The sequence below is a fragment of the Ambystoma mexicanum genome, chromosome 4p (assembly GCF_040938575.1).
Source record: "Ambystoma mexicanum isolate Mex_15411 chromosome 4p, UKY_AmexF1_1, whole genome shotgun sequence".
Lineage (NCBI taxonomy): Eukaryota > Metazoa > Chordata > Amphibia > Caudata > Ambystomatidae > Ambystoma > Ambystoma mexicanum.
In genome coordinates this window covers 731,810,954-731,955,132 of record NC_090927.1, presented here as the reverse complement: position 1 = coordinate 731,955,132, position 144,179 = coordinate 731,810,954, and positions in this window count along the sequence as shown.

The following is a 144,179-nucleotide window of genomic DNA, read 5'->3' as shown; positions in this document are numbered from 1 at the left end:
GAGCATTGGGGTGATAGGATGAGGAGTTAATATATCTTGAGTTGGAGGGACAGTATTGAGTATATTTTAGTGAGGGGAGGTATCATCTGGAGGAGTGAGTTAGAGGCTATAAGGAGAGTATTGAGCCATTTGGAGGTGGAGTTGGTAACTTTGGGAAAGAGTTTATTGAGATCAGGAGAGAAGGTTCAGCCAATGTGAAAGGAGGTAAGGAGGTTGGTGAGGGGTAACTGCAGAGGAGAACTGAAGGAACCTAAAGCGTGAAATAAACTCAGTCCACCGGAGAACGAGAGAGTGGCAGGTGATTCTGTGGCTATTGAGATCAGGAAGGCTCCATGGAACTCTTTACAGCTGGGAAGAAGGACACAATGTTGTAGTCTCACCGAAGGTCAGGACGGTTATGACAGTGTCCCAGGAATAAGACCCTAGTCCAAAGAGAGAGCGATATCAGAGCAGAATCCTTGAGGTGGATGTTCATGTCTTGGCAGAGTGAGCCCTGATCAAAGAAGATCCAATGCTAGCAAAGCCTGGCGGAGAAAACCTACTGACTGCTAAGAGTCTGGGACAGGTAGGCCTACAATGGCCTGTACCCAAGTCACAGAGAAAGAAGATTCAGGAACCCCAAAAATCAGGAACCTGAAGACAAGGGAAAGGGTCATTTATAGAACCCTGGATAAGGGTAATTGAAAGCCCAAACCAAGAGTTATCCTTTTCTTCCCTACCCCCCCACCCCATTTACTTTCTTTGCAGTGCATTTCTGGAACGAACACGCTGGGAACACGTGTGTCACCAGCGCTCCCGATCTACAACAGGCCATCATGGAAAGGAAGAAGGGACTACACATAGTGCCTTCTCTCCTTTCCATGGCGGCTTTTTTTTGTTTACTTTTTTTATGCTCACCACGGTAAGAGAGCAGGGACTGCGTTTAGTTCCTTCTCCCATTTCCATGACAGCCATTTTTTTTACAATTCGTTTTCTGTTCCGGAGCTTAGTCTTATGGGCCTGGGTACTAATAGCAATAGGCCCCTCACAGGGGGGGAATTACTGCTTGAGGTAAAGTGGTAATGCCCCCCCCCCTGCTCAGGGCCTATTGCTTAATTAGGGTTTTCTGTGCTTTTATGTTTCTGATTGGATCATTAACAAAGTCAGATTGTTATTTCCTTTTCCAATGTCTTTTCACATGGTTTAAACATCCTTCATCACAGCCAGAGCCACTACTTGAACCCCTCTCCCTGCTTACTTATCTTCTCTCCATCATGAGAATCTGTAGGAAAGCTTTGTATGTGCATGACATATTCTGGGTTATGAGCCCAGAATCCCTTCTGAAATGATGGATAACATGGTATTTCCTTCTGCTGCTATTCACAATCTGTGTTTTGTACATCTTCCTAGGAATTCCACTGTCCCTTAATAGTCCCTTTTGAAGAACTATGTTTTTAAAATGCCCTTCCTGGGATTTGTTCATTGTCCATCATTGTGGCAGGTATACTAAATGGCCTCTCTCCTGGAACATGTGCCGTAACTGTTGTTCCCTCATCTCATTTTGGTACATTTCATCACTGATTCTCTGCTTGGAAGTATTCCCATGTCCCCTCCTGTCCTTTCTTGACAAGATAAGTGCCCCCTTTTACCATTAGGGCCAGATATTCATTTGTAAATTACAGTGAACCCAGCTCTTCCCTATCGTCTCTATGCCTTGGCTAGGGGTTAGCGCACAAAATCACCTAGTATTACTTGCGACACTTCGGGTCATTGTGGGTAGTGAATTAATGAAAAAGAAGAATCTCATCCCTTTCACAAAACATATTTGTCTTAAATTGTAGCCATTGGTGCTAAACTGTTTTACTTTATTTATAATCTTAGTTTGCCATTGTTTTCCATTTTAATAGTCAATTGTTGCTTGATATGATATGGCATTTATAACGCGACTATACACAAGTATTTCAAGGCGCAAAGCGGCAAGGAAGTGGGAACAGAGGGAAGACAAACAACGACCCTACTAGGCCAAGTGTCATTCAGATCGTGCAAGTGCAGTGAAAGGGGGAAGAGGAAAAGTGCAGAGTGGAGGGGGTGTGGAAAGTGCAGTACAAGGGGTAATAGAATAATAAAACAATAAGAGATGGAAAGGCCAGACTGTTGCAAGTGCAAGGGTAAGTGCAGACAACAGGTGTCAAGTGAAGGTGGGGGACTGTAGGGAAACATAAAACAGTCACCAAGTGCAGGGGTTGCCAGGCAGGCAGTGCAGGTGTGTAACTGGCAGGGGAGGGAACCTGGGCCCGAGATCAGAGGGTGGCCAGGTGACCAGTACAGTTTCAGCCAGGAGTTCAGCAGGGGAGAGGAGGAAAGAAAGCAGAAGCAAAGAGGAAGTTTTGAGGTGCTTCCGTAACTGGAGATGGTTCTCTTCAAGTTCCAGGGAAGCTGTTCCAGAGAGAGGCCCCAGCCAAACAAAGAGATCTACCACCAACGTGTTGCTTTGAGAAGCGACTGAGCCTGAGGGAGTTGGAGGCAGATGAGCAAACAGCTTGAGAAGGAAGATATTTAGGAAGGGAGAGTTGAAGGTATTGAGGCCCCATGCCCCAGAAGGCCTTGTGGACAATGCAGAGGGTTTTGAACTTAATTCTCGCAGCCAATTGGAGCCAGTGCAGAGATTTCAGTCTTGGAAAGATATGATCCCTGGGCTTGAGGCCAAGGACAAGTCTCGCAGTCCTCTTCTGGATGAGTTGCAGAGGGCGGAGAGTAGAAGCTGGCAGATTTAGAAAGAGGCTATTGCAATAGTCCAGCCTCGAGAGAACCAGAGCTCTGGAGACAGTGAGCTTCTGGGGGAGGAAATGAAGAATACCTCTGAGGAGGTGCAGCTGGTAGTGTACTTCTTAGAGACATCAGAGATGTGAGTAGAGAAGGAGAGTGTGGAGTCGAAGATGACCCCAAGGTTATTTGCCTCGCAGGTGGGAGCAGGAAGAGAGACAAGAGAGGCCGGCCAGAAAGTGACAGGAAAGGAGCTTAAATAAACCTAGTTTTATCTCAGATTTAGCAAGATTGGCTTGCTTAATTTCAAATGCTTTAATTCTCATAAATAAAAGGACAGCGATTTTGAGATTGTATCCTTCTTTTTTAAGGGATCGTTTTCAGCCTGACAAGAATGTACTTCATTCAATGGCTCTTGTTTTTGAGATTGCCAGCTAACGACCTCTTTACACAACTGCCCTGTATTTGACTGCATTTGTAAACCATGTTTTCCATGTTTTTCATAATGCCATATTTTCATCTACTTTTTTCACAAATGTTTGTGCAGACATCCTGGTTTGATCTCCTTGTGCCTATGTTTGTATGAATTTCTAGAGCAAGTTGATGCTTTTCTTGAACAAACACTGCCTTTCTTTGTCGATTCAGTTTCTTTGTTTGACCATACATATATTCTACTGCAGCTAATCAAACGCAGCTTGTGATTCGGTATCTAGTGATTTTAACTAATCTAATCAAAAATAAAGAATGACCTTTTAACAAATCAAAAAACAACAAAATTACCAATTTTCTAAAAATAAATATATGTGGGAGTGGGGTAAAGGGTTAAAAGGGGATAGGGATGGGGTTTTAAACATGAAGAAACGGGTTGTTTGGGCCCCCCACAGCCAAAAAAGAAAAGAAAAACACAAATGTGATATTTCTCCATTGTTTTTGTTTCGTTCAAATTGCATTCTTTATTATTTAATTAGTTATAATCACATAGATTCTGTGATTCTACTTCTTTAAAAATTATTTTCACAGTTGCTTCTTTGCAGTATTTAAGGAACATTTTGAGGGCCAGGATATCATCTAGCAAAGCATCAGTGTAACTGATCTGATCATTTAGTTTACCCTTTAATTTGTTGAGTGTCTGTAGGCACTGACTATGAGCATACTTGAGACTCAAACTCTTTGTATAGGCATTCTTTGGCTTTGTTGCATACTTGTAATTCTAATTGTATTGCCTTAATGAGAACCTGTTGTCATTGCATTGAAGGCTAGTTGATATGCAGGAAACCCTGCAATTGTTTCATGTCGTGTTCTCTCTGTTGAAAAGATATTCTTTCTTGTTGAACATCTCTTAATTATGTGATAATCTTGTTCACAGATTCCTTGTATGAGCTCATACCAGTTGCCCTTTGCTCTAATCTGCCTTCTACAAACTTGACATAAAAAGTAGTCAGATGAAATGTCAACCAGCATAGGTATTTCATCTTTCTTAGTAAGTAGTCAGATTTTATTGTGCTTTTCCATGATTTGAGATACTTCATCAACCATTGTCCATGAAGAATCCGTCTTTACAATGCATGAGTAATGTCTGTGTCAATTGCTAATTCTTGAGAGATTATTAGACTGGATATGTTCCCACAAATAACAATCAATGATTTATGGCTAATGATCAATAATCAAATAAACAATCTTTCCCAGTATTATATGTGGTTTCACAATATATCAATATGATTTTTTTAAACAAATGTTCTGAATGAACAAAGCATCAAATCTAAAGTCTGTCAGTCTCACATTATATGCCTTAACCAATAAACATTCAATAATTATGCTCTATTGTCCGTCTATGTCCTATTCCAAAACTGCCTACATCCTTTGTGAGACCATTCACCTGGAACCATCTAATTCAGAGCAATAACATACTCTCACAGATAACTGTGATATTGTGCACAATCGGTGTTAAACAATATATTCATGTATTAATACTATGATAACTATATTCCTCATTCTGTACAAACCACCACCTACCAAGCTATGTATTTAATTGAGTAACATACCATTGATGAAAATGTGACAACTCACCCTGAGTCCAATGTTCACACAACTATTTAATCAATGTCCTTTGATGGGTGAGAATTACACCAGTTAAATGATAATGTTAAACCCCAAAACGTTTGCCTCCTTGCCTGCATTCCTATTAACCCACAGTTGTATAGTAATTGTAAGTACATGTATAGCATTTTGCCAAACTATAATAGCATTTTATTGCCAGCATAGCATTTTGCCAGTATGTAATATATCATTCCCCTAGTGCGCAGACAGCAAGAAGTCGCTGTGAACCGAAGGATCACCAAACCCATTGAAACTGACCACAAGGTAAATCCACTTCGAAAATGGTACATTCATGATCCCAGAAAGTGGGGAGAACCGAGGCATTGAAAGAGCCACACGCCCCCTCCCTTTTGTTTTGACAAATGCATGTAACTTTCACAAGTAATGAAGTTAGAGTTCCACTAACGTCCCTCCCACCTTTGTCCCCCCAGGCCGGTGGGCGAGACGGATCACGAAAGAAAGAACATTGAATTGCAAAGCCGCCCTCTGGTTACGTGTGTAGGCTATTTCTCCATCCGGCACCAACTTTATAAATAAACGGCCTAAGAAGCACCAGGTCAGTACACATGTCAGATGACTTGTGTTCCCCTTTACCCCAGGATATAATCCGCTATTACATATATGATCCTTTTTCACAAATAGGTCCGGAAAACGTTGAAAAAAAGGAAACCCCTTGACGAAAGGAAACAAAACAGCGGCATGATGCCTGTCACAAGCCGAAAATTGTTTGTTTAAGTTGCGTATCGCAACGCACAAAGAGAAAGTGACCCTCATTTTCTCTGCTACAGTAATCGACCTTTAGTCCAACCACAAGAGTCTATAAAGGTCAGTGAAAAGTAGTTGAGCGATGGGCAACAAAAGAGCCCAAATACACACGAACTTCTATCAAAAGAGTTTTTAATCATGTACTTGTGTAGACCTAGCACTAAGACACATTCTGTTTTTCCATTCTTTATAGTACCTGAAAAACTGTGAAAAACCCGGGGATTTTTATTTTTGTGAACTTCTCTGTCACCTTAGAAGAAATATACTGTCCTGAAGAGGGCCATAACTAGAACAGCAGAACACCAGGGATGGTGTTGATGTAAATCTGTGGGCCGAAACATATGTAGACATCCTGTAGACACTACAATTCATGTGTCTCCCCCCACAGCATTATAACTTTTACGCTGTGTATATTTAGTTTGTTCCCCTAAAAAAATGTGTGAGATAACCAACATTTTGAAAACAGTTTGTCAAGGTGATCTGTTACAACTGTCACTATACCAACTCTAGACACCACTAGTAGAAAAAATGTGTTTTTGCTGGACTTTTTAATTACTGAGTTTTCCAAATGTGTTTTAATCTTGTGAGGTGTCCTGTGGAAAGCACCCACCATGTTCTTTTGTGTTACTAAATTGATGTGATTAAAAATGTGTTTTGTACTCTGCTTACTCTTTTGAAAACATTTGAAAACATTTGTTCTATGTGCCTCTCAGAAAGATGAAATAGATAATCTATCCTCATCTCCTTTTCTCAGACCCTAGTCCGAGGTGGACTAAAAGAGGGGTAATTGAGCTTGTATATTGCGTGTTTGACACTCCATAATCAGTCCCTACTCTAGCTCAATCCTCCTGTAACAAAAAATTGGGACTCACCCTTTGCTTACACCTGGATGTACATAAGCCAGTAATGCCTAATAGTTTATAGATTACTGGATGTACATAAGCTAGTAACACCAGCCACAAACTGCAGGTGGCGCTATGAATAAAATCATTGGGTTCTACTAGATGTGCTAGGTCTGGGGCTCTCTACAGACAACTAGAAGGTATTCTAATAGAAAGGAAAGGTTTGTTTTATGATGGGGTTATAGTATAAAAAAACATGCTCACCACTATACCACAGGAATAAAATACCGCAAAACAAGATACCACTAAAATGACCACCAATACAAGCCAACAAGGTATGGTCACTAAAGTAGTGTGATACCAAACCCAATCTAAATGTAAGACTGATTACCGCCAAATTACAGCCAATATTTTTACGGTAAGCAAATGCTGCCAAATCCCAAATTTACCCCAATAAAACGAAATCTCTTACAAATAATGGTGCGTTGGTCAGGAAAGTGACTGTAGAGCATCTATCGGGCATAGCAAGTGTATTCTACACTAACATACATGCATTAAAGGGAACCCATTATATGGGAGCAGTGTGACACTGGAAGTGAATCTCAGAATATCTCAAATGGAGGCCTCATTCCCAGAGTTGGTACAATATCTGGAGGCAAAATTATATGCACATGGGACATGGGCCTCAAATAACGACACAGAGTGGCATGACCGTATATATGGGGAAGTGCAGAAAGAACCATTGGACAACATTTTTGCAGAAGGTAGTAAATGCTGCTGATAAACACGCACAGAAAGATTGTCTGATACGGCTATGTGCCAAGACATGGTTCATTTTAAATAGGTCCCTGCGAATACAAGAAAATGATCCCAAGCTGATTAGCAGATTAAAAATTGAACTAGATGGAGCACGTGAACAGGAGGAAAAGTTGAGAGCAGAACTGGAGGTATGTCAAAAGGACATGCAGTCAAAGTGTAAAGACCTTGACACTCAATTGTCCCAAAGAAACAGTTTGAGGATAGTGAGCAAGAATGAAAACACTTGGAAGGATTGGTAGATCATATTAGACAAGATAAAGACGAGGTTATTTTGGAAATGCAAATTTTACAAAAAGAACATTTCAAGAAAGAAAGTGATCTTCAAAATGCTGAACAAGAGATAGTTAAAATGTTTCAAGAAAGAGACAAACAAGACAAAGAGTTCAATGAATCTCAAATGCAAATGAGTGATATGCAAAATGTGATTAATAAAATGGGTGATGAAAACAATTATTGTCATAAGGAGGCGGATCGGCAGGATTTGGAACAGCAAATATGCACTGCCAGGTCCCAGGACAAATGACAGGGCACCACATTCAATAGAATTGAGGCTAATTCTATTTCTACACGGAGAGATAGTGCCCCAGTGGCTGTGCCGGTGTCTGAACTTGGTTGTAGCGCCCTTGGGGGGTTTGACACACTCATTGGGGGCCACCACCAATCCCCTACACCTGAAACAAGGGTTGAATCACAAAGTAGTGCAATCCCAAGCATAGCAACAAGTAGCCGTATCAAAATAATGAAATCAATCAAGGCCCTGATCAAACCATTCAAAAAAGGAGGGGAGTGCTGTATAGAGGACCACTTAGACATGATATATTTAAAGCCCTCCAAATACCTAAAGAACAACACAGACAATACTTTCACTTAACTCTGGATGCTCCAAGAGCCAGTATCATTAGATGATTAAATGAGCAGCAGAATATGACATGGGCAGAGTTTGAAAAAGAGATTAGACATAATTTTTCTCCATTCCAATCATTACAGAAGGCAAAGAAAGTTGCATACACGATTACGGCTGGGCCAAATACATCCCCTCGCCAGTTTTTGCAAGACTTAAAAAAATCTTTTTCTCGCTTTGATGTATCTTTTGATCCCAATTCCAATTAATTTAAAACTGCCTATTTCTATGGATTACAGAAAGACATTATATCACAGTTAGTCCGTGAATTTGATTGTGACAAGTCCCTTGAATGGATTGTACACCAAAGTACAAAGCTATATGAAGTGATATACTGTCAGGGTAGAGAGAGTGATAAAATGAAAGTTACTAGACCAGAATCTAAAGAATCCTCTGCAACAGTAATGGAGATCAGGTCAGCTAAAATGTCACTTGAGTCCGCTCACAAAGCACAGGCAAAAATAATGTGACACCCGAACAGAGGGGCAATCAACAGAGGTTGCCGCTCTCTGCACCTATTTTTCAGTCACATGATTCTAGTAATAGGGAGAGCTACATTAGCCATAGGTACTTAGGAGACAGGCCCCAGGCAGGATATCAATAATCAGAGACAAAGCCAGGATCAAAGAAGTAATGGTCCCTACCAGACATTGGGGACACAGAGCAGATTTGACCCCAACACCATGATATATGGTAATCAGGACAGACCCCGGTATGTGGATTGATTTACTGAAAATGGGAATCAGCATAGGGGACAATATTCACAAAATGAGAGACAGGACATGAGGAGTATGAATTATGCTCCACGTCAATACAATCAATCACCGCCACCGGGGGACTACAACCAGAGGATAGGTGCAACCCGCTCCCCCCCCCACATGAATCAAGAGTTCAGAAACAACCCTAACAGAAATCACTTTCCTGAGAGATATCAGAATAGATTCAACCAGGGGGAAAACAACCAATATCGGCATAGGCCGTAGATAGAAGATTCTAGAGAGATGGAAAGATTCCAGTGTCTCGAGGCCCAAGTGAAAATGTTGGCTGAACAAATAGGAAAACTCTGTACGGTTCAAAAACAGTCATCAAAGGTTGGGGAAGAAATCCATAGTATTGACTGGGTGACTTCCGATAATAAGTGACTAAATCTTCATGATACCTGCAATGATAAAAAGACAAATTGCTCTGATCTGGTTTTGCATAGTGACTCTGAGCTGTTTAATGATTTAAAAACGAAAATACCTGCAAATAAACATGAGGCAGAAATTGCAAATACATCTAAAAAAGAGGTTTGGTTTAACCTGGAGTTAAATCAGATGTTGGAAATGTGCACAACTGAAAAAGGAAAACGAGAAAAACATGAAATTCCAAAAGAACAAAGAGACAGATTTAAGAAATAGAACTCCTGCACGGGTAAAATAATTGATGAGGGATTAGATGTGAATGTTAGAACGCTCTCCCTAGACAATCAAGACGCTAATAAAATACTGGCAGGCAGAATAAGTACTCAAAAGGAGTGTACGGATCAGTCACCTGAAGAGTTCTTTGAGTCACAGATTTTTGAGGAAGTTAAAAAGACTGGTACCATGCCAAATACCCACAAGTGCCCAGAATTAGAAAATTACAAATTATCAGGTGATGTTTATTCGCATATTCAGCTGGAGAATTGTAGTGTGAATTCTGATGATCCCCGGATGGAAGGGCGAACAGTGGCCACACTCCAAAGGTCCTCTGAATATCGGGAAATGAGTAAGGTTTCTCAAAAGGAAATGGACAGAAAGGAGGGAAAAATGTCCTTTCATTTACCAATGTGCTTAGCCAAAAATGAGAAAGGTCTGAGAAAAGTGAATCCTGAAATCAGTAAGAATTTGCAATTTTTGTGTGTGTTAGAGGAAGTTGAAGACAGATATTATGCTCCCATTACTGTAGAAGAGAAATGTAATACATTTGCAATGATTGACACAGGTGCACAGGCCACAATTGTGTCCAAAGAATTTGTAAAAAGTATCAATGAAGGGAGATCTCCACAGAATCAGATCACAGTGAGGCAGAGTGAAGGCCCAGTACATAACTTTAATGGTGAAGAGATGCCTATCGTAGGTGTTACCAAGGTTGACATAAAGATAGGAAAACACAGAGTGAAACAGGAAGTGTTGATCACATCTATTTGTGAAATTCCATTTTTGATGGGGACAGATTGCCTGAAAAGATTGTCTCCTCTCATAGATGGGGTAAATGGGGTACTGTGGTCTTTAACCAAAAAAAACATTAAGACCTAAGACAATAAAGTCACATAACAGCAGTATAAATGAATGACATACTGTTGCCAAATCAAATGATGCAGTGGAGGTGTACCTACAGAATAGCTGTGTGCCTAGTATCACTGTCATTTTGATGTGTCAGGATAAAGTGCAAATAAACAAGAAAAACTGACATAATTATTTGGATCCTAGGAAGAAATGGCAAACTGAAATAGATGAACACACATTGCGCTTCTATTTAAAAGAGAAGAAATGCAAACAGAAAACTATTCCTAAAGCAGACACATAAAAACACATCACCACCCTTGCTGAAATACACATGGAAGATGAGCAGCCATGGATTCACATAGGTATAAATGACCATTCTAAAATGATAAAAGCCACTTTGGCGCTTGAACAGGAAAGGAGTTTTATTAATGAGAAACTACTGCAGAGAATAATGGAAAGGGAGGAGATCCAAACATTTAGAATTAAAAACCAATATATCTCTGGTTTGGACAATCCAGATTTTGAAAATCGAATTGCAGGAAGGTGCATGCTAAAGATTAACATTGGACAAAAAACCATCTACCACAATGTGTGAATAGTGAGTGGAACACAAAATGATTTTTATCTAGGCAATGATATCATGCACAGAATGTACATGGTATTAGATTCTCTTATCCAAAACATGTGGTCCAAAAAATATGGTCCCGACTAGGTGGGCCTGCACCTGAATTTGAAGACAAGAGAAAGGCTTATCATTGTGCACAATTGGTCCCATATGCAATTGAATTACAGGTGAAGAAGGATATTACTATTCCTGCATTCACCAAGCAGGTTGGTATAACACTAAAGTGCAAGAATGGACAGCAAATGAAAGATTCTGATGCATTTGTGTGCTTAAATGAATCCATGAAATAGCAAGGCCTGGATTATAAATATAATCCATTGGTAGATGTTGGGGAAGGGTCCGTCAAAATTATGGTGAATAATAAAGGATGTCAGGATATCCATTTAGAAGAGAATTCTTGATTAGGAATGGTCATACAAAAATCACATTATAGTGCAGATTTCAATAACATGGTGATTGGAAATATCCCTGAGAGATATGTAGATGCACAGGGTGTGTTGCCAGAATATCTGGATTCTCAACCCAAAGGAATCTTTAAAATTCAATCTATGTACCCTTATGATTCAAATGAGACAGTGTGTTGTCACCAAAAGAATTGTATAGTGTTTGACTTAAATGAAAATGAAACAGAAAATCAGCACATTGAAGTGGAATCTGAAATGCCAAAATATTTAAAAGTGGCAGCTTTGCAAAGAGATACAGCCACACAGTTAGAAGAGAGCACAGAGGTTCCTCCACTGGAGGATTTCCCAGAATTTTCAAAAATGGTAGAAGAGCAGATTATGTTAGCAGATGCATGTGATAGCGAAGAGGATAAAAAATGAGTTGAGAAAAATATTTATGGAATTTAAAGAAGTATTTGCCAAAGATGCATATGACTGTGGCCTAACCAATTTACATGTTGCCACATTACGACAGGGGTGTGGTAGTTATCCAGTATTTGTGCGCCAATACCAACTTCCAGGCTGTATACTGTGGCCTGGGCCCTCGTATCGCACAGGTAAAGCCTCTCATACCTGGTGATAAATCAAATACAGGTTTTTAGTCAACTGGCTGCAATAATCTGAAAATAATATATTTTCAACATTTCTTAGTGAATTACATTTAGGAAGGTTCCAGATATTGGCAGGTCTCCCCACTACCACCTCAAATGGAGAGAGCCCAGTCTTAGTTTGAGGGGTTGCACGCATGGATAATAACACGATCGGTAAGGCGTCCGGCCATTTTAATTTAGTGCCGGCACACGTTTTAGCGAGCTTGTTCTTGAAGATACCGTTGTGTTTTCCTACAAGTCTGGCGCTCTGAGCGTGTCTGGCCGAATGGAACCGTTTGTCGATCTGTAATGCCGCACATATCTACAGAATTACAGCAGCGACAAAATGTGGACCATTGTCCGACCAGATGACTTTTGGTAGCCCGAACCGCGGGAAGTACTCCTTTAACATGGTTTTCGCAGGAGTCGTGGCTGTAGCATCTTTAATGGGGAAAGCCTCAACCCATTTACTAAAAGCACAGATGTCCACCAGCACGTACTTCATATTGTTGCACCGCTCCATTTAAATAAAATCAAAGTGGATAACTTCAAAGGGGACAGAGGGTGGCCCAAAACTTCCCCTTGGAGTTGCTGTCCCCTTTCCCACATTGGGCCTCATTACGACCCTGGCGGAAAGTGACTGACCGGACCGCCACAGCGTAAATAGCGTTTCCGCCATTGCACGAAGGAGCAAAGTGCGGCCCATTCCGACCCATCGGGCACGAGCACCACGGCATGGCGGAAGTGCAAAGTCCGCGATGGCGGAAATGACCCCAAAACGGCCCACACCGCCGCCGTACGGCGCCCTAGGTGCAATACCGCCACCCATCACAGCGGACACCGCAGTGTGCGCCTACCGGAAAGTACGGTGACCGTAAATATACGGAAACGGAAGCAAAAACATGGACCCGAAACGGGAAACATCCCGCCGTACACCTATAAAACCACAAAAACCACACAACCACTAAAAACACTACCCCGAGACACACCCCAACCCGTCATCCACCCTAGCGAAACCAAGAAAAATGGGAAAAGTAGCGAAGAAAGCGTGCGACTGCAAGCGGCAGGTCCACTTCTCCCGTGAGGAACTCACCGTGCTAACACAGACCCTCCAGGAGAATGCTGCCGTCGTCTTCTCCACGCAAATGACCAGGACGGCACTTGCGAACAAGAAGGCCATATGGGCTCTGGTGGCACAGCGGGTAAGTGCGGTGGGGACCGCACCCCGCAACCCACAGCAATGCAGAAAGCGATGGGACGACCTGCGGATACGCGTCCGCAGCATACTCTCTGCCAACCGCAACATTGCCACAGCCACCGGGGGAGGTCCTGAATCACCCATCAAGTTGACCCCCTGGGAAGAAATCTGTGCCTCCACCATCGGAATGGAGAGCATAGAGGGAGTCGGAGGGATGGAGAAAGGAGTGCAGACATCCGAAGATTCAGGTAGGTGGGCCAGATAAAACAATGCTAAATCCACAATGTCCAATCATGTGAAGTACCATGTGTCCACATAGTGCAACAGAAACACATGTCCAGGAGAACGTCCACACACATCGCCCTGATAGCGCTCTTTAAAACTCACAATAAATACATAAATAATTAAAAACACCTAAAACAACCACTACACGTGCAGCAGGCACACCCTAACTGCAGGCTGCCAAACAACTGCACCCTCACTCCACACACAAATGAAAGCACCTCCAAGGCCCCGACCCAAATCACACTCAGGTACCACCCCAATGCATGTGATACAATGCCATTCCAATACCCACAGACCCATCAATAACCCTCGCCCTCCTTTACTCCACCACAGGGTCCGATCCAAACGACGAGCATCAGGACACCCCTACCAGCACACCTGCAAAGAGGGCCAAGACCAACGGCCAAAGACCCTCCACCTCAGCTGCACGCATCAAGACACGGCAGCAGCACAAATCAGGTGGCAGCACAGAGGAGGGTACATCAACAGGCACCCCAGCAGCCAGCATGCCCACAACACCACCACCACAGGTCCCCCCAACGGATGCCACAGAACGCACTGCCTCTGGTGGCAGCAGCACCATAGGTGACACCCCATTGATGGCAGCATGCTCCGACACAGAAGACGGGGATGTCGAAGTCAGATCCATCATGACCTGTCCCAATCCCCCTGTCTGTCCCATCCCGTACAACATGAGGATACCACGCAGGGGCACCCACAAGACGACGACTGGCCATCCCCCACAAGCCCTGTGGCAAGGCAACATGAGGACAACAGCCCCTCTGTGACACCCCCGCAAATGGCCATGGCCCAGCAGAGGCAACAGTCCCTCGACCAGTTAATTGTGCAACAGCAGCAACTGGCCACGCTCCTCAAGGACCATGCCGATGAATGTGGGGGCACTAAGGCAGACATAGAAACATCAACTGAGACACTTAGGGCAGAAATGGAGAGAAGTACAGAGACACTAAGGGCACAAATGGAGAGTAGCACCGAGAGCCTGAGAGTCCAAATGGAGAGAAGCACCGAGAGCCTGAGGGGGGAACTGCATGCGACGTCCAAAGACGTATGTGCCGAACTTGCCGCAGTGCGCCGTGTGCTCACTGAGCTCTCACAAACCCTTAGGGACATGCATGGACGTGAGCAGGCAGAGACATCATCCGTTGCAAGTTCCGTCCAGGGCAGCCCCCAACGTAGATCTGGGAGGAACCTGCGCTCCACAGGCAGGGGTGCCTCTGATACCCGCAGAGGGGGCTTGCAATAGCGACAGCCCACTGACAATGAGCATCTTTGGACACTGGTGTTCGGGGGGGAGGTAGGAGGGTGGAGGGGGTGTGTTGGGCTCACTTGGGTGGCGGGTCGATAGGGTGTTCAACATGATATCACATATGCCATAAACAGTGCACGATCAACCAATGAGATGTGTGGACAATGATCTTTGTGTACTAGGCCATCATAGGCGTACAGTCCATATTGTGCATGTACCAGACACACACAGTGCCATGAGTCCCGTGTCCATGTATCAGCCACCAGGCGTGAGTGCTAGAAGCATGCATCAATGAGATGCTGACGAATGTCACGGCCCTCCGGTGCCTCGCAGACTCCATGAGGTGCTGCCACATCCCCACCCTCATCATGACCATCATCAGGTGCTAGCAGTTCTGCGTCAGGGGGCATGGGCACATTTCTACGTACACACATGTTGTGGAGCATGACACATGCCATGACCATCTTTGCAACCTTCTCATGGCGGTACAGGAGTGCCCCGCCAGACCTGCTGAGGCAGCGGAAACGAGTCTTCAGTAGGCCGAATGCCTGTTCAATGACTACACGGGTACGTGAGTGGGCATGGTTGTAGTCCTCCTCATGCTGGTCCCGTGGGTTCCGGACTGGTGTGAGGAGCCATCTCTTCAGTGGATACCCAGCATCACCTGTATGTGGACGATAAACGTATGATGTGGAATGCCATTGCTACGTACGCACACCCCCCCCCCTTCCTGCCAGGTCATTGCCGCATCACATACCCCACATCATCATGCATGAAATGAGACTCACCGAGTAGCCAGGATCTGTTCCCTGCGTGTCGCTCCATGTAGCGTGGTATAGTGGAGTTCCTCAAGACCATAGAATCATGGGTTGATCCAGGGAATCTGGCACAACAATGTGTAATGATCCTGTTGGAGTCACACACCATTTGTACATTCAGGGAATGGAATTGTTTTCGGTTGCGGTACTGGGCCTCCATGGCATGTGGGACGACCAATTCCACATGGGTGCAGTCGATGGCACCAATGCAACCCGGTATGCCGGCAAGTGCATGGAATCCCACTTTTGTGTTGGTAATTTCCTGCTCCGAGCGTGGTAGAGAGATGTAGTCGTCTGCGTGCTGCAGGAGGGCATCGAGCACTTGCAATAGTGTCCGTGAGAACAGTGGCTGAGAAATGCCATGCAACTGTCCGACTGTGTGCTGGTAGGTGCCTGTGGCCAGGAAGTGGAGTACAGACACCACCTTCAGTAGGGGTGGGATGGCGGTTGGGCTATCTATCATGCTGACAAGGTCAGCCTGTGTCATGTCCACAATGGCGGCTATGGTGTCCCGGTCCAAACGGTAGAGGGTGTGGATCTGCTCATCAGTGAGGTTAAACGGATGTGCTCGGAGGCGTGGGATTGCGGGCTGCCTGCGTGGTGGTACTGGCTGTGCTGGCGGCCCTTGCTGGCCCTGCCTTGGCCTCCTCCTCCTCCTGCGTCTCCTCCGTGCAGCCGGTTGTAGTTGGTGTTCGTCTTCTTCTTGGAGTTGGAGTACTTGCAGTGCTATCAGGTCCCCCAGGGCCAACATCGCGAGTCCTGCCGGTAGCATTTCGGTGTGGTTGTGGGAGGAGACCGGGTGTGCAATTCATGTGTTTTCAGGCTGTATGGCCTCCACCTGTGGTGATTCATTCCACCTGTGCAAGCAGCTCTCCCCTTTGGGCGAGCACGTCCCGCACACAACGCTGCAAATCGAGGAATGGCATCTTGCAAATGCAATCATGTATTTGTACCCGATGGCCGTGTAACATTTGTTGATATGTACAATCGGCTATGGTCCCATTGTTTCACATACAATCTTTGCAGTCGCGAACAGACTTGTGATGGGTCAGTGGAACGTAGTACTCGAGTAACGGTGGGCCCTCATGCATCACTGTACCGAGTTGCAACGACGGGCGGGGCGTCCCATTAGTGGGTGAAGGCATTTGCCATTTTCACACACAGCCGCACTAGATGGATTAATTTGTGATTTCAAACGGCCACAGATGCCTTTTCGACGTGATGTTGCAAATGAGGAATTCGAAGGGCGGCGCTTTCGGTTTTCAGCTAGCGGCGAGGAGATGCCCACAGGTCTGACTGCAAATATAACGTTCTATTGTTCAATGTCCTTGAGACAGGGGCCATGGCGAGGAAGCAATGATTGATATGAATAGTTTGGGATGCGCAATAGCGACGTGGGCGATGAGGCCGGACGTTCCCAAATACATGTTACTTCACAACACTTGAATTACGGGCTGGGGCACTGTGGATTTTGCAGGCTGCATGACGCACAGACTCAATGGAAATTTCTAATGTTATGTGAGTAAATATTCAGGCGTTTTTATACCGGGATGAGGGAATGATGAATGGATGCATGGGCAGGTGATTTGATACAGGGTTTGCCATGTACAGGGCTTGTTGGAATCTATCCGCCTCCCCTGCGCTATGTGATGCAGGGCTGCCATAGTGGGACCATCGTCTATCTGGCCTTGTTGAGCCCTCCCTGTCTCGACGCGCCTTCAGACACTTGTGTCCATGCACGTTAACATTCCCATCTGATGGAATCTGTTTTGACTGATGCATGCACAGGTACACTCGTTTGTGATGGTGTTTACACCTCGATATAGATGGTTATGAGTCGCAAGTGGTTTTGGGGTGGTGATGATCCTTTGGAGTGGGCTAGCATGCATATGGCTGTGGATTTAGTGTGATCATTGAAGTGAGTTGTTCGAATGTAGTTCTGATGGCCATTCTGTTCTTTTTCTTTTCTTTTGGTTGACAGGTATCTCCTCCCCTTTTGCCACTGCCATCTGTATGCCACTCCTGCAGATGGCTTTTACTCCCGACACCTGCTGCTTCGTGTTAATCAGTGGAGCAGCATTACGATCTTATGGGACGATCGCCAATGGGCCACATGCCCTTACGCAGTACTAGTGGCTCGGAGCAACATTTCGGCCTTTCAGCTGGACTAGTGCCTCCCCATTGGGACGGCCCTGCGGTTCTGTGCGCTTCCATGTTGCCTTTTCGTACGTGAATGTGGCTCTGTGTACCATGATGGAACAGGGCGTCTCACAAGTAGTAGCTGGTCATTCCTTGCGGATGCAGCCCACAATGGTGATATGTGTTTTGGAGTTCATGGACTAATGGCTGTATGGGCTTGGTGATTTTGTTGTGCATTAAATTTCGATTCTGATATGGGCCGTGTAGCGTTCTTCTTTGCGAGTGATGTGGCATATTCCTATTTGGGGAGCGATGTATTGTGAGGAGATCTGCATTGGGTTCCAGCTTCGGAGTTTAGTTGCGTGGTACTGTGCTGGGCGCGTTTGCCTACGGAGCCCACTGAGGTCAGGGATGGGGGCTGCCAATATGACTGTTTGAATGTTGTCATGCTCAGGGGCGGGGGATTGGGTTTTGTGTAACAGATGCCGGTCAGCCAGGTGGACTGGTGGAATGTTGTGCTTTTCGGAATATTGCTGGTCACAGGTGCCTGTGTTTGCGTGCGTTTCGGGGGGGGGGACTGTGGTCATGTCCATTGGAATGGCTTCTGTATTCGTGCCATCTGTGCCCTGCAGTTCCCATTGGCCCCTCTTGTGATTCTTTTGTTCGTTGGCATGCATGGGTGACTTGTACATTTCACTGGTTGCATTGTGACTTCATTGCACCTACGGGGAGTTGTACTTTGTGGGCAGGGAGCGGTGTACAGGCACTCAGTGGGGCCGTTTACGGTTGATTCGCGATGCCATACTTCTCACCATGGCGGAATGGTACTTTCCGCCATGCTTGATGGCGTTAGGTACATGTCCGCTAGGGTCGGAATTCACGTACCCTTGCGCCATGGTGGTATTTACGGTTTGGCATGGCGCGCGCGCGCGTACTTGGTGCAGTTAGCGTTGGCGTTCACTACGGTGTCGCTAATGGATTCGTACTTTGCGGTGACGGGTCATAGTCGCACCGAGCGCTATTCGATGGCGGTATTGCATTTCCGCCATCGTTTTCCGATTTCCGCCAGGGTCGTAATGAGGCCCATTGTATTGTAGGCAAATCATGCATCCTGGACTTAACGCTGGGCAATTTTCAAAATGTTGTCATTTGCTCAAACTTTCTCTAACATCTTTGTCAACTTCTGGGCACATACATGCGTAGGACCATGGGCCATGATGACCATCATGGTTTATAGTGATCATTTCGAAAACAATAATGTCGAAAGTCATTATTTCGAGAAAAAAAATGTTGAAAAAAAAAGTTGCATTTTTTTTTTAATACGTTTTTTTTTCGAAATGGGGGGTTCCCCTCCAACCCCCCTTTTTTAATTTTGTTTTACCCATTTATTTTTACTCCTGGACCCCAAAATAAATATATAAATAAAAAAACGGAATTCGCCATTTTTTTTCGACTTCATTTTTTAGACATTTTTGTCATTCGACATTATTTTTTCGAAATTATGACTGACCACCGACCATCATCATTATATACGCGTCAGGGAGTAGCCATTTCCCTTCAACTTTGTCCACCGAACACCCGTCATCATCAAGTTTCCCCAAGCCTTCAGCCCACCTCTTGGATTCTTCTAACGTGGCATCAGCTTGCATATCTCGTACAGACCCAACACCCTCATCCATTGCATAAGTCTCCCTTGAGACATACATCTCCGTAAGGGAATCGGTAGCAGTTTGTCTAGCTATCTGATCAGCGAAAGCATTCCCTTTCCCTATGTCATCTGTAATCTTTCGATGTGCTGCACATTTCAAAACAGCTAACTGAGTAGGGAGCGCAAGCGCTGAGAGTAGTTGTACTATTAGGGAGCCATGTTGGATTTTAGTGCCATGTGAAGTTAGGAACCCTCTCTCTGACCAAAGTCTTCCAAAGTTGTGAACCAACCCAAAGGCATATTAGCTATCAGTATATATGTTTACTGCAAGCCCTTCGGAAAGTTCACAAGCTCGGGTCAATGCTCTAATCTCTGCGGCCTGCGCAGAGTTATGCATGATCCTCTTGGTTTCCACGACTGTGCTTAATGTGTGATTGCATAAGCAGCTGTGGATGTACCATCCGGAAGTTTGAAGTAGGAGCCATCACAAAACAGCTCTCCTTGCGGATTATCCAAAGGAGTGTCTTTCAAATCAATTCTACCCTTTGTTTCTTGTTCGGTAATATATAAACAATCATGTGACTCTTCATCTTGGTGTGCCCAAAACTGGTGCAGAGCATAATGCGGATTATCCAAAGGAGTGTCTTTCAAATCAATTCTACCCTTTGTTTCTTGTTCGGTAGTATATAAACAATCATGTGACTCTTCATCTTGGTGTGCCCAAAACTGGTGCAGAGCATAATGGAGTCTTAAGCAAGTCAAACGATTGCTGGTGTTCCGCGTTCCACGGAAATGGCGAAGAAATGCCCTTCTTTGTCAAAGCCAACATCGGTTTGATCACTAGTGAAACATTTGGGATTCACAATCTACAGTAAGAAGCCATACCTATCAGGGCTCTAACTTCCTTCTGTGTATTTGGGACAGACATGCCAGAAATGTGTTTTATTCTTTCAGGTGTCAATCTTCTTCCCTCCGCCTAAATAGGCGACCTCCTGGCAAAAATATTGAAACTTTTTAAGCAATGCTTTGTGACCATGCTTAGCTAGATGGATAAGCAATAACACAGTGCCTTCCTTACAGGCGCTCTCAGAGTCAGCACCTAAAAGCAAGTCATCAACATACTGAAGCAATGTACAAGTAGAGGGCAATTCAAGGGTATCAAATTGTTCTTTCAAAGCCCTACTATAGATGCTAGGACTCTCTGTGTACCCTTGAGGTGCACGAGTAAATGTGAACGAGAGTCCCCCTAAGGTGAGCGCAAACAAGTATCTACTATCCTTGTGTATAGGAATACTAAAGAAAGCATTCTTTAGATCCACAACACTAAAGTACATAGCTGTAGCTGGAATCATGGTTAATATCATTGTCACATCAGGCACAATTGGAGATTGCGGAGCGACAACCTTATTAATGGCACGTAAATCAATTATAAAACGGAATGGAATTGCATTATCGCCTTTTTTGTACACGGGTAAAATCGGACTATTACACAAACTTCCTGAAATTTCTTCAATCACCCGCGATGCACAAAATCGGAAACAAGGCATATCAAAGCTTGCTCGCCCTCAACTGAAATCTTATACTGGGGCATGCATGTCAGCTCAATTCCATGTTTCAAAACTATCTTAACAGGCTCAATCTGTAAAACACCGACATCATTGTCGTCAACAGCCCGTAAGCTCTCTGGTACATTAATGAATTCTGGCCGCAAAGGTCTAGTCAAGAATTGCGAGACAGAAAACGCTGTGGTGAAATCGTCAAGCGCACTCTATCAGAAGAACAATAAATCACTGCATTCAATTCTTTTAACAGATTCAACCCCAGCAAGTTCTCTCCACAATTCGAAGTCAACAGAAATGGACAGTGGTCCGTAAAGGGACCCAAAGAACTGGGTACCGGCAAAGAAACCTGACAAATAACTGGTGTGCCAGAAAACCCTACAGAAACATTGGTTTGCCCTGACAGTGGAATGTTTGGAACCCACGAATGATCAATGGAACACTTCTGTGCTCCAGTGTCTATCAAAAACTGATATTTCCTATTTCCCACCACCATTTCAACGTTGGGACCTTTCTGATTGACGGGAATGTCATCAAAAGGAAGCTCTTCAGATAAATATGCAGCGGAAGGATGATCAAATATGTTCCTTGTATCCACACTCGGAGTCTGATTATCCTGTGAAAAAGGTTGCTGAGGATCCTGTGTAAACTGACCTCTACCAGGGCCCCCTACACCCGGGCGACCCCTGGATCGTCTATCCATATTCCCAAATGTGTTGTTCGACCTTTGTCGAAGGACGTGGCATTGTGCACGCCAATGACCCTCTTGATGACAATAGGCGCACTGGTTAATGTTTACAGGACCCAAGGGCACATTCCCTTGCGGGACATACTGACCTCTAATCTGAGAACTACCCTCTCTGGGGCCTCTAACAAATTGCTGTAGTAGCACTTTAGTCTTCAAATCACCTTTTCGTTTTTCAACTCTATCTTTTTCATTATTGACACGGTTCTCATAGTACTGAGCCATATGAAGTACTTCTGATTGTGACTTCGCCTGCCAAGCGCTCTCAGAAGACATAACCTGTGACTGGATGTCAGGCAGCAATCCGCGCACAAATTTGTCCACAAATAACCTTTTCCCAGACTCTGTGCCTAGGTCTTGTCCGCTGAAATCCGAGAATACCTGTTCAAACCGATTAAAGAACTCAGTAGCACCCTAAGACTTCCCTTGGACACAAGCCGTAAGTTTGTCCCAAATAATTTTTTTCTCTGGAATTATAGTTTTCAATTTTGCAATGATTCTATCAGGCAAAGTTAGTATCACCTGAGGCGGTCTTTCACCAGCTGGCCTTTCTCCATCGAGTCTAGTTATATTCACCCATGTATCTCCCAACCCTGGCACATCGTCTATAGTTCTAACTTGTTTTCACAAATCTACGGGCAGGAGTACAGGAAATAACAGATCAGTATCTCCTAAAGTGAACACTGAGGACTGCAAAACGGACTCTATTTCTTTATAGAATCCTGTCGGATTTTTCCTAATATCAGGAATAGATTGCCTAATAGTATTCACTTCCTATCTTGAGAACGGGACGTGAACAAACTGCGATACATAATGTGCAGGAATGTTCACAGCGACTACATTTGTTGCAGGATCAGCCGCAATCTTGACCTTTGGGACAAATGTCAGAGGACCTCTCTCATAGGCACTGAGAAGTAGGTGACTCTGAACGCTAACTAAGCAACAGAGCTAAGTCGAGCGCTAAAGCAGTCGAAGAAGTGTCAAGTGAAAAAGCTCTCTTATAAATACTCAATAACTCTGTGGGACAACTCATCTTTCTTTTTACACAACAATCCTGTAGGTACTCTATAATTTCCTGTATCACCTTCCTCTGCATTTCTGGCGTATACTGACTATATGTGTCATATACTTCAACTGGAGTTATCGACATATCTGAAATCCATCTAAGCGTGTCCTTCGTACAAATTTGTGCTTCCTCAGATATCGATTTATGACAAGGAAGGAACCGTTTCTGCACATACATACTTTCCCCCTCGTCATCCTCATTCTGCAACTTTTCTAACTCCTTTCTATACTCAAATAACCTCTCGAGATGCTCATTTACTTTCTCCACAGTGTCTCTAGAAAACGCTAAAGTATTTAGATCCCTTAACCCTTGCGGGAGATCTGTATTATTTAATTTACCCCACATTATACATAAATGAATCCCTAAACCTTTGATAAAAGCATTTTTCTCAGGAAAATTATCCATATTATGGAGTGTGGCAAAAACATTAGTTTGATCATCCCTTTCCATATAATGCTTAGCCCATGCAATCAACTCATGTTTCTTCTCTGGTGGCACAGTATTGCGAGTGACTTCTCTCGACCCTGAACCTCGATCGACTACAAGCGGCTCAGGACCACTTGGAAGAGAGGGAGCAGGCAAATTCAATGGAGGTAATGTAACTGGTGCGATAAGAAGAGGTGGAGGAGCTGGAGGAAGGGGAACATTAGTAGGAGCAGGAACAACGGGAACAACAGCAGGTCGGGCAGGAATAGCAGGAGGAAGAGGCAAAGCAGCAGGAAGAGGAACATACGGAGGTGGCGCAGAGGCACCAGGCCTTCGTTCATTTAACAATTTGTCTATGAATTCATCGGAAGCATGGAGGTCTTTGGACGGATACATTTTCTGAATTCCAAGTGAGAAAGCCCTATCCATATTCCTAGTCGATTCAGAATGTTTATCTTGGTCATACAATAATGTCTTTTCGGCGTTCGTCTTATGACGGCACGCATGTTTTTCTCTACTTTTAAGTTGCTGCAACGCTTCTTTTTTCCGATTCTGCAAAACATCAAATGCTCCAGGTCTAGCCTTTTTCTTTAATAGAATTGACTCTAAATACTCAATAGGAGGGATTTCGAAGCTACCATTGATTGGCCACTGAAGTTCAGAGGCATGTCTGGTTTGTCTGTGCCAAATGTCATTAAATACTATACTTCCAATTCCATGCTTACAGTACATAGTACATGCCGGCGATCCCTCCTGTGGTGCGGGGCGGCTAGATTCCAAAGATTGTCTATGGCTTCGAACAACACCCTGAATCAGGTAGACAATTTCCCAGGCATATCAAATTATTGGTGTTACCTGGTCAATAATTGTGTCTGCAGATACAATGCGCCAAATTCAGATTATCAGGGTTGAATTAAGAGTCGGATCACGACTCACCTAAACAAACCTAAGGAGGTCCGATCAGATTTCAAAGAATCTTAACTAACTAATCTTACCTCATGTATGGTGATTTCGGCAAATCTGCCCGCCTCGATAAGTGGACCCTCGCCAAGATGCCGTCTCGGACCACAAGCTAATCGTCCAGGGATCGGGTCGTGCAGCGCTACTGAGGTGTCGCGTCTCGTTCAGTGGGGCCCCTTTTTTCACACCGTCTGATCCCTATCCGATAGCCTGCGTCAACCTTCAACAATCTGGCATCAATCTTGAGGGTCCCTATTCGGGCGCCAATTGTGAAAACAAATCAAAATATCAAGGCTGAGTACCCCAAAAAGAAATACACCGAACACGGGTTACGAAGGAACATATAAAGTACTTTATTTTATACTGAATCCAGTTACGAAGAACAGAGCAAAATCAGATAGCTATCGGGCCTCAGTGCAACACAATGAACTCCAGCATGGTTCAGTGTGCTCAGTGAGAGATGCTGTACATTAGAATGCATTGGTCTTTTATACTCTTTGTGAGCATGATGTCCAGCCCTACTTCGGGTTAATATTCCGCTAATACATCACCGATCTAGGGTTCATGCCGAGTTTCGCACATCCACATGTAACTGGTTTGCTTTTAATACATATATCAACAAGCCTATACGGCAACTGTGTATTCTGGGATTTCCCATGCAGGTCTTCTCAAACATTAATTCAATGTAATTAAACAAGTGTTCTACGCTCAGTATTTGAATACATTGTTCTTAACATATGCTCACGGATTCGTTTCTTTGCACGAGTAATCCTTTACACACAGGTCAACGAAGGACAAGGTCTCAGTTCACAACCTCAACAAGTGGCCTGCAGGCAAGTTACATATTAGCTAGATACAGAGGTCAAGACGGCCATGTTGTATTTCAGAATGACATCGTTCACCATTTTAACTCACAGGGTGACTTTACAAAGCGAACCTAAAATGGCGGATTGACCTAAAATGGCGGCTTACATTGATTTTAAGGTCAGGACCTTGCAACACGGATTTCTTCGCAAGCGACTTATAAGCAGCTTGGCGTAGGCCAATATACATATATTTATTGCGATAGGAGGCATGATATAATTTCTCATTTGACATACCGATTGCCATTGGCTTGCTTAGAGTCATTGGCAGAGATAATTAAGAACTTGGAATCTAGGGGAATTATCAGACCCATTCATAGTACCTCCAATACTACGATTTTGGGTGTGTTAAAGCCAAATGGTCAATGGTGCATGTGTGCAGACTTGAGGTAGTTAAATAAAAGAGTGCCGGTGTCTAGATGGCCACTGCCATTTATTGATCAAGGCCTTGCTCAGGTGCATGGGACAAAGGTATTTACCACATTAGATCTTACATCTGGATATTGGTGTGTGCCACTGGCAGAGGACATTCAGAATTTGTTTTCATTTTCATTTGCTAAAACACAATACGCATGGGCTAGAACACCATTCGGGTATGTCAATAGTGGGAGCGAATTTGGCATATTTTTGAGAAAGACAATGTCATATGCAGCGGAAAGAGGAACTATAGATTATGTGGATGATGTCCTGATAAAAAATAAAAACTTGAAAAGCCATTTTGATAAAATTAGACATGTACTTGACCAATTGCAAATGGTGGGTGCCAAAGTATCTTTACACAAAGCCCAATGGTGCAAGAAAAAGGGGAATTTCCTAGGCCATGAGGTAACTAAACGTGGGCTAAATCCACAAAAGAAAAAGGTGGAGGCTATACAGAAATTGAAAGATCCTAGAAATGTGAAAGGTTTAAAATGTTTATTAGGAATGACAGGATATAAAAGGAAATGTATTGAAAATTATGCTGAAATCACTCAACCATTGACTAAACTATTGAAGCTGAATACACCCTGGAAATGGGAAATGGGAAATGGGAAAATGAGCAATCTGAGGCATTTGCTAAATTGAAGGAATATCTCATAAAGGCACCATAAAAAACAGAGATTTCTTTATAGAAACAGGTTTCACTGAACATTGTATGTCAGCAGTGTCATCCCAAAAACATGATCTGAACCACAAAACTATTGGTTATTCAAGTAAGGCATTTTCCCAGGTTGAGATTAAATTCAGTGAATGTTAAAAATTCTTTTCTGACCACTGTGTGACGTTGCAACATTTCCGCCCCATTGTTCAAGGGGAAAAGGTAATCATTGAGACAAATCATCAACCATTGCAGTTTTTACAGAGTAAAAGGATTAGGTCAGGCAATCTAGCACAGTCCAGAATTACTTCAAGGACATTGGCATTACAAGGCTTTCCTGTAGAAGTGAGATATGGCCAGAATACAAAGAGCCCAGTTGCTCAAGGATTAGCAGATTTACATGACTGTGCAGCTGAATGTGTATCAGATGAAGTAGAGGTGGAATCTAGTTTGCAGGAGTTTGAACAATCACTGCACAAAGCGTTTGATGAAAAGACATGTAAGAATTTACCAACTGTATATGTTCACAGATGTGCCTTTCACATTGAAAATAACAGCCATAAACAGTTGGTATCAGGGATAGGAAATGTCTGGTTGAAATGTGAGGACATTCCTAGTATAGGAATGAGAATTAGGGCTAGGGGTAGCCAGGTAACAGAGTTGGCCGCCATTTACAAAGCAATAACTACTGCAGTTGATAATAAATTCAGTGAAATTGTGCTGGTGACTGATTCTGATTATGCACAAAATAGCTTTGTAGAATATTTGCCTGGCTGGAAAGCAAGATGCATGCTTACATATAATAAAAATCACCTCAAGCACGGGAAAATGATACAGGCTACAGACAAATTAGTGTCAGAAAATGATTTAACAGTATACTGGAGGAACATTTGAAAATTCAGGGAGAAGATGAGGTGGGAAATGATAAAGCAGAACACTTACCCAAGATTGGGTCTGCTATGGGAGAGTTGTTACCCATTGAACACTTAATTGGTGAAATACAAATAGATGCAGTTATACGCTCTAAGGCTCCAAAAGAGGTAGAACAAGAAGTAGTGCAATGGAGTTATGATACACCAGATCAAGATCTGATTAAGGCGCAAACAGATGATCTAATATTGGGGATCTATTATAATCATTTGATGGACCCCGAACAAAATCCTTTAACTGAAAATGATTGTACAGGAAAAGAAGAGTTGAGGGTGTTATTAAAGAATAAAAAACGGATTAGGCTACAGGATGGATTTATGATCAGGGAATCTATAACAGGACATATACAGTGGGTGGTACCCCTTTCATTCAGAGGGCTAATGTTACACCATGCACATGATGCAATAACTGCAGGACACAGAGGTTCACAAAGACTTTAGAGATACTGAAAGATTATGCTTACTGGCCACATATGTCCCAAGATGTGGAATAATACACTAGGGGGTGCCTGGTATGTGCCCAATTTAAACGGCTTCACTAATGCATGGAGCTCCACTGATGAAAAGAGGCTTCACCCTTCCATGGTCAGATTTGTAAATTGACTATGTAGGGCCTGTAAAAACGTCAAGTAGGGGGAACCGTTATCTTTTGACCGTGGTTTGTTTGATGTCGAAATGGGTAGAGTGTACCCCTGCACCAGATTGTAGTGCACAAACAGCAGCTACATTACTGGTAAATCATATATTTTCAAGATTTGGATTACCACAAAGAATAGAGTCAGACAGAAGAAGTCATTTCACAAGCACATTGATGAGTAAGGTGTGGCAGATATTGGGGGTGAAAAGGAAACTGCATATTGCGTACCGGCCCACCTCTTCTGGAAATATTAAACATTGCAACAGGTCTGTTGTGGAGATATTAAAGAATTTTTTAACGGAGGCAGTTCCAGTTGGGATTTGCGATTACCTCTGGTATTGATGGCAATCAGATCGACTCCTGCCAAAGCGACAGGTATCAGTCCTCATGAGGTGTTAACAGGAAGGAAGATGGTACTGCCACAACATTTATTATACAGGAAACATGAGCAGACACTTGTGAGTGCACCTACAGTTCACAAAAATGTGGGAGAACTGAGGAAGCATTTACAACATGCATTTGCATTTGTGCAGTGAAATTTGGAGAGCTGCTGACAGTGCAAAGTCATATTATGATAAAAAGACGTCTTCAAAAGAGTATAATGTACGGGATCAGGTATATAAATTTAATTTTGGAAAAGGTTAACATAAAAATTCTAAATTTCTTGTGGCCTGTCAAGGCCATTTCGAATAGGGGATAAGGTGTCCCCAATAGTTTACAAAATATTAAAGATAGAGAATGAAATGGTGACAGAACAATTTGTTCATGTTAACCAAATTAAGCCCTGTCACCCTAAACATGAAATCAGGAGACCTGAGCAAGTAGAGACAGCTTAAGTGCCCTGAATACATGGAGAGAAAACCCATTGGCTGTCTTCATAGTGTCCCACGCCATAAAAATAAAAATAGATGTAATCTTGGTTGTAGAGATAAATGCATATGAAAATACCACATTTGATAAAAAATGATAGAAGGTGCTGGATCAGGTTAACTTATAGTACAAATGAGATGTTCTACATGAAAATTGTTTTGATGTATGATGATGTCATATGTATGTTATTGTTTCTCTATACCATGTGCTTAGTTGCAGTAATCGGAAGAGTCAATCAGAATGTTTTGGACCACATTTTGTTTTTGTGTGGTAGAAAGGGTAAAATTGGTATTGTACTATGTACTTAATCTGTTCCTTTTCTATCTAATTTAGAATACTAACAAATATTGATTGGGGTCGGATGTCGCAGGACCGGAGGACACGAGAGATGATGGAGTCCTGGCGTCCGCAGGAGAAAATTCCAAAAAAGCCCCGGGCGTGGGAGCGAAGACCAAGTCTGCAGGACGGATGACAATGGTGATGGCACCAGCAACATGGATGATGATTCTTATGGTTGCAGGGAATCTTAAAACCATAGAAGCACAGGTTATCATTGAGCCTGGACCAGCATCTGGCAATGCAGTGGATGAAGCGCCTGGATTTATTATGGGCAATACAAGGCTGATTTTCCAGAATATCTACATACCTATGAACCTTGATAATTTAATTGAAAGATTTATTAACAAAACTGGGATCGTAACCGACCAGACTAGAGATTATCTAGAATTGAGAAAAGAGGACGCTAGCAGACAATAAGAGATATGGTAATGCAATTAGAAAAGACATTTGTGAATTCAGCGGATATAAAGAAAAGCAGGGGAAAGAGGGGCAGTAATGCTAAAGGTCTCTTTGGTAATGTCTATTATTGGAGCTGTAATAGGTACTACGATGTCAACAGCTAATGCCATTTCAGTAGGAACATTGAGTGCCAAAGCACAACAATTGACTTATGATCTGGAAATGACCCAAAAGGCTTTGGATGGAATTAGGGGTGGATTGGATGAGCAAGTGAAATTTGTTAAATGAGACTGTTGCTTTACTAAATGAACAGGCTGAAATTCTACAACATAGTACAAAGGTAATAATTAAGCATGACTGAATATTGAGTGAGATAATGAATGTAATAAATCCTCTTGATAGATTGTTGACACATTACAAGAGGGAGGTCCAAACTGCAATTTCCCAATTAATTCAAGGACATATACTGTTATATTTTGTTTCGCAAGATATTGTTCATCAGATGATAGAGAGGATCACAAAAAGGGAAAAAGAAATGATGCAGGTGAAAGTGCATTTGAAATGGGCAGTGCAATGCCACTATATGTGAATTTGTAAAGAATAAAAATCGGGTTTTTGCTGTGCATCCCATATATAGCCCCTGAACTTATTTATCAAACTAAATGGGTACATAACGTGGGATGTTGGCAAGATGGGAAATACATAAAAATGTAAACTCCAGAGGTGGTGGCATTTCAGTCATGGGAGCCTGAGGTTTACTTGATTCTAAACCTGGAAACATGTATAAGGTTTAAAGAACAAAATTACATGTGTCCAGGTAAACCATTTGTTCCTGATGTTACAGATGCTATTTGTGGTTTCAAATCTGACCCAGGTATATCAGGAGGATGTGAAGTGGTCATTAGCAATTTGGGTGGTGAGGAGTTAGCACAAGCCAAACTGGTTAAAAATAGATGGTTGGTCAGCAATTCTATGAAAAATGTTGTCAAGAAATTGAAATATAATGTATTTTACTTGCAGGTTCCAAAAGATACAATTGTCTCAGTTGGGGGACTAACACTATTCTATATTGCAAATGATATTTGGGAAAGCCAAGTGGAAAATATTGTGTTTTTTCAAAGGGATACATTTCCGATAGACCCAGATGTAGAATTTTTATTGAGTCATAAGGAAAAGCACACTATTAAGATGAATCTGAGGAAGAACAACATTAAAGTTAGTAGTCTGTGTGTGATGGAGGTGGATATGTTTAACTGGGGAACATGGGTGGAACGCACTATGGTGTGCTTGGCAGTAGTGGTGGTAGTGATGGGAGGATGGTTGATTATTTTGTCTATAAAGATGAAGATGTTATTTATGATATTAGCAACAATGGGAAATAAAAGATATCCTAATGCGCATACATTGTAAGGTAATGAAGAATTTTTTGGGTTTCCTCCAATTGTGGAGTTGGTTAGCCAGAATTGTCAGAAACAGGAGGGTATATGTAAGGACATGTATAGCACTTTGCCAAAATATAATAGCATTTTATTACCAGCAGATAATAGCATTTTGCCAGTATGTAATATAGCATTTTTTTACAGTATAATATATAGCATTATTGGTAGCATGCAAAGGCCAGGATTTACAACACAGCCAGGCCCAATTTGAAACTGCAGATATTCAGAGTATGCATAGAAAAACTTACTGTGCTTAGTGCTCAAATAATGAAGTGCAACATGTATTTTGGATGCTTCATGTATGGAGACTACATTAGAATCAGACTAACATTATTAACATTACTAAAATACTAATTCTAACTTCTCTAACATTAAAATGCAGTCTTCTATGCAAAATTTGGTGAAATCCATGTTTTGGTGGCACTGCTGAGATTGATTTTTAAATGCACACTGGCGTTTTCTTCAGCTTGTGGAACAGAAAATATGCAAGATTCAGGAAGCAAAGTGAAACAGTAACTTTGGACCTAAAGCTTTCATTGTTTTGAAAACGAAGGGTGGCACAGAGCACATTCTTTTTAACCTGATTGGGAGAAAATGTAGGCAGACAAACCACATCACTAAAGGGACGGGCAAAACTTTTATTGGAAAATAGAAATGAAGAGGGCAGTTAGTTCATGCTGGGATGAGGAGACAGACGGAGGTTCCAGGGGGTAGAGCGCTGGCTTTGGGACATAATCAGTTGGTGCTCCCCCACACAAGCTTACGGAAGAGTTTCGCGCTGACACTGCATCTGCATCTGCGAACACAACGAGGTTGTGCAGGGACTTCAAAGGAATACCGACCTTGGTAAGTGAGGACCAGATAAAATGCTGCATGTGTACTAAGATTTATTGCAGTGTAGGGAAGTTAGGAAATAATTGCATGTTTATTTGTCTCTATATACATTCAAAGCGTGGGAACATTGATTCATGTTTTCAAAAATACCTGCTTGTTATGTTTTGTTCTTTAGTATTGCAGATGATGCTGTTAATAACATGGTAAGATTTTGTGACTTGTAAATGAGATACAATACAAAAAGCATATATAAAAATAAATGGGATTTTTGTGTCATTCATGCATCTGTGAATTATTTACCTAAGTGAAGTATAAAGGGGAGGCTTATATCAGTGCAGTAGTGCATTTACCAATTCACCACTGTAAGTAAAATAGCAAACAAGAGAAAACTAGTAATAAACAGCTATAAAGCAGAGGTTTGTGTGCGGTGTGATGAATGTTTCCTTCCTTGCATGCTAATGGGAAGGTGTCTGATCTGATACATAGATTACTGGAAGTACATAAGCCAGTGGCACATAGATTACTGGATGTACATAAGCCAGTAACACCAGCCACAAACTGTAGGTGGCGCTATGAATAAAATCATTGGGTTCTACTAGATGTGCTAGGTCTGGGGCTCTCTACAGAAAACTAGAAGGTATTCTAATAGAAATGAAAGGTTTGTTTTATGATAGGGGTATAGTATTAACAAAACATGCTCACCACTATACCACAGGAATAAAATACTGCAAAACAAGATACCACTAAAATTACCACCAATATAAGGCAACAAGGTATGGTCACTAAAATGGTGTGATACCAAACCCAATCTAAAAGTAAGACTAATTTACCGCCAAATTACCACCAATATTTTTACAGTAAGAAAATACTGCCAAATCCCAAATTTACCCTGATAAAACAAAATATCTTACATAATCCCTGCTGCTCAAAGCTCGATCCAGGCTCAAGAAGTATTACAATTAAAGTAATCTAAAAAGAATAAGTAAATAAATAGCACCTGGAAGACAATCTCACATAGAACAAACAGTTTTAGGGTAGAATATTTTGATTTTATTTCAAAGAAATATATATAATTTATATGCAGGTGATAATTACTGCACAAAATGGCAACACACCAAAATAAAACAAATTAATCTCTGTTGGTGTCCTGAAATAGAGTATGGCATAGAGTATGGTATTACATTGCAACCTGTCCACTTTTGCCACACAAACCATATGTAAATAAACCAGAACATATGGAAATTATGTAATTTATTCAAACATCCATCCAAAAATGATCATATTTGAATAGCTATTAATGTTTCTTAGCTAAGCTATGACAATTGCTACTCCAAATACTATCTGTATCAGAATAAGTCAAGTGGAAATTCTAAATGTGTTTGATTTTGGGAGTGGGAGGCAAGTATGAAGTGGAATAGATATGACCCATTGCTGCTTTGCATCCTATTTCTTTTACAAAGCCCTCTCACAATGTTCTAAATGCTAGAAAAGAGAATTTAATCATCGACTACAGCTGATACAAGTCATAGGGTCTTTCAATTTCATGGTCAAATCTCTCACTCCTAATACATACAGAGGCCAATAGGCAGGTGAGATTTGCTGCAGTGATAAACCAGAAAATAATGTTTTTATTTTAACTGAAGAGGCAAACCACCTCAATATTCAATTTATTTTCTAAGGGATTATAATATATGAATACACAAAAGGAGCACTGGTACATCGTCATTCTCAATTATAGAGTAGGAATGTTTGTACAAGAGTCAGCATCAGGAATGACTGTATCTGGACATTCTGGTTGGTAATGTCCCACATTTGCCCAAACTGGAACAGAAAATCACTGAACAGTAGGTGGTGTGATTGCTATTCTCTTCCCTTGGATCCAGGTATCAAGATATCACAAGGTTGGTCATTGCAGATTGTATCCTCCTGTGCCAGAAATGTATTAGCTCCAGGTCTGATAATTTTTCATACATGTCCTCTGTCAAACAGTCTGTGCTGTTTGCCACCATAAATGAATAAAAGAATACAGTTATTCCCACTGCCTGTGACGTACCACATTTTCCATCTCTCACTCCTTCCACATCAAAGTAATCTGTCAAAAAATCTTCAATTGGATGAACCTTACGCTCTGTGAAAAGCCTGTGCGAGAATGTGAGAGATGCATAGTAGGACTTATGACAGCAACCACAGATATTGCATAATGGTAATGTGGAAGAGTTAGACAGCATAGCCACATTCATTGTGGTTTATTTTGTCTGGGTCAGGGCCATGACATTTTCCGGCTGGGATTGTTATATCTTTGACCAAATTGCCATTACCAACACGCATTTGATCAGAACATTAGGGGGATCGTGTTTGAGTTCTCCATAATTTACGGCCATGGGACCTGCAAAATGTGCTGCTAGTTGCAAACAGTACTCCTTTGCATACATTTCATAATTTTCTTATCAGAGTGCAAAAGGGGCATGCAGTGGAGGAGCACTCCCCTTTACGCATCCATTTTGCACTCAGCCATGACAAATGCCTGGCAGTTACAAATGGCAGTCAGGGCTTACAGTGGATTCCAGAGGCATCACCAGCATTAATACTAGCATGAACTTACCATGGTGGCTTGAATGCTGGAGTATTTGAATGGCAGAAAGGAAGGTGGAGACGGATGACCTTATGATCCATGCTGCCTCTTTGGCATACACATGATACACATGATTGAAAATATGGCATGGCGTAAACATTCATGTGTAGAATGTTTATGAATACATTTTACATATTAAATTTACTGTACACCATATAGAACATTAGCCCCCTAGGAAGCCCTAGGCATTATATTGTTGCAAGCGGCATATTTGTGGTATGACATGGCCGTCTTCATTTTAGCGCATATGAGATGCCATATCCACAGTCCACACCTTCAGCACTGCCTTGCACACAAGTCACACATACTCTTATTTTTGCCCATTCACATGCCACTTTCTCACAACAGTAGTGTATGTAAACCTGTTTATGATGTGCAATCCCCATCTCCCACTTGCCCTTTTCCAAAACGACACCACTTGCATGGTTTCAATGGAGCTCACATTTTTTGTACTTTTCAATATTTTCCTGTGTTACTGGCTAAATAACAACAATGTTTACTGAATGGATTTGTGTGTTGAACATCTCAGCTTTTGTGTAATGCCTCTTTGACTATGGCAGCCATACGTGTCCATGTACGAATATGTAAAAATGTGATACTTGAGAATTGTGTTGTGGTAGTGCTGTGATATCTCTTTAGTTATACACAATGTAAGTAATTTATTTTTTATTGATATATAAAAAATCTTTAAATGGTGATTAAGCAATAACAAAGTTTTCAATTTGACATTTTTATTAAAAATGAAAAATTAGATTCACGCATTTACAATCATGTCGTGATTGCCATAAGATCCCTTTTTAGATAGTACACGTTAGATAAAGATAAATCCACAGAATTGAGTAAATATTGATGAGAAATAATAGTCGCAGTTGCTCAACTTAATGTTTTAAAGGGCACTTGGTGTTAGGGATTTTCAAGCTCATGCAGTCAGGATTCATGACGAGAGAGACAAATACAATGAAAGAAGGATTGAAAATGACACTTATGTTAGATAATCTCAATCAATTCAACACTGTTTCATGTTTCTTCAAGTCATAGAGTATTTGTTATTGATAGAAAACACCACAGTGCAATTGTGGAATTAACGTCCAATTATATCTGTTTTCTAGTCATACTCAGTCCATCATTCATATAGACCATCATTATGCAATGATAAGAGCAGCAATACAACTCTATCTGTCAGCCGTTTTGACGAAAAACAAATGATAGAAACATGGATGTGAAGAGACTCAATTAACGTCATCAAAGAGTGAGTCCGAGCGATTGATCCAGTAGTAGTGCATTTAGAAAGTTCACCATTTGCAATGCGAACGCTGGAAGATGAGTTGGAAAAAATGAGTTCCCATCGAGCACCAATATCAAGAGCTCTGAGATATTGAAGATGTTTAATGAAATATTTTTCTCTATTTGATGACTGAGCAGGACAGTGCAAAGTGATGTGTCTCAAGGTTTCTCGTTCTTTGTTATTTTCAGAAAAGCAGCAAAGATTAATTTCCTGGCTGATTAATTTACATTTAGCCATTATTTCCCTAGTAGGCCATACATTAAATCTAAAGCGCAGAACATCTGATCTGTATGTCACTGAAAGATGAGTGAGTAAGCAAGATTCCATGACATGAAGTTTCTTCTCCTCAAAAGGGTTTTGTCTGAAATCCTTGTATAATATATATGGTGTTAGTGACATTGGCTCCTCATTTGCAGACCTACACTTCCTAGGTTAAAGTCTCCAGTTTTGGGACCAAGCCTTTTGGCTATAAAATGTGAAGATATTGGAAGTTTTTTTCACTCAACATTCATTCTCCCACCCAGAAAGTTACCATACTGGGGAAAGGGATTAATTACCAATTCAGCCAAATCAACAAGGACCTACCAGTGCTACAATCCAGCTGCCCTGCGGAACTCATTAGGGTCCACAGCTTACCCTGCCTACATTATTGAGTCTCAGTGTATGTTGCCCCTCACCATAATCCATGTCCTAAAACTCCAAAGACTACAGAACAAAGCAGTTACCCTATCTCAAGTGCTCAGCAGACAGGACTAAACATCAACCTCTCTAAAATACTTACACTGGTATCAGTGGAGAAGCAGACTTAATTTAAAATTATTTTCAGCAGGAGTAATTGCCCTATCCACCTACACACTTGCCACCCAATTATGCTGCCAAAAGAAATTTAAGATTGAGGCAGTTTTCATAGGTTTGCTGTCAAGCCACAAGGAAAAAAGGAACAGAGGGAACAAACATAAAAGTACTATGTTGGCCAGATTAAGCACAATCTCAACCTGTTCTTTAAGGCTAGATCAGATTACAAGATATTCAAGGACGTGCTTAAAACCTCTCTTTTCAAGCAATTCACCCCTCCATTGGCATATTACCAGGAGCACCCACATACCACGAAGGACCATGGTCCACAACCAGCTGGGACATTTACAGATGTATTCATTGGACATTTGTATGGCCCTTATACACAAGTGTTTCCAGGCCACAGACATTCCAAACTGAACCAGCAAACTATGTATGCCTTGAGCGTGCTGATTCCAATCTGACCACCAACTTCTGGAATACCATAGGCAGTTGTCACAATAACTTTGTAGACTAAAATTCTTGCCAGCAAACTGATCCCAAACATTCCGCCTAACCGATTTCCAAATGATTTGGTCTGAAGTGCCTGCAAGATGGGATGTACACATAAACGAAAAACACAAATGAGTATGTAAATACATACACTGTTTACAAGATAGAGGAGGAAGTCCTCATATTGGAGGGCATAAAAGAAAAACAATCTACTCAACATTCTTTACAGCCGCATCCTGGTCCTATTGACTCACCACACCAGCAGGCATTGGCTGGGCTGTCAATACATGCCATCATACATCTCTAAATTAAGGGCCACCAGCATAGCAATATTATGAAGCACACAACAGGCCACTTAGATATTTTGCACAGCAGGTTGTACTTTCGGAGCACAACATCGCTGTAATCCATGCTGTTGTATTGGGAATATGTAAGCGTAGGAGAGGATATGCATTGTTACCTGCAAAGAAGAGTAGAATGTCAGTGAGTGGATACTACTCACATTGCACATGCAAGCATGGGAGCACATTGTCATTGCGAATTTACTTACAATATATAAGCATATTGGGCCTCATTACGACCCAGGCGGTAAGTTACCGCCTGGGCCGTGACTTTACCACCATGGCGTAAACTACGTTTACGCCATGGTGGTTGGCGGACTTACCGCCCCATTCCGAGTTTGGCGGGGCGGTAAGTCCCCAATCCCCATTTACCCTTCCCCATTCCCATTTTTGCCCCATAGGGCATAATGGGAGTGGGGAAGGCGTTAATTACGCCACCGTAAATTACGATGGCGTAATTAACTCCATGGTCCCTTAGCGCCATGGATTTTAACACCTGCTAAAAGCAGGTGTTAAATCCGCCATGGCGCTAAGGGACCTCGTACTCAGGCGGTAAGGGTCGGCGCTGTTTACGGCGCCGTAAACCCCTTACCGCCTGAGTTGTAATGAGGCCCATTGTCTTCTATGATCACAGAAACACTACCATGTTGACACAATTGGCAAGTTTCACCAGGCAATTTACTCATGATGTGCTGCAGGCTTTCTCTGCACATACATGTTTTGCCTTCTTAGATGGCTGCAACCTACCCTGCTGTTGTAGTCTATTTGTATGTATGTCTAGCAAGAGGGTGCTAGTTTTTAACTGTCATTGTTGAACGGTATTGATAACACATGAGCATGTACGTATAACTGAGTGTATACTTGCCAAGAAGCAATGTGTCTCTGTAGCCTGAAGTTGTGCAGGAATGTATGTCTGCTGGAAAATGTAATTGTCATATTTGGTGCAGGGAAGATACCATGCACATTCTTTATGCTACGCCACAGTATCATTGAGGACTTGTACATTGGTGGGATGCCACAGGTCCCAATTGTGTTGTAGGTGCTCTCTGAAGTTGTGGTTGGTAGGCCTCCCCAAGCATGTTCCAGTTATGGACGGCAGCATACAATTGCATTGCAATCCATTGTTTCAACAGACTGTAGCCTGAGCATCTGTGTCAATCATCTTGTGAGGTTCTGTAGTTTTTCATCAGCTACTATGTGAAATCTGGCCTGTAGAAGGGCTGGTCGGCTGGGATAATCCATTTACAAATACTAGTGAAAGTGTTAGCTGAATTTCCAGGTATTTGTATTTGTTTTTATTTGCATAAAGAGAAGAGCTTTGTCAAGAAGTTCTGTATACATGAATGTATGGTGACTGAAAAATCCGAATGTGGGTGCTTTTCATTAGTGATTGGGATGAAAGCAGTAGCAATGCATTGGGATAGCAAGAGAGAAGATAATGACAAAGAATGAGGATGGACATATTAACATATGTAACACCAACACTTGATGGTAGTACATTCATCATGGGACCGTGGTGAGGCGTCGAAACAGAGGAAAGTCTTACAGCGCAGGCCATGAGGTCCCTCATTCCAGAGCCAGTTGGTAAATGGTTATCCGTGAACAAAATGACCGCCACCAGCTGGATAAGGTTGAAATATGGATTTATCCGGGATAGCCATATTTCTTCTAGGCAGAGCGGCCCCATCAAATTCAGGGGGTTTTAAATCGACCCCCAACACTACACTGCGTAGATTGTATGAACGAGACATTTTTTTCTTTTCTTTTAGAATACACTAACTTCCAAATTGAAAGGAAACGCTGTGACTCTCAGAGTCCTGCAAATCACTACCTGGAAAAGAAGCTTAAAGGCTACACTGAGTCAGACCAACATAATTCACAGTAATTAACTGATAAATTTACTGCAACTGAGCAAGGTGTTATTGCACTTGGGTGCTGTAGACTGGCAGCTGAAAGGCTTCCAAGAGCCCACAGTCGCCACCAGAACCGCCCCCCCAGTGATCAACATTGTAGAAAACACCCCACCACACTAAATGCTTCGCTGCCCCAGACACCAACGAGTGGATGGTCACAATTGCTGTTCCAGACACCAACACAAATATGGTCACAGTCAATGTGTGGGGAATATAATATGCGCAGCAAATCAGTACCTTGAGGTCTAAAGTCTTATAGGGTCCTGGGCTCCAACGGCACCAGACCACACTCGTCCACCACACTCCGACAGTAACAGCAGGGAGAGGGGAAGTGGTCAGCCACAAGGTGGTGGATCTTTGTAGAAACCAAACAGAGCTCTCTTCTGCTCTTGTCAAATCGACCTCGCTTGTCTTCGTCCTCGATTGTCTCGCTCGTCTCTGCTCGTGTACCAAGCGGTTCAATTCCGCTCGAGGAAGGAACCTCACACGTTAGCACGTTAGCACATAGGATCATCCAGCTGCACTGATCTAGCCCCTTCTGACAATCCAATTACTCACTAACACCAACACTCACTTTACAGGTGACAGTGCTGGGTGGAGCATCTGAGGGCAGCTGAAGAAGATGGCAGAAGTGTCACTTCCAGGAAAGACGGTTCTTTTTCAGGACAGTCATTAAACATTTACAGTGTGGGATGGTAATGATGAGTAGGAGTAGGGCTTTACAGTTGTAGAGAGTGGGTAGCCTGTGGGGGTGAAATCAAGAGCTACACAAGATTGGAGAAAACAAGAAATATAGAGGGTGGCTTCAACCCGTAGACTGCTATCGAGTAGCATGACATGCATTTAACTAAGTTGGAATGGTGAGACTATGGATGGATTTGTACAAAAGAACGATTTCTCTCATTAGAAATGTGTATTATTATTCAATAAAACGGTATAACAACAAACACAAGTACGTAAGATATTGGTTTTGTTGGACGTGAGTATGTGAAACAGACAGGGGCATATATTTTGTTATGACCAAAAAATAAGTTTAAAGAGGGAGTGATTGTATATGGACAGCTAACCCATATATTTATCGGAGGTGAGCAGAGGTGGATGAGAATCGAAGACGGGAGGTTGAAGAAGGTGCAGGTAATAAGGTTAAGTTAGTACCTTGGCAAGTGGGGTAATTGAGTAGAGAGGGAGTCCCATAATGACGATGGAGCACTAGCCTAGCTTTCTAGTAGCAATATTTCTAGTAGAGGACTAGTTTGAGTGGTTCCCATCAAAGCTGTTGTATGAATTATATGGTCTCCCCTGACCATCGTACAGGGATCGGTCCTCCTGGATTGAAGGAGTAGTTGTAGGCGGAAGGTAGTATTGGTAGTTAGATCTAGTTGGAGGGTATTGGTTTCTTCCCCAGAAGAATCTCTGGTATGGCTTCTCCTGGAAACTTTATGCTGGGATTTGATTATTTATTTCCTGTGGGGCAGCATATCTTTAGATGAGAATAGGACTAGAGCCTTATTGCTGGAGACTGATATAAGTCTAATATAAGTCACCATTTGAGTCAGGCCTGTGTTTTGCATGCCAGTTGGAAAACTATTTTTGTGGCTTTTTTAGACAGGGGCTTCATGGCCCGCTTTCTAGGGACAGGGGTGCATATGGGAGTCTTTACGTAATGAAAGGTGAGATGTGGAAGATTGTAAAGATTTTCCAGAGGTTAAACCTGGCAGCTGTAGCAATGGAGATAATGACATGTAGCAGTTTGAGATAGCTTTCTAACAGAACCCATAGGTTGTGGGGCATGGGGTGAGAAATTCAGATCTCTAATGATAGCAGTGCAGTTTATTTGTCTTTCATCAAGCCCATGGGTGGTGGGGTGGAGTAGAGGAGGGGGTATGTGGTGGTCCATCTTAGGCGAAGAAGAAGAGCAAGGTGATCAAGCAAACAAGTGTCACCTTTGGCTAAGTTACCTGGTTGACCAACAGGGTGGATTCCGGGGAGGGAAGGGGTTGATACCTTTGTGCACACTGGTACCCATTGATGGGCTGGGTGTCCAGTGATGGCCAATAACAGCATCCCTTCTGTTTCCCCCCGGGGTAGTCTGTGATGTAATGTGACTGTTCTAGTAGGGGAGTGGACACTGAGCAGCAAGTGAGGCAGAGCGTCATGCACTGTCCAGATGATAAGCCTAGCCCTTTCTGGGTTACAGACGTGTGAATATCAGGGTGCCAAAAGGGGCCTGAGCAGAGCATCACGGTGGTTCAAACAGCCATTATTTATTCCTGACAGTGCATATGAGTAGCCTTTGAGTGAGGTTAACTCACCCTCCCACTTACTGCATCCATTAGTCATCCTCATCAGACTTTACAAACATGGCTTACATTAGGTAAAATACTGCTTTCTTCTGTGAGAGGATTCAATTCAACACTACAGCTAAGTCAACGCCTAGTCTATAATACTGAATGAAAACCCTTATTGATATATCTTTATGTCCAGTTCATGCGTTCTGGATGACTACCCCTATATAACACCCCTCTCTTGGAATCCTCCTGACCCCACTGAGCCAAGAAGTAGTTCTGTTTTGCAAGTTAAAAGGTTTATTTGATAATTTAAACAATAGATATAGATATCACGCTTTATAGTAAATTAATAATTGAATATCACACTTAATCTGATATGATAAATATTAACAACGGAGAATCTGGCACTAGCACACTTCTTTATAATCACTAATGAGTTGACATGAAATGGATAAGATAGCACACTGGTAAATAGGAACAAAAGAAGAAGGTGGTAAAGAATGCTTTATGTAAGCTCAGGTGGATGCACTATTCAATGAATGCAGTACAGAAAATACTCAATATGATTTCAACCAAACAATGTAATCACTTTTCTCTGGCTATTCACTTCCCCCCCCTTTATGGGATGCAAGGAAATGGGAGGAAAGCACACAGTTCTCAGAAATGCAATCAATGTAATTCAGTTCAATCCCCCCCAAGCACGCTTAAAGAAAACAGATAGGAGTTTTGAAAACACAGGCCCAAATACTTTTATATGTGCTAGCAATGGATGAGAAATATGCTGGAAATGCTTTTAATTCCCTTTCAGAGGTTCAGGGTGAGTGATATCTAGTTAATATTAGCTCAGGCTCACTCTTGCAATGATTCAGGGATAGTTTTTATGAAGCAAACGATTTTCTGGCAAATGGAAGGCAAGCAGCAGCTGATTTTTACACGTGAAGAAATTTGCAAATCGCGGTAAAATTCGCGAATGCGCCGAGCGCTATTACAGAGGAACTACAAGGATGATCACTATCGTTTTGGGGTCGTAAGAAAGCCTAGGATCTCAGCTTCCAGATGAAAGTTACTGCAAGTCTCTAAGACAAACGGTCGCGGAGATATGAGCGATTTAGTAAAGGTCGTTTTTGGTTTTGCAAATTTTAAACGCAGCACTTTTTCAGTTTTAAAAATGATGGCAGGATAACACAATTGCTAAGATGCAGTTCTACTTAGATTAAACATGGATTGAATTATATGATTTTAACTAAGAGATGTGTGCTGAGTTTTGCTGAGTACTCACAAGAGATTTTAAACAGGAAGGCGGCTTTGTCACGATCTGGTCAACAGGTCTGGACTTCGGACGGTCTCTGGGCACAGCGTCTGGTCTCTGGAACTGCTAACATGGGTCTGGGTCAGCTCTGCTCTCTCTCTGGGTACAGCACTGCTTCTGGATTCTGGAGATTGAGGGATTTGAAGTCTCTGTTTATCTTGGAGTCTAAGTGTTGGCTCTTTGAAAGTTGATGGAGTAAAGTATGAATTTTCCGGCAGAGCTTCCAGCTGCAAATGGATTTGAAAAGTCCCTATCTGTCCTGTCTGTCTGCTTTTATGTATTTTGAGAGTGGGTGTGTATGCAGCATCACTAGACCCTACCCCTCTCCACTTGCCATTGGTCCAGCTTTCATTCCTCCCATGATTGGGGGAGCTAAGTTGTGTCAGAGTGATGTCAGCCATTTATGATCTCTTGAAAAAACTCCCCTGTCATCTGTGCACCCAAATCTATATATGATCAAAACACATATTTCACAGTTACACAGTTGTTTGAAATTACATACCCATGTCACATATCACATGAGGTATACTCTGTCCCAAATCTGCTGTTTCTAGGAGCTTGCATTCAGAAATGGCACATATTTCACTTTTTAACTGATTTTGCCATTTCTGACATTGACCCCACTTTACATACATGTGCGCGGAGTAGGGACATTAATTGATGAAGTTTCAGATTTTTAACATGCATACATTTAGAGTAATATCCACTTTTCCGCTAAAACCCCCCTGAACATACCACCGGTTCTAAAAACCTCTTAAACTGTGGGCAGAAAAATCACAAGAATTATGGTATCATTTATAAAATTTTCACATGTCCGCTCTATGAATGATCCATCTTTTTAAAGTTATGTTCTGGCTCCAAAGGGGTGTGGTTTACCCTCAGCACAAGGTTGAATTTCTGGTTTTTCCAGTTCTGCCAAGCCAGCTTGCTCTCACAGGCAGTGCTCCTCCCCTTTCCTTCAGGAGGAAGCCACTTTTTACGACCATTTACGACTCCTGCCATAAACCATCTGCCTGGGTGAAGGGGGTTACATTGTTCAGAGCTCCTGTATTCTGTAGGGGGCTCCCCTTAATTCAATTATCAGAGAGATGGTATATCCTTAGTGTGGCCAGCAAAAGGCAGATAGGCCTGGGAACACAGTTGTGACTCAAGTTTCACTCCTGATGGGGGTAGCTGTCAAGCAAAATCAAGTTCCTTAAGCCAGACTTTCAGCTAACTGTCATGTTTTTTTGTTGCTTTTTAAATTAACTTGCAATTTTACACATGCAGCTAGAATGCTGATTCTAAGTGCAAAACTATGACATTTCAACAGTTACAAAGGCATGTGACACCAAACATAGGTCACTCATTTAATCTAAACATTTTCGATTTTAGTGTCTTTAAATCCAGTGCAACTTAAACTGCTGACTCCATAGCAGTTTTGTTATAAGCATTGTTTTGGGATCTTCATTTCCCAGATTTTGTAGGCACACAACACTCCATTCTACCAAATGTCTGCTGGTGTCCAGTGAATATTTTGCACATGTTGCAATGTTTGAAAATAGGCATTTTGAGCCTGCCTTCAGAGAAACACAGGGTGGTTTGAAAGCGCTTTGAAGCTAACCGGCGCTACTGTTTTTCCTTTGGCAACCCATTTCCCTCATGGCAACCCGGCCTATCATTCTCGCACTGGTGGGTGGCAAGTGAGGCAACCATTTTGGTGTGCGCACAAACTGCGCAGCTTTCCTGGATTTCGGCGCACATGTGGGTTTTCCGCCATCTTGAACTTTCTAAGCCCACAGCACCAATTGTTGTAGCATGATAGCTTGCACGTGGGTCAAGACACCCAACAAGCCCCCCCACGCGACTGCACTTTGAATTTGAGTCGATGGGGAGTCGGGTGCACAAGGGTTTTGACCCACGCACCGGTCTGTCCGCATAATCTTCTTCCAATTCTGCAAATGGCACAGCTCAGCATTTTCTTCTCCATCCGGTACTGATCGATCGGTTCTCCTCGCCGGTCCTGATGGGAGTATTGGGCGGTACACAGGGCCCATCGCGTCTCTGCTCCCAGTCTCCGGATCGTCCTCCTTGGCCCGTCTCCAGGTTTTCTTTCTCCTAGGACGACAAAGGAAGAGCGGCAATACCTACTCATAGACGTTTTTCCACCACTGTTGAGATAGTGGGGCAGCATATGCATTTCATCATAACGAAACATTACATTCTTATTTTGAAAAAAAAAAAACAGTATAACTAAGAGACAGTTTCATGCAAATCACAGTATTTTAGAGACTAGATGTGGTATGTTTTATGATTGGAACTGAATTAGTCCGAGACAGTACCCGCTAGGATTCCAGAGGATTCCTCCAGTTGTTGCAGAGTGTGCCTGGGATGGCAACACTTCAACTGGTTTATGTGGACCCACTTGTCTTCCCCCGCTGCCAAAGGACCTTTGGGGATGTGGATTTTGTAGGCCACAGGGGAGATTTTGTCGATGATCTCAAAGGGTCCCTTCCATTTAGGCAAAAATTTGCGCTGCTTGGCCTGGTTCCTTTGGAAGTTGTATAGATAGACCCGGTCCCCCACCTGATATTCCTTCCTGGAAGTTTTCAGGTCATAATGGGTCTTCATGCTATCAGCCGATCTTTCTAGATTCCGCTGAGCGTAAGCAAAAGCATGTTGGAGGTGATTCCTTAAATTCTCCACATACTCATGAGTAGTGGAGGCATTTATCAGTGTCTGCTCTTGGGTCCTGTAGAGCAAATGCTGGGGAAGCACCATCTTGCGCCCAGTCATCAACTCAAATGGTGACATTTTGGTTGCAGATGAAGGGGTAGATCTGATGGCCATTAGGACCAGAGGTAATCGGATATCCCAACTTGGCCCAGAATCTGCCACAAACTTCTTTAATATGCTCACAATGGTTCGGTTATATCTCTCTACTGCCCCAGAAGAAGCTGGTCTATAATCAATATGCAGCTTTCTCTTGACCCCCAGTATCTCCCACATCTTTGTCATTACTTCACTGGTGAAGTGGCTACCTCTGTCTGACTCAATCCTTTGAGGTAGACCAAAACGGGAAAAGATGTGGTTAATCATCAAGGCAGCTGCAGTTTCTGCCTTGCAATTTGGGGCTGGGAGACATTCCACCCACTTGGTAAACAAGCATGTCACAGTCAACATGTACTTATTCCCCCTAGCCGAGCGAATCACAGGGCCTACAAAGTCGATTTGTAAATCTGACCATGGGAGGGTCATCCCCCTCTTTTGTAAAGGCGCCCGGTGTGTGAGGGATGTCGGCTGAAATTGTGCACACACAAGACAACCCTTCAAGTATTGGTCGAGGTCCTGCCCCATGTGTGGCCAGTATGCAACCTCTCTTAAGATTTCCAATGTTGTGTGAAACCCCCTATGACCGGCGGTGGCCGCATCATGGGCGTGACTTAACATCAGGCTTCGGAATGAGGTAGGAACCACCCACTGATCGTGGCCAGCTTTGGATTTCCTTACCAACAAACCGTCTTGGATCCGAAACATTTTTGGACATTTCATCAACACTCTTAGGTCCTCTTTCCCAATGTAATCGGTATCCGTCAGGGGAAAGTTCTCAGGGTCCTCAAGGTGTTGGTAAAATTTACCAATTATTGGATCCCCTTTCTGAGCGGTAATCAAATCAGCATCAGGGGTCTCCTTACTCCATTGTGCAATTGAAAGGTCGTTGTGAGCATTTGTCTGGGACCTAGTGATAGCAGTGACCTGGATTTCCCCCAACAGGGACTCAATCTCAATTAGATCCCCTTGGATGGCCCCAGTTTTGGCCAGCTGATCAGCTAAGTCATTTCCAGTTTTGTCTGGTCCCTCTACTTTGGAATGACCCTTGATCTTTTTCCAATAGATGGTCATCTCATTCGAGGTGACCAGATCATCAATGTTTTGGATCAACTTCCCATGTTTCAAGGGTTTGTTGTTAGCACATAACATGCCTCTGGTTTTCCAATTAACCAGGTGCTCCACGAACCCATTCCGTACATAATCCGAATCTGTGATTATGACCAGTTCGTGGAGTTGATGCTGGACAGCAGTGAGGATGGCCTGATGCACAGCCATCAATTCTGCCACCTGACTACTTCGGGGACCAATTTTGTATCCAGCGGAGGGTTCTGGGGACTCATTCACCCATGCATTCCCTACGCCGGCCACCAGTTCTTTCTCCCCGTCGTTGTCAACATGGTAAGAGCATCCATCCACATACACAGTGGGCATTCCCTCACACTTGTCTTCTTCAAAGACTTTGTGGGGGGAATTAAGGTATGCCTCCGTGTTGTCCTTGATTTTTAGACTTTCGTCCTCGAGACAGTTTTCTCTGGCACAATCATGCAAGTCAGCCAGACCTTGCGCGAGGGGACTCTTCTTGTTTTGGCCATATCTGACCTCCACAGGAAAGCCTTGCATTGACAGAATCCAGGAAGTAATTCGGGAATTACTCACATTTCCGGCCCGGATTCTGTCACTTTGGAGATATTGCAGAGGCTGGTGTGGAGTCTCCACTATGATGTGTTCCCCCTGGATAAACGGGCGGTAATTCTTCAATGCCCACACCGTTGCCAGGAGTGCCTTCTCACAATCGTTGAATTTTTCCTCCACAGAGGATAAAGTTTTGCTCGCATAGGAGATTACTTTATTGACCTTGTCATGCTTTTGGTATAATACTTACGTCAAGCACGTATTAGAGAACCCCGTCTCCAGGAAAAACTCCTTGTTTCTGACAGGGTAAGCTAGGCAAGGCGCTTGTGAGAGGCTTCTTTTGAGTTGTTTTACCGCCTCGGCTTGTTCTGGACCCCATTCCCACTTGACCCCCCCCTTCAGGAGATGAATCAGGGGTCTGGTGATCTCTGCGTAGCCCTCAATGAACTTTCTGCTGTAATTAGTCAGTCCAAGGAGGCTCCTTAGTTCCCGCGGAGTTGTGGGGTCTTTCAGTTTCTGAAGTGCTTCCACTTTCTTTTCCTGGGGACAGAGACCCTGAGGAGTAATCTCATGCCCCAAGAAATTAACACGGGTTCTACACCACTGTGCTTTCTGAAAGGAAAGTTTTGCTCCGGCGGCCCTCAACTGGGTCAGAACATAACGGATCTCCGCTATGTGTTCCTCCACAGATGAACTTTTGATGAGGACATCATCTACATAAGCCAGGTTACCCCTCGCACCCAGGTCGGGCATGGCCTTATGTAGGAAAATGTTGAACTCATTACCGGAGTTAAGGTATCCGAAGGGAGTCCGGGTCCATGTGTACTGCTGGCCCCCAAAGGTAAAAGCCAGTTTGTATTGGTCCTCCCTGCTGACAGGCACGGTCCAGTATCCATTGGTCAGGTCTATTGCAGTGAATACCTGTGACCCCTGGATCTGGGCCAGCCCTTGGTCAATGTAGGGCAGAGGCCATCGGGAAGTATGGACCCGTTTGTTGAGCTCCCTGAGGTCAGCACAGAGTCTCCACTGGCCGTTCGGCTTCAATATTCCCAGCACCGGATTATTGAAGGTGCTGTGGACCGGACGGATTATTCCCCTGGACTCAAGGTTCTTGATTATTTCAGTAAGGGACTCCATTGATGCGAGAGGCAAGCGATATTGCTTCACAAACACAGGAGTCATGCCAGGGTCCGTGGGGATTGTTGTTGTGTGGATGTCGGTGCGACCACAGTCATATGAGTCTACCGCAAAGAGATCTTGGAAATCCAAGAAAACTTGTTTCAACTTTTGCTTTTGTTCCAGAGTCACACAGGCATCAGCTAGGTTGACTCTCTCTTCCACCATCTGCCTGAAGCCTGGAAAGACTTCTGGTTTGGCTATCTCAGCGGCCTCCTCCAGCTGGGTGGAGAAGTCCCTGGTCAGAGTGCTGATTTGGACTGGAGGCTTCAGGTGGGAAAGGCAGCCCTCATGGACTTGGAAAATCACCTCATCCCTCCTGAAGTCACAAGTCACATCTTCCTTACCATAAGGGCAAGAAGTGTACACCAGGAAGTTCCCCCCATGCCGGGTAAAAATCCTGTCTGGTGTTGTATTGTCGTCACTGTCACTGTCAAAGCAGTCCTTGGGGATTGGCCCTAACAGTTCATTTCCAAGATCAATGGAGAAATGTCGGTCATCAACTGCCATTCCAATAATGGTGCCTGCGGCTAGAGTAATACTCTTTAAGTCGCTGTTATCCACCTCTATTGGAATGGTGTCATGTTCTATGTTGACTAATGGAGTTGGGTTTACCCCTAACCCTTGCTGTTGGAGAGAAGCATTTAGATGTATGTAAGCATCAGGGTTTTTCAACTCTTGTCCCCTTTTAACTTTCACTTCCAGGGAGAATTGTCGGGTCCTTTCTGGGATGGTGACTTCCTCTTTAACCTGAATTTCAACTGCATAAGGTAGCAATTGAGCTGACCTAAATGCTTTTTCTGGATCATCAAAGCCCATGGGATTATCCGCTAATCGGGACCAAGCTTTGAAGTTTATTAGGTCCAAACTAATGGCAAAGCGATTGAGAATGTCACTGCCTAAGTAAAAGGCGGCAGGGACGTCTCGCACGACCCAACAATTGTGGACTATGCTCTTGTTGCCAATGGAGATTTTGAGCATACACCTGCTTGGCAGGAGATGTTTGGAATTAGGTGCTTCCAGGTCCATTTCCCATTTGTCTATCAGTTTGAAGGTGGGAATGGCTGGATCTTTAGGGAGTTGGCGGAACATGGCTTCGCTGATGAAGCTCTTACCGTTGTTCACACACACTCGAGCGAGAACAGAGACCTTCCCATCATTTAACTGAAGGGGGATGAACAACTGCTCTCCAATTTGCTGAATATCAGCCAGGCTCTGAGCTGATTTCACATCTTTCTGGACTATAGGAGTGGGAGTTTCTGATTTTGGATTAGTATAGAGTGTTTCCTTCCAGTGTGGAATACCACCTTAAACTGGAAGGAAGGTTGATTTTCAGAAATAGAGAGGACCCCCCATCACCAGTCTGTTGTCCTACTGCTATTACTGTCACGTCTGGAATCTGGTTGTTCTGGAAGTGAAATTCTACTTGGTCAGATTTTTGTTCAACCATGTGGCATGTGCCGTTTAAGCTAACATGGTTGACACTCTGTTTTAATTTTATTGGTCGGCTAGTCTGGGTCCAGAGGACCTTGTTTACGCAATCTATTAGGGGTGACAACCTTCTCAGGAGGTCATTCCCTAGTAAACAAGGGGTGCCCTCTGGGGTCACAACTATGACCGGGTGTTTCAACTTGTGTCGCCCAATTTTAATGTCCAAGTCTGCAGTCCCCTCAACGGGAATTTCCTTCCCGTCAAAGTTCTGCAGTTGTCCAGGAAGAGGGGTGAGAGGAATTTGGTAATTCCCTCCCCTTCCTGCATTCAGTTCATCAAAGGCCCTTCTGGACAGAAGGGTAGCTTGAGATCCCGTGTCCACCAGTGCCAAAATTGTACCCTGTCCCTGTACTTGTACCGGGGCATAATATCTTCCGTCCTTCTCCTCAAGGGGGCACAGATAATGTACATTTTTGGACAACTGGTGGGCTAATTTTCTGGTTTTGGACATGGCGAGAGAAGAGATTTGGGCAGAATTCTGTGGAGAGCCTTGGGAATCTGAAAGAAAAATTTGGCAACTGGAGATCAGAGCCATTGTGGGTTCCCCTGGCTCCGGTTCTGGGCCGCCCCCCCCCTTTTTGGAGGCAGTCACCAGGATGGGTTTGAACCAGGGGATTTTCTAGCTGTTGGTTCTGGGATGAGATGGTGGGCGGCGGTAGCTCAGTCTCCACATCTCCCCAGTCTGGATTTGCATCCCTAGGGACCCATTTTTCTTTGGGAGGAGTTCCCCCTTCCCTGAAGGAGAAGATCCTTTTCCCAGGATCCTCTGAGGATCCCTCTCCCTCAAATTGGAAGATCTGTACCTCCTCCTCAAACTGAGTCTGTTTGGGTCTTTTGTTTCTCCTACCCCCCCTCTGCTTCTTAGGAGGCAGACTTTCAGGGGCAAGAGATTTTGTTTCCAGTTCCTGGGTTTCCAGGGGCTGTTTACAAGTGAGGAAGGAAGCTTCCTCCAAGGCTTTACACCCCCCTTCCCTTTGTGCCTCCTCCCTGGGAACCGGTGAGTTATCGGGGTGCTGCCCCCGTCATTGTTCTGGAGCACCAGGTCCAGAGTTGGGTGCGTTCTGCGCCGGCACGGCCATCTGAGGGTTCTGCTGAGCCCTCAGTATGTGACCCAGATCCCGCGCCATGTTTTGAACCTGGCGCTCTAACTGGGAAACCCGCTCAGGCTGATACGGGGCCCTGTTTTCTCCCCTGGGCTGATCCCGGGAAGGGTAGCTGTCCCTCCTCTGGTAATACCCCGGGTTGGGAAGATTTGGGTACCCCTCCACCCTTGGCCTCCCCTCTCCCGGATTCAGTGGTCTGGGCTCAGGGAATTGGGGAAAGAAGGATGGATGGTTTTGGGGCTGAAAGTCGGGTGGATATCTGGGGAAAAAGTTCTGCCCAGGGTTTGGTAAATTTCTGCCCTCCTGTGGGAAGTTTGGAGGGAAGTTCCCTGGGTTTGGTGCTTGGCTGGATCCCCCCCCTTGGGCTGGAGGAGTCCACACATAACCCAGGATGGGTCGATTTCCCTTGTAACGGGGACTTACATAATCAGGAGAGCGAGGGACCCCATTTGTGGGGCTGCCTCCTTGGCTCCCTGTCTGTGACTGACCCGAGGACCTCCTGGGCCTAGCATTATTAGGTGCAGGTAGGTTTTTAGGCCCCCCCATCTCCAAATCCAAAACGGGGGTGACCTTTACCTCTGCCACCTTGGCAGCAGCAGGGGTGCTGTTGGCTTTGGGGTTTTTCTGGGCATTACTTTTGCTATCTATCGGTTTCTGCACCTCATAGATCCGGGTAGCCTGTTCAATGACCCAGTCTAAAGATCTTTTCTCGTGAAAATCCCTCACGAGCTGGGTCATGATATATTTGGGCAAGGCATGGAAAAACGTATTAATAAATTCTCTGCTATCCGTGCGCACCCTTCTTGTGGTCTGTGCAAAAGCACGCTTTAACTCCTGCACAAATTCTTGTGGGGCCTGATCCTCCCCACATTGCAAATTGTAGGCTGCCTTGCGAGCCTCTTGAGGATTTCTGTGAACAGAAAAATGTTTCAAGATGGCCGCCTTATAGGCGGACCATCTTAAATGATTTTGGTCCTCCAGCCCCGCAAAGAAACTGGAGTATTCCGGGGAGAAGGTCCACTTTACATATTGAATACAGCTTTGGCTGTCCTTCAAATGGAAAGTCTCCATCATTTGTTCAAACAACTCTAAGTGCTCCCAAACAGAATACTTAGCGTTCTTATGGTAAGGCGTGATGACGCTCCTGATCGCCTTAATCTGCTTTAAGGGGTCCTTAAGCAAGGCCCTTTTTGCCTTATTGGCCTTTTTGGTTCGGGTAACCCTTGTCCATTCGTCCTCGGACTCAGAGGCACTGCTCCCAGAGGTTCCCGTCTGTTCTTCCAGGTTTTCCCGGATTCTGCGAGCCTGGGAACGGCTGGCAGAATGTGGGGACCTGGTCTCCTGTGTCCTGAGCAGTTCAGAGGAGTCTTCAGATTCCTCCTTGCTGCCAGGATTTGATGGGTACCCCCTCCACTGACCTAACTGGGCAGAGGTTTTCAGGATGCCCTTAATGGGCCTACTCTCCTGGGGTTCCCCATTGAACTGTACTGTACTTGGGTGCCCATACCCGGATGCCCACCCCTCCATTCCTGAGTGGTACTGGCCTATGAGCCCCATACTCTTAGCTGGATAGTAATCTGCCATCCCTGTGGCCCTGTGCTCATGTGCGCCAGGGGACATGGGGGTGGTAGAGTCCAGGGACTGGGGGAGATGAAGGCCCCTGGTGTTAGGGCTCCTGCGGTTATGGTCAGGAATCTCTCTTTCCCAGCGGACCTCATCTCTATCCGCCCCTGCTCCCTGTTGCAATGCAAGAGCCTGCATTTGTGCTTTCAGTTCCTCTGTTAAGGCCTTACTCGACTCTATCAGTTTCTCCTGCATCGCTACCTGTTGCTGGAGACTCTCATTGTGCTGGCAGAGAGCCTCATTTTCCCTCCTTGCTTCCTGGTTGGTCCTGGAGAACTGGGCCAGTCTTTGCTGCAGGAGGGTTACCTCCTGAGCTGTGTCCCTATTGGCCTGCTCCTTTCTTGCTAGAGCATCCTCCACCCTCCTGGTGTGCTCTAGCAAGTTCTGGTGTTCTTTTTGGAGGTCACCCAGTCCCTGGTGGGCCAGGTGATTTTCTTCCATTTTCCTTTTTAAATAGCAGACTTCCTGGCCTAAGGCGTCTCTTTCCTGACTAAGAGCCTGCATTTGTGCCGCCAGGTCGTCCCTCTGCCTTTGAAAGGCACCAGCTTTCTGGCGTTCTTCATCAAACTCTGCCTGGGTATCCAGGTCTTTCAAAATCAGCTTGTTGCTCTCTACCTTCACTCTATCTAGATGACTTTGCAGGGTGGCTACCTGCTCCGTGCATGCCCTGTTAAAGTCTAATTGTTGCTCCAGCTTTTTCTGGCTCTGCAGTAAGGAGTCCAAACTGTCTTGGTGCTCCTTCTGCAGGGCCAGAAATCTGGTATCCTGGTCAGCCTTTTCCTGTTGCAGTATATCCATATCCTCCTTTATTTTAGTGATGTACCGTCTGCTGTCATTTTCTGACTCCTGGCTCCTCTGCAGCCTCTGCTCAGAAGAGTCCAGATCAGATTGGGCCTTCTGTAGTGCCATCTGTTGCCTATTTGCCAGATTTTGGCTTTCAGCACATCTATCCTGCATGTCTCCCATATATAGGTACAGGTATGCTGTTATCCTGGCAATCTTATTGTGTTCCTCTTTGGCTTTAGGAGCCATATATAGTTCACTCAGGGCCACATGTAAGGGACCCTGATCTCTATATATATCTGACCCTGTTTCAGTGACCTGTTGTGTGATGGCCTGCAACCACGCATCCTGGCCCTGTTCGGTCCATTCACCTCTCACAAATAGCTTATGCAAGAGGTGCTCTCTGGCTATTTTCATGTCTACTAAGGTCGTCATTCTAGAGATTGGTCTCTGTCCTGACTTACAGAAGTTTGTATTTTATTTTTGCAGAACAGAACTTTTCTTGGAGCGTTCCTTTGAGAAGTGCTTTACAGCGTAACACAGCCTGTGCTCCGACCGGATATGTGTATCTCGTCAGCTGGCACACTGTATTAATCTGCACAAGTGATAGATCTAACCCAAACGTCCGGCCCGAGCCCCCAATTTGTGAGAGGATTCAATTCAACACTACAGCTAAGTCAACGCCTAGTCTATAATACTGAATGAAAACCCTTATTGATATATCTTTATGTCCAGTTCATGCGTTCTGGATGACTACCCCTATATAACACCCCTCTCTTGGAATCCTCCTGACCCCACTGAGCCAAGAAGTAGTTCTGTTTTGCAAGTTAAAAGGTTTATTTGATAATTTAAACAATAGATATAGATATCACGCTTTATAGTAAATTAATAATTGAATATCACACTTAATCTGATATGATAAATATTAACAACGGAGAATCTGGCACTAGCACACTTCTTTATAATCACTAATGAGTTGACATGAAATGGATAAGATAGCACACTGGTAAATAGGAACAAAAGAAGAAGGTGGTAAAGAATGCTTTATGTAAGCTCAGGTGGATGCACTATTCAATGAATGCAGTACAGAAAATACTCAATATGATTTCAACCAAACAATGTAATCACTTTTCTCTGGCTATTCACTCCCCCCCCCCTTTATGGGATGCAAGGAAATGGGAGGAAAGCACACAGTTCTCAGAAATGCAATCAATGTAATTCAGTTCAATCCCCCCCAAGCACGCTTAAAGAAAACAGATAGGAGTTTTGAAAACACAGGCCCAAATACTTTTATATGTGCTAGCAATGGATGAGAAATATGCTGGAAATGCTTTTAATTCCCTTTCAGAGGTTCAGGGTGAGTGATATCTAGTTAATATTAGCTCAGGCTCACTCTTGCAATGATTCAGGGATAGTTTTTATGAGGCAAACGATTTTCTGGCAAATGGAAGGCAAGCAGCAGCTGATATTTACACGTGAAGAAATTTGCAAATCGCGGTAAAATTCGCGAATGCGCCGAGCGCTATTACAGAGGAACTACAAGGACTATCACTATCGTTTTGGGGTCCGAAGAAAGCCTAGGATCTCAGCTTCCAGATGTAAGTTACTGCAAGTCTCTAAGACAAACGGTCGCGGAGATATGAGCGATTTAGTAAAGGTCGTTTTTGGTTTTGCAAATTTTAAACACAGCACTTTTTCAGTTTTAAAAATGATGGCAGGACAACACAATTGCTAAGCTGCAGTTCTACTTAGATTAAAAATGGATTGAATTATATGATTTTAACTAAGAGATGTGTGCTGAGTTTTGCTGAGTACTCACAAGAGATTTTAAACAGGAAGGCGGCTTTGTCACGATCTGGTCAACAGGTCTGGACTTCGGACGGTCTCTGGGCACAGCGTCTGGTCTCTGGAACTGCTAACATGGGTCTGGGTCAGCTCTGCTCTCTCTCTGGGTACAGCACTGCTTCTGGATTCTGGAGATTGAGGGATTTGAAGTCTCTGTTTATCTTGGAGTCTAAGTGTTGGCTCTTTGAAAGTTGATGGAGTAAAGTATGAATTTTCCGGCAGAGCTTCCAGCTGCAAATGGATTTGAAAAGTCCCTATCTGTCCTGTCTGTCTGCTTTTATGTATTTTGAGAGTGGGTGTGTATGCAGCATCACTAGACCCTACCCCTCTCCCCTTGCCATTGGTCCAGCTTTCATTCCTCCCCTGATTGGGGGAGCTAAGTTGTGTCAGAGTGATGTCAGCCATTTATGATCTCTTGAAAAAACTCCCCTGTCATCTGTGCACCCAAATCTATATATGATCAAAACACATATTTCACAGTTACACAGTTGTTTGAAATTACATACCCATGTCACATATCACATGAGGTATACTCTGTCCCAAATCTGCTGTTTCTAGGAGCTTGCATTCAGAAATGGCACATATTTCACTTTTTAACTGATTTTGCCATTTCTGACATTGACCCCACTTTACATACATGTGCGCAGGGAGTAGGGACATTAATTGATGAAGTTTCAGATTTTTAACATGCATACATTTAGAGTAATATCCACTTTTCCGCTAAAACCCCCCTGAACATACCACCGGTTCTAAAAACCTCTTAAACTGTGGGCAGAAAAATCACAAGAATTATGGTATCATTTATAAAATTTTCACATGTCCGCTCTATGAATGATCCATCTTTTTAAAGTTATTTTCTGGCTCCAAAGGGGTGTGGTTTACCCTCAGCACAAGGTTGAATTTCTGGTTTTTCCAGTTCTGCCAAGCCAGCTTGCTCTCACAGGCAGTGCTCCTCCCCTTTCCTTCAGGAGGAAGCCACTTTTTACGACCATTTACGACTCCTGCCATAAACCATCTGCCTGGGTGAAGGGGGTTACATTGTTCAGAGCTCCTGTATTCTGTAGGGGGCTCCCCTTAATTCAATTATCAGAGAGATGGTATATCCTTAGTGTGGCCAGCAAAAGGCAGATAGGCCTGGGAACACAGTTGTGACTCAAGTTTCACTCCTGATGGGGGTAGCTGTCAAGCAAAATCAAGTTCCTTAAGCCAGACTTTCAGCTAACTGTCATGTTTTTTTGTTGCTTTTTAAATTAACTTGCAATTTTACACATGCAGCTAGAATGCTGATTCTAAGTGCAAAACTATGACATTTCAACAGTTACAAAGGCATGTGACACCAAACATAGGTCACTCATTTAATCTAAACATTTTCGATTTTAGTGTCTTTAAATCCAGTGCAACTTAAACTGCTGACTCCATAGCAGTTTTGTTATAAGCATTGTTTTGGGATCTTCATTTCCCAGATTTTGTAGGCACACAACACTCCATTCTACCAAATGTCTGCTGGTGTCCAGTGAATATTTTGCACATGTTGCAATGTTTGAAAATAGGCATTTTGAGCCTGCCTTCAGAGAAACACAGGGTGGTTTGAAAGCGCTTTGAAGCTAACCGGCGCTACTGTTTTTCCTTTGGCAACCCATTTCCCTCATGGCAACCCGGCCTATCATTCTCGCACTGGTGGGTGGCAAGTGAGGCAACCATTTTGGTGTGCGCACAAACTGCGCAGCTTTCCTGGATTTCGGCGCACATGTGGGTTTTCCGCCATCTTCAACTTTCTAAGCCCACAGCACCAATTGTTGTAGCATGATAGCTTGCACGTGGGTCAAGACACCCAACACTTCCAACAACTCCTATGGCTAGGTGCAGACAAATTCATGCAATTACGCAAGAACGGGTTTTTACACTACTAAAGACCTCAATTGTTTTGCTTGCGCCATTTAGCAGATCACATTTTCATACATGTTGTACATGCCTGACGTTCACATACAATATAGCAGCACTGAGAATGAAAATATGCGAACCCCATTTGAGGAACGTTGTCCTTTGACGGAAGTGCAGATGGGCAGATACATTTTTATAGGAGAGCAAAAGGGGCACTTGACCAGGGCCCCTGCCTTGGAGGGTGCCCCCAGGGCTGCCTGATCTGAAGAAGTAAGATTCCATTGTTCACCAGTGTTACATAACACACGTCAGGATATTTTATGGGGTGCTGCTGAGGCTCTAAACCCATTGCCTTTCTGTTTTGACAAGTACATTCTGCCTTGATCAATTCATCATGTATTCCTTTCTGTGTTCATGTGGTATACATAGTTTGTGTGTTCCTTATGGCACAACTATGTAGCATTCTTTCCTTCCTGTGAGAATTATGTTGATCATGTGCAATAGGCAACAGTGAAATGCATATTGATCAATTGTGCCACAATGGTTCAGAATTTAGCTCAGATTGTGAAGCACCCATTGTAGAGATATGTGTTCATATGCAAAAATAGAATATCACATTCCATCAAGGCTGGCTGAGCCTTTCCTATGTCTGAAGTGTATAAACCCCTGCATATCTACTTGGTTTTGCATTATCAGCAATGTGCCTGCACCAGATAGGGGTTGTTTTATCATTCGTATGGTGAATGTCTAGAAATTAGTTTGTTCTGATGGGGTGTTGTAAAACCTAGGCAATCACCTCCAACGATGGCATACACTGTTAGTCCAAGACGTGACTAGGTACCCAAATTCAACACTATGGAACAAAAGCGTTCATGCTTCTATCCTGAGTTTGCCAGCAGACGATACAGTGATCCTGGTCAAATCATCTAATATATCTTACATTACTGTCTTCTGTGAGGTGTGCCTTCTTGCATGCTGCTGCTATCGTTTAGCCTATTACTTGATCTTTCTTCTTATGTAGGCCATTTGGGTGGAAGAGTTGGTAGACAGAAGAGAGTGGAACAGATGTTGCAGGCCTCAGGCAAATATATTTTATGGTCTGCTTGACACAAATATTAAAATGTCACAAGCCATTGTTTTGGAAGTATTTAAAGCTTTAAAATACAAACCCAGATTACATTTGTTAAATCACATGGATTGGTATGCTGGTACTTTTATGCTTACCTTGATGATGGAGAGAATGAAGCTAGAATCATTTCCATTTTGCATAACACAGTTTTTCAATATGTTGTTTGAAAATTGTCATGTTTGGTAATGTGATTTGTGTACTTTCCAAGTATGCTTTTATAAAATGAGATTGTTTTAGTTCATGGTAAGAACTAGAAAAGAAAATGTTCAAATGCAGAAATTGTAGAGTTGGCACAAATCCCAGCTTCACCCCTTCACTCCTTAACCAATTTGTGTTCCTGGGCATCTCAGTTAATCTTGTATTGCCTAACCTCTCAATGTTGCCAGTCCCTAAACCTTTTAAAATGGTCATCCCTTCAGGGTGATTTCCTCCTCATGGTATGATCTTCATAAAAGCCTTATTCATGGTTTCACTGGCTATAGTGTTGCTTCCACTTTAATAGTGAGCACATTTATATTGCACATCACAGGCATTTGTTCCTTTCATATCTAATGGCAACAGTACTTGAAAACCATATCCCACGTCTAATCTCAGTCTGTCTGGATAAAGACACCGTCCTGGTAGCTTCTAATCTGCCTCCACTATCCATGCTACGGTATGTGTAGCTTTCTCCTTCCTTGCAATTGGTCTCCTCTATCCATGCATGAGCACTTTTGCATTCTGTGAGGCAGCTGATGTGAGTTCTCTGTCTACTATTATCGGTTACATGTACCTTTTACATACAGCCCTGCATTATTACTACAGGCTGCATACCTTCCTCAATGATATTGATAAAAAGTATCCTGTATGTACTAGCACAGTAACCTCTTCATAGACTGATAATGTTGGTCTTCAAATGCTACTTATTTATCATTCTGATTAGAGCAAGAACGAAGCGGCTAAGGGGACTTAAAGGGAGTAAACGTGCTTATTATGCTGTGAGACAGCATATCAACCTATAGGTTGTGAGTGCAACAGGTGGGAGTCAGAGGGGCGCGACCAGTATTCTTGAACCCTTAATTCCTTTGGTTTGGTGGAGAGGGCCCCAAAGATGTCCGTGGCCAGGGGCCCAAAAGTGCTTAAGATGGCCCTGCAGATGGGGGGCAAAAACACGCGCCACTCCATGATGACATTTTGCCCTCTAAAGTACATTTTGCATTAAACAACACACAGAGAATCTCATTTGCAGACGTTTACTTATATCTAGTGTGTGTGGCATAGTCAAAAATCCATGTACACACACAACACATGTTAGTCCCAGCTACTTCAGTCAGCCAGGATATTCTTGTGGTAGACAACAGTCAATCTCTCTCTCTCTCTCTCTCTGGGCCTGATTCATGGAATTATTTGCACGATTCAAAATGACATGACATTGCACTGCAAAGTTGTACTGCAAAAATGACTATGCACTGACTTTTCACTGACTTTGCACTGTTCCACGAATCAGGGTTTGTGTTGGCAGAGCAAAGTCACTTTTCAGCAGTGCAAAGTCACTTTGAACCGTGCAAAAAATTCCATGAATCAGGCCCTTATAAGTGACTCCCCAATCCGTGTGTTTTTTCTTTTCTTTTTTCTAATGTCTAGGAGCAGCCTGTTTAGTAAGGGCATAGGTGACTTGCCCAATCCGGTATATGGTGGGGTATCTTTCCAGAGTGCTAGCTCATGGGAGAAGTGCAAGCCTACTCCAAGTTTGCAATGCCTCCTGGTGACAAAATTGCAGAGAAGGGCAGAAGTGCAACGCCACAAAGCCGCCATCAGATGCTAGGATGATGTTTTGTCATGGGAGGCAGACCACCAGAAGAGCCTGGGCATGTATGTGAACTCAAAAAAAGACCTGAACCAGGAAAAACACATGGTTGGTAAATTATATTTTACTGATATAAAAGACCATCCGAACCAGCAGAAGAAAAAAGTTGCTCCAAATCATTTTATGGCACTTCTGGAAACCTATACAATACATGCAGGTTTGGAAGTGCATATTCATCTCGGTGTGCAGTCACAAAGTCGAAAAAATAAAGTCGAAAGACAAAAATGTTGAAAACAAAATGTCGAAAAAAAAAGTCGAATGTTTTATTTTTTTAGTTATATGTATTTTTGGGGTTTAGTAAATAAAAAAAGGGGTACAAATAGAAAAAAATGGGGGTGTGGGGAGAACCCCCCCATTTCAAATAAAAAACGTAATGAAAAAGAAATTTGACTTTTTTTGTCGACATTTTTTTTTCTATTTTTTGACTATAAACCATTCATCTCCTGAATTGTCAGGATTTCATAACTTTTGACTGACAGGGTTGTCCTTCGGTTTCTGATGATCACCCATGTTGCGCTAAAAACTTATTTGGGGGTATTTATTGATATTTACAACCTCATACAAATATAAATCCAATACAGTAAAACATTTTAAAACAATTAATCAAAACCAAACTTTAAGTGAAGTTGTCCTAAAAAGAAAGAACATTAAAACTATTTCCTATACATTCTCATCAAATTATCGATCAAATATCTAAGCTAATAAGAATTACAAATCTTAATCATAAAATTCTGTTTTTAAACTTCATCAATCCAATAATTTTATTAAATGAAAACATTGTTTAAAGGTTCTACAGAGACGGGAAGAGGTGCATTCCCAAATTTGATTCCACAGCTGCTCCCAACTGTTAATCCTAAGGTCCTTTAGCACATTTTTAAAACAGGCGAAGCAAGATACTATTAAAACCTCACAGCTAATTACAGCATGCTTACATGTTTCTAAATCTTTATCACAGTAGCTACACATGCTGTTTTCACTCTTGAGTAATTTCCACCAGTAAAGATTATCCAGAGTTGGCAACAATTTGAAGCAAAATCGCATTATTGTGGTTCTACATTTCCAGGATGGCGAATGCTCTAAATATGAGACACATCATCCTAGTTCCCTATGAATATTAGCCAACAATTCTAGACTTCTATATTTTCCCAAAGAGTCGCATGTGTTGCACCAATCTTTTCACCATAGACGCTTCTTTTAAGCCCTAGGATTATCAAGTACCCACTGACTGTCAAAGACCCACGTTTCTAGCTTCTCTTTGCACTTAGCAATATGGCTATTATTGGTCATCTGTCTCTTCTCTGTCAATGTTCTTTATGAGTCCTGCAGAGGCACAATAAATCTTTTGCACAACAGGATTCTCTTCCACAGTACATTGAAATCAAGAGCGAATAGTCCCATTGTGTATCTGATAGCACACATAGGCATTGATTTGGGAAGAGACAGCATTGTTTTACAGATCAAACCCTCTCAGTACAAGAAATTCTCCTCCAGCAAAAGATGATATACTTCTAGACCACATGACAAAAGATATATTTGGTTACCTGCTGCTTAGTTTTGGTCACTGTTCCATTGCCAATAAAACAAAGGCTTGCCATCCAAAGTGTTTTGTAACTTATTTTCAAGGTACTACTCAACCCGTTCCTCTGCTGTCCTTCATAATAATGGTGTTTCCTGTGTCTTGGTTCGTAACTTGGATAAGGCTTTTCAAATGGGGTTTTAGCAATTTTGATTGAAGTTGGGGAGCTGCTGTATTATACAATTACATACATAGGCGTGCACCTGTACTTCTGTGCTCACTGGTAACAGGTGGATGTATTGGAGAGGCATATGATTTCCGCTGTACAGAGGGGGGTTTGACAGTGGTATTGCTATGACTACTCTGTCTAAAGGTGCAGGAAGAGATCAATTCTCAAGTTTCTTTGTTCAGAAGGTGTGAGACAATTTCCCAAAAATGTGCCACATTTACATCGTGTATTGCCCCAACTCACCCTCTGAAAGATCCATAAGTGTGAACAGTGGAGATCTGCATCGTGGCCTTAGAACTGTTGCACAGATGAAGTCTTCAGTGGTAACTAGATCTGTGTTGCTCCAGCTATTGGAAGCACTGCGGTATGCTGTTTAACAGCCCTAAAGTGTCAAATTCCGGGCCATCGCTGCTTTCTCGTCCCATCATCATGATGTGGTCTTCTATCACATTGACCACTGGAAATCCATGACTGGCGGCAGAGTGGTTACTGTTGACAGACTGTGTAGTTTGTCCAAAGGCACTACAAGCTAAATGAGTAATTTCACTGAAACTTTTTGGCTAAGATTCAAAGACATGGGTGACCTTGCTTCAACTTTGTGGTACAGGAGATACTCGTTGATAGCTTCAACAGATTCCAGACTTTGATAGAATGTCGAATACAGTTTCAAATTATGTGAAATATGACAGTCATTCTGGCAGTCTGTGTGTCCTTTTAGAAGGTCATGCACTGTATGGTTCAGGCAATGTGTAAAACAAGGAACATGGTGTTGTGTTTATTTATAAATACATATTAGTAGTCAGAGACTTATGAAATTGACTGCTTCCTTAAATCATCTCATCATAACTGCCTTCCTGTTCAGCCCTCCACAACCACATTCCATATTCTAGAGCAGTGACATGTTACTATTCTATTCTAACATTCTAACAACTATTCACAATACAACAACTCCCCCCTTACTTAGCATTTAACTTACCATGTACATATATGCATATAATTATTTTCAATTTCTTGGTTTCATCAAACACACATGTATTCTGTTCTTACAGTTTGTTGATTTGAGTAACATCTACATTTGCTCAATAAGCCTATCTGGCTTTCGCACTTTACGATAAGGACGATTCCTCCCCATTGCAATTTGGGCATTAGTCCCAAGCTCTCAGACCCCGGAACTCCACTACCAGATTCCACTCCTTCATCACCGCTGACTTCCAGACATCCATCCGCAGAGCTCAAACCACTATTAACCTGACCACCTCCCGTACGTTCATACAGTTTCTCATTGCCCTGAAGATCTCCTGAGCTCACAGAAAGAACTGTCATTCCCATCACCAATACCACCTTGTGTGTGGTCTGAGTCATTATTAACCTGCTCCTCTTGAAACAACCTCCTAAAAAACGATGTATTCCTTGTGATTTCATGATTGTCCTTGTCCACTGCAGTGATCATATATCCCTTTACTTTCTTTACTTTCCAAACCACTGGCTTATACCTCAAATCCAGCTTTGAATGTAACCTTTGCCGAACTAGCACCTTTCCCCCACTTCAATATTGTTACTTTTGGCCCTTCTTTTATTATCAGTCCATTCCTTGACTTTCTTTCTCTTCACTTCATCTCGTTTTCTTATTTCATCATCTTCTTCCAGTGTACAATTGCTCATCTGAGGAATACGAGTTTGAGGTTTGTACTGAATCATCAACTCAGAAGGGGAACAGCCCGTTATTTCATTTGGAGTGTTTCAATAACTTGTGAGCATTTGTGTTACTGCTTGAGTCATTGCCACAGTGTCCACCATAGCCTTTTGTCTTGTTCTCTTTAGATTAAGCATACATTTCTCAACCATACCATTCGCTTGTGGCCACAGAAGTGTAATTTTCTGATGTTTGAATCCTAAATATGCTGCAAATCTTTCAAACTGATGTCCTTCAAAGGGAGGGCCATTGTCTGTTTTGACCATTTTTGGAATTCCCAACTCACTGAAAACTTCATCCAAAACTCCTACGACATAATGGAATGCTGTTGAAGCTACATGCTTTACCAATGGAAATCATGAATATTCATCCAATAGCACCAGTAAATATCCCCCTTCCTTCAATGGCCCATAAAAATCCACAGCTGTCCTACTCCAAGGTGCTTCAGGCAAGGGAACAATGTGAAGTGGACAAACATTACTATCAGGTGCAGTTACTTGACATGCAAAACATTTCTTCACAAAGTCTTCAACCATTGTATCCAACCATGGGAATCACACATGATTTCTCAAAAATGTTTTGTATTCGTTATTCCTCTGTGCCCTTCGTGTGCTAGTGTCACAAGTATTTTTCTCAAACTTTTGGGTGCCACCAATCTGTTTCCTCTTAAGAGCATTCCATCATTTGTTGATGTCAATTCTCCACTTATCTTCAACATCCGCTGTAATTCTTTTATATCCACCTCCTTACTGAATTCCTGTTTTGATATCTTTTTCCACTGACCAGTCATTGTTAACTTTACTGCTGCTTGAATTGTCAGATCACCAATGCTCCTTTCAACAAACATTTCTTTTGATATTGTTGGTGGCAAAGCGTTAGCAGACAAATATGAAACACAATCTTCCGCCTCCTCTTGCATTTTGTCCTCATCTCCCATTTTTGGATGATGAGATAAATAATCAGCTGGATTTGCTTCTTTACCTGGCTTGTGTACTATAATATAATCATATTCTTGTAGTGTATTCCCCATCTTTCAATTTGTGGAGGCATTTTTATTCTTGGATTTCCAAATAAGGATACCAAAGCTTGTTGATCCGTAACAAGTATAAAGGGTCTTCCTATTATGAAATGATGACATTTTTCACATGCCTATACTGCAGCTAAGCTTTCTTTCTCCGCTTGTGAGTATCTCTGCTCAATTTTATTTAAGGCTCGACTAGCGTACATTATGACATGCCTTTCTGGGTTTTTTGGTTCCACTTGTGCCAGAATTGCTCCCAACCCCACAGGGCTTGCATCCACTGTAACTTCTGTTTCCCACTCTGGGTTGTAATACACCAACTGTCGGCCATCAACAAGTTCTTTCTTTATTAACTCAAAGCTATTCTTGCACTTTTCGTCCCACGGGAACACTGTTTCCTTCTTTAACAGTTGTCGTAAAGGGTCCGTTATCATTGCAGAATTAGGCACATAACGGGCACAATACCCTGTCATTCCCAGAAATGACCTCACTTCACTTACATTTCTTGGTGGCTGTAGATTAAGAATGGTATTTACTTTGCTTAGATCTACTCTTATCCCCTTTTCAGAGAACATGTGTCCAAAAAACACAGACTCTTCCTGTTTACATCACATTTAGATTCATTTAGAGTTAATCCACTTTCTTGCAATGCCATGCACACTCCCTCCAATGCTTCATCATGTTCATTTTGAGTAGTACCATATACTAGTATGTCATCACTGTAATTAAATGTATTTTTCACAGGAGCAATGACTTTCCTGATCGCTTCTTGGAATATTTCTGCTGCTGATGATATTCCAAAGCCTAGTCTTTTGTATCTATACAAACCCTCATAGGTCGCAAATGTGGTTATATATCTGGACTCAGGATCGATTTCTAGTTGGTGATATTCTTGATTTAAATTAAGCTTTGTAAACCTTGTTGCTCGATTTAATCTTATAATCATATCCTCGATAATAGGTCCTGGGTGTCTTTCTCGTTGTATTGCCTCATTGGGGATCCTCATGTCTACACATAAGCGAATACGCCCATCAGATTTTAGAACCACCACTAGTGGCGACACCCATGGCGTGGGACAACTTTCCACTTTCTTGATTATGTCATTATTAATTAACTGTCTTAGTTCTTCAGACACACTTTCTTGGAGATGAAATCCTATTTTTCTTGGATGTTGTGGCATTGGCTGAATTCTTGAGTAAATGTGAAGATGTACTGCATCTCCCTTTAACTTTCCTACACCTTCAAACAATTTAGGAAATTTCTTCTTAATCACTTCTATGTCTGTTTCATTCTTCATCACATTTTGTATTTCTTCTCTTTGAGGTATACACGTTATCATCTCATTTTTACTATAGTTTACATTAATAATTGTCAAGCCTGTTGCAGTTTTGCAGCTGATGAGGCATCTCCCTTCCACAGGGCTTTCATTGACAAATATTTCAGTGGGCATGTGAGTATTCTTATGTATTAGATCACACATCCATTTTCCTTTCACTGTTAGCGGCTGTGCAGCTCCCCATTGAAATATGTTGGCTCTTGATGTCCGTAATGGATACAATTGTGCTATTCCTTCATAAATTTTGTTGCTCATCACATTCACTGTGACTCCAGTGTCTACTAGGAAATGTATGTTTTGATATCCTAGATTTATAGTCACTTTTATAGCTCTACTTTCATCAGATACTCCTTATATTAATCTTACATATTCCTTGCCATACATGTCATAGTCTATGTATTCTTCATGTGTATTACCTCCTATGTTTCTTCTATCCTCTATCGGAGGGTTTTCATAAGGATCATTGTATATTTCATTGATATATTTTTGACCCTCGCTTGTTTGTGACAACATTATCTGTTCTGAACCTGTTTGTTCTGTTTGTCCTGTTTCATCAATTTCCAAAGCACCCAAGGTCCTTACAAATCCAGGGCGAATATTTGGTTGACTTGATCGAAAGTTTGATTGACTTATTCTTGACTTTGCATCTTCTCCTCCTTCTGTGCTTGTCCGTGTATTGAATTGTCTTTGACTTTCATATCTTCGGCTTTGGGTAACTTGTCCACCTGATCTCTGTGCAGGTGTCCAGGGCATTTTTTCTTTGCACATATTTTGAAAATGATGTTCTTGACCACAACGTAGACACACGTGGCCTAGACCCTTTTGTGGGAACTCAAATCCACACCTGTAGCATTGCCTCTCTCCATAGCTTCTACGATTGTTGTACCACTGAGGTTCACTCGAGTTCTTCTTCTGCCACTGCGTGTTTTGTCTCTGACCCATGACAGCAACAGTATTTATTCCTCTGGGATTTTCTATGTTGGCTGCCAGTGTATCCACTCTTTCGTATATCCGTGCTAATTCAAGTACCTCTTTCAGGAGAAGTGATTTTTTTTAGCAATTGTTTTCGAAACTGTGAGGACAAACAACCCTCAATTATTCTTAATCTGATTGCCTCATCATCATTGAAATGTGTAAAATCGCAATATATGGCCTTTCTCTGCAAACGCAATGCAAACTGTGCAATAGTCTCATTCGGGCTTTGAGTGCATTGGTTAAAGATGTGACGTTCATAATCTCTGTAGGGAGGGACAATGACCTTTGCATTTATTGCTGCTATTAATAATTGATATGGTGACTTATCTTCTAGAGGTATTGTTTTAATAACATTTTTCATTTCTCTCCCCACTAGATTTGTAAAGATATCTAGCTTGTTGATAGCATTTTGATTTCCTACTGCTCTTAGGAACTCTTCAAAATCTTCAATCCACTCTTGCCACGTTTGTCCCTGATTTTCTTGAGGCTTTAGATCAAAAGGGTTAGGTTTTCTCTGAAAGTTTGTTGGATCTGTTGATATGATTGATGATCCTGATGTTATTTGTGGTATAACAGTTGTATATGCAGTATTCATATCCCCACTTGCATCTACAGAAGACATATTTTCTGTTTCTGAAGTTTTATTTTATATTACTGTGTTTTTGTCTTCTTTATTCTTTATTATCTGGAATATATAGATATTTTTGTTGTCTTTGTCCCGCTTTTATTTATGGTGCATCTTTCAATTTAATTTAATTTAATATTTCTTTCCGTTTTAATAGTTCATCTGAGCTTTATATTTGACTCTGTTGTATTATTATGAGCGTGATCCTTATGTTTGTTTAAACTCTGTCGGCGAGTATTTCACAGTTTTTTGTGTGTCTGCAGTGTATTGTTCATAATAACGTTGTAACAACAACGTAATGCTGCCCAATGTTTGTTTATTCAAGATGGTGGCACACTTCGGCACGTCTTTAGGTGCTTTCCTCAAATGTGTGTCCAGCGCTCTTGCATCATTCAGGGAGACTGATTCCGAGCTTGCGCTTGATCTCATATTGCTCGAGGTATTAACGTTCTTTCATTTAAATAACGCAGCGCATTATCATGCCTTTCTATTGCGCTCGTATTACTACGCCCATTTTATGTATTTCCGATTACTGTGAACTAAAATATAATCTGAGCTTTGTCTTTGTAACGCGGCAATATTGTTGAATTTTCTTTCATTATCCAACCGTATCGTCTTTCCTTGCGTCTTTTACTTCGCTGACATTTTCCTGCACGCCATCCACCGCTTTAATTGTCCTTTGTCATCCGGTTCATCCTCGTCACCAAATTGTTGTGTTTATTTATAAATAAATATTAGTAGTCAGAGACTTATGAAATGGACTACTTCCTTTAATCATTTCATCATAACTGCTTTCCTGTTCAGCCCTCCACAACCACATTCCATATCCTAGAGCAGTGACATGTTACTATTCTATTCTAACATTCTAACAACTATTCACAATACAACACATGGTAGTAAATGCCATTTACCATTGCACGCACCATATTTGAAGCATGGTTACAGTAAAACAACCATCGAATGTTTTTGGTCTAAACCATTGTTTGCAGTCATGAGTTTTACTGCTAATTGTGCCTTGTCTGTGGCAAATCTGTGCATGGGAATTAAGGTAGTAGTGTTTGACTGGCTGGTGTGAGTTTCCTGTGGTAACTGCCAACATTTTTTTATTTTATAATTTTTTTATTTTTATTGATAATTTGTTTGGCACCAGTACAACATAATTGTGTTTTAAAGCACCACAAGGCTAAACGGTAAGGGAACAGGGAAACTAATAACAATGGCAAAAACAGTAAATACACAAGGGAGCGGTGCAGGGCAGTGCAGTTGAGGGGGTGCTGGTATCGACTTGGAAGAAGGGCCTGGAATCCTGTGAGGAGCAGGCCACCAGTCACAGTGGCAGTGTGATGATTAACATGGAAGGGAAAGTGGGAACGAGATAGAGAAAAGCAGAGTTTTGAGCAGTTTCCGGAAGTTAAGGAGATTCATCTCAAATTATTGTATGTTGCATGACAAATGATGTGTACAGCAGACTCCATCAGGTATTTTCTGATTGTCAAGGACAATGTTTTTTTAAGATCAAACACTGCAAATGTGTGAAAATATATGCAGTGGTGTACCCAATATTTTGGACAAACAGCTTCTACAAGTTCCTGGAATCCCTTGGTGTCCAACAGAGAATAAAGAAAAGCTGAAGAGCCCACATTTTTTCCAGCTTGCCATTGTTAAAAAGCACAAAATAACAGATTATAGGTCCTTAGTTCACTGGCATCATTGCCAGAGTGGTGAAGATGTACTTCCCTTTGGAGGAAAAATGGGGCTCTCGATTTCAACTGGGACAGCAGTTTAGCAAACCCAGACTCTGACAGTAAGACGTGTGAGGCTCTGGTGTGAAACTCTGGTATGAGACTCTGGGCTGAATCTGGTGTGAGTCAGTACTCCAAATTTCATCATATAAGACAACAAGCAAAAAAACAAATTTGAACCTACCTTTGATTGGTAGCTGTGCATAGCATTTTGCACCACACCATGGTATAGCATGGACTAAGGTACAATGAAGTATAAGACCAATAATAATTAAGCCCTAGCCACTACCATACTAATTCCCTGCTAATATTTACAGCTCGGTCCATAGCTCTTTGCTGCAAAATATTTGTGCAGATAATTGGTACAAGCTGGCTCATTTTATGAAATAGTACCAGCATAGGCTGTGCAAAGTGCTTGGAAAATGCAGAAGAAAATAAAGATGCAGAATTAAATCTGTTTTGTAAGGAAGATGTGAGCTGAACAATGTGACAAGCCACGTTGCTCAAAGTAGCTCTATTGTTCATTTTCTGCTGCAGGAAGCCAGCATGGAGAATTGCAACTCATTGTGCATCTTTTTCCTTCTGCCTTGAATCACTGTCAAAGATGCAGGCTAAACATCTGATGCAGTGTTTTCTGGAAGTTTCCAGGAGGTTTGACTATTTAGAATGGGTGTTTAAGTGGCACATGACAGAGTCTGGGGCAGGCAATTTCTTACATTTTCTGTAGGCAAACATACATTTTATGGACAGAACTGACTGTCCCTCGAGGCATCATGCTGTCTTGGCTGACCGTAGCTGTTTGCTGAGTTTCCTGCCAAAAGGGAGAGAAGCAGTGGAGAAAGTAGGGTGCACTCTGGGGGAGACAGCTGTGCTGAGACCAAGGATAGAATGAACCGATGCTCCGCTGACTTTGCTGCTGTGAATATTTCTGGCATTTTTTTAGGTGAGTATGAAAGTACAAATGAGGTGTAGTTTTATAATTACAAGCGTAGATAGCTATTTTCAGGTGTTTTCTGCTCCGTCCAAGCAGACCTCACATATATAAACTGAAAGCTCAATGCTCTGCTAAAGTGAACAATATGTTTCAAGGTCATTAGATAACAAAGGTTTGAACTGCAACACTAAAAGTGTGTTTGAAGCTCATTGTGGAAAAGCTTTCTATCATAGGGAAAACAATACCATGAGATGTTCTAGGAGCTGTGTTTCAATATGAAGAATAGAATGTGTCTTCATGTTGGAAAACTCACAGTTTTGTACATTTGTCATAAATTCTAATTGCTCATAAAGCACATGCAACATAAGTAAGTCAACCTTGATCTAGTTAATATGTGTCCTAATGACTTGTGATGGCATGTGAACAAGCACAAAGCTAAGGAGGTATTTGTGTTTACCACGTCCAGTAAAACAAGCAAGCTATACCAAAACACTGTGAATTGGGGCAACTCATAAAGAGCTGGTTTCCCATATTACAGTCATCGGGTGATCTGGTAAGTTTCACCACCAACAGTTTACCATTGAAAATTGGGTCCTAGTGCACATCAAGTCTGGTTTTTAGCTTGCCGCTCATGATCCCAATATAAGAATAACTCCAGGTAGTCCTGTGACTCCAAATACCCCAACACCTTGGTCTGTTCCTCCCTTTCACCACCATACCATACCATACCATACCCAAGACACCATTATCAAATAAGTGTGCCTTTTCTGCAATCAAAGGTGGATCTTATTTTATTTAGCCTGTGTTTACTCATTCTTTTGACCATGCAGCATCACCTATGTTTTCCTCCTCTGCTGCAGTGCCAGCAAGAAGAAGCATATTCTTTCCGCTGCAATTCAAATTGTATGAGGCTTTGGACTCAGCACTTTCACCTTCTTCATTAGCATATCTGGTATTATTGGATGCGCCAGGTACACCAGACTCAAACTGGTGTAGACTTTGAATAATTGGGAGGGTTTGATCCCAGGCTGTCCCACACTGCTGGAATTCATGGACATGGACACGTTCTTGTTTTTTTTTAGCTGGGGGGTCTCCAGTTAGGCATTTCAAGAAATGGACTCTTGATTGATTGATTGAACTACCTGAACATAACAGTCAAAATTATGTATTATTATGTAGTCGGGTATAATTTGGAAAAATATCACATTTAAGGAACATATCGCAAATCTGCTTATAAATGTGCTGCCTGTTCCTGGGCTGCTGTGACACGCTGGAACAGACTGAGGGATATATGAAAATTGACAATTTAGATTGTGGCAAGTTTTTCAATATGTTCACTATGCACTAGCATAACTAAATAGGCACACTTTGTGAAATTGAAAAATGTATGGGTATGATAAGGATACAGAAGTACAGGAGCTCTGTTTTATTCCTCTGTTGTTCCTTGCAATATCATTCCATTAAACAACGTGCAAGTTGCGAGTGCCACAGCACTAGAGAAGATGAACAAGATTTTCATTGTCAACATTAGATAGTTCATAGGAAACATATACCAAAAAAATCTAACATTTTGTAATTTAAGGTGTACATCATTCATGGAGTTCCTAGACAAATCACATATCTTATGCATAATGCATAAGGCTGTCAAATTGCATATGGAATAGCCACGATATCTAGAAACGCAGTCAGAAATCTTGAGATTGCTGGATCCAATGAAATTTGATTGCGTGCCTGCAGACTTTTAGTTTTTTGATATGATTTTATTGTTTAAACTGTGACCTAGCTCGAGAGCAGCGGAGTGGGTAGCCAGGATGTTGGCTGGCATCTTTTAACAGTAGTTCAGTATTGTGAGGGATCGAGTTCCAGAGGGTGGGTGTATGACAAGAGAAGGACTGTTTGTCCGGGCCGCATCTGGAGACATGTCTGGTGGCCAAATCGAAGATTTTTCCATTCAGGGAGAGTTGCTGGGAGGAGCCGCAAAAACCGGTAAATGTCAGGAAACACTGAGGAGACTGGAGCGCTCCAAAATAAGTAACAGTTCCTGCATTTAAGTAAAGGCTACTCATTTTGAATATCAAACTGAAATAAAACCATCAATTGAGTAACCCCAAGTGAATGCAACCCATATTGAACACTGAACTGAAAGAAAGTCACTAACTTAACAAACACAAGTAAATGCTACCTATAATGATTGCTGAACTGAAAGAAAGCTGTCAAATGAGTAAACTACGATATCCTGAATGGTGAATGAACACGTTAATGGATATGTCAACCAGCACTATCATTTAAAGCAGCATTGGCAGAATCAAAGACATATGATGTATTGAAGAGTTGTGGTGAACATCATGTGTGCAAAGATATCAAAAAGGATTACAAAGAATACAAGTGTGGAAAGTGAATGCCCAAGGCAGAAGAGTCTAAAAGGGGCACAACAGCTTTGGGTAGACTTATGGTTGCGTGACCTGTGATGGGTGGACTGTGTGGTCCGATAACTGCATCTAGACCAAGAAATCATAAACGATGAACAAGCTGTAAAGAATTGTGAAATACTTGGTGAAACAAACCTGAAGGAGGTTTAATCGGACCCCATATTTTCTTTTTAAACTGGTAGCAGATGAAACCCAAAGTGAGTGATATGTTACAGTCTTGGGGAAAGGAACCCTGAGAGTCAAATAAGCAAAGGACTTTGTCTTGGGGAAGGGAGTCTCAAGAACACAGTTGTGTGTGAACTGTGATACATTTGAACTTGGAGAAGGTAATTTCAGAACTTGATCAAACACTATTGAACTGAATGTTTATGGGAACTGATTTGAACTGGAAATGGGGAACGCAAGAAGAACTCAAGCCGAAAGTAGGTTAGTCATTTCTTTTGACCACTTTTATTTTGTTGATAAAGATTCCCACATCATGTTTTGTTAAAGTTGTGAGGACAAGCATAGGTTTTGACAGAGACAGACTTTCTTTTTTGATTTACAGACACATACTTTCTTTAGGTTCGTTTAGGCAGGGAAAATCCCATTTTAGTATAGGGCTAGTTAGGTGTTACAGCATCCTGATCATTAATAAAGTTTATTTAGAATTGCACTTCTGTTATCTGGGTCATCTCTCTTGATACCATGCCTGTCTCACAGTCGGTAGATGTTTTCGGTTCTATCCATGTGGAATGGTTTTAGCCATGGTAGTGTGGAAATATGAATGCTGGATTCTTCCATTCTTTTGATTAAGGTTGCGTGTCTGATCATGTAAAAATCTGCTGGTATGTACAATAGTACAAGTGAGGATTGGGAATTGTCAGCAATTATTTTTAGGCCATCCTTTATGGAAAGGAGTGCTGATTTAATTCCTCTCATATGTCTAAAGGCAACCTAGAATTGATCCAGCTATCCATTCAATTCTACATTGTTGAGAATTTATGTGTATTTGGTTCTCCACAGGATATGGGATGTTTGATATTGACCTGCAGTTTGTGGGGTCATCTGTTTTTCCTGCCTTGGTTTGTAAAGGTGATTTTATGGAGGCAGATTTCTATGTTTTTGGCTCTATTCCATTCTTCAGATATGGGTTTATTGATTTCTTGGAAGTAGAGGCTGGTGTTTTTTAGGTGAGATATCTGGTGGGCAATGGTTTTTTTGTATATATGGCCTTCTTGGTCTCCTTTAGTAATTTATCAAAGATTTCTTCAGAGATTGATTTGATATAGTTGACTGTTTTGCTAGTTATTGTTGCTCTTGCTTCTGGTAGTGTATTGCTTGAGCTCAAGGTCGATCCATCGATGAGCTGTTGGATTGTGTGTATATATGTGATGTTGTCACATAACTTTTGTGTCAGATTAGGAGTATTGTGGCATGAGATTGTATTGCTTTATTTCTTTGATGATTTTGTACATTTCCTTTTGCAGATTTGTGGCTCACTATATTCTTGCAGAGTAATGAGCTTTCTTGGCTTTAAAAAAAGCTGATTTGCATAGCTGAATTTGCAGCTGGTATTTCATTCTGTCTGGTTGGTTGTCTGGCTCTATCGGGGGCAGGGGGTGTCCCTTCACCATTTGCTTCAGGTGGCGAGTTTTCAGGTGAGCTCTGCAGAAGGTCGGCAATGTTTCATTTTCTCACTCGAACCGGATGTTGAAATCTCCCAATATAATGACATTGTCGTTGTTTATGGTTAGACTGGCTATGGCATCTGTGAGTTTGGCACCAAAATGTGGGTTGTTTGTGGGTGTCCTGTACATGAGTAGGAAAAGTAGGTGAACTCGATCATTGAGTTTGAAAATTGCCAGGAAGGATTCAGAATCTTGTATGTCTGTTGAAGGCAGAGATGTGGAGGTGATGTGGTGTTTGTGAGCTACAGTGATGCCTCCTCCCCCTCCCCTGTTAGTTTCTAGTTGCTTGGCAAGTCTTCATGAGCAACTACTTTATGCTTGCCAGATAGCCATGTTTCAGTAAGGAAGAGGCTGTCTGTGCCACCTTTACTTAGTCGGCCACATATTTTGGTTTTGTGCATTGCCATTGTGTTGATCAGGCTGCAGTGAATTGTGTTAATTTTCGATGAGCCCTTGCTGGGTACCTCTTCTGGTGGTGTGTTCAGTAAGAGTTGCATGGGTTGTTGGTCCGGGGGTTGGGTGTGGCTTGGCTATTCCATGTTTGCGGATCTTTCATCTGTTTTTTCATTGAGAAGTTACAGTAGATTGTGTGTGGGATCTGTATGTCTTGTTAATTGTTGTCTGGGTTGTGTTGCTTGAGTGACTTATTTCCCAGTCCCTTGTTACGAAAAGCATATATGGAATGATGGATTCAAGTGTAGATCTAGTTTTTAAAACTGTCTTTGTGTTTTCTGTGTTGTAGGATTCCGTGTTTTGGGATAGTAGGTTCCTAGTCTGTCAATGTTTCCTCTGATATCGTCTAGATCCCTTGTGGTTTGTTTGATTGCTAATCTGATTGGTTCGTAGATGGGGATATATCGTTCAGTGTATGAAGATTCAGGTCTTATTTTCATGGGTGTTTAACCTCGTTCAATGGGAATTGCCAGTAATTGTGAGGTGTTGTGAAGTCTGGTTGGAGGTTCCTAGTGTTCAGTGATTGTCTGGTGTATCTATCCTTTCTCACTCTGTTGTCCGTTCATGCCTATTTGTCTGTCTTGTAGTGAGGCATTGCTGTAGTTTTGGGGTGGTGGGGAGTGAGTGTCCAGACAGTTACGGAGACAACAGCTCCTAAATTAGTTTGGGTGGTTGAACAATTATATTTGGCCTAGCTGTTAGTTGGGTATACCACGATGCAGTACAATTTGGCAGTTGTAAACTATCTGTGTGGCTTACCAGTCTACTGAAACATTATCACAATAATGAAGTATCAAAATGGCAGAGTTTCACTTTGGTAAACTATAAACTGCTAGCAAAGTGTCACAGTGTCAAAATATCACATTGGCGGAATGGCAGAAATGGTGAAATATTACAATGGGCAAATATCAGCGGCAAAGTATCAACATGGCAGAATATTGTAAAGGTAGAAAGTCACTGAGGCGAAGTTTTGCAGCGGCACACTAATTGGAATGACAAACTATTAGTGTGGCAAACCATCAGTGTTGAAGACTACCCTGTTGACATATTGTCTAAATGGCAAAATATCACAATGGCGTAGTATCACACTGGCAGAACCTCAGAGGCAGAATTACAGAGGGGTGCAATATCAAACTAATAATAACTAACTATTACGGTGGCAAACTGCCCTCCTGACAGAGTATCTCAATGGCCAAGTATCACAAAGGCAGTAACACAGAGGCAAAGGTATTCAGTGGTACACAAATGGTGTGGTGAGTGATTGGTGTGGCATGCCTTCCATGTGGCAAGCTATCATCTGGCAAGACTAAACCGGTTTTAGAAAAGTATAGCAATGGCAGAACATGAGTGGTAAACCATCACAAAGGTGAAATGTCACAATGGTGAAATGTCAGAGGCAAAGTTTTGCAATGGTACACTATCAAAGTGGCAAACCATCAGTGTGCGAAACAATCGTAGTGGAAAACTACCCTGCTGACAAACTATCCCATTCACGAAGTATCACAATGGCAGAAACTCTCAGAGGCAAGGTTATGCAGATGTACACTATTGGTGTGGCAAGCTATTATTTTGCCATACCTTCAGTGTGACAAGCTTCTCAGGTGGCAAGACAAAACCCTTTGACAATATATCAAAATGGCTGAGTATTGCAATGGTGAAATATCACAGTGGAGGAACATCATAATGATGAGCTATTACAATGGCGAAGTATCACAATGACAACATATCACAATGGAGGAGTATTGCAATGACTGCAAATCACAGAGGCAAAGTTTGTCAGTGGTACACTATTGATGTGGCAGATTATCACTGTGGCAACCAACCCTGATGACAAAGTATCTCAATGGTGAAGCATCACAATGGCAGAGACTCACATAGGGAAATGTATGAAGTGGTACACTATTAGTGTGGTGAGCTATCAGTGTGCCATATCTTCAGCATGGCATGCTCTAGGTGAGGCAAGTTATCATGTGGCAAGAACGAAGCCTGTTGACAAAGTAATGCAATGGCAGATTATCACAAGTGGTGAAGTGTCATAATGGTGAATTATCACAGCAGAGAGATATCACAGTGGCTAAATATCAGTCGCAATATAGCACATTGGCAGAAATAACACAATGGTGAAATATCACAATGGCGGAGTATTGCGATGGCTGTAACTCAGAGTCATAGTTTCACAGCGGTAAGCTATTACTACCAGAGTCACAAAACTATCAGTGTGGCATGCATAAACATCTTCAACATTGCTCATGGGGCAGTGGGGTTTGGCAGCATTAACATTAATCAGATGGAGCAGATTCTAGCTCATCGGTGTTATAAGCGCTCTGTTTGTTCTGTTACCAAGCTGTAATTAGTATAGAGATATGCATAGTGGTTTACGCATAACAATGAGGTAGACCTTCAATTAGGGCAGCGGGTCCTTATTGGTGTTGTATATTAAAACCTGCTGGCACGTGTTTTGTGCCACAGTGTGCTTTCTCAAGGCTGTTCGTGTGATCCCAAATAGATTAGTTGGCAAGATTCGTGACTCATGGGCCAAACATCATACGAATTGGATTATGTGTACATTGTACTTTCAAAAAGCTTGAAAGTCTGCTGCGGACGAATCCCATAGGTTGAATTGGAATGCTGTTAACATTTACAAAGCACCCTCAGCGACTACGGACGGTTTCTGGGTTGGAATGCTTTGTCAACATTTAAACAGCGTCCTTAATATTGTTGGACTGTTTCTTTCAAAGTTATTGTGGTATTTTAATACAGCTGATTGTCTTTGGCCAAAGAGGTGTAAGCAGGCATGCCACACGTAGCTCAAACATTCTAAGCAGTACTGTTTAACAATAACTTAGGGATCACCCACGCAGTGCACGTACAGCAGCGTGACACAGCTTTTATGCTCCTTCCATCCCACATCCAGTTTCTATTTTTTTATATGAATCTTTCATTTGTATGTAAACAGAAATGCAACACAACAAAGACATTATACATAAAACGCATGCTTAACAACACCAAGGGATACACGATGGCTTGCCATGTATACAGTGCGACAGATTAACACATTCGACAGACACTTGTGAGCATCCTTCTTCTGGAGCAGCATTCCAAAGTGGTGAAACAGTTAAGGCATGTAAATTGACATGCACTATCTGAACGCAGGGGTGCGTGGTTGGAACACCTTCTGATGGATGGATTCACCCATGTGAATATTCTCTCTTTACACGTGACCCAAGATCACGATTCCAATAATATAATTTGAAAGGAGGGAACTGACCCACTGACTCAGTGGGATGGTCAGTCCATTTCCATTACCGCAATTTTTGTTTTCACCACCATTGTCCCCCCTAAAAAGCCACAGCATGTGATCTAGGACCCCTCCTCGTCTGTGTAAATCCAGCAGGCTGCAGCGATTATCATTGTGCTCTTATGGTGGTGTTCTAAAGTCTATTAAACTCCAGTTAGTACACTCTTTATTCTTTTTTTCTATTGGAATGCTCATGAACATCAAAGCAGGCTGATAGCTTTACTTTATTGGATCATATTCTCCATGACTCCTCATCTGTTTAGCAGCTTTGTGCCCTTCATCAGGCCAGAAGCAGGGATTCGTCTTGCTGACGGTGTCCCATAAAGAGTGTATCTAACCTGGACTCCTCGTGACTCAGTGGTAGCTGGCCACTATGGGCAGAGAGTGCACCGCCCCCTCACCTGAGTGACAAGCAGCACAGCCCGCCCGTGTGCTTAATTTGCACAGAGGACTGTGCTGCCTGCCCCTGAGCAGGGGCACGTCCACCACTTCGCATTTTTTTGTTTATATGCGTAGCCCTTTGGCCTCATCAAAATACGTATTGTGAGATAATGAAAGACTGGGGGGGTGTTGGAAGCCTAGCCCCGCCGCACCTCATTATTGTGCTAATAGCATAGGCATGCCACAGCTCTCCGCACTGCTCTCAGAGCAGAGGACTCACTCCTGGCTTTTCCGAATAAAACTGAAAACCTCTATGTCACCTAACCCTCCCGCCAGGCCTCCTGTTTCTCCTCCCTCGCTTCTCTCCCTCCCTCCTTCCCTCCTTCCATACAACTGCATTGTACATGCACTGTACTATATATACTGCTCACGTATTCATGTCTTCTGTGTACTTGCTGAGTACTGTACGTATTCCTCCTCTGTAAAACATGTATGTAATCCTCCTCTGTAAAAATGTATGTATTCGTCCTCTGTACACAAATGTAAAAATGAATGACTCCTGCAACTAAGTTTCTTTTTGTAACAAGCGCCACGATGCCTCCGGGCTGTTGTGCGCTCTACAAATGTGAATAAATAAATAAATAAACTGCAGAAGAGGAGTCCTTTCAGTCAGCTTGTTAATGGTGTGAGGTATGGAGGGGAGGGTCATTTGATCCTCTGCGGTGCTGCCACATGTGTAGATAGTGTAAGCATGAAAGGTACATGTTTTTTTAATATAATGTGCATGCATGTATGTATATATATGTGCGCTTGTATGTTGATGTGTTTGGTTTTTTTGTATACATGCATGCAAGGAGTTTTTTGAATGATATGTGAAGGCGCGGGTGAAGGTGTTGTTGGCTGTGAGCATGTGTGTGCCTGCCCCTACCCCTAGTGAGGCAACTCATTTTCGGGGTGAGGGCTGCTGGGCGCATGCCATTGATGAGTGCAATTATGTGGTGTGGAGGGTCAGAAGATGTACACGGCTCTGATTTGCCATCTCAGTTTTGATTTATTAAATCAAAAGTGCAAAAACATCTAACTTTCCCACTACTAAAGGTGTTCCCTACTTAACCAAACTATCTAGGGTGCTCGCCAGTCATCAGTAATAGTCCAAATCAAGGCCCGTTCACTGTGTAAAAACTACCCTACTCTGACCCTACTACTAGTAGAATAACACAAAGCACCGGAGAATGACTCCCTTCTCCTGTTAACTGGTTCTTCAACACGTTCAGTTCAATACCGCATCTTTAAGAAGGTCTTGGTAACTACTTTCATCAAGTCCCACAGTTCTGACACTGGATCTTTACAAGCTTCAAGTATCCTTTCTCTTTGACTACTCCTTCTCTTTTTTTTTACTCTTCTTGTCTTATCCTTTGGTTCTTTAGTCCTTTTCTCTCCATTCAGACTTTTCAATGTCCATGCTTTTTCTTGACTTGGATGAATATGAATGTTCCAGTAATGACTCTCACTATCTTTATTTATTCTTGACAATCCATCTTGACTGGGACAAGTGTGAGCATTCAAGTAACGATTCTCACTACCTTCATCTGTTCCTAATACTTTATCTTTACTGGGACCAGTATGAGTGCTCCAGTAATGATTCTTTTTCTCTTCACGTATTTGTGAAACTTTATCTTGACTGGGACAATTATTAGCATCCCAGTAATGATCCCTACTCTATTCACACACTCTTGATACTGTATCTTGCCTGGAACGAGTATAAGCATCCCAGTAATGACTCACACACTTCAGATGTCTTATTTCGACTGGTGCGAGTATGAATCTTCCAATTATTATCTTTGTCCAACTTTCTCCATTACCTGAGCTCTTCAGGGACAATGTCACCCGGTGGTATGACAATGTGGGAAAATCTGAATTACTTGTCAGGCTGGCTCTTTGGTTTCTCTGTTTCCCATACGGGCTCCCTCTCATTTCTTCCTTCGATTATGTTGGCTCTTTCTCAGTGAAAGTGGTGCCAGCTTAGTTTATGGACAGACAAGTCCACCACGGCTTGTTCGTGGCCAGGCCACCACTTATTCCTCGTTCAAGGTAGGGATGCCTTGTGTCCGTCTCATTGCTCCACTTCTCTTCTCCTCTTTGATGCCATGCATCTAATGCTACACCTGAGCTTCCCATCTGTATCAGACACTACATGTCCAATCTTCCTTCTGTGTATCATCACGATCCAGTGTGAAACTCGCTTGTGATCTCTCTCTTGCTCTTCTTATCACGCTGCCATGGGACTTCCCCAGTGCAGCGTTGAAGTCTTTCCTTTCTGTTTGATTAGTGATCACTATTCTTCCAGTGGTTTTCTTCATCTCGGCATGACTCAGGTTTTGATTTATAGGCACCATTACAGTATTTGGAAGAAAATAACACATTCTGATTGTTTTTTCTTCAGTAGATGTCTTTGAAAATGGGTTAGGGATATCTGGCTCAGTGAGTTCCCCAAAAGAACGGGAATCCTTGTTCCCAAGGAGGAAGTCTCTACCAGTGAGGTCCCGTTTGAATCTACCCCTATGGAGGGTTTTGCATAGCGGGCTCACCTCAATAGCCTCAGAGGGAAATGATATGATTTGATATGGCATTTATAAGGCACCTATACATAACTGTTTCAAGGCGCGATGAGGCAAGGGAGGGGGAACAGAGGGAAGACAGAAAATGATCGTACTAGGCCAGGTGTCATTCAGATCACGCAAGTTCAAGGAAAGGGGGAAAAGAAAAGTGTGTGGGGAGGAGAAAGTGCAGCACATGGGAATAATAAATAACAAGATGAAAAGGCTCACTCTTGCAGAGAAGTGACAGTATCCTGTGATTCGTCACAGTGGCTGGACTGGCTTACATTGGTAGCTACAGTCTGACCATATAATCTTTGTGTGTTATGGCTTTATAGCCAGCCTAGCAGCCTAGATATACTTTATTTCTCTGGCATGTCATTTATTACTGTATGGGCATCCTTATATGGTACTACAGTCCTATATTGATGCAGTCTGCATGTTCATGTATGGGCACAGCCAGAATAAACGTATGTTATCTACTGGCATATGTTGTGGGTAAAGGCATCATGAAAATGTGTTAAAAAATGGACCTGTACATTACTGCTAGCTTGCATCTATTGGTTTTCTTGCATGTGCTACCACACAAAACCGATTGCAAACTGTGCAGCTTTTTACCCAATTTTTCAAAGAAAGTGATGTAAAATGCACTACTTTAACCCATTATTTTAAAAATATTCTCGAGAGGGACCCCCCATGTCCTTTCTGGTATAGATTGGGCACCCTCACTGTGCACCCCTCTAGTTCAGAAATTCACCAGCCGCCACTGCTGGTGAGGTATTTTGGCAAACTGTTTGATACACACCAACAACCCCAAAATGCTTCTCTTGTTGGTGCTATCGACAGCACCACAATAGAGATGGCTCCTTAGTCTCCAATATTTGGCATAGCAACACCCCCTATTAGTACATACCTTCTTTGGACCTCAGCAAATGGCATTCATCTTCCAGCATCTATCAGTCCTCTTACGAATTCGACCCCAGAATGGAATCAAGTATTCCAAAACCAAATCTTCCCCTGTTCCTGGGTCAAATGGTTGGATCACATTTTCCAAAAATATTCTCTCTTTACACGTGACCCAAGATCACGATTCCAATAATATAATTTGAAAGGGGGGAACTGACCCACTGACCCAGTTGGATGGTCAGTCCATTTCCATTACCGCAATTTTTGTTTTCACCACCATTGTCCCCCCTAAACAGCCACAGCATGTGATCTAGGACCCCTCCTCGTCTGTGTAAATCCAGCAGGATGCAGCGATTATCATTGTGCTCTTATGGTGGTGTTCTAAAGTCTATTAAACTCCAGTTAGTACACTATTTATTCTTTTTTTCCATTGGAATGCTCATGAACATCAAAGCAGCGCTGATAGATTTACTTTATTAGATCATATTCTCCATGACTCCTCATCTATTTAGCAACACCCCCTATTAGTACATACCTTCTTTGAACCTCAGCAAATGGAATTCATCTTCCAGCATCTATCAGTCCTCTTACGAATTCGACCCCAGAATGGAATCAAGTATTCCAAAACCAAATCTTCTCCTGTTCCTGGATCAAATGGTTGGATCACATTGACACTTTATTTAACATGAATGAATCTGTTCCTGCAAAATCAGTGATTCAACAGCCACAGGGGAATTCAGAAGTAATGGTCTTGCATTTTGTTTCTGCATAGTTTCTGTGAATTATGTAATTGGTACCAGTGTACCAGCATCTGGTGCCTCAACTTGTTCCCCTATTTTTTTTTTATTGTCTGTATTTGTAGAGCGCGTATACACCCAACGGTTTCTTGTCGCTAGTGAACTGATCCAGGTACTGATGAAAGATGTTGTTCCCATGATTTCAGAGCCCGGTAAAATGAGATGAGGTGATGCAGAGCTCATGGGGTAATGAGTTCCAAAGAGCAGGGGCAGGACAGAAAAAGAAGAGCAACCTCCACGTTTGCAACTAGAACAGGGTATAATAAGGAGATCATCTCATCCTCAACCTCTTCTATCCAATTGATGCTATGTCTGGCTAAATATAACCAATGATGACTTCAAAATCTGTGAGGTCCATTCCCTCTGATTGATGCAACTTTAGTTTCAAATGTCTGTGGTCTTTGCTGTCTCAGATATTTTTGGATAATGCTGCTAAATTTTGTGATGACCCCATGGCATACTGGTAGCAATATCATAGACTACAGTTTGCTCAATCATGACCCAGCCATCATCTTTAAAGATTGCAAGTTACCTCATAACGGCATGTTTAGAACTGGCCATCAATCCAAGTTAGTTTTCAGTTCTGACTGTATCTTAGTATCCATTTTCTTTGCAATGGGTTTACATTTACATATTCTGAAATAGCTCTCTTATTTGGGCACAAGTTAAAGTTACATGGACTCATTACAACCCAGCCGTTAAGGGGTTAACGGCGCCGTAAAAGGTGTCGGCGCCGTTAAACCCTTAACACCTGATTACGAGGTCCCTTTGAGGGTTGCACCAACCCGCAAAGGGACCTAGGAGCTAATTACGGCACCGTAATTTACGGTGCCGTAATTAGTGCCTTCCCCATTCCCATTGAGCCCTATGGGCCAAAAATGAGAATGGGGAGGGGGCCATGGTGAATGGGGAATTACCGCCCCGCCAACCTTGGAATGGGGCGGTAATTCCGCCATTCACCATGGCGGATTCCGGCATGGACCATGGTGCTAATAGCTAATAGCACCATGGTCCACCGCCTGGGTTGTAATGAGGCCCACAGTCTTGAAAGACATTCACTAGGCCACAAGGCAATACATACATCATTTCAGACTTGGTTCAGTTGATCTTATAAGTGGACATCAACCTGGAAATACAGTCTTTCCCATTAAATGTGTTAAGGAGGTATGCATGCTGCTTATGACCAAGAAAGTCATCAAACAGCCATCATCAGGTGATCAATTGGCAAGTATAATAACAGAGAAGAGAGTGGGCAAACCTAATAAGCATTAGGGAAGCCCCTTTCTTTAGTTCTAAATACTGGGACAGCATAGTGTTTGTGAATACTCAAGTGGTTGGTGTGATGCATACAAGTTGTGTGAAGAGCAAAATCCCATTGCCTCTATTATCAAACTATGTGAGATAAACACATTCAATTTGTAAGTCTATTTTGACGTCTTTGAAGACTTTGGGCCTCGTTACAACCCTGGCGTTAAGGGGTTAACGGCGCCGCAAAAGGTGGTGGCGCCGTTAACCCCTTAACGCCTGATTACGAGGTCCCTTTGCGGGTTGCCGATTTTAACGCCTGCTTTTTGCAGGTGTTAAAATCCAGCCCGCAAAGGAACCTTGGTGCTAAGTACGGTGCCGCAATTTGCGGCACCGTACTTAGCGCCTTCCCCATTCCCATTGAGCCCTATGGGGTAAAAATGGGAATGGGCCCATGGTGAATGGGGAATTACCGCCCCGCCAACCTTGGAATGGGGTGGTAATTCCGCCAATCACCATGCCGGAATTCACTAATAGCACCATGGTTTAGCGCCGGTGTCGTAATGAGGCCCTTTATTTGCATTCATGGAGACAATGGGGGTAATTCCAAGGTTGGTGCTAAGGGAACAACGATGCCGGTAATGGAATACCGGCATCGAATACCACTATAGGCTATTCTGACCAGCCTGATCGCTATTAACGGCATCGTACGGTGCTGTTAATAGCAGTCTGGGCACGGGCACGCGACCCACCTTGCCGGCAATAGCGGCATGCCGTAAACTGGAGTAGATCACAAGGTAAGCGGACATGCAAATTACGGCTTCATGAAGGCATTAAAAGTGCCTACCGGCATGCCGTAAATACCGGCATCACAGACCTACCATTAAATGCCATGTGCAGTGATCCCAAATGCCACAGGTGCACACAATCAGCACAGGTGGAGGCAATGGAGTTTGCTCCACTACAAAATGAGCACACCCACACACCACACACCACACCCCTTACTACACCAAGATCAGTACAGTAGCAGCATCAACACTTAAGCTGGAGGACATGCATGCTTTGCAACACCAGCAACACCACCAACGACAACAGCAGGCACCACAGAGGAGACGCAGCAGGAGAAGGAGGGTGAGACAGGCCCTGCATGCCCCACCATTGCAGCCAGCTTAACCACGCATGCAGGCCCCAATCCCAAACATCAGAGCCAGTCCCTCCAACCCAACCACACAGCACAACCACACCCCGTACAGTCTGGCCCGTGACACCATCAACACCATTGTGGACATGATATACGAATGTCAGTCTCATTGAAATATGCACCGCCATCCCCCCTGCACTGAAGGTAGTGTTGGTGCTCCACCTCAAGCACACAACGGAATACATATCTCTACCACAGACGCCCCAGGAGATACTAGAAAGATAAGGTGGCCTGCATGCCATGGAGGTGGTTTAACGCAATTACAAACTATACGACCACAAACAGGTGGAGATGGAACGTGACGCAAGCAAGATCTTCACACATTGTGGTGGCCATTATCCCGGATCAACCACAGGAATACTGCATGTCACCATGGGAAAAATCAGCACAGAATGCCAAAAATTGCAGAGGCTACTGCCGACGCTCACCATCAGATAATCCTACACAGCACAACAAATCACCAAATTCACACAAACACAGCAATATGCGTACACAATGCATGAGCTACAATACGGCAGAGCACACCGTGTATCACCTTGAAGATGCAACCCACACCATTATTCCATGGCACAGGACAAATCGAGGGCCAAAAAATAGCTTGCATACAACCACGGAAATGTGCATGTGACCAATGATAAACTGCTGGCATGTGTGACTAGTACAGCTGTCGATCATTATTCGCATAACATTTACCTTTACCTCGCATGCAGGTAATAGTGGCTATCCCTTGAAGCCGTGGCTCCTCAACCCTGTCCTAAACCCACAGAACAGGCATGAGGAAGCCTACAATTGTTCCTATTCCCGTACCCGTGTGGACATCGAGCAGACCTTTGGCCTGTTGAAGGCACGATTTCACTGCCTCAGCCGGTCGGGTGGGGCACTCCGCTACAGGCATGAGAAGGTGGCCAAGATCATCATGCATGATATGTGCATCCGCCAGAATGTGCCCCTGCCCCCTGACATTGAACTGCTACCACCAGCTGATGATGAAGGGGAGGAACAAGATGTGGCTGGACATCATCACGGTGGTGATGCACAGGAGGGCCGTACTGTGCGCAAGTCCGTGATTGCACAATATTTGTGACACACATGGCAGCAGAGGGTGACATGATGGTTGGACAGAGGGCACTGGGTGTGGGGGTACAACTACACCATGCACTGTAACTGAATAATTGACACATGCGCAATGATGAATGTCCACTCAGGTCTTGTTTTTCACACAACCAGTGTATTAAATGTAACAAAGTAAACTTAAGTGACAAAACCCTCAAACACCCTCACCCCCCTCCCACTCCTCCCACAACTCCCCCACACACCCCCGCCCCCTCCGCCTACAACTCCCCCACACACCCTCAACCCCTTCCCTCTCCCCCCACAACACCCCCACACACCATCACCTCGCCCCCACATCCGAAATATCATCCTCCATGGTGCCCCAGATGTCCTCCTGTGTTTCATCCACAGTCAGGGGTGCCGTGGCTGCCACCTCGCCAGCCAAACTCGACTCCCTCGAATGTGGTGCCTCGCATGTGTCATCAGGCTGACCAGTGGGTGGAGGTGGTTTTGGTGCTGTGCCCTCCACGGGCCTTGGTGGCACAGGTGCAATGGTTACCTGCGGTGGCCTGGATGCTGGTACACAGCACCCCTGGCTTGTCCTCTCGAGGTTGACGGCCGGTTGCTGTCCTCCTGGGACCTCTTCTGGGGTCAGGCCTGTGCAGGGGTTGCATCCTGCCCATCGCTGTCATGGTCAGTGCCTGTGGGGGTGGAAGAGAGGGACGGCATGAGTGATGTTTTGTTAGGCATCATACATACATTGGGACAATTGCTCATCCACACAATTGGGGGTAATAGGCATTTGTGTTTGAAGGGGCACGTCATTTGATGCATGGGTGGTTAATGCAGGTATCAGTCATGTTGGCAAGGAACAGTGCTGTCTGACATGCATACTATTTGGATGTGCACGCTGTGTGCCTCGTGGAATTTCCTACTTTGTGTGGTATGTGTCATGGACGATATTGCCTTGGCCCAGGCATCTGCATGTGTCTGTGATGCATCGGCCTAATATGCAGTGAGTGTGTGTGTGGGCGACCATAGCTTGACTCTTTGGACTGACAATGGGGTTGACTTTAATCAGATTTGGCATAGCAGTGTTTACTTTGGATACACCTCCATCGCCCAATGTTGTGACGACACACTCCATCTCGCCTACACCTTCGATGGATTCCGTCCCAATCATGCTTGCGCATGTGTCCTCCCATGAGGTGAGCTATATTGGGGAACTGGGACCTCCTCCTGTTCCCATGGCCTGGCTGCGATTGACAGAGAGGATGTTGCACACCCATAGTCGCAGGTCGTGTCATCGTTTACGGCAGTCTTTTTCTGTGCGTGGTGTGTTGCCCACAGCACTAACCTTCTGGGGAACAAGTGCCCAGATCTGTTTTTTCCTTAGCACTGCCTCTCTCCTCATTTTGCTGGAGAAGACTGGCAGCATGCTCGTGCAGTGTGTCCACAAGCATCTGGAGCTCATCCTCATTAAATCGTTCCTTTCTCAGGCGGGCAGCTCCCTTCTTCAGGGCCTTAGGCATTGTGGTCTTGGAGGTGGATGTTTTCTAACAATCAGCAGTGTCTCAGGGGTCCTGTGTGGTGAGGATGGCAATGGATTGTGTTTTTAAAGATGGCCGCCGTGCTCCTTCCCGTTCCTGTGCGATGACGCTACTTCCAGTTCCGCTCATTAGCGGTGACCGTAAATAGCAGTGACCGCCAATTACAGTCACCGCTATTTCTGGCCACCGCTAATGACACATTGAATAATGTCGGTAGTGTTATCTGCGCTACGCTTGATGCCGATAAGGGCTTTTTGGGAGCCTTTTGCGGCATGGCGCAAGATACCTTACTGGCATGGCGTAAAGCTCATGCCCGCAAAGTCGTTATAGTCCTCTATTAGTGGAATGGTGCCAGCACAGACATGCTATTTGCGCCATGCCGGTAAGGGACGTAACTTACCCCCAAACTCGGAATGAGGCCCAATGGCCAATGGGACCTTGAGGAGTCAACTTTAGAAGGTTTTCTTATGCAAACCTCAGTTTGATTAAACCTGCCTCGTTTGGACGTATCAATCTGATATCACTTGATCCAATCATCTAGCCATAACTTTTGATACCACCTTGCTATCAGCATCTATCAGGCTGTTTAGACTGTAACACCTATGTGCCATCGCCTTCTTGGATTCTTAGGCAGGAAAGTTGTTGTAAGGTGCAATTGGAGATCACCTCTCTCAGGTCTATAACTTTGTCCAGAAGAATCAACGCCTTTATCACTTTGCCTCTGCTTACAGGGCTCTGAACTCCATATCCTTCTCCATCATTCATGGTGCATTTAAACACCTCCCAGTTTATTGTGTATGAGACTTCTCTTATCCGGTTCATTTCACCAACTGGTTCCGCTTCTTCAATCATCCTAGAATTGAGGTCTTTATTGCATAGAATAATCACATTCAGATGCCATTTGAATAAAATCCAGATAGTGTAGATGACAGTTAGGGAAAGGCTGACCAAGGGCATGGTGTCACAGAAAGATGTTACCTATGCTCGTTTCAGAGCAGCCGTTCATCATGCTCCCAGAGGTTAACTCCGGTTTTGAGTCCCCGCCATGTCGGGATGAGTAAGAGCTATAATCCCTCACAGTCAAGTGCACCAGTCTTCGAGTGTTCTTTCTTAGGAATACAATTGGCGGACAGAATGTTTTTCATATGAATGTTAATGTCACTGTCATTGTGTGGGGAGCTGTGCAGAAGCCTCTGAGTATAGAGAAGTGTGGGGAGGGTTGCAGGGATGCTTATTTGATGTGCCTTTTCTAAATTGAAAGATTGTATGCTCTTTCAGCGGTTCAAACTGTGCAACCCCTTTCTAAATTTTTGAAAAAAGCTACAGCATTTATACTTCTTGTTTCTAAATAGGAGAACTTTATAAAATGACCAATTTCATTGATTGACACATTTCCTGAAAATCAGTGCGGTCTCAAGTTTAATTAATCAGAACTACATTTAACATTAACTATATTAGTGCAACGATGCCTCATTCAGCTATGATCAAATCAATGGCAAAACGACCTAATTTATATATTTGTTGTAAATACGTGGACACCTATAAAGTTTTAGGGATAGCTTTACTACCGTGGCAGCTAGACAATTGAACTTTCTTCCACCCAGCCCAGCCTGCGAGCCACGCAATGCTATTGGGCCTTCAAAAAAAACTTGGAAAACTGGCCCAGTGAATCAGCCTTACTGCCTTTCTTGACATTCATGTGTTGTATCTATTGTAACAGCACCTCGCTGCCCTAGGGTTTTTGCGCGCTTTATACAAGTAAAAAGAAATAAAAAAAAAAACTAGTATCTTTGTTTGAATTTTTGTAATATGAAGCAGTTAAATGAGATGGAGTGAACGCTCTCTCTCTCTCTCTCTCTCTCTCTCTTGCTCTCTCTCTTTCTTTATCGTTCTCCCTCTCTCTGACTTTCTCTCTTATCCTTTTCTTTCTCTCTCCCTCTTCAACTATCTCTCTCTCTCTCTTTTGCTGAAAACTTCACAGTTGTAAACATGTAATTATCTCCATGTCCCTCTTCCTTGTCCCTATACTTACCTGTGAGCCTCCAACGTCGCCCACAGGACACATCTCCCAGCTTCTTAAAGTCGCCCTGCTTCCCTCCTGGAGCTACACATCCCTCCCCTTACCCACAATCCCCAGGTTTTTAAAATTCCTGTCCTCTGGATAGGATCCAGAGGTAAGGAAGACTTTTGTCAAATCCAGCTCAATCCTCCAGCTGCTGGGCTTGAGGCGGCAATGGCCTCTGTCCCCTCTTGCTGTCTCGGGTTGTGGGTCATCTGAGTGGCAGAAGTGGAGACCCCGTGGAACTACTGCAGGCCTTGGGTGCCAGGGTGGGGCCAGCAAGCATGCAGACCCAGAATGAGTATCAAGCATTGCTGCAAAGTCACTAGCTCTGGACTGAAAGCCATTCTGCTCCCCAGCACTGGTAAGGAGGCAGCGCTTGGGCCGGGGGAGTGAAGGAAACTCCCATGTCCTCCCAATACAATTGTCCTCGAAGCAGCTGCAGCTGTAGTGAAGTTTTGAATATAATAGGTAGTTCCACCCCTAGTTGTAGTCAGTGATGGCCATCTTGGTTGGGGCAAGGCCATTGTATGGTGCAGTAGTGAAGCCTGAAGGCCTATAAAGCTTGGGGGATATTTTTCAGCTCATTATCTGTGGTAGAATGAGCCATTGAAAAGGAAAGAAAGTTCAACGCCCAAAGGCCCACGGACATGTGGCGCTTTATAAAAATTGAAATAAATAAATAAATAAATAAATAAAAGTAAAAAGGTACTAGGTCCCGTAAGGGCAACAAGAAGAGGAAGTGTTTATCCAAGAAAGACATTAGGCGGGATGTGGATGTGATAGCATACATTAATCATCTGGTCCCTGGGTCATTGGCAGTCAGGATTGGTCACTGTGTGTAATATCAATATATAGCCCTATAAGCAACCCATATGATTGTTGTGTAAAACACAGTGGCAGACTGTCTCAGTAGAATTGCTTCTTGTTCCCAGGATACACCTCTACTCATTGACATCTTCCAGAAAATATATCTCAAATTTGGGACTCTGTTTCTAGATCTATTTGCCTCCCCAGAGACAATGCAACTGGGGACATTATTCTCCTGATTTCCATCACACAATGTCTAGGGGGTGGATACTTCGAGTTTGGAATTACCCAAGGGACTCTTGTATCCATTTTCTCTGATTCCTCTGATTCACAGGGTTGTAGGGGAGATCAGGTTCAGTCACATCAACATCATTCTGGTTGTCCTGCATAGGCTGATAAAAGGGTGGTTTCCAGTAATACACCACTGACCACTACTAAGCAGACTAAGGATATGGACTAAGACAAGAACAAAAACAGCATACATCTCCCACTACCTCTTCACCTACAACCCTACTGCAATGGAAAACAAACAACTCACAACTAAGGACCTGAGAAATCCTAAACGGGACTTCGCCAGACTACCAAACCGCACACCTCAACGCACAGAAACCAGCAAATCCAAAAACATCTTTGGAAAAATCCCAACAGGAATCAGAGTGAAACTAGAATCCCTAACCATCCACATCTCTTACATAACCAGAGACTGGAAACAAGACCACATGAACAACCAAACCCCAGACTACTACGATGAGGAAGAAAGAAACCCATCACTCAACTTAAATGAACTCCTCAACGAAGTGATAGAGGACCAAACTACATGACCAGCAAATAACATCAAATGAGAGAGAACTACCCCAACTGAGGCACGAAAAATGATACGCAACAAAGAACAAGAAAAACACACACATTACACTGCAGTCTTCTCAACGTACGAACCATGGCTAAACACAAGATAGAAATGTATGACCTTTTCTGCGAAGGCGGCACAGATGCGCTCTTCCTCACAGAAACAGGGCTATTGGACAACCAGAAAACAAATGCCCATGAAACCAAAACCAACAACTTCTAACTAATGCACTCCAACAGAGAAAACTGAAGTGGTGGAGGACTCACCCCAGCTCACAAAAACCACATCTGCTCCACTCCCCTCAACCGACATAGAAGATTGCAAATCACTCCTAATCAACATCAAGCTCAATGACCAATCCAATCTACTGTCCCTCCTGATCTAAAGACGGCCATCCTACAATCCCAACTTCACCAGGAATCTTACCCACGCCACTGCGAACCTATCCACTTATCATGACAACAAAATCATCTTGGAGGACTTCAACATCTGGTTCAAAAGAGAAAATGAAATCACAGCAAACTTCCTCGGCGACTACTGGAAAACCTATACTTCAAACAACTAGTAAACCACCCCACAAACAGTGCTGGTTCCATGTTAGACACAATCTTATGCAGAGATGGAATCTCGACCTGCCTGCCCCCGGTACCAATCATATGAAGCAATCACCATATGATCCCATTCACCATGATAATCCCAAGTTGCATGATGCCAATAAATGTAAAACTCCCTAAACAGAAGAGTCTTGACCTGGACACGTTAACAGACCTATTGGAAATTACCAAACAAACCACCTCCCACCTACATAGAATGACACTGGACTCGGCGGAAGAGAAACTCGCCATCTGGATCACAAACTCCCTAGACCAATTATCACCTGCAAAACTCTTCAAACTCACGCCAAAGAAAATTGCAGCAAGATGGTTCACAGAAGAACTGAGGGAATTCCACACAAAAAAACACACAAACTGGTAAAACAATTAAGAAAATATTAAAACCAACTGGACAAAAACATGATGACAAATCCAAATCTAAAAATTAGCAGTCCTGACAGCAAGAAAAACATTTTACACTTCAGGAATCCAATCGGCAACAAACCCACAAAAAGGATTGTTCAAAATCATCAAGGAAATGAAAACCCCAAACTTGTGCAACAAATGCATCGTACAGTTAAGTCCCTTTGTGACAACATCACCATCCATTTAAGAGCAAAAATTGATGCAATACAACAGACCATCAAAGCAAAAACAATCCCACAGAACCAATGGAAACCAGTCCACCACCAACCACTACAATACTCAATTGATTTGAATTTATAAGCAAAGACACTTTCAATTCTATATAATAAAAGGCCAGATGTATGTTTGTCTGGTGCAGTCATGCGCAGTAGAGACTGCTCGCTTCACCTGTTGTCACTGCTAGAGGGAGCTGTTGCTTTAGGCTATATGGTGGTCCTACTGTGTTGATGAAAACCTACTGCATAAGATTACATTAAGATTGACCACATAATATAATTACATTCTGAACATTTCTGTCATTACTCACTTTGGCCCGTGTACACAGGCTTTCACACTAGTAAACTAATAAAAGACACCAACCTAGCCATATCCCCCACTGACCCATGTCCACCGGGCATCTTGAAAAACCTCCTCAACCACAGAACGTAGGCTTATACTTTTTACTACCAATAAATGTATCCCTAAACACGGGAATAATACCAAAGCCTTTACATCAAGCATGTCCTAAAAAAGCGAAACAGGAAATGCGGATGACCCTACCCACTAAGACCTATATCGAATCTACCTTCCCCACTGAAAACTCACATCTACAAAGAAATATTTAACCATGTAGAAAGCAATGGAATACTTGACCAATCCCAAGTCATCTTCAGACACATGGGAGGAACAGAATTCACACTCATCTCCATATGGGACGACCTAAAGATAAACGCATACTACAAATCGGCCCTCATACTACTAGACATATCAGCCGCCTTTGACATAATCATACACACAAAATTAATAAAGAGACTGGAATCTTTTCTCACCAACCTAACGGAAAGAAGAAACCTACAACCATATACATTTAACACCAAAAACATCACTTGCGGCGTACCAAAAGGATCAAGCTTCTCCCAGCTCCTCCAAAATCTTACTGCTCTCCCCTAATGAAATTCATTCAAACCGATGGACTAACAGCCTACAACTACACAGATGATACCCAACTCATCTTCAGGATAACCTTCACCCAAGACTCGAACAACACCCTCAACAAATGCCTCACCGACATATACTCCTGGATGACTAACAACACTGTAAAGCTAAATCCAACCAAAACAGAAATAACAATCTCCCCACCAGAAGACAATGCACCACACAAACATCTGAGCCGGCTCTGTGGATGGGACCCCAACCAGAGACATCGTAGGTGATAAAAAACCTGGGAATCCTCATGGATAACAGACTCTCTAGAACCACATGTCAACGCTATAGCAAAAAAAGAAATTATACCGCCTGCAAATAATAAAAGGGATACCCCCTTACCTCAGCTGCCCACACAGAAACCTCACAATCATCTTTTTGCTACTTTCAAGACTAGACTACGCAAACAGCCTCTACCTTGGAATGCCAGAACGCTTCACAAAAAAACTACAAAGCATCCAAAATACTGCGGCAAGACTACTCCTGAGAACAAACAGAAGAGACCACATTACACCAGCCCTGAGAAGTCTGCACTGGGTACCAGTAAAACATGCATTAACTTAAAGCCCTCTGCATCACCCACAAATCACTTCACGGAAAAGGAGCCACATTTATCCAAGCTAAAATCAACCGTTACCAACCAGGAAGAAGTAACCAACCAGGAAAAAACCTAAGATCGAGCAACGACGTCCAAATAGAAACAAAAAACTATGAGAAAAGGAAATTAAGGGGAACTGCATTTTATTTGATAGCCAAACTATGGAACTTGGTGCCAAAAGAAATAAGAATGGAAGACCACCTAACTTTCAGAAAATTACTGAAGACCTGGCTATTCAACTTACTGAGACAAGCATAAAATTGCACCCCCTAACTCCCACAAACCATATTCTGAGATGGACTGAAGAAAACAACAATGAAACCACCACACATCCGGACACAAACAAAAACCAACTAACCACCCCCTCCTTTTTCCACACCTGCATACCTCTCACGTACTACACACGCCCAAAGGGCAACACAACTACACAACAAAAAACACACAAACCTCACCACTAACCACAAAACCAAATAGATACAAACAACCCGGACACTGGACGCTATTCCTTCGGACACAACTAGCCCAGTGCACACAACAAAGCACACCCAGAAACCTCACATGCACAGGCGCAAGATCCACCTGGTCCTAAATGCATAAACAAAGGAACACAACCTCTATCCTATCCCTCTTCCCTCACTAACCAATCACACCCACTTTTCTTACAGAGCCACATGAGCACCTGGAGATCATGCAAATGGCAGCAGTGCACGTTATAAATCATAATAACATAACAAAACATTACATAATATTACATAACATAATGATAACTAAGTGTGCCTAGTTTCAATATTCACACGATTCAAGCATATACACTTGAAATGCATGCTTCCTCAGTTATAACATGAACTCATTCTGTGCATACATGACCAAGTAGGTTATAGGGGACGATTCATGGAATTCCGCGGCAGAAATTGTGCAAGGGCTGTGTGCCAAGAAGGACACTGCACGAGCCAGCGTGCAGAAGAAAAAATGTGCACCCGTGAATTCATGGAATTGTTCACGCAAAGTAACCGTATTCATAAGTCACAGTTGGAACGCCCCTGTCACGCCCACAAACAGAAAAAAGCAGAAAACTGCCAGATCACCTTCCTTTGCGCACTCCCCCTTGCGCAAATACATGCACCCTTCAAATAGTGTGCAGGGTCCCCCGTAAGTTGCCCTCTGACTCGGGGACCATGCGCAGGTTCCCCCGTACCTGTATCTGGCACCCCGACAACATGCATATGAAAAATGCAATAACTCGTCAATAACTCAGGAAATCTGCGTGCAAACACATGGAAAACATACCTGCATCCCGCTTCACTGCTTATGCGCACCCCTAAGTTAAATCGGAAACCCCGATTGAGTACATGCATCCCGAAATCAGACATGCAAGCCCACATGCGCGCAGATAATCCTATGTGCAAGTGTACTTACTCCTGCCTTCGGATGCGGTTCATATGAAGGACTTGCGTGGTCATTTCCCAGCCGAGACGTTGCGCGATTGAATCCATGAATACGTCTCGTGGGCGTGCGAGAGACTGCCTGCTGGCTGTCCCTCGGAAAGTCCACTTTTTCACAAGTTCTTCCTCATTTTTGGTGTTCTGCCCCCTTCCCAGCACTCTGCGCAAGCCACACCCTTGCTCTGCGTGGAGTTTCGCTGAGCCAGCATGAACTCCACACAAGTCCAGGAAAAGTACTGCGCATTCGTTTCCATTAATTGACGAAGGGGGATTTGTGCGCAGTACCCTATTTTCTGCGCAGATAATTCCATGAATCAGCCCCTTAATGGGTTGAATAGTTTTCAATTACTGCATTTGTAGAGTCTGTAAATATGTTCACAAGAAATGACTCTAAAGTAAATGTAGCTTTTTTTAGTACACAAAACGTAATACTTCTATGGAATGTCCAACCTCAGTGAACCGATATCCTTTACATCAGTGTCAGGAATAGGAAGGGTGATGTTTGCATTCACAAGCATCACATCAAGGGAACTATTGGCTTTGAAAACAAGTATTCCCCTTCATGCTTTTACTGCTGCATTGCAAATATGAAACCAGAAGATGCTGACATTTATGTTTTATTAACAGGCAACATACAAACTAATAAGCCGAGCTGAGATACCAGTCAGCAATCAACTATATATCAGATTCCATTTCCTTTCTCTGATTAGCATCGGTTTCAGCCTGGCTGACCTCGTCGGTGGGGCGGCTGTGGTGTCAACTTTGAGCTCCACTTTCCTAGAATCCAAATAATATGTGAACGCTGCCTCTGTGCACCCATCAAGATAGCGTGCTTCATCTCATAAGCACACATTAAACAACAGGATATTTTTCTGTGCCCAGCTGCCTCTGCTGGTGACTAACACCATTAACAAAAATGGACACTGAAAAGGCGGTGTTTCATAGAAAAGGCTATGAATTAGCCATAAAAGAATATTGGGACCGCTTGTTAAAAGGAAGCAAAGCTGAAAACCAGCTGAGAAGTGTAATTTACACGAGTTAAAAATGCACCCCAATTGCAAAAGGAAAGAGGGATAGATTACTCTGAATGAAACCTCTCACACAGTGCCTAAAAGCTGGTTTGGACAACCCTTTGCCCATTACAAGCAAAAACTAACCTGGCATAACATGTTCTTAAACTCTTTGAAAGAGACCAATAGGCATTCATAGGGCCAGCTAGCATCAGATACGTTTGGACTACTTGATTGTGCAAGCCACCAATGGCCAAACTTGAATAGAGGAGCTGCAGAAAGGACAACTCGACAAGTACTGTTAACATTCCTGTTCAATACACTAGGCCTGATTTACAAAAGCGTTTTCAATGGGACTTTCCCATTTAAAAACATGTTTGTAAATCAGGCCCACATTGATGTCTGCTCTGCATGTTTCCACATAGCATCAGGTTTCTACACATCATACAATGCTATGGAATTCAGAGTGAGGGAAAGCAGTTCACTATACCTCGATACGTTGACTATAAAAGCAGAGAGGCACCAAGCCCACTCATGCATGTTTTCCGAGGCAGCCGCCTCTCGTTCCCCCCCCCCTGCTCATTTTGCCCTGATTGTTTATAATCTTTGCTGTCAAAGTCACAGTGCCATAATGCCATCTGGTGAGAGCAGAATAGCCCGCATTTTTTTTTATTTTCCATTCTAATTGATGCAGGTAATTCTGTTTGTGAAAGTTAGAGCTGCTAATCGGACCCCACTTTCACAATGCTCCATGGCAAAAAGCATAATGCAACTATGTACCTTGTTGTGACAGCCTACTGGCACACCCACCAGCTGCCCTGCAGAGGCAAGAGGGCAGAGTCAAAGGCCATATGTGCATTCCTGAATGCGTCTAGAACCCAAAGTTCCAACAGACAAAGGTAGTGTTTAAGTGGGTGCATTTCTGGTTCAACATGTACACCCAATCAGAATGGTGGCAGTTCATGAAAACTAATATATAGTCTAGGACTGGATTTTACATAGTGGCTACTGATATTACACAATTATACAGCCAAAACATTTGATGTAAATTGCATTGTCATCTTGTTGGACAGTGGCTCATTCATTACTGGGTCTAGTGTATATTGGGCCTGGGCTGGCTGTACCCACAAAAACCAAGTCATTCCCACCCAGGAAGCCTCCACTTTGGTCCCCTTGAGAAGGCTTGGCACAAACTCTTGGGAGCAAGAACACTTCCCGTTGATCAGCTGTGAAATGGAACTTATAAGGCAGTCCTGTCATTACACTAATTAAGTTTCACCAGGGTGATTTTTACTAGTCATTTTGATGTAGGAAGACACAGGAAAAGGTGACATCGGCTTAACCCAAGAGAAAACTTCAGCTCACAGATGTGTTTCACCATTTTGGAAATCTGCTAGTGCTCCCTGACTTCCTGCCCCCCTGCCCACTTCATGCAGACAAGGGATATGACATCAGAATTGAAAGGACACTTGTTATAGCTGTGGACCACTCCTCTGTAGCATTTTCCTCATATAAGGGGGTGGGGGTCTCCCTTTAGTTGATTCATTCCTGGGACACTCTTGAAGAAAGATTTGCTGGAACCTGATTCAGAGTACACTCTACTCCAAAGTCCTCTGCCAGAGACGTGAAGACCAGGAGCTCCAAGGAACATGAAATCTCTTCCCCCTAACAATCCCAAAAGCCTATTTAGGATGACCATCTGGCTGGACAAGGCCTACTGCAACGGAGACACAGATACCCAGGACGCCACCACTGGGTTTCACAGGACCCTGCACATGCTTTTTACAAATCTATCTGGCTGGGAAAGGCAGACAAATTACTCATCTTTCCAATGCCATTGTGAACTGTGTCTACCAGTGACTCCAAAGACACTTGTTGAGCCAGCTCCAATGTGCTTGGCTCACTTCAAGATACTAGAGGACCTACAGTGATGCCCTGGGCACTTCAAGTTCTTTCGATACGCTGTCCTGCCTTTCAATCCACTTCACTGCCATCTCAACCCGGTGAAGCACATTTCCCCATCCCAGCATAACCGATGGCTCAACTCTGTTAAAGCAAATGACTCACCGCATCTTGCCTGCCCATTTGATCCAACAGAAGCATTGTCTCGATCCAAATCAAAGGCCAACTCTACCAGCTAGCAATTGGCTCATCCTAACTCAACTGTGACTCGACCTGTTGGAAGCCATAAACTCAACTATTCTCAAATGCTGACTTGATCTGCTGGAATCACTGTCTTGAAATCGCCTTGATGCTGACTTGCCATTGGTACAGCACAACTTGGCCTGCTTGACAGTGGCTTGCCTGCAGAAAAGTACCTTGAAGCCTAGCTAGAAACTATTTAGTGCCAAAGACAAGTCAAGAAATGTGAGGTAATTGAAGTGGTCCTTTTCCCCTAGCCTGTCATACCAAACCCTAGTGAATTGAAGGTTTGCCTTCTCTACCTTTTGATGGCCATATGCACGTGACAGCATTTCACCATCACTGCTTCCTTGACAGTGTTGGTCATGTAACACGTCTCTCATTCTGGAGCTGTTAAACTGACATAATAGAATCTGGCCATAACGTGGTAAACAGTATAATGGAATCTGGTATTGCAATGGCGACTACAGATCATTGCTTGGCAGTGGGCACTATGTAATCACACATCTGAGTTCTTACCCAGCATTAAATAATTAGCTCTCGTAATGTTAACGTGTTTACTGTGGGTTATGTAATCAGGGATGTCAGTGCTGAATGGGCATAATGAAATTGATGAAAGTGTAATCCAGCCTTACAGTGCTTGCTGGACATACTGGAGTCTGGCTCTGCAGTGTGTTTGCTCATTGGAACGAATCATGGAATTAGTCCTTACAGTTTTAACTGGGTGTAATGCAGTACTAGGCATAATGGAGACAAGAGGTGCAGTTCTAAATTACATGAATCAATTAGGACTTGTTGTGCTAAATGGCAAATAAAACAAGCGTGGTAACTGGTGACGATAGAAGCTGGGCGTATAGCGCTAACTGGGCATAACAAAAGCTGCCCTTACATCATCAGTTAGGCAACAGCAACTTGGTTCAATATAACTAGACATTGTGTTGTTAGCTAGACCTCCCAGTGTCCGTCCTTATAGCACTACTTGGTGATAGGAAACCAGAAACTGCAGTGCTAAATGGCAATAACAAAACCGTACTTTGCAGGGCTGAATTCTGAAAGTGGAATGCAGCCTTGTAGTGCTACTTCAGCACTTTGGGATGTGACCTTACAATGTGACTGTGAATAACGCAATCAGTCCTTGCTGTTGTACTGTACTTCCGGAATCAGAATCATGGAGACCACAGGATTGCCTTCCAGACACTGGAATGAAACCGTACTTGGTTGGTAATTGCTGAGGAAGTGGATTAGAGAGTTCAGGAGGAAGTAGAACATGTTTGAAGACAACCGATTAATGCGCAGTCAAACACATCTTTCATTGTAAACCTACAATTGCTGTATCCATGATAATCTTTGAAGAACAATCTACAACTGAACGCCACCCTCTCGGCCTCCAAGCTTTGCTTCTACTCCCTCACATGTGGTGTCAGAATGGGGATGCAACTCAATTGATATAAAATTGGGGGACCCTGAAGTATACAAAATTGACCAAAGATGCTTGTGCCCCCACAGTAACTACCCATGAAGTAGGGGACCTTCAACTAATTCCCACAGGACTGACCCTATCACCTCCTAAAGGCACATACATGTGCATAGCATCCAAGTGCATAGCATACAAGTTAGGTCTGTCATGGATACATGGTCGGGATGTAATAGCAGGAATTATAGATCCCAACTATAGGGGGGATGTTAAAGTTCTATTTGATAATTTGGGGAGACAATCTTTTCATGTGAAGATAGGAGAGAAAATAGCACAAGGCATTTTAAAATTGGCCCTCTTCCGTAAACCAGTAGAAATAACTGAACATGATCTCACAGAGAGAAGTGATAAGGGTTTTGGGGTAGTTGATCAGCTCCCTCTCATTACAGAATGCCAAATCTTACCCAGTGACACTGAAGAGGAAATAGAGCTCATGACAGGTCTAGTGTTCACACAGGGGAATTATCCAATTTCAGCAGATGCCTTCCTGAAAACAGTATCAGAAGAAGAGGGCAGAGCTGGAGACAAACCATTTGTTTTATGAAGCAGGTTTTGCTCTATAGGAGTGATGTTACCCCAGAAAGAGTAATTCACATCCAACTAGTGGTCCCGTAAAGCCATCAAAGGGTTGTCCTGGAGATTGTCCATGCCCACATAACAACAGGTCACCTAGGTATGGCCAAAGATCAAGGTCAAGTGGTCAACTGGTTTTATTGGCCAGGAATTTACGCTAATATAAAGAACTTTGTAGCTACTTGTACCTTGTGCTGGAAAACAACAGCACACTCTGACCATCCTGCTTCACTTCAGCCACTTCCGATAATAGAGGAACCATTTTCATGTATTGACATGGATATTTAGGGCCCCCTGGATCCATCCAAATGCGGGAATAAATATATTTTAGTCATCCTAGACTATGCAACCCAGTATCCAGAGGCCTTTCCTTTACGAAAAAATAACTTACAATAGATATTGAAACTTATGATCCCATTCTCACCATGCATGGGTTTCCCAAAGGAAATATGGACAGATCAAGGGACAACCTTTATGTCCAAATTAATGGGGTAAGTTTAACAACTATTAGGTATTAACACCTTACATTTGTTGGTCTATCATCCACAAACCGATGGTTTGGTGGAACAATTTAACAAAACCCTGAACAGTGTGTTGAAGCAATTGGTAGATGCTGAAGGACAGAAATGGGACACCATGATCCCCTATGCACTGTTTGCCATAAGAAAGACCCCCAATCATCCGTTGAGCTCCTGCATGGAAATTAATGTGATGTGATGTTCTCGACATGCTTCGAGAGATGTGAGAAGAAAGGGAAGAGGCAGTCCTACCCCTATCTCAAACCGCCCAAAGACTCAAGGAACATATGGCTATAGTCAGGAACTTAGTCCAGAAACATCTAGGACAGACCCAGGAATGACGAAAAGCTTGCCATGATGTGAAAGCAGTGTCCTGGTCCTTTCTTATTGGACAGAAGGTCCAAGTGCTTCTACCAACATCTGAAAACAAGATACTCTCCCGATGGTACGGACCCTATAAAATACTAGAGCTAACAGGGCCATGCAATTATCAAAGAGTGCAATCCGATAGATGACTTAACCAACAGATATATCATATCAATTGGTTAAAGGAATGGAAGGAAAATCCAATTGAATCTTCTACTGTTCTGAAGGCCATGATGTTAGCAGACATTAAATTACAAGACAACTTGATTCCCCTAGACTACCGGAAAAACCAACAAAAAGACATCCAAGACTTAATCCAACAATTTCTGGATGTATTTAACCATGAGCAGGGTTGAGGGAAAATATCAAACATTTTATTCGTGCTCCACTCGACAAAATCATGATCTAAGACTGTATAGAACTCCAAAGGCGAAGAAGGAAATAATCAGCCAGGAGGCAGAGAAAATGATAGAAGCTGATATCATAGAACCATGCCATGGTCCTGGGTCTTTACCAATTGTCCTTGTTGCGAAGCCTGATCGGTCATGGATATTTTGTATAGATTTCCGCAAATTGAATACCATGTCCCAGTTTGATAACTATCCAATGTCTCGGATTGATGACCTTCTTGATAGACTGCGACAGGCTGTCCATATCTCCAAAATCGATCTCACAAAAGGCTATTGGCAAGGACCCATGAATCCTGAAGACAAAGAAAAAAACACATTCTCTTCCCCCTTCAGATTATTCCAGTTCAAAATTCTTCTTTTTGGACTTGTTAGGGTCCCAGCTACTCTTCAGAGGCTGTTGGACCAGATACCAAGTCCATACTCCATCTTTTGCAGAGCCAATCTGAACGACATAGTCATAAGAAGCCAGACCTTGGAGGAACATTTATTTCACCTCTATACCATCCTCAAAACTCTGAGGGCCGCTGGCCTCATGGCCAACCCAAAAAAAGTAATTTGGCTCAATCCAACATCAAGTATCTGGGATTATTTGTGGGGAATGGTCTATTGCAACCCCAACTGGGATAAATGAGAGCAGTACAAGAAATACCCACCCCCCAAAAACCAAGCGTGACATAAGGGCCTTTTTGGGTCTCACCGGTTATTACTGGAGATTCATTCCCTGATACTCATACATAACATTGTGTCTTACAGACAAATGAAAAAAATCCAAACCCAAAAACTACACTGGACCAAGGAAGATTAGGTCAGCTTCAATTCACTAAAGTGAACCTGTCTGAAAGTCCCAAACTTTAATAAGGATTTCATCCTGCAGACTGACGCTTCCAGAACAGGGATAGGTGCAGTACTGTAGCAGGAGTTTGATGGGATAGAAAATTCGGTATTATATATCAGCCGGAAACTCTTTCCTAGGGAGAATAACTATGCGACAATAGAGTTGGAGGCATTCGCTATTTACAGGGAAGTCATATACTTAAGATATTACTTGACGTGTAGAAAGTTCAAACTAGTGACTAACCACTCCCCACTCACGTGTCTTAGCCTAAGAAAGAACACAAAAGCAAGAATTATGCACTGGTTTCTAGATCTCCAGCCCTTTTATTTCTCTGTGGAACATCGAAAGTGTAAGGTGCAAGGAATGTGGATATCTTATCCAGATTTCCATTGGAAAGAGATGGGGAAGCCAGCAACGAAAGGGGAAGGGTTTGTGATGAATCCATTATACGGTCCCCTTTCCTACTAGCAAATACCCTTCTCAGGGGTCTAAAACAGAACATTCCCAAAATCTTTGCATAATCTCCCCTACTATAACAACTCAAATACTGTGCAAAAACCAATATAACTATGTACGGTAGAAGCAATTTCCTATGGGAATAATACAGAGACAAGGAAGCTTTATCAGGATGAAAACAGAGCAGAGAACCACAACAAGCGCTGTAGTCTAAGTGTCGTAGTTAAAGACACATGTCAAATAAAAAATGGAGAGTGGAATGAATGAGAGGTTCAGTCCCAGGAGAAGCAGTAAAAGCGTATGGAGGTGGTGGTGGAAGGAAGGATATCGCAAACAAGGGGAGCAAAATGAAAAACTCCAGGGTGATTTGAGACTTCTAATGGCAGTAGAACACTGATGCAAAAAGCAGAGAAACCATTGTGAGAGCGGCTTCACTGACTGGTGCTATCCCTGACTTGCCAAAGACAGGCAAAGTCATACAGAACTGACAGCGTCAGAGCCAAGTAACTACCGGCCTATAGCTCAGTGGAGAGATGCAGTAGACGTTTTACAGCATAACCTGAACCATAAAGATAAATACCAAAAATGGGAAGTGCGGTGGAGTGCCACAGAGTCAGGGAGACGAATGAAAACCCCAGGAGAAACCCAAAAAGACCTTATCAAAGGTATTTACCTTGGGGAGTCAGCTCCTGCAACCCAGGAAATGCATGGCTGAATAAGTGGGTTGGAGTAGACACCAAGTAGGAAAGCGGCAAACCTCTAAGCTTTGCAGACAAACAGTGAAGAGGAGAAGCAGAGGTGCAGGAGAGAAACCTCATCTCCTTTTCCTCGTATCAACGAGTAGCACTTGACAGGCGAGTTAATCAGGTCTACTACTAAGAGGGAAATGACAAATGGGTACTAGAAGATCCCCTTTAGAGTAAAAGAAAAGGCATTTACCAATCACCAAAAGGAAATGTAAGTGAACTAAGGGAAAGAAGTTATCACCTAGAAATAACATTTTGAGTTGGAACTTTGCACTTTTTGAAGAGAACTTTGTCTATTTTGGAACATTATTTTGCAATTATGTATTGCCAGCGAAACTGAGAATGTTTCTGTTGAATGAGAACAACACATCTTTTTATTTTTGGAAGAGACGATCCTTGCACAGTTATCCTAGATCATCAGTGTTAGGGATAGAGGTAGGATTTTAGGACATGACACTGACAGTTATTTTACTTTCAGACTTCCTGACGATTTCACTTGTTTCCTTTGAGGCAATGAATCCCCTCTTAGCATTAGGGTTAAAGAGGCCTTTTTCAGCCCCTTTCTTATTTAATCAAATAAATGCCAGCAAACATGCTACCACTGTGTCCAAGCCTAGCTTCTACTGCCTCACAGGTGACAATTGTGGTGGTCCAGCAATAAGCAGATGTCCAAGCTGGGTCAAACTGAAGAAGGCTGTGTTTCAAAATGTTACTCAAACTATGCCAATCGCGGAGGTCGTTATGCCAATCGCGGAGGTTCTACATTTGAGGTTTGACTGCAGAGAGACTGATAACGAGATGTGCAGGCAAGCTGGTTCAATGCAGTGGCTTGAAGGACACTGTTCGGGAAGAACAACAGAGTTTGTTTGATTGGTATCTCGTTTGGTGCCAAAGAAACAGCGGTGCATGAAGTACAGTTGCAGTGGCACTTCTTTGTTTGAGCCCAGGCACCAACACACTTTTGGATGGCACAGTGCAATGGCAAATGGGTTTGTACATGCAGAACAGCAGTTCAAAGATCAACAAGTGCCAAAGGCAGCCTTGGATGGTTATGGTGGTTCAATATGTGCTGATCATGCTCGAATCACTGTTAGCATTGGGTGGATGGCAACATTTTAGGAATCCCAGTTGTCTTGGCTCTCAGGAGCTATGAGTCCCACTCGAGGGTGTCCGGAACAAGATGGGTCTTTTTCTCAGGCTCCCAAACACAGGTGAGGCTAGCACACACCTTTAGGTGTCCTTCGGGATATGCTAGCACACACCTTTAGGTGTCCTTCAGGATGGTGCTGTACTGGGCAACAGTGTGCTAGCAGAGCTGCACGTTTTGTTCCAGTATCAGTTCACCACCAATGGTCACTAGGTATCATTAGGGGACAGAGTTTGCCTCTACTTTGGAACACCTGCCTTCAGCTCACAACTTGAGGACATTGAAAAGGACTACTTTCACAACAGGGTCCAAAAAAACGTTTGTGGAGGTTTGATGTCCAGAGATAGTTCAAAGAAGTCAAAGAAGTAGTGGGAGAACCCTTCTTTTAAAAGGCAAAAGACCTGAGGTGATTTGACTAAAGCTGGCCTAGTTTAGGGGACCACTCCCTATTTCTGAAACAAGTGAACTTTGCCTTCTGACATCAAACCCAAAGTGCTTTGTGCTTCATGAAGTGGCGGGAAGAGGAAGTGAAGATAGAGGCAGAGTGAAACAAGCTGGTGGAACCTTCTTCCAACTATAAAGAGCTCACTCTGTCTACACTGACTCTCCCCTTTCCTTCTCAATATAAAACCTTTTGATATGCAGCACCCTAGTGTGAAGCTGCTCCTTTTAAGGATGTTGATTCCTGCTCCCAGGACAGCTTCCTGTGGAGTGGTTGTCTCTCAGAGTGTTACCTTCCCTTACAAAGGAAAAAAAGAGAGTCAACCCCCAAGGCTAAAGTCAGCAGCACGAGAACATCCTGTCTGGGGGAGATATTGATACTAGATTCATAATGAATACGAAGAAAAAGATATACAGAATGTGTGCTAGGGAAAGAGGTAGTTTTATGATCAATGTATCGAAGATGCTGGAATGTAGGGTGAGTGAGTCTACTTCTAGTCCATGCTCTTGTCCTATTATACTGGTACTTCAACAGATCCCCTTAAGGGCCCATCAGAGATATTGTCCTGTGTGAACTGCAGGGGACTCTGTGCTTTCACCGAGACAAATGTCCACCCCATACCTTGACATGACAGCCTAGTAGGCACTTTGAGGCCTGCCAATTTTCTGAATGTCCTTCTATTTGACTTCAGGGTAATGGAGAATTGCCCACACATTAGACCATATGTCTGCCACCTTTAGCTCTCCAGATGTTTTGGATTGCACATCTGAGAAGTCCTACTATACTAGCCAGCATAGTCAATTGTGTAGGATCATGGAGTTGTGCTCCAAAACATCTGGAGAGCCAAAGGTTGCAGACCCCTGTTAACTATCAGTTCAGAGTGATACCCTTTACGTTGAAGAATGCCCCTGCCACCTTACAGAGTCTTCTTAATCAGGTCATAGCTGGGCTAAAAGAGTTCAGTTTTGCCTATCTGGCTGACACTGCTGTTTTCAACAACACATGGGAGGAACATGTGGTGGACATTGAAAAAGTGTTTCAGGCACTACAAGAGTAGAACCTGACTATCAATGCTAGTATGTGTAAAATAGGACATGATTCTGTAGTCTACCTTGATATCCAGGTGGATAATGGCAATATACAGATATGCAGGTGAAGGTCCAGTGCATAGAGGAGTTGGCATCACACAAGACCCGGATCCAGGGCAGAGCTTTTTTTGGCCTCACTGGGTATTACATGATTTTTGAAAAGGGGTATGGGAACATTCCTGCACCTCTGAAAGTAATGACCTAAAAAAAAGATTGGGCAAGTGAACCTCTGTATGTCTTGAGGCTTTTGAGTCTATGAAGTTCCTTGTTTATGAAGAGGAGTTTATTGTACAGACTGGAACTTTGGGTGAAGATTTGGGATCTGTGCTGGCTCAATTAAGTGAGTAAGGGAGACTGACCTATTGCCTGTATTAGAAGACACCTTAAGCAAAAAGACATCAATTGTGTTTCAATGGAAAGTCAGAATTGCAGGGCGATATCAACATACTTATGGGTATGGTATCTCCCCCCTGATCTGCACGAGCCACCTTAAAAGTCTGTTTTCTGCCTGGAGAATAAAATGATTCCCAAATAGATCACAGACTGTTAAGGTGGCTCATCTAGATGAAGGAAGAGAACCCAAAACTCCTAAGGTGATCCATATCCCTCTGGGGTTTGGACTTTCTATTGAAATACAGGCCAAGGAGCCACCGCTCCAATTCAGACGATTTCTCTGGTGGTTCTGCTTGCATGGAAAAGGACATTGGTTAGTTCACCTTCTACCTTTAGGCTGGCATGGCATGAGTGAGAGATTCCATCAGCTCTCTGTGCATCTTCACACTGACTCTACTCTGAAACTGAAAGACTAAAATGACAGGACGTGGTGTCAGTGTGTCTGTAAAATTGACAATCCATACCTCATGCACCTAACCCCATTACTGTGGGAGGTTGCATGTCCAGACCAGACCCTGAGTTGGACTTTAATTAAAAAGAACACATATGGGTTGCCACCTTTACTCGACCTTACTAGACCCAGTGTGAACAATGCAGACTCTATAAGAGACCAGATGAGAAGATTTGTTTCCATCCCCAGCCTTGCCTGTTAGGATGTTCTGTGCTATGGACAGCACCAGAAAGGCCTGTTGGACCCAATAGGCCTGGGCCTAAACTTTATCAGTTGGAAAATAATGTAACAATTTCTTGGGAAGACTGAGTGAGGCGTACAACTCTTGAATCACCTTAAGTTCAAAGTGATTCTAAAATATAGTTTATTTTTTTATTTTTTTATTTACATGTTTATTCATTTTAAATATAATACAACATAAGACATATAACCAGTACATGAACATAAACATAAAAACCGGGATCATCACATTTATGGTTTTAAACTCCCTATAAAGAGGAACAATTACAGATTCAACTCAAACCAGATTGACAACAGTCTTATAAATCCAAAAATCTGCCCTAGATTTGCTCAAAGAAGTTCATTTTCTTATCCCTGTATAATATCAGTCTCTCAATTCTTGGCACTTGTTTCAGATCATCCATCCATTCTGAAATCGTCGGTCTGTCATCACTTTTCCATTTTCTCAATATAATTATTTGGGCAGAATTTGAATATAGTTTTTATGAAGTTCAAACATGTAGCATATCACTTAGTGAGACACACATTTTACATTCTGAAAGTAATTCAGGTAACTGTGTGGAGTTCGGCTTGCACCTTTTTGATGTGCAGTTCCAAAGAAGTTCATCTCTGGGTAGATTTCCCTGGTGGTCCTTGTCGGATGAGACACCAGAAGGCGTATGTAGCATTTTGGAGAAGCTCTTTGTTTTGGCTAATCCTTTACCATGCTAAATGGCAAATGTCTTGCAAGGCTCAACTCCGAGTGAGCAGGGCTGGCTAGATGGTCCTTCACAGAAGCAAGGGATGGCGAATCCTTCCAGAACTAGTGAGAACACTGCTTGCATTAGTATTGTGGTCTCTGAGCATATGTAATTAAGACATAGTGTTGCACAAGGTGGGTGGATATCAGTTAGGAATTAGTAAGGATAAGTTACTGTCCTTACCTTAGAATTAGACAGGGAGATATTTATGGCTGCAGATGGATCACTTAATTGCAACATTCTTGAATTCAGAACTTTAAGGAAGACTTGATGGAAGACTGTGTCTTGATCATCTGACCCTGAAGGATTGTTTTCCTGCGTTAGAAAGAGCTTTGCCTAGAAACTGATGAACCTGAATGGCACTGACTCCTAGATGTTATACTTCCCTTGTTGCTGGAGCTGGAGAAATACACTTCCCAATGTTTTCTGCTTGAATAGGACCTGGCTCTGACACCCAACTATGTTGGCTATTGGAATTTTATGTGACAGTAGGATCCACAACTGGTCAGAAAGCTACTAGAATACACATACATGGATCTGTGCTTGGAAGTACGCTGAAGGAGCAGAAGACATCCTTGGGACACTTCACCAAAGTTCAGGTGGTTAGGACTACCCAGGAAGTAGCAAGTCTAAAATAATAATGGGAAATATAACTATCCGGGTGACCCGCAAAAAACCTCTGAGGCTATCCAAGAAATAGGTAACGTCACAAGCCATGCCCACTGGCTTAGACTGGTTGGACCTTTGTTGAAACTTTCATGAGAAGTATATTGTAAGATACCTTAAATGGCACTCAAGGCCATGGAATCCTAAACTGTCCATCAGACTTGCAGGCTTTTGGTCCCTTCTTGAAAGTGAAGCTTTTACATTTTTACAGCTTTCTGAAACACCTGGAGAAACAACTTTACAGAGCATGTAGGCAGGTCCTACTGCAAAGGAGCAAACATTCTGAGGCTATTGGTGCAGCTTACCACATAGCCGTTCGTTCAAGGGTACATTGCAGCAACGGTGATTGGATCCAGCGAGTCTACAGGCTCCTCAACGTCCTCATTGGAGCTGAATAACCTAGGCTCTTCTACACCTCTCAGTATGCTATCAAGTGAGCCAGCAGGTGGAGAGCAGGAAGGCATGGTGGCCAAAACCCTCAGATGGAGCAATAGCCATGACCAGAAGTGAATGACATTTGTCATGGACAGGTTTCATTTCTGGGTTCCCTATTTTGTTGCGCATGGCTCAGGTTTAATTGATTGTTAAATGGTGTTCATTTTTTTAATGTCTAAAGGTAAGAGACATCCATACTTGGTTGTTGCAGCTGTGTGTTGTGTCTCATTTCTCTGATAGCTCACTACAGTTGGGATTGGGGCTGTACCGGATGAATGTACAGAGTTGTTTAATGACTATTGAATTCATATATGCTTTGTAGGTGATGTGTTTTTTTGTTGTGGGTACTGTACAGTTCCCAAGTTGGATAGTGCTGACCCTTTCCAATGACCATTCCACATCGAGGTGTCGGATTGATAGCGAGAGAATAGGTTACTGATAGCCATGAGGCATGCATAATTGGCCCTGAGTACCTGTGCATCTGAGGTACAATTCCTGGCCCTTATGACTTTGTTTATTCATGCACATGGATCTGTAACACAACACCCATTCATCATGAAGACAAGTACAGGAGTAAAATCTAGTAACAACCACATGTGGTACGCCTGACACTACATCATCCGGGCCACCAATTGCATCATGAGAGGCAAGTGGTGTTGGCTGCACATCTCAATTTGTAATCAAGGTCTGCATGCTATATTGTGTGGTAAAACACATGCTAGCACTATGCTGCAGACAGGCTGGGGATCATACAGCAGCACTGACCCTGAGTGGTCTGGGCACCCGAAGCATGGAGTTCTAGTATGCTCGATGGTTGGTTTATACCTTTTTGTGTGTCAAGCCACGTATGCATGAGGATATGTGTGGGAGGTTGTGTGTTATGACTTATGTTTTATGGCACTTGCTTCACTCTGATACTGGAGCAAGTGTTGAAGGGCGTTTTCTCGAGCAAATCATGTACTATAACTATATAGCCATAATGCATTAATACATTTTTTAATGGATTTGCGTTTTGGCACTTTTTGCAGTGCCCTCCCTCTTGCTAGCTTAATTTATTCAATTTGCATGCCCACTTTGCACGTTTTGTGCTACATTTACACATGTTTTTTGCGATGACACACATTGGGGATATAGACTTCTGTAGATCTGGCACATCTTTTTCTGTTGCATTAACTGTGCATTTCTGGTGCATCTCCAATATGGACACATTTTGGTTTTTGAGAATCTGCCCTTTTATATCAGCGAATACAACTCACTTACATGATGATATTGTCCGCTTTCTTTGGGCATGCCTTATGTGCCACATTCACATAACTGAAGTGGATGATAATCAAACATTGTAGTTTTTCAAGCTGAGGCCAGTTTGGTGCTTTATTCCTAAAAGCCTACACTGTAAACAGAACAATGTATTAGTGCAGTGGATTGTTCAAGGCACAGAGCCGATGGAAAGCCAGTATCCGTAGAATAGTTCGGAAATAAAAAAATGAATGGTAGATATGTTCGAATTTCGGTTGTACGAAAATTACGTACAGCCGAATATTTCAAATTCATCTACCATTCTGTGCATTTACAGTGAACAAGGAGAGCGGGGGTGTCCCTCGCACCCTTGTTCGCTGTAATCTCATCAGGGGTTGCGGGGTGTCCCTTGCAACCCACATAATAAAGTTAAAGGAGTCGGTTTGCATGCACATAAGTAAAGGGAACCTGCATCGCAGAGGGATGGCTGAGGTGGCGGCAAACAGCGAAGTGTGCCGCTGGAAGGTAATTAAGGGGGTGGGGGAAGTGGGCTGTCGGATTTGTCAGCAGGAGAGAAATATGAAAGTTATTTCCATTCAAATAACTTTTTTTTTTTTCTCCTTCCGACATCTCGTGTTCGATCAATTCATGGACAACCTGGAAAGCTTTCTGGATTTAGTTCACAGAACCACAGTTTATCTGAGGATTATTTTCCATTATACTACTTTATGTATACCAATTAATTTGTGGATGAGCTGGTGGTGGCAGCTGTCACAAAGAATCTGTTGTGAGGTATTATTTCTCACCGTGAATGCCTTTGGATACCTAGTTGCATAATCTAGAATTACTAGAATATACTAGTTCCCTAATTTGGACCAGTCTTGACAGGATCCACAGCTCCAAGGTGCAGGAGTGGCATGAACCAAGCACCCCAACTGCGGTTTTGGGACCTGCAAGTCAGTGCTTACACAGGGCTCTGCAACTTCATCAGGGACAGAGGGTTAGGGACTCGATGGTTGGATAGGAATGGGTTAGTAGGGTAACTGGAATGAGGGTTGGTGAGAGGTTATGGATAGTTAGGGGGATATAGGGTAAGATCTGACCCTGCACACGCTTCCAGCATGTGGTTCACACTCTTATCCAGGCACACATACATACAATACCCCCTGAGCAGTAACGCATACAACGCTAAACCTAAAAATACGAACTCAGTAATGAATACACATAAATAGTGCAACACTCAGCTTAGGGTAGTGGTAGCTCAGAGTGTTACTTGTTGTCTCCTGCAAAGTCACATACTCAGGCTGCGTTGCAGTAGCAGTTCAAATGCTGCAAGAAAGTGCCACAGTTAGTGCACTCATTAAACATTGCCACACGTGGCTGTTCATTTGCGTGTACATAAGCTTTCTGTCTTGGGTTAATAGGTTTCTTCATGTTAGTTACTGCACGTGGCAAGTTACATGGTGCATGTGGGGGTTCACTGGACCCACAAGAGGCTAATTAACATGCAGCATGCAGGCCATGTAGGTCTCCGTTCAGTATCTAGCATGTGGGATGATTAGTAGATCAGAGGTGCTCCGACAAGCGTCTGCGGCTTATGAGACATTTTATTCCCAACAATGTAGGTGCTGTGCGTGGTTAGTGTTGCGTTCAGTGTGCTGCCTTCTGTGTGCTCCATTACGCGGTATGTGGCATGTAGCTTTATCCGTCATTTAGCTTTGCGAGAAGCAAGGGGAAGATAACTGGTGAGGCTGGCCCCCATGTAGGACCACTCTGTTCGCTATAGTAGTGTAAGTGCTGCAGGACTTATCTGTGTCTTGCGAGGGGCCGGGATGTCGATCTGGTGGGGCATGGCCCCTTGCATTGGCAAAGCTAGGTCACGAATAATTTCTGTCTCTTCCCAGGGTTGAGGGGCAGAGCTGCAGGTGGACCTACCAACCCTAAATGGAGCAGAGTATTGCAGGAAGAGGCTCTATCAGCTGTCCCTACACACTAGATAGGGGCCTTTTGTACTTGTAAATAAACTCAAGTAATCAAGGCTACTATTGTGGTTTGGTAAACAATGGGCTAAACATGCTGGTTGACAAGGGGGTCCTGGGAGTCTCTCTGCCAGACATTAGTCTGATATGTTTGGGATATTTCTTCTTTGTGAAAGATAGTGAGCTAAAGACTCTGGGTAAGTCTCTCGTAACCAGGACTAATGTCTGGCAGAGGGACTCCCAGGACCCCCCTTGTTAATCTAAACATGCTGGTGGCACAACAAATGAAGGTAATATGGATCACAGTAGGGATACTATACATAACTTCATCTACTGTCTACCTATTGGACAATTTGTAAAAGTGTGCAAAGCCAATGGGATGCGCCATTCAAACTACAGAGATTGTGCATGGCGATTCACATTGTTAACGATTATACATTTGAAGGCCATGTCCGAGTACCAGTTTTTCTAGTGGTACGTTACCCTTATGTTTAACGCTAGTACTTACTGGTATAACCTGTTAGTTAGTCAAGCAATCTACTTTTTAGATTAAAAAAATGTAACCAATTGCAAACAGCCTATGGAAAATATGGTGTAAGTGTTAATTGTTAGGTAATGAAACTCAACATATGTGAACCTGTCTTTAATTAATTTTTGAAAATATGTTGGCCAATTACTAGGGGTGGTTCTTACTCTGCTATTTGCAGATTCACTAGGAACACCATCAACAATTTGTCTCAGAAAACTAACTGTGAAAGTCCTTCAGTGTTGGGTGATGTAAAATCGGTGGTATTTGCCAAATACCGAATTCAGGGTCTGGTTCACTAGAAAATTTTCTTAGGTCACCACTAGTGGAGTTGGCAATCATGAAATATCTCTTGGGTATTCTGGTATTCTAAAAATACCACTTTCTTTGGTGTAACACTCTAAGGGGGTAATTCATAGAATTCAGTGCAGAAGTAGCGCACACGGCCAGCGCAGAGAGGGAGCTTGCACCAGTGTGCGCCAGCCGCATGCACCAAACAGCATTCAGGCGCACCGCGTATTCATGGATTTCCCAAGCCATTTGCTACCGTGGCGCAATGAACATCCAGCAGCGCCAGTTATCCCCTTCAATACGTGTACCCCGCTTGCGGCCGCCAAAACACGTGATAATCTACTCGTGCACCCCCTTGAATATGTGTATCCCGCTCGTGCCTACAAAATCACGTGGAAAAAGCCTACTGTAACCCCACGAATACGTGTACCGTGCACAGGCAGCCAAATCACATGAAAATCTCCTTGCACATCCTCTGCAATATGCATAGCCCGCCTGCGCCAGGCAAATTGCATGGAAAAAGTCTCCCCAGTGGTGTGGGCTGCCTGCGGGGCATCGACAGGGGTAAAGGGTGGCCCCCTGTGGTGTGGGCTGCCTGTGGGGCATGGTTAGGGGTGATGGGCTGCCTGTGGGGCATGGTCACGGGTGATGGGCTTCCTGCGGGACATGGTCCGGGGTATAGGGGGTCTCCTGTGGTGTGGGCTGCCTGCAGGGCATGATCAAGGGTGATGGGATGCCTGCAGTACATGGTCAGGGGTGTGGGGGGTACCCTGTGGTGTGGGCTGCCTTCGGGGCATGGTCAGGGGTGGTGGGCTGCCTGCGGGGCATGGTCAGGGTTGTAGGGGTATCCCCTGTGGTATGGGCTGTCTGTGGGGCATGGTCAGGGGTGATGGGCAGCCTGCAGGACATGGTCAGGGGTATAGGGGGTTCCCCTGTGGTGTGGGCTGCCTGCAGGGCATGATCAGGGGTGATGGGATCCCTGCAGGGCATGGTCATGGGTGTAGGGGTGTCCCCTGTGGTGTGGGCTGCCTGCGGGGCATGGTCAGGTGTGTTGGGTGGTCCCCTATAGTGTGGGCTGCCTGCAGGGCATGGTCAGGGGTGAAGGGCTGCCTGCGGGGCATGGTCAGAGGTGTAGGGGGGTCCCCTGTGTTGTGGGTTGCCTGCTGGGCATGGTCAGGGGTTTTGGGTGGTCCCCTGTGGTGAGGGCTGCCTGCGGGTCATGGTCAGGGGTGATGGGATGCCTGCAGGGCATGGACAGGGGTTTAGGGGAGTCCCCTTGGTGTGGGCTGCCTGCTGGGCATGGTCAGGGGTGATGGGCTGCCTGTGGGGCATGGTCACTGGTGTAGGGGGTCCAACCTACACCCGTGACCATGACCCGCAGGCAGCCCACACCACAGGTGACCCCCGTACACCCGTGACCATGCCCCACAGGCAGCCCACACCACAGGGGACCCCCCTACACCTGTGACCATGCCCTGCAGGCAGTCCCTCACCCCTGGCCATGCCCTGCAAGCAGCCCACACCACAGGGCCCTCCTACACCTGTGACCATGCCCCGCGGGCAGCCCATCACCCCTGACTATGCCCCGCAGGCATCCCACACCACAGGGTACCCCCCTACACCCATGACCATGCCCCACAGGCAGCCCATCACCCCTGACCATGCCCCGCAGGCAGCCCACACCACAGGGGCACCCCTACACCTGTTACAATGCCCTGCAGGCAGCCCATTGCCCCTGACCTTGCCCCACAGGCACCCCACACCACAGGGGACCCCCTACACCCGTGTCCATGCCCCGCAGGCAGCCCATCACCCCTGACCATGCTCTGAAGACAGCACACACCACAGGGCCCCCCCTACACCCGTGACCATGCCCCGCATCCACCCCATCACCCCAGACCATGCCCCACAGGCAGCCCACACCACAGGTGACCACCCTACACCCGTGACCATGCCCCGCAGGCAGCCCACACCACAGGGGAGCACCCTATACCTGTGACCATACCCCATAGGCAGCCCACACCACAGGGGACCCCCCTAGACCCCTGACCATGCCCCACAGCCAGCCCATCACCCATGACCATGCCCCGCAGGCAGCCCACGTGGCACCATGCGCTTGTGAGCCCCAACTCATGTCCCCCCCAGTGACAGGCACCTGCCAGCAGGCCCTGACTCATGTCCCCCCCACCAGTGATGGGCACCTGCCAGCAGGCCGTAATTCATGTCCCCCCCACCAGTAATGGCCACCTGCCAGCAGGCCCCGACTCATGTCCACCCAACCAACACACTGACACAACATACATGCATATACCAAATGTCCACCCAAATGCCACCCCACACTGCCCCCCACAGTGCAACTCCACACCCATCCATTGTGCCCACTTCCCAGTACAGGCCCCATGGCATGCCATGCACAGAAGCATACATGCATGCACACAAAGACATGCCAAACATGGCCACAGACCACCAACACATGACTGAGGCAATGGCGACTGACACATGCACCAAACCAATGGGAGCACACAGCAGAAATATATGAACAGATGAAAATGTATTAAATTAACAGAAATCTCACAAACAAAAAACAAACTTGAAATGAAAGTGAACAGAACTAAAATGGCAATTCCCAAAAATATGTCATAAAAAAATAAGATAAAAATCCCAGTGGTCCATGTCCTGAAAAATGAAAATCATAATCCAAAGGGTAAATGAAGAAAAAAAAACATTCCAGCATTGGTGTGAAAAATCAGAAAATAAAAATGTCCACATTTCCACAACTATATACAATGAAAGTTCTCAGGGTCCATGATCCCAAAACCAAATTAAACCTACCAAAATACCTACACAAAAACAACTATGTACAAAATGTGGAGCAAAGTCCATCAACTCCAAAATAAAAATGAAACAAAAGGAAACCTAAGCCTAATAAACTATATACAATGACGGCGGGCTAGTCCTATGGCTCACTTCTTGATGTTAATGTCTTTGGCCAGGGCATCATTTAACTCCATGTTGATGTCCCGGAGACGGGCCTGGGTTGTGTTCTCAAGGGCTCTCAGGGACGTCGCCATAGTCTCCACCAATTCCCTGCAAGCCTCCTCAAGGAATGCTGCCCGCCTCAATGCCCCGGTGCATGGTGTTCTCTGCCCTGATCATCGTGAGCCGTGCCCTCTCCGCCCGCCACCGCTCTGCACCTATCTTCTGGCCCAACCGCTGCCACACAGAAGAGACACGTAGTTCGGGGTCCTCCTGCCCATCGGCCGATGCCTGTCTCTGTGATGTAGATGGCCCGAGGCCTGACGCCTCCCACCTCGAGCCTGCCGCCTCCTTAATGCCAACTGCCTCTGCAACCACGAGGGCCTCTGGGAGGATGGAATCCCCCGGTTCCACTGTCTCTTGTGCCCTGCTCGGAGGTGCCTGCACATCCTCCATTGGCAGGGTCCAATTGTTCTGTTGGGGTGACCACCTCTGCTGGTCCTCCTGACTGTGGCAGGGATGTGTTCTCCACCAGCCTGGCCGCGGCGTATGGGGCAGGTCCACAGGGTGCCCAGTTGAGACATGGGCAGGAAGACGGCACAGAAGACGACTGGTGCATAGGGTGTGCAGATGAGGAGGAGGTTGCAAGAGCGTCCAGCACACGGAGGAACCCTGTGCCAACGACCTGTTCTAGCAAGTCGACGCGGCCACACAGGTGTCCGAAATTATGTGCATTGTACTGCCTGGAACCACGCACATCATCCCGAATCACCCGTGTGCGGAACGCGACACCAACTAGGGCAGGCTCAACCCTGTCACAGATTGCCTCATACGCAGGTAGAGGAAGGTCAATTGACGTAGACACATCCCCTACCTGCAAACAGGTCTGGACAGAAGCATCCCTGCTGGTGCAGGAGGATGCAGTCACAGGATCAGGGACAGGATTGCACACAGGCACCTCCACGGCGACCTGTGCTGCCTCCTGCCCGTTACCCTGGACTGCACCACTTGCACCAGTGGAACCACCCCATCCAGGCCCCATGCGTTGGTCTGATATGGCCTCCTCCTCAACCACACCCCCCACCAACCTGGATGACTTTGTGCCGTCTCCCGTAGTATGCCCCTGTGGGGGCTCACCTGCCCCTTCATCTGCTGAGGAGCCCACATCCAACCTTGGCCTCTTGGACCGCCCGTCGGCAGCTGCGGCCATGGACGCGGCACCAGTACCCTCACTCCCGGAAGATATTATTACCTGGGAGGGGGCAGGGCCTTGCGTCTCCGGCTGGCGGTGGCATCCCTGCCGCTGGGCTGCACAGCGCCGTCTCCGCCCTCTTCATCAGTCAACGCTGCAGACAGGGAGAGACAGAACACAGGCATCAGGACACCGTACAATGGTCTGTTAGACACATGACTATAGCACATGAGTGACAGTGTCAAAAATCACAGACGCCATCTCACTCCCCATCACTCAGGTCAATTGCACCCACACACATGCACATACAAGCAGGGAATGTGCAACAGGCATCTGCATCCATTCACATGGAACTGCATGAACATCCTAAGGGTGGCATGACATCACAAGCATCATGGAGCATTCCATTCACATGCACACACGCCACCAGACAGACATGCATCTGGCCATCTCTACCTCCTGTTACAGTGCAATCATCGTCCACTATGTCACATCTGCATCCATGGAGTCTCACAGTCACACACACACACCAAACAGACACATGCACATGTACACCATGCACATACAGCAAGGTGTGACGGGCATCCATGTGTCACACCCCAAACATGGCTCAGTCCACACACAGGCATGCAAACACGTGTGCATCTCCACATGCAGTTGTGCATCATGCATCGCAATACATACACCATTGATGTGCAGCACACATGACTGGACTCACATACAGCACGGTCATGTCCCTGCACATACACATCTATACATGGGCCATGTCCGACATATGTCCAAGTTGTACACTCCTGCCACACCTCAACATGCACTGTGTCGAATGAGAGCGCATGGACAGTTACCGGTTGATTCCAGACGGGTCTGTCTCTCGAGGACCTGGAGGTGAAGCACTGGGCGAATGTGCTCCAGGACCCTCATCTGGTAGGTGGTAAGCAGGACCCGGCACCCCACTGCATCCACTTTGTCCAAGAGGCACTGTGCCTTCCTGAGGGTCCTGGACTTGAAGTCCTTCCAGCGCTTATGGACGTGTTTGGGGTCACGGGTGTTAGGGAGAATTCTCTGTTTAGGCTGAATTTCCAAACCTACTGAGTCCCCCAGCAGCTTTGCTGGATTTCTGGAGTTTTTTTTTTTCATCCTGCCAAGAGTGAGACTCTTTTCCTCCCACTCTTGGACATGATTTGTGGTATTTCTTTGAATGTTAATGTGTTCTATGGGCTATGGGGTCTTTTACTCCATAGGGTCTCATGTGTTTTGCTATGTGTGTTACACAGCACCCTCCGTGCCGTAACACTGGGGTGTCCTAGGTGACCCCCACCATAGACTCCATACCCTGGAACTGACTACTGTCTCCCAGGGCATGTAAGGTCACCATTGGCTTTACTAGACCTAAATTTACTAACAGAACCAGTACAAACCATCCTATTGTGGACGTACTGGTAGGGGTAATTTGATTACCCCTGGGTCTGTTGTTCGAGGGGGCACTGTCCTGTCCCCCCTCGTCGAGTTTTGGTTGGTGGCAGGGGATACTACTTTTTATATTCGACCGCAAATATATCCCTATGGGATTTTCCCATTGTTCGAGGCTAATACTTTTTCTATGTGTGCTCGGTCATACCGCCGGTTTATTAAATTAATATAAATTCACCGGTTGGTATGTTCTGCCAGAACTCAGTTTTTAAAATGGTGTATGTGTTCGCCTCTGTAACTCCAAACCAAAGGTTGAGCCCTTTGTTCCACTTTTGGCGGGCTTCTGCACAGAAGCCCTCCAGAGTGGTACCATTCTGTCTGGGTACCACAGGGGGTGTGGGAGGGGGTTTAGGCACCCTGGACTGAGTTGCCTTGCCAACTCAAGTCGCACTCTGGTGTGATTGGCCCAAGTGGTGAGCCGCCCCGCTCACCACTTAGCATGTTTGATTGACAGCTAGGCTGAATGAATGGGGGTTTTCTGCATAAAAGCAGGGCTTTGGGGACTGGAACTTGAGAAGTCGCCACAGGACCTAAGAATCCGACGAGGGAAACGCTGAGCCGACCTGCAACGACAACACCTCCGGTGGAGCCCTGCTGAACTGACTCACCACTTCCAAACGACAGAGGAGATCTCCCTGCTGGAGAGTCTTCTTCTCTTTGACTGGTGGGAACAACCAGTCCCTTGCTTTTTCTTCGCTTCCAGGATGTCTAGTGGTCGAATTGCCCGTGCTGAGCACCCCGGCAACCGGATAGCCACTAACCACTGTACCACGACCAAAAGGTGGTGCCTTGTGACTGAGCACTCTGCGGCTGGTCTCTTCCCTGGTGGTGCAACGATCTTCAACTTTCCTCTACAACGAGATTATCTCTTCTTCTGGCAAAGTCCCGACTTGCATCCACCACCAGGAACAACTGCCCCCGCCGGAGCTGTCTCTCCACTTTCAAGGTACTGTGTCCGCCTGGCTTCCCTTGAAACGGTTAGCGTGAGGTGTATTAAATCCTTACCTTTCCACTGGGTCGCCTCCAGACCTTCTTAACTTTTGTTCTAAAACTGGTCCAACCTTGCTGTGACATTTTGCTACAAAGACTTGAAGTGCATTTCCACTGTGGTATTTTTGGGACATACCGCCTTGCCTCTCTCCGAGTGGGCCTGGCCTCTGAACTTTATGATCTACAGTAGACCCTGCCTTGCTTGCCTTGCATTTGCTTCGTAAAAGTGTTGGTACTGAGTTGGTTTCATACCCTGCCTTTTTCTCTCCCTTTCTAAACGAATACTAGAGTGCCATCTAGGTTAAGCACTCACCTCTGTCTGCAAATAAGTGGTGTCTTTGAACCTAGACTTGTCGAAATATCGTTATGGGAGTGATATATACTTATAGTAACTGTGATTGAAGTTGTTTGCCATATTAGTGCCAGTGTGTTTTTCATAGATGTGTTGTTAAATAAATAATTATATATCTTTACACCCAAGCTCTGATCCATGTCTGCTTGTTCTACTGTGTAAATTGCCCTATCTTGTATACTCCATATACTGCCTAACTCGTCTTGAGAGAAGTCTGACTGCTCAGCCACAGCTACCAGGTAAATCTGGGTGGTGCAGACTGCTACCAATTGGGTTTACTGCTAACTCCTGTAGTCTTAAAATTTTTGCAGTGGCCCCAGAGGGAACTGCACAGGTTTCTGCCTAACAACGGGGTGCCACCCCTCCACATTGATGGAACCCACGAGGTCCAACCAGATCCTCTCCCATCCATCCTTGTCAGCGTGTGCTTGTCCGAAGAGGGCATCATAATGCCCCAGGACTTGGTCCACCAGGATGCCAACTTCTTTTGCAGTGAAGCTGGCAGCCCTCTGCCTCCCTGCTGGGGGGTCGCCACTGGTCCCAAATGGTGTTTGGGCCAACATGGCAACCCCGGAGGCAAGTGTGGGTGGACAACTGGGTCCTGGGGCTGGGCTGTGGAGCGACGGAACACCAGTCGGGATTCTTCTGTTCCAGCAGGGGTGGTGACAGCAACTGGACCCCTGGTGATGGCTGATGTGCAGGCACCTAATTGCAGGGCATGTTGGCAGCAGGCAGTCTGGCAGCAGCAGATGGCTTGTTGGAGGCTGCCTTGGGCTTTGGGGGGCAGGTAAATGGCCTTCTGGGCAGGAGCGTGGTTTTCCGTGTGTTGTGAGGTGGCCAGCTTCATGCAGAGTGACTCGGCACGTGAAAAATCAGCATGTGTGTGTGTCATTCGAGGAAAGGTCCTTAGCACGTAAGCATGTAAGTGACGTGGCGTGCGTAGGCTTTGCTATGTGCACGGGTTAAAAAGGTCCGCGTAGGACACCATTTTCCTATACATGCTTTTTGTGGCGAGCGAGCATGTGACTCTTGTACTTCTTGAGGGTTGACATGCGATTACTTCACAACGGTTGCCGTGCATACTCCTTGTTTACTCCGGCAGAGCTCACTTCTTGTTTTGGCGGGGTGTTGCCAACGTGCACACACGTGTGTTTTTTCTGTACATTTTCCAGACAGACAGTGAGTCGCGCACGTATTTATCCACTGTGGTTGCCCCTGTGTGTAGCGTACCCATTCAGAGGTCATTGTAGCCTGCGTGTTCCATGCGTACACATTTTTTGTGTTTCTGGGTGCCACAGGCGTCACAGACAGCCTTCCAGGAGTACAGGGGTACCTATTCCATTAGGTACCCTGCCCCATTCACCCCAATTGCCCAGGACAATTGTTTTCTGCACCTCCCATTCACGCAGTACATCAGTGCCATGGTTGGGAGGCGACCAAGTGGTAAGGGAGGCAAAGGGGCCATCCTCCGTGAGGTGTCTGTGCTAGGGCATGTGGCCAGGATGACCAGGGTGGCCAAGGTGGCAGCGGTGGGCAACGTGGGCAGGGTGGCCCAAGAGGGCAGTGTGCCAGGACCATTCAGGGACTCCTATGCCCCCCCCCCCAGTGGGTCAGGGAGATGCAGCTGACACCATCCCAGCTCAGGCCCTGCTAGCCTGGCCCAGAATGGTGACGCACAGGCATGGGATGACTCACAGGCCGACTTCCGTGTCATGAAGTCCAAGCCACTTGTGGCAGTGAAAGTTGCTGTCACCAGGCCACCTGGTTTTGGGGCAGCAATGTCATCTGCTGCCCCGAGCAGCCAGGTTGTGGAGGCTGCAGGGGCAGCTGCAGCTGATACCACCCCGGCTGTGAGTCACTCAGCCGGGAGAGTGTTGGTCCCCGCCCCTCACACCAAGGCAGTTGTGCCGCTTGGTCCTGGCAACAGCACCCAGCAGCCAGTGCCTGTAGTAGACCTTTGGTCATCGTGCCATTGCCTGCTTCCAGTGGGCAGTCCACCTGCGATCAGCCCCTTCAGACCAGAGCGGCGTAAGCCACTCAGGGTCCGCACCACCTCTCAAGAGGAAGAAGCATGCTCTTGCGGAACAGGCTGGGACTCCAGACACGGTTCGCCCCTCCGGCACGTCAAGGAAGCAGAGTTTCAATAATGTGGAACTGGACGCACTTATGGGCTCCGTGTCGGAACATGGCCGCGACATGCTGGTGCCGGCAGGGTGCAAGACTACACCTGCGTCATCGTAGTGCCCACTGGCAGTGCATCGTGGACCACATTAGTTCCTTGGGATTTGTGAAGCGCACAGCTGATGATTGCTCAAAGGGTTGTAATGACCTCAAACGCCGAGCAAAAACAAGCTGGCTTCTAATTACGCCTCTACTCTGGTGACTGGCAGTGGGTCACCACCAGAGGAGGATGAACTCACAGAACATGAGGCAATTGCTGGAGGGTTCATCGCAGAGGATCAGATCCAAGGCGTGGGAGACCTCCAAGATCTTGAGACAATGTCCGGTGAGTGCCCATGCGTGTGTGTCCCGACCATCTGTATGTTGCTTGGGTGATGTGTTGTGATCGAGTGCCAGGTCAAGCTGTGTAGTCATAACTGCCATATGTAACCCATATAGTGCCTCCAAGCCATCCCCCACCCCTGGGTTTGGGGTTCACTGTATCCCTACTAACCACTGCAAATACTTTGCACATGACGACTGCACTTGCCCTTAAACTGCCATCATGCCAGAACATTGTTATTATGGTTATTTCTCTTTATTCTGCCTGATTCATGGAATCATTTGCATGAAAATGCAGATTTGAGTGCCTTTCTGCCTGAAAATCACCATACTTCAGACAGGGATTTTTGGGCAGAAAGGTGCACAAATCTGCGTTTTTCACAAAAATAATTCCATGAATCAGGCTGATAGACTGCTGAGCACCTACACATGTACTGCACCCGCTCACTTCTGAGTCCTGTTTCAACCTTCAACATGACTATTGACTTGTGTCATGTCAAAGTGACCTAACATTGATGTATCCATGTCCCTCCCATCACTGTATTTGAACACACTGGCGTTGTTACAGCGTGTGACACATGTGTATTTTGTCCCATTCCTTTGCATGTTCTGTTTGATGTAATGTGTTCTACATGGATGGGGGACTGTAGTGATCAACCCCCATCTGGGTGTCCTTGTCAATTCTGCCATGGCTATGCTACGTGCCATCTGTGTTTTGGCATGTGTCATGTTTGTGGATGGTCCATACCACTCACAGGCTTATGTGTGATGCAGTTTTCAGTTTTGGAGTAATCAGTGTCTGCTTTCAGGTTCCCCTTCCACTTCATTGTCACTGCATGCATGGCTGAGTTTGTGTCATGTGTGACATGTCTGATTAATGTATTGGATGTGAACATTGTGATGCCTAAGTGTGTGGGCTATGCTATTCATGTGTGTCTTCATGACTTCTCTTTTAATTTTGTGCAGGTGATGAGGCACTAGATGCTGTGGAGGAGGAGGAGATGGCGCAGGGGCCGGAGAACTCAGAGCCCCAACCAAGCACCAGTTGAGGACGTGGGGTGGTGCCGCACGAGAATCCATTGCTCCTACGGAAAATCCTGTCCATGGGTGTCTCTGGGTACACCTCCGAGGATCTCTATGGCTCAGGTGCTGAATCAGACATTGACACAAATGTCCCGTCGCAGGTGAGTGTTTCTGGCAGGGATGCTGTTCTGCCCAACGCACCTGCACTGGGGGTAGACCCCGCAATGGCCCATTCAGTGTTGGAATGTCTGCCTGGGGCGGTTATGGATGCAGGATCACACTCCACACTATTTGCTCCTGTTCCTGGGTCAGCATATCAAAGGAGGAATGCAGTCCTGCAGCCTCGGCAGCACCAGCACAGCAAGGTGCACATCACCTTAGGCCCGACAGGTGTCGTGTCCGGCAATGCGGTGGCCGTGCGCCACCGGGCATTACTGTGTGAGTGAACTCCATGCTTGCTGCCATGGAGGAGCATGCCAGGGCTTTGTGTGGTCTGCCTCCTGTACCAGGCACATCTTCTCATGTAGTACCAGAGGGTGGCGACAGTGACGACAGGTCTCCCACTATCGGATAGCCGTGCAGGCCATGAGCCCATGGGGGGAATTTTATTTTTTCTTAACATCCACGCATGTGGGTGTTGGGGTGTACCCTGCACCTTGTACAGTGTGTTGCTTTGTGTGGCACCCTTAGGCATCCACTGTGTGTTCCAGCTGGGCCCATACAGGCTTGTCTTGTGTTTGTGTTTGAGGCTTGGGATCCAGACACATATGCCACTCCTGCTTCCTGTTTTCATGGGCTTGCAAGGGTGGCACTGTGTGACAGTAACTTACACAGAGGCATTGGGATTCCATCAGTTGTGTGGCCAGTCTGTAGTCCAAACATAGTATACACCCTAGTGGGGATTAATGATGGTTTCTCCACTGCATGGTTGATTGGTATATTGTTTTCAATATTGCTCATTCTGCATATTTACATGTTGCTTCTTGATGTTTCTCCTTGCCTGTCTCCATTGCAGATGCAGTTCATGCTGTATGCATTACCCTGCCACATTTACCTATCAGCAACACACTGAAGATAGGAGGGGTTGATATGGTGCCTTTGTCAGATTGGGACACTTGGACTATTGTGATTGGTCACTGTCAGACGTTGCCACTGTTGGGGCCTGTATTCATGATTTGTCATGCTGGTAAGTTTATGTTCATGTGTGCAGTTTCTTTTTCATATGTGAGACGGAATTGTCTGTGGCCTGTTTTCATTTGTGACGGTGCACTTTGTGACAGTTGTGTCATGTGTTTTGCATTTATTTGGTTGCTTTCACATTGCATGCCATGCCATGGTGTGTCGGGCGTGTGACATGGGGTTTGGGAGGGGTATTTGCATGTGCTGTTTTACAAGGGGGGGTAGTCCTTTATGCAGCATGAATGTGTGCCTTTTGCTGACACGGCATTGGGTTTCTTTAAGTAGCTAGGGATGCACACAATGTAGCACTTCCAGGGAAACAATCTCAGGATGGTAGGGTTGTGACAGTTGACTGTCCCTTTCTCATCAACGATTGTCACCTGGTATGTGCCAGGCCTGCGTGCACTCCGCAGGGGTGGGATTTTAGGTGAAAAATGTAGCCACAAGCTGGGTACGTGCTGCCTCGTCATGTGCCCTTTCCCCTCCCATGCGCAGCGGGCGTGTATGTGGTTAGGGATGTGAGGGCACCACCATGTCCACCGGCACGCCACGCTGGGTTGCATCATTGTGTAGGACACATGCTGCCACAATGATCCTGCACACTACTGGGGGCGCATTTAGCAGCTGGCCACCAGAGCGGTCAAGGGAGTAGAAACGTGACTTGAGCACTCTGAATATGCGCTCCACTATGCCCCAGGTTGCAATATGGGCTGTATTGTATCTTACCTCCGGTGGTATGGTGGGGTTCCGTATTGCTGTCATCATGTAGGTGATCAGAGGGTAGGCAAGGTCCCCTGGGGAGGTGATAATGTGTGTGATTAGTTGGGTTTTGCCATTTCTCTGTGTGTGACATGCATGCATGTGCACAGGCATTTGTACTCACCAATGAGCCATGTGTCGCCATGCCTCCCAGCTTACAGGTCCCGGTTTAGGGGTGACATTCTGAATATGAAACTATCATGGGTGGCCCCTGGATAGTTTGTGTAGACAGAGGTGATTATTACCTTGGCATTGCATACCACCTGCACGTTGTTGGAATGCCAGTGCTTGCGGTTGCGATAGATGTACTCAGTGGCCGTAGGAGGACGTAGAGCCACATGGGTGCAATCAATGGCACCGAACACTTTGTGAAAGTGTGCCACCCCGTAAAAGTCCTGGACCACGGCCTGCCTTTCTGCAGGTGTTCTGGGCATGTATATGTGCCTGCAGACTGAGGGGCGTGCAGTCATGATTGCCAACACCTGGTGTAGGCTGGGTGACTGCGTGCGCTGTGAGACGCCCCCAACTATGGCACTTGTCTGCTGAAATGACCCAGTGACCAAGAAATGCAGTACACTGAGCACCTTTTCCAAGGGGCTCAGTGCTTGGGAGCACAGGGTGGGTGATGTGAGGTCATCTTCCCACTCAGCAACCAGGTCTAGGATGATATGGGGTGGAAACCTGTACCTGCCATAGACCTGTTCATCAGGCATCCCAAAAAGGCTGGTCCTGGGTAAAAAAACACAGGGCCTGTCTATCCTCCTCCTCCCGCGGGTCACACGACCACTGCTGAACGGGACATTCATCGTAGCGGTATGAGCTTGTTTGTTGTTTGTGTGAAATTTTATGCTGCGCGGGGGCGCTTACGCCAGCTTTCACGTGGTGTATGTGTTTTCGGCTTAGCCCGTCTTTTGTGGCGTGCTGGTTTCCCCTGTTGAATTCCATGAACACGTGTTGTTAGCGCACGTGTGTGCGTTGTGAGGATTTGCCGCGGTACCTCCCCCGTAACGCCCATATTTTCACGTGTTGCTCCCCATTCCGCGTGTTCCGCCCCTTTTTTAGGTGTATGCGCTGGGTGGTGTGCGTCTTCACTGGCTGTCTCGCGCACAGCCTTCGGGATGTTGCAATGACGTGTGCGCCACACGCGCATTCAGCGCAGGTCACAGGTAAGCCACGCGCAGCGCCCTCCATGAATCGCCAAACCGGCGCTTGCGTGGCTTTCGCATGTGTCCGCTGCAATTTTCACGCTTGCACCCCCGTTTTCAGCGCACATTCATTCCATGAATTACCTTGTAAATTGGTATTTTCGGAAATTCCACCCGTGCAGATGGTAAGTTCACCTTTTGGTATTTAATTTTAAAAAGCCATCCAACTCTGAATTACTCCCTTAAATATGTCTTTAGCTCAGGAAGACCTAGAACTCATGTGTTGTAATGAAGCAAAAGTGCATGTGTTATTATTTTATGCATTGCCGATGTATTAAAACAGTGATACTATGTTTGAAAACGTGTATTGTGAAAAATAGTTTAAGTGGGACAATAATGACTTACTCATACTATGTATGATGAATCTAGTGCTGTATTATTGTACAAAGTAAGAATGTTGAAGGATAAGTCTCTGGCTAAACAATAAAAGAGGAATTTAGTCTTGAATTTGAAATGTATGCCCCCAGCTCATCTTGAAATCTCAGCATATAAACCTGGATCTGAACTAATCAAATTCTTGAGGGAACTGATGAGTTGTTCCTGTGCACCCCCCGTAGCAACACGTTTGGCAGAGCAAGTAATTAAGAAGACATTGCAAAAATGAAGAGTGATACTGTTCCAGTGTCAGGTGTCAGGTTATACAGTGAAACTGTTATCTGATGTGCTGCATGAACACTTTAAGGTCAGATTGAACACGCATTGAAACTGCGCTGTGTTGGTGATATTTAAATCCCCAAAATGTTGTCAGTTTCCTCCTCTGCCATTTCAGATTGATGAAAGAAATTATGTATGATTCATTAATCAATGTGGATTTCAAAGTCTACGGGATTTACAGCATGTTGAAAATATTTTAGGCAATTAGGAGTGCTTGACAAACCCTTTTTCTTACCCGCTTGAATGGCTAATTTATAGATTCTCCTACTGTGTGCACCAATATTTTGTAGCAGCGCGTCAGCATTATGAACATAATCTATGGAACACTATGGGGGTGGGGTTTGTGATGTCTGTGAGAATGCAGAATTCAAAACAAACGTGGAAAAAAAGTAATGCTTGTGACTGATATTTGCAGCAATCACAATAAAGCTCAACCATATTAATATATATCACAGGGTGAAAGGGCCCACCCTATCGTTGAGGTCATAGCCTTGAGTCATAGGAAATCCAAAATCCACATTTGGTAAAGCCGAAGTGCAAAAACTGCTGGGGGTTTTTGGGCCAAATGAAAAACAACTTAGGTACAAAGCATTAACTTAATTTCCGGGACAGGTTTGGGGAAAATCAGTCTAGTATTTTTTAAAAAATATTTGACAGGGAAGGGGTGCTCCCTGCTCCCAAAGAAATAGCTATATCTTCCATGGTGCTTTGCAGCAGAGAGGCTTTTCAGAAATGAAAATCTCCCCCCTTGTTTTTGCTCGATTCAAGTGATTACTAGGGTAATACCGGGAGAATGCAAAAACACAAAGTGCTCAAAAAGCTATTTGGACTAGGAAAAGGATGGAATTGCATCAGACTAGAGGTGGGGAGGGGGAAGAGGATACCATATATAATTGAAGAGTTGGGGGTAGGGTTGGGAGCCAGTTAGAGTTGAAATGTTTTTGGATTATCAGTGTAATTCTGGGGAAATCTCGTGAGATTGCTACGTCTACAACAGAAGATGTGCTCGGAAATGAAAATGTGTCACACGAACCAATGAGTCAAAGGTGGTAATGGGAGAGGCCAAGGGAGGGAAAAAGCAGTTGAGGTGAGTGGGGAACCCATGGAAAGAGGAGGGGGCACTTGGGGAGTGCCTCAGATGACTGGGGAAAGTTTTTGATTTTCTAACATTTATGGATTATCAAGGCATTGGTAGTTCATTTTCCTTATATGGGTAATTCATTGCCATTATCAGTGGATATATCAGGGAATCCCACGGGAATTGGAAGAGAGTGGAAAAAAGGAAATGTTACACCTTCAGTGATCACATCACAGGCCAAGACTGTGGACCATGGCCATCGCAAATGCCATGTCTAGTGGGCCGCAAAGAAACGTATTCATGCAACATGTACAGTGTCCGTGGCTAAAGGCCATCGCTAGTGGGCCCTAAAGAAACCTATTGGTGCAATATGTACATTAGCTACAGCTGAAAGCTATGAATAGTGGGCCCTTAAGAAGCCTAGTGGTGCAACATGCAGAGTGTCTATGGCCGAAGGACATGGTCACTGTCCAAGGCTGAAGACTATGGCTAGTCAGCCCAAAGCAAAATATTGGTGCAACATGGCCACAGACCAATGACCAAAGGTCATGGCTAGTGGGCCAGAAAGAAAACTATTGGTGCAAAATGTACATAGGGCAAGGCCCCAAAGAAACTATTAGTGCAACATGTACAGTAGCCACTGCTGGAGGCCATGACTAGTGTGCCCCAAAGAGATGCATTGCTGCAACAATTACAGAGGTCAACGCTGAAGGTAATGGGTAGTTGGCCTAAAGGTAACTATAGTGTAACAAAACTCTTGAAATTTTGTGAAAAAACATCAGTTAATCTGATCAGATTTAACATGAAAAAACATAGCAACAATACCTTTGAAATTCAGTGAAAAAACCTTTATTAAGAGAGTTAAAGTGATCAGATTTAATGCTACAAAAACCTTGAAATTCACCAATGGCATTTGAAGCTTATACACCTTAACGTTGCACTAGCTGTTCCGCAGTGTATGACCACAGTGATGACATCACTGATGATATCACTGGAGACATCACTAATTAAATCATGCATGACATCACAGATATCCCTGGTTTGATTCATTACATTTTGAAATATGACAACTCTTCTTTGTTATATACCATATAGGTATATATTTCACACTTACACAGTACATTGCAGTATCCAATTGTAAATACATACTGCCATTATTACAAACAAGATTAGTACACATGTATTCTACACTGGAAGGAAATCAGTTATATTTGTTTAAGAATTAATCATTTATTTTCAAAAAAAATGACTAAGAATATTAGCAATACAATTGTTATGTCTATAATTGAATATTTACTTTCTAAAATTCAATTTATTTCTATAAATTATGTAGTATTGCTAAATGATGTTTTGGGTATGTTAACCAAACTTTCAATGTGTAGATTCTATACTATGACAACGCACCACGGCGCATACTTTCTTTTGCATGAGAATATTGTTTATACAACTTGTCATCTAGAATAAAATGTTTTAATTTAATGTTATTATGGTAAGGAGAATTGCCGATTTAAGTGTGAACATGGATTATTTTTATAGCACTTACTATTAAGCATGTTTCCAATTCTATTTATTCTTCTTATTCTTTTTACTACTTCATCTACCTATTATATTATCTTTGTAATATTTGGAAAAGAATTAACTGGATCAGGTACTTTTCCTGCAATTAAGTATTGTAATTGCTTACAAATATATGAAATTCAAATAATGTGTATAATGTTACACATTTTATAAATTGATAGGTACTACAAATGCATTCTCCACCCGTAATCATAAGATACTTGTATGACTGTATTGTTCAATGTCATGTTGATATTATTAAGTGTAATTTATTAAAATATGTATCGAAAGGGGGCAAAATATCTCATATAATCAGTAAATGTTATATATGATGTAATTATTGATCTCATCAATGATGTTGTGTACAATGTCATTAGTGATGCCATCAGTGATATCATGTATGGTGTAATTAGTGATGTCACCATTAAATACTGGGAGAGAGTTGTATTCCGGCTGGCTCTAAACTAAAGAAACCAGAAGCACTTGCTGTAACATCCAGATACTAGTACTACAGTAGGATCTGTTAAACCTGAATCAGATCTGCCTCACTGATGATTGGTGAGGCACAAAAGCACGCTTGGAGGAGAACATCTCTGGACTGTGAGCTGATTGCAGCCAGGATGCAAGGTTACACCCCTACCACACCACTTTGGTGTATATATATATATATATATATATATATATATATATATATATATATATATATATATATTGAAGGGAAAAACTTTAGTTTCAAGGACGTTAAGGTGAGAACTTAATGCAACAAAACCCTGGAAATTCGGCTGAAGCCACCTTAACTTCGTATCCCGTGCTGTGCAGCCTATGAGCACAATTGTGACATCACAGATCACATCACTGATGGCATCACTAATTGCATGTTGTATGAGAACAAAGATGAAATTACAAATCACATCACTGATGCCATCACTGGTGACAACACTAATTGCATTGTATATAACTGATTACATGAATAATGGAATAAGAAATAATATCATTTATAAATTAGCGCATGGAAACTTGTATTACCTTAATAACAATTTAGGCTGTAGACTTGGCCATGAAAAAGACTGGGGTCACTTGCCAGCTCCAAAGGCCATAGCTGATGGTCGGTTTGTGTTTAAAAATACCAATGTGTATGGTTAAAAGCCATGCCTAGTAGGCCACCACGTTTTAAAATATACAGTGGGCAACGTTGAAAGCTGTAGTCAGTGGCCATGGCTAAAGGCCATAGGTAGTGCCCATTAATATGTCAGAATATACAGTTGGCACAGCCAAAGGCAGTGGCCACTGGCTATTATTGTGTTCAAGACCATGGCTAGTGGCTGGTTAGTGTATATAATATATAGTAGGCACAGTTGAAAGCCATTACTAGTGCTGGTTAGCGCTGTGTAAAACACAGCGGGTACGGCCGAAGGTCATCGCTTATTGGAATTTATTATTTTAAAATATACAGTGGATATGGACGAAAGATGTACAAACTGCTCAAGGTCAAAGGCCATGGATAGTGGTCCATTTATATGTTAGAATAAATAGTGGGCACAGCCAAAGATTGTGGCCAGTGGCCACTATTGTGCAAAGTTCATGGCTAGTGCCTAATCCGGTTCAAAGCTGTATCCACTGGTAAAGGCAAAAATCTCTGGTTGGCAAAATTCTATGTTTGGTAGCCTGTTAGTGCACATGGGTGAAGGTTGTGACCACTGTCCATAGCTGAAGGCCATGACCAGTACCCATTCATGTAGTACCCATTCATGTGTTAAAATATATTTAGCAATGCACACTGACCATGGCTGAAGGCCACGCTTAATGCCAGTTACTGTTGAAATATAATTAGTGATGTCATCAGTGATGCGATCTTTGATGTCAGCACTGTGGTCATAGGCTGAGTAACAGGGGGTGAGAAGTTAAGGTGGCTTTAGCTGAATTCCAGGGTTTTGTTGCATTAAGTTCTCACCTTAACATCCTTGCAACTAAAGTGTTTTCCTTGAACTTCAAGGGTTTTGTTATTTCATACATAAGTAACAATAATACAGACAATTCGGCTAAACAAAAGAATGTTTTATGTCTAGAACGTAAAATAAAAAGCTATTGTGCAACCACATTCTCCCTCAAATAAACCTATCGTTACAAAAAATGTGTTTGCATATGTACTTAAATGTTTTAAGTATTTACATGTATATGTACTGTTTATGAATAGCTATTAAAGTGTTACAGTAACTGTGTAGAAAGACTACACTTAATGTTTTAAAATAAATATGTACAAGACTACTGCCCATACATATGTACATTACGTGGCCATGTAGTTATGGTTAAGGTGCTGTTTCCATAGGAAGAACACTTTTTGGGCGGCTTATAACTTCACTCCCCCTGGACAAATCCACACCAAACTTTGTAAAAAGAAGTATATGGCCCACTCTGAAATGTTTTGCAAAGTTTGGTGAGGTTTGGTGCAGGGGGGGCAAAGCTATAGGGGGGGGTCCCAAAACATTTTTTTCCCCATAGATTGAATGGGAAAAAAACTTTGCTCACGCCTACAGCTCAAACCGCTGGACGGATTTTCACCAAATTTGGACCAGGAGCAGCGGCATGGTCCCGAAAGCATTGCAAATTTGGTGAAAATCCGTCCAGTAGTTTTTTAAAAAATGACCAAAAAGTAGGGTCAGAAAAAATTAGTGATATCTATGTCCATTTCGCAGACACACTTCCCTGTTCGCTCCGCGGACAGGACAGGGATTGGGCAAGCGGTTTGCGTGGTGTCTGCGGACATGTTACGTGCTTTCCCATTGGCTGCGGTGCAGCGTGCAGTGCGTCGTATTTTGAAAGACACCCGCCATCTTTGTTTATCCCGAGGAGCGGGATCTGCCGCATGCTAGTAAGGTCATGCCCATGTCTTCCTCCCGTTCCCCCCACCCCCGCTCATGCCCGTGTCTTCCTCTCGTTCCCCCCACCCCCGGCTCATGCCCCGTGTCTCCTTCCTGTCCCCCCGCCCCCGCTCATGCCCTGTGCCTCCCCTGTTCCTCCAGCCCCCGCTCACGCCTTCGGCACACGGTGGCCTGCGGAGGGCTGAGGAGCGGGATCTGCTGCCTGCACACTAAGCTTGTGTCCGTGTTTTCCTCCAGTTCTCCCCCACCCCCCGCTCATGCCCCGTGTCTCCCCTGTTCCCCCACCCCTTGCTCATGCCCGTGTCTCCCCTGTTCCCCCATCCCCTGCTCATGCCCTGTATCTCCCTCACGATCCCCCCACCCCCGCTCATCCCCCGTGTCTCCTTCACGATCCCCCTACCCCGCTCATCCCCTGTATCTCACTCACGATCCCCCACCCGCCGCTCATCCCCCGTGTCTCCCTCACGATCCCCTACCCCCTCAACCATGGGTTGTTACTATATCTGTGTGTATACAGTACATGGGCAGTTGTATGTAGGCGCGTTAATGTATCCCATCGGTTGATGGGCTGCGGTTTTACACGTGGCTATATTCATAGCCACGTGTATTGAGGCATACAATGTCTGTGCAATAATTATATTATGTGGATGTCAGGTTTACCCTTGTCTTATTTGAACTTTTAAAGGTCGGCGAGGTTTGTTTTTGAGCTAGTGAAAAATGTGCATGTATCCGTGGTTACAAGACAATATTTTTAGCCGTGTTTGAATAGCCACAGCTATCAAAGATGCTTCTGGGGGGGGGTCTATGTATTTCGGTGTTTGTAATTGGTTGGTGTTAATGTTGCACTTGTGTACTTGTCTCGGATAGGTTGCAGTGGGAATGTGTCAGCCATTTTAGTACTTTGCTTATTATATAAAAATGAATATAAATGACACCATTTTGTTCATTTTTCTCATTTTGATTGCAGAAGTCATACTGTACACATGCTGAGTTTGTGGCTGATGTGAACATAAGTGTCAGTAAATATTTACATACTTAAATGTTTATTTGTTGTGTGTGCCAGCTATATTAACCACTGCTATCAGATGGCATATATTGCCACTATTTTCCACCTTCTCAGTTTAAGTGGCAGTTTATTGCACCATCAAAGTGTTTAGAAAATGCATTCTTTTTAACTTTACAGTATTAGAAAAATGTTAGTGCTGCTTATACAAGCGCCTGGAGACTGCCATTGGGTGGTAGCGGTGTGCAGTACAAATCAACAAAACATAACATAACATAACATACATCTATGCATTGTCAGTGGTTTACTGAGATGTTATTGAATATTATAATACTCTTAAAAATTTGTATCCTGAAAATGTAGCATTGTTTTTCTATATATAAAGCTACACTATTTTATAAGGACTGCTAAGAGATTACATGTGGTGCTAACATAGTAAAGCTACTCTTACCAAATTTTAGAAATGTTTTGCTGTTGCTTTGTCCTCATTTGTAAATAAGGTACAAATGGTGAGGCTCCTAATACTTGATGTATTTTTTTTAACTTTCACTAAAAAATTGATCTTTAAATCAACAGCATTTACATTCAACTACTTCCCTATTTGTATGCAGGTTTCTGAGGGTAAAGATTATTTGCTTGTATTTGTCCTAAACTTTCACTGCACCTCCACCGTGAAGTACCTCCACCTTCCTGCAGTTTTCTCAGAGATGGGACATTTGATGGCACCCAGCATAGTTTCTTGCAAGTCTATCCAAGTAACATTTGTATTCTTGTGAACTATCCCCATTGAATGAGAACATTCAATTAATCCAATTCATGGCGCATATTGCAGATAAATATATTTTAAAATCAACGAGGAAAAGTAAAGGAGTTGAGTGACACATTTTATTTTTTATTTTCAATCTACCATGTTTTTCTTCCCAATAACTGAATGGTTCTCATAAGTGAAGACAAGAACAGTTCAGAAGAGTTGTTTGTATTTTGCATTTCTCATGGGCCTATCTGTACTCGTCATCAACATCATCACAATGTACTCTTACCAGGTGGTGTTGGATGAGCAAGGATGTCCCTGAAATCTACGGTGGTTTGTTGGATGGCTTCCTGTGTAGTTTCTTCCGACACAGCTTGCATTGCACGTTTTACCTTTCTTTAAGAGAGTGGTGCTCCTGTACCATGAAATATCTCTTACACTCTATATATTTTAAAATGTAACTTACATTTTGTATGCAGGTTTCTGAGGGTAAAGATTATTTGCTTGTATTTGTCCTAAACTTTCACTGCACCTCCACCGTGAAGTACCTCCACCTTCCTGCAGTTTTCTCAGAGATGGGACATTTGATGGTACCCAGCATAGTTTCTTGCAAGTCTATCCAAGTAACATTTGTATTCTTGTGAACTATCCCCATTGAATGAGAACATTCAATTAATCCAATTCATGGCGCATATTGCAGATAAATATATTTTAAAATCAACGAGGAAAAGTAAAGGAGTTGAGTGACACATTTTATTTTTTATTTTCAATCTACCATGTTTTTCTTCCCAATAACTGAATGGTTCTCATAAGTGAAGACAAGAACAGTTCAGAAGAGTTGTTTGTATTTTGCATTTCTCATGGGCCTATCTGTACTCGTCATCAACATCATCACAATGTACTCTTACCAGGTGGTGTTGGATGAGCAAGGATGTCCCTGAAATCTACGGTGGTTTGTTGGATGGCTTCCTGTGTAGTTTCTTCCGACACAGCTTGCATTGCACGTTTTACCTTTCTTTAAGAGAGTGGTGCTCCTGTACCATGAAATATCTCTTACACTCTATATATTTTAAAATGTAACTTACAGCGAGCACTGAAAACATGCATATATACATATGTAAATATATATATATATATATATATTTTTAAACATTACTCCAAAACCACGGCTACTGCACCAGCCAATTATATGGCTGTTTCACCGTCTGCATAGTCGTTTTGCAGGGCATGGAAGCTTTGTTCATCCACCCCCATCACGCTTCCGTATCATTACCCATGCTTTGTACCCTCACCTTCTGTACCACTGTGCACCATACTGTCACTCTTTATATCAAACTCATCTTATCCCCTCTTTTCTAACCACAGCCACCCTACCCTAGTTTCTGTTCCCCCACCCTTTGTATTTCCATCCTCTGTAGTCTTACCCACCCTACTGCATCCTGTGTGCCCGTGCCCATTCAGTACCCATTCAGTGTATCCCCACCCACTATACTCCAACCTATTTACCTTATTGATTTGTTAGCGTATGTTTTTTTATCCACCTTGGATTTTTTCCTAATGAACCAATGATTACTATATGTGGAGAGAACACCAGTGTACTATGCACACATGTTGCATCAATCATAGTGCATATACTGCACTATTTTTTACAGACAGATAGTACTGTGGCCATGGCCATAGCTAGGACAATCCAATTGTGGCATATAGTGCATAGGATTGTCATTACTGAAACATTAAGTGCTGGTGGAATGGCAGCAGGTGGATTTGAGGTACCGGTAGGACAAGTTGTGGCTTCGATGTTAGTTGGAGTTGTTGTGATGGTGGATGGAGGTGTTGATGGAGGTGGTGCAGATACTCGCAGACATAATGATCGAGGTGCATGCATCCTCAGCTTGTGGTGCTATGGGCCTTCCTATATGCATTTTCAAAATTATTCTAGAGGACGTATAGTAGATGATTGATCAGGACAGATGTGCCCAAGCTCTGTGATGGAACAGTTGAAGGGTCATGTCCTTGCAGGCTAAATTCTGACATAATCACTGTAGACTTATTATTGTGGCCATGGGTAGTGTTTCTACCTGTGTGACTGTTTTGTATCCCACCTTCTCTGTTGACTCAACCACTTTACTGCAACCACCCTCCATACTCCCTCCTGTTTATCATCACCCCGTTTATCTAACTCTGAGTATCCCCATCCATTCATTATACTGACACATGCTCTAGCTTTATTGTACCCCTACCATCGCTTCCCTTATCAATATACTGTATCCACACCCTGTATACCCCTATCTAGTATATCTCTATCTGTATATGTTTTCATTGCTGTAGTCCTCTTCTGCAGCAGGGACAGATTTGGAACTGAAACTACATTGTCATAAAACCACTTCTGTCAGACATTAAACATTCAGTGCCAGTGGAATGGCAGCAGGTGGATTTGAAGTACCACTCAGAGAAGTTGTGGCTTTAATGTTGGTTGGAGGTGTGGGGATGGTGAATGGAAGTGCTGATGGAAGGGGTGCAGATACTCAGTAACGTAATGAATGAGGCCCATGCATCCACAGCTTGTGGTGCTCATGGGCCTTCCTGTATGCATTTTCAACAGTATGCTAGTGGACCTGTAGTAGATGATTTATAAGGACAGATGTACCCACGCTCTGTGATAGAACAGTTTAACAGTCACTTCGTTGTAGTGCAAATACTGTCATAATCACTGTGGACTTATTACTGTGGCCATTGGTAGTGTTTCTACCTGTATGACTATCCTACCTTCCCTACATCCACCAAAACGACCCCCACCCTCTCTACCCCAACCACCCACCATACTCCCTCCTGTTTATCCTTACCCATGTTACCTAACCCTTACAATACCTACCCTACAATACCTACCCACTGATCCTACTAACACATTTTCAACCACCATTGTCCCTTTACCGTCTTTTCCCTGATTGATACTGCTTACCCCCACTCTTTCTCTGCCCCTACCCAGACTACCCTCACCCTGTTGACCACTAACCACCCATCTTAATTTGATTTATCCTGTTTTGGGGAATGTAGAGCCTTCACAAGGAACTCTGTGAAACTGTACATGTATATCATGGATTTTCTTCTATGGGTTTTTTTAACCCATCTTAGATTATTATTATATGTGAAGACAACAACAGTGTACTATGCACAAATGCCATATAAAAAGATAGTACATAAAATGAATTACTTATGAAGGTCAAACAATTAAATGTATGTGTACAAGTGACACTAATTGTTTGGAGTGGCTGTGTAGTTATGGTTAAGTTGCTGTTTCCATAGGAAGAGCACTTTTTGGGTGGCTTATAACTTTGCCCCTGGACGAATCCTCACCAAACTTTGCAAAAAAAGTATATGGCCCACTCTGAATTTTTTTTTGCAAAGTTTGGTGAGGTTTGGTCCAGGGGGGGCAAAGTTATAGGAGGAATCCCAAAAATTCGTTTTTTCCCGTAGTGTGAATGGGGAAAAAACTTTGTGCACACCTACAGCCCAAACCACTGAACTGATTTTCACCAAATATGTGGCAGGAGCAGCGGCTTGGTTCCAAAAGCATGCTTTTGTAAATTTGGTGAAAATCCGTCCAGTATTTTTTTTTAAAAAAATCAAAAAGTAGGTCACAAAAATGTGTGATATCTATGTCCGCTCCGCGGTCACACTTCCCTGTTCGCTCCGCGGACAGGACACTGATTGGCTGATCGGCTCTCGTCATGTCCGTGGCCATGTGGCGTGTTCGCTGATTGGATGGTGAAGAGCATGAAGTCCGTCAGATTGTTCCGATGCGCCCCCTATCTTGGATCCGCCAACAGCATGGTGGCGAACAGAGGCGAAATGCAGTTTTGGGGAGTGTTTTGGTGTGCAAGAGTGCTTGGGAGGTTTGGGGAGTAAGAGATGGGTCAAATACTATATTTGTTTAGGTGGCAGGTGCTCCTGATGTATTCGGCGTGCCTGCGCTGTTCGGGATGTCCGTAATTAGTCAAAATGAGGGGTTTCCTAAGGACAGTATTTCCGTCCGTGCTGTCCGCAGGAAAGTTGAAACTGTTCTAAGGACACGCGCGGTGTCCACGCACATAAAATTGCCTATATGTCACAGTTACAATGTTTGATTCTATGGGTGTGATATGCTACGGTGATTATGGCCAGGGCCTAAAGTCTTGAGTGCATGGCCAAAGGCCATGCACCCTAGACCGAAGTTATAAGCACTGAAGTTATAAGCCATCATGGGTGTGATATGCTGCGGTGGTTGTCGCCAGGGCCTAGAGTCTTGGGTGCATGGCCAAGACCGAAGTTATAATCACCAAAGTTATACGCCACTATGGGTGTGATATGCTGTGGTGGTTGTGGACAGGGCCTAAAGTCTTGGGTGCATGGGCAAAGGCCATGCACCCAAGACTGAAGTTATAAGCACTGAAGTTATAACTTTGCTCTCCCTGGATGAATTCTCAGCAAACTTTGCAAAAGGTGTGATATGGGTGGGCCCATATAGACAGTTAAAATGTTTCATTCTATGGGTGTGATATGCTGCGGTGGTTGTGGCCAGGGCCTAGAGTCTTGAGAGCATGGCCGCAGGCCATGCTCAACCACCACAGCATATCAACCACCACAGCATATCACACCCATAGATCACACCCATAGAATCAAATATCTATCAAATATTTGCAAATTTACAGTTTGTGTACTGTTTGATTTGTATAGTTTGTGTGTGAAGTTTTGGCTGCGCCATGTCATTAAGATTGTAGAGTTTGGTAACAAGCACTGCAGTATAACATATCCATGGAAGTAAACATTTTGTTTTGTGGTGTATGGTTAGATGTTTGCTTCAATGGTTCTGTTATCCAGCAGTATTTATGTGCTCTATTAGAATATACTTACTGTTTGATTTTTTGAGATTGGATATATTTTTTTCATGAGTTGGATAACAGGAGCACATCTTCTTTTTCAATTTCTGTGATAAAAGAAAAGAGCATGTTAGTGTATGTATTTTATAAAGACTTATTACATTGCATAATAGACATTTCAGCTTTTTCTCGACCCTCATATTTAGTAGTTTACAAACCAGTGTACTGTGCAATTTGCTCAGTTTCTGTGTTTGTTTTTCAAATCATTGGGTCTGTGGGAAATAAAATTCATGTCGGATTAAATAAAACCTTTTTTTATTATGCTACAGTCTGCTTGTTTGTTTGTTTTCAGTGTTCACTTGTTGTTTCTGGCTAATGGTCTGTTGGCTTGTTGCAGATTTTTGGAGCAGTTAGATACCTGTTGGCGTATTCTGTCTATTTTTTGTTATAATTTAATGGTATTGATTTATCTGTTTGGTTGTTGCAAAATCTTGGGGCAGTTAGATACCTGTTCGTTTATTCTAACTGTTTATATCTTGTTATAATTTCCTGTTATTCATTTATCTGTTTGATTATTATAGAATCTTGGGGCAGTTAGATACCTGTTGGCGTATTCTAACAGTTTATAGTTTTTTATTCGAAGTTTTGTTAATGTTTAAGTACAGATTAGTTATTAAATTTTGGTTTTAAGAAGAATAAATAAACGTTTGTAAGATTTGCTGGTAATCTCTGCTTTAGAGTAATGGTACTAACATTACATTCGAACCATCCACATTTCTTTTTTATATATGCAGTGTAGTGACCTGCATTGGTTGTGGCCCCTGCGTGGTAGATTATACCTATTGTTGTGAAGGTTTTCTTACCAAGTGATACTTGACCATGTGTGAATCCAGTCAGCTTGCAGTTGTTTTTGGTTCCATCTGCATTGTAACGTAGAAGCATTAGCATTACTTATTTACTATGTGTTTGTATTCGTAAGGTGAAGCGATTACCTGAATTGCAGGTAGTGACATGGTTTGCATTTTGTACAAGTTGCTGAAATGGAACGGATTCACAATGAGGTATGGATACATATGTGAAGCGCTCATTAGGGATTTGTTCCTGTGCGACATTGTTGCAGAGAGTGCATGTATGTTTCCACATGTATGAAATTTAAAATTTCGGAGTGTGTGTTGCTTCTTTGAAGAAGTTCCTGAGTTACTTTGAGTAATAGGTTCTTCGTTGGTTGTGGTAATTGAAGAAGTATTAGTTTTTTTTACTCTCTTTGGGGGATTTGCAGTGAGATCCTGTTGCATTTCTGTTTGAATTAGTTTTCTTTTACAACGTTTTCCTTTTTGTCGAACAGGATATGTTTTTAGATGGGGGGTGTATAGTGAACGTAGTTTATTGTATTCTAAAATGCAAGGAATATCAGCATTTACTTTAGTTGCATCAAAGTTGATTAGAAACAGACCATCAAGTGTACATAAGCGTGATAGTGCTACGTAGCTCATGGCTTCTTTAAAGACTGTGTTCCCAATATCTATCAATGCTTTGTCTAGGGTAAGACCTTGTGATTTGTGAATGGTGACTGCGGATGCTAGAGTTAGAGAAAATTGTTCTCTGTGTACATACATGTCTTTAAAGAGAAGGAATCGAGCTGTTGAGCGACCTATCCTTTTTACTTCTGAAAGTTTGTCAAAGAGAATATTGACAAACTGAATGTTGTTGTCACGTGGGTATGTTTGAAAGCCAACAACTGTACCCAGTGCTCCATTAACAAGTCCTTGCTCCACGTCAAGGTTCCGTTTAAGCATTACTCTACAGTTTGAGGATAATTTTTATATTTTCTCCAAACCGGCTGTGTTGGAGATAGAATTTTCTAAGGTATTTAGTCTTGTTGTGGCTTGTTGACACATGGGTAGTGTGTGCCATGTACGTCCAGTTTGTCTGTGGAGCAAATTTCAATTATTGGTTGCATTTCTTTTTTCAACATTGTTTCATTGAATTTGGAACAGCTTGCAAGAGTTGGCATTAAGGATATACAATTGACATTTGTGTGTGCTAATTGTTCCATAACATCAGTAGAACATGAGTTATGGCCATAAAGTGCATGGACGTGCCAGGTTTTTAATATTGCTTGTGCTTCTTGAGATAGTACACCAACGCTAATACTTTTTAACATGTTGGCGTAAGTGAGGTCTGCAGATTGGCTCATGTTTTCTATTAATGCTCTGTATTGGAAATGTTGCCAAAGGTTGACATTTCCTATGCTGCCAACAGTTTTATGGCAGAGTTTGTGTCCTGAGGTTTTAAAAATAGGTTCACCTTTTACTGGTGTGAATTGAAGAAGATCTCCGAAAACAATAATGTGTTTTCCTCCAAAGAGGTCTTCATAGTTGGTTTTAAGTACTTCTTGCAATCTGAGGTGAATAAAAGCCAACATTAGGTTGGAGACCAAGCTCACTTCATCTATAAGTAGCATTTATATTTGTTTTAACACTCTGCATAGTTCCATTGCAGCTTCTATAGAAAGTTTGTAACATTCTAATTTGTTTTGGTGTTCTACTGGAAGGAGTAGTAATCGGTGCAAAGTGACACCGCCTATGTTGTAGGCAGCTAAACCTGTGGGGGCAGTTACAACAGCTGACAGTTTATTGTTTGTCATTTGTTGAAGGAAATTGCTGATGATTTTGATTAAGAATGTTTTGCCTGAACCTGCTTCACCACTGACGTATAGTAGTATAGGTTTGTAATTTTGGCAGGTACATTCTTTATTTTCATGTTGCACAGCATGTGCAATTTCTTTTGTTACTTCTTGAAAAATGGTACGCTGCTCTTTGTTCAGTTTTGATGTAGTACAGTTAAATCTTTTGTATCTTTATCATAGTAACACATGGTGTTCTCTACTTCTGTCATAGCTAATTCTGCCTCATTTGCTTTTAGTGGCTGTCACAGTGGTTCTTGACTTCGTATTACAGAAGGTTGACTACTGTCGGGAGTGTCCTTATCTAGTTGGGATTGGAGATCTTCTTCGTGTTGCTGTTCATTCTGCAACATTGTTTTGGTACTGTGTAAAGTTTATATCAGTGATAGTGCTTTCATTTGCTTTGAAAGCGTCTTCATAGGAGTCATGGTTTTCTAGTATCTCTTCTTCTTTTCTCCATGGTTTAAAAAGTTGTAGCAGGGACATGTAATATAGTTCTTTATGTTGAGGAGTTTTTAATGACAATTTGATATGATTAATTAAGCTTCATTTGGTAAGTTTCACTAAGCTGCCTTCACAATCTGTCACTCTATATCTACCTTTTTTTCATCAGGTTTTATATTATTTTTGTATGTGAAGTTTTGGGCTATGTGGTATAGACACATTGTTTCCAAAGTGGTACTCCTGTTCGGGTAGTATGTGTCTAGTAAATTGTTTTTCATGTCTTGGCTGTTGGGATCATTTTCGGCTATTGTTTCTATTTCATCTTATGATTTGAGCACTCTTTTTCTAGATTTAGCAGGACCAAGACTTAGCCATACTATATTTTCAGATTTTCCATACAAAGCAGTACCGGTTAAACGATCTGCAGCTTCATAGGAGCCACATTATCTATAAGAGAGCAATTTTATGCCTAAGCTATACAATTTCTGAGATAGTGTTTTGTTCGATGATAGGTCATTCCAGAGTTCTTGAAGCTCTGTTTTTTCTGCTTTTGTTAAGTAGGCTGTAACATATCGTGCAACTGCAGTGGAATTGTCTGCAATGTACTGCACATCTATGTTTGCATTCCATAAGAGGGCAATAATTGCATTGTAATCATTGATATATTTGTATTATTCTGTTCTTTTTACGTAATATGTGTTGTTAGGTGAATTACCTTTAACACTATGTCTAACTGAAGACATGAAGTTGTGCACTTCACCTGTTTCTGTAACTGGTCTAGGTAAAGTAAAGTGGCAGTTGGTGTAGTATTTCCCTTTGTTTTTGTATTTGCGACAACAATATTTGCCACATTTGTGTCTTTAAAATTGTACAATTTGAGCATGAAGATCACTATTTTTTGCAT